Source organism: Nelusetta ayraudi, unplaced genomic scaffold, assembly GCF_046127955.1.
Source record: "Nelusetta ayraudi isolate G7.1 ecotype Tasmania unplaced genomic scaffold, CSIRO-AGI_Nayr_v1 ptg000003l, whole genome shotgun sequence".
Lineage (NCBI taxonomy): Eukaryota > Metazoa > Chordata > Actinopteri > Tetraodontiformes > Monacanthidae > Nelusetta > Nelusetta ayraudi.
Window position 1 is genome coordinate 2824581 of NW_027466053.1, and position 144179 is coordinate 2968759.

At 44.1% G+C, this 144179-nt stretch overlaps 2 long non-coding RNA genes across 2 annotated transcripts; both read right to left on the reverse strand.

Moving 5' to 3' along the window:
- Positions 1–4960: 4960 nt before the first annotated feature.
- On the reverse strand, positions 4961–104147 carry LOC142890623 (uncharacterized). Its single transcript, XR_012927093.1, has 3 exons — positions 103890–104147; positions 96594–96710; positions 4961–5026 (listed from the first exon to the last, which is right to left on the reverse strand). It is a non-coding gene; the product is annotated as an uncharacterized LOC142890623 (long non-coding RNA).
- Positions 62447–62988, reverse strand: LOC142890803 (uncharacterized). Its single transcript, XR_012927125.1, has 3 exons — positions 62760–62988; positions 62541–62644; positions 62447–62462 (listed from the first exon to the last, which is right to left on the reverse strand). It is a non-coding gene; the product is annotated as an uncharacterized LOC142890803 (long non-coding RNA).
- Positions 104148–144179: the final 40032 nt, after the last annotated feature.

A 144179-nucleotide genomic window follows, 5' to 3' on the forward strand; every position in this document is an offset into this window, starting at 1 on the left:
GCGATGAAATTATAAATACAATTTCACACAGGAAGGAGAACGGACTAGAATTACAAATATTTTTGACTTTGTTTGCCATTTGCTCCAAAGACAAACAACAACAAAGGTTGTTTTCCCTACAATCTTTTCTTTATTTTTTCCTGACAGACATTTTTTAAAAAAGTTTTTTGTTTTGACCTTTAATTAAGATTTGAGATTATTACACAATGGCAGAGTTTTTCTTTATTAAAGTATTCCGAAAAGGTAGGGGGCGCTATAGCGGCACCCTGATGTGTCTGGCGCGAACAGGCTAACATCACCTGCTTCGGTGTAGTATCAAGCTACATTTAGCTCATGCTGTGGGCCAGCTAGTAAGCACTGATATTGAGACTAGCTAGCGGCTCCACGGCGGACCGCGGCCATTAAAGCCAATGTGCAAGTTAACACCACGGCGCAAGCGGGTTGCCGAAGCGCCCCAGAAGGATGAGACCGCGAAGCTGTGGAAAAATACACGGCTGTTCTATTTTTCATGCTTCACTCGTCGCGCCTGCATCAATGGCAGCAGGTAGAATCAGGCAAGAAGTCAATGATCTGAGAAAATGGTGGATCCGGTTGATTTTCATCATAATATACAATGTGCTATATTCAGTTTTTAATGTGCTGTATTTTACTGTGAAATGTGAATGTAACGCATCGGCTTCAACGCTGTTCAGTTCGGCTGAGCAGATTTCACTTTAAATCTGAAACTAGAATGAACTAAAATGCAGGTAAACTTTAAATAGCTGCATTTTGTATGATCCCAGCAGTTCGCTTTATTGAAAGAGTTTTTTTTTTTTCAGTTTTTTTCTTGAAATACACACGAAACTACCTGGGTTGTCGCACGATCATGCAATCCTCACATGAGCCCGTCGAGCCGCCGCGTTTGACACCCCGGGCGGAAACGCATTTGGTGTGATTCACCAAGACTGACACCTGTGCACAGGTGTCAGTCTTGAGAGGTGCTTTAACATGTTGTCATGTTAGCGAGCGAGCGCGCTAAAACTAATCAACAGGGTAGGTTGGATATCCACTCTACAGAGGAGGATATGGAAATAATTCTCCATTTGTGCGCGCGCAGCTTTTCCTTTATACATCCATGTTGTAGAAAATACCTGAGAACTGACTCTCATATTACAGGATACATAGTTTGAGTGGGCTGGCCTTAGGCTGGAAGCATTGGTCAATATCTGAATAGAAACCAAAGATGATGGGATCAACTATGATGCTGTTGTGCTAAACAATTTTACTTTAATGTGTACTTCTTTGGTTTCATTCTAAGATTGATTAATTAGGTTTATAGTTATTTTAAAGGCCTGATTTAAAAGGAAAAACAAAATAAAAAAAATATAATAACAAACCATTTCTCTTTCTCTTTTATTTCTCTTTTAGCATCAGAGAGAACTTGAAGCTGAGAAGACAATATAACTGTACAGTTTGTTTGTTTTTTTCCAATTGCTTTGAAATGCGTTTTGTTTTGAATGTGTGACTGTCTGAGGCCTTCCAACAAGTGCATACAAATGAAAAAACAATAAAAAAAACAAAACAAAAAGTGCTCTAACTCAAGAAAGTATTTTTTTTTATCTTTTATTTTTATTCTAATAAAACAAACATTTTTGCACTAAACTCTCTGTGGATGCATGGTATCGCATATCAATATTTTTCATAATATCTTATGGAAGAGTGAAACCCAGTATCGTCACAACGCTAACGTGTATGTCACCCTCTGGAGACAAAAATTTGGAACTCTTAATGGAGATGAAGATGACGTGTCGCACTGGGCTAACTGGACAATAACAAAGCGCCACAGCGCCAGGAGCCTATTTACTTTACTTTATCTCATTAAAGGAAATAAAGTCCACTTGGTCCCGTCTCTCTACTCCCAGAGTGCTCCTGCATTAAACATCGGGTCCGCTGCCGCCGCCGGGTTAATATTAGAATAAATATACAGGCGCAGCGCTGCAGCCGGTGGTCGTCTTCTTCAATCATCCCCTCTCCACCGCCGGCCCTGTCGATTTCCGAGCCAATGAGCTTCACCGCCGACAGTAGATCACCGTCATTACCAGGAGGAACTGCTCTTGTGGGGCCAAAGGTCGCAGCTGAAGCGGCTCCAGACAACCGACGTGACAGGATGATGAAACATTGGGGCCAGCTGCGGAGGCAGGGAGTAAGGGGAGGGAGTTTAAATTGTGGGCCTGATGAGTATAACGAGAGAGGGAGAGGGAGGGAGAGCGAGAGGGATGAAATGAAACAAGGGCGTAAAAAGAAATAAAGTCAAGTGAGAAGAAAGGAGAAGAAGAAGAAGAGCAGGAGGTGGAGACTCACGCTGTCCCACCCACTCAGCCACTTCACATCCATTCCCCTCCCTCTCATGTCAAGAGTGTCCCTGCCCTGGATCAGGCCTCGAGCCCACGAGGTCGCATTCTGCAGGTCAGGCGGAAAAGGACGATGATGATGATGATGATGATAATGATGCTCCTCTACTGGACCATGTGAGTGCTTCCTCCGTCAGTCTTCTGTCCAGTAAACTACAATAACAAACAAAAACAACATGATGATGATGATGATGATGATGAAAATGAAGATGATGATGACTAAGATTATCACAAGCAGTCACGCTGCTCCAAAGCAGCCGCCGTATGTAAAAACTCATTTGGGAGAGCGGATGTAAGTATAGTGATTTTTTTTCTGAAACTTGATGGGAGCAAAGTGGCTGAAACGGGTCTGGAGACGGAAACACTGCAGGAGAAAAACGGGCCGGAGGATTAGAGCGGCAGATTATCTCGGCCCAGTAAACGAGGCTGTCCCTTCAAATAGCATCGTTAGACAACAGGAAGGAAGCAGGCAGAGGAGGAAGAGGAAGAGGAAGAGGTGGAGGAGAAAGAGGATGGGAGAGACGAGGAAGAGGGAAAAAATATGGAACAGGAGAGGAAGAGGAAAAGGAAGAAGAAGAGGAAGAAGAGCGAGCAGCTCTGGAGTTGGTGGACGTTGCCACTTGTTTCTGATCGTTGTCGGCTAAAAAAAAGGACTCCCTGCTCTCCGCAGGTTTCCAAGCCGACTCGTGGCCGGTTAGCCGATGACTCCATCCGGGGGCATGTTCACCAGCCAGTCACATCATAAGGAGAATCTGATCAAATCAAGGTTGGTGTTTAAAAAAAAAAAAAAAAAAACAACACAAAAAAGGCTTTTCATTGCCGTCGGCCGTCCATCCGTCCACGCTGAATAAATGTTTTGATATTTTAAAGAGCAGCGATGACATGTTTTACCGTCCGCTGTGCTGCAGGAAGTGCTCCGAGACCGAGATGATTTTTTTTCTCTGTCTGCCACCTGCCCCCTCTTGTGCCTGCCACCGCATTCATTGAATGAGTAGAAACATTAAACATTTTTGCACATTTTTGAAACATTTTTTTTCTCTTTTTTTCTTCTTTTTCCTCTCTTTTTTTCCATTCCGAGACGCTTCAAGGTAAAAAAAAAAAAAAGAAAAAATCGTTCCTAATCTTGATCCCTCAGCCCTCAGTATTAGTTTTCCTGTTAAAGGTTGGCTGGCATCAGTCGGGTGGGTGGGCGACGGTTGGGGAAGGGGCAGACAGCCGCACACGCACTTGTTGTTGTCATAGTTAATCAAGACAATGCTAAGGATAATAAATACGGAGAAAAGCTCAACTCTCTGAGTCAGCCTCCAGGATGGATGGGATATTTTTTTTTTCCTCCTCTCTTGCCGAGATTCTTCATAAGGCCCTTAAAGGGAAACTGGGGTAATTGATGAATTGACTGTGATGGAGATAAAACCCTGATTGGATCTCTCCGCTCTCCAGAAGAACTTCAGAACACACTTTTATTTTTATTCACAATGCTACATCACGGCTTTCATCGTTTTTCAGTCCAAAAGAACCAAACAAGTTTTGTGGAGAAAGTGACTGTTTTAGCCTTTGCTGATTTAAGAATAATAATAATAAAAAAGCCCCAAACCAATTCAAATCAACTTTTTGACAAAATTCCAATGAAATCATTAATATTTTTATTTTTATTTAAAAATTTTAGCTTGAGAAAACTAGACATAAAAGTGGTTTTCTGACCTTGACAGTTTTCCTTGCAGGGTTTTTCAATGAACACAGAGAAAGCCGAAGGTTGCGCAATACATGTAACTTCCATGGGATTTTTTTTTCTTTAGCTATATTTCATTTTCATTTCATCAGACTCAGGCTAAAACAAAACAAGTAAATTCATTAACAAATAAATAAATAAATAAATAAATGAAACTGGAGCTGATTCACCAACCCAAAAAGTGAAAAACGTGTCACTAGAAGTGTGTCACTTTTACTGAGCTGCAAGAGCGTCCCCATGCAGAGTGAAGCTATGTGCTAAAGCTAAGAGCAACCAACACTAGACACACTGCAATACGTACATTTAACACAAAATTAATTTCCATTTTTTCACTGTACGAACAAATGTTCTTTGCCCTAATTTTTGCTGTTAACATATTTTTTTTTTTAATGCCACATCCGTCAAACCTGAAAACTAGGTCTGGGCAAGTTAACGTGTTATTATCTTGTTAACTCTTTTATTTATAAACACAGACAATTATTTTTATCACGCACGTGCTTTGCTCACGTGCTGTAGGAGCCGTGAGTAGGGATGGACGATATAGCGCCGTTTGCGTTATATCGTCATAAAATTCACCGCGGTAAGAATATGTCATCTCGCGGTAATAACGCTAAACTCATGTTGATGACGTAATTACGTGCGCAACGCACTTGCTGCTGGCAGCCGACAGCTCACGTGTCGCACGATGACAAGCACGGGGCTGATAGCGCACCCGCCGTGCTCGAGAATCGATCGTGGATTGTGTGCAATGTGAAAATAAACAGCACGGAAGCGATTTGCAAAAACATCCTGTTTTACTTTTTCTTTATTTTGTTTTTGGGTTGGCGGACCGGGATGTTGAGGCAGCAAATGCAAAAATGTTAGGGAACTTTTACTGGCACAACTCCGAGTCAATTTTAGCATGGACCTTTTCAGGCTTTGTGTTCTAAAGTTACTGAAAGCAGACGTTGAACTCTGTCGTTTATCCACACCGTCTTTTCAAGAGCGATCTTTCTTTCTGTTCTCTGTGGCGCTTGTTTTTAGCGAGCTACTGCTTCTACAAACACGGCGTGCTTCAGGCCTTCTTCTTCTTCTTCCGCCTTCAAGGAATAAACTTGGGGTGCCACACCAGGCCGGGCATCGGTACTACATCGTTTTCAGTCGTTTCCAGCCGCATATCGGGATTTATTTTTATTTTATTCATTTATTTATTCATTTATTTTAACACGGCTTCGTGTAAACGCGTTTTTTTGTGAGTGCGGTTTGAAATATATGCAGTTTAAAAAAAATAATCCAAGGGTGGGGTGAGCGTCGGAGGTCATTGTGATAAAGAATGAAGTAAATAAAAAAGGACCTCGAAGCAAGACTGGATTTATTTTTGCATGCGCGTCAACAATTACTCCTTCGTTTAGCCCACCACGGCTTATTTATTTATGGATCGCCAGTTAGCCGCAATATGTCCTCTTATTTAATTTATTTATTTTGTAAAAGTGTGTTGCTGGCTTCTGCGGAACCAGAAAAGAAAAGACTTTGATGGCTGAAGTGCACTGTACACTTCTTTTAAATTCATTATTGGATTTTGCGTATACATTGTGATTAATCGTGATTATAATCAGGGAAATCATGCGATCAATTGTGATTAAAAATTTTAATCGTGGCCCAGCCCTACTGAAAACTCAACTACGTGATTCTCAACTCCTGCAGATCCTCCTGAGAGATATTCAGACCTCTGTGGCATAAAAAAAAAAAAAAAAAAAAACCTGCAGCGTCTCATTAGCTTCCCAGCGTTGCTGGGTGAGTTCGCACTCGAGGTTTTAAAATGTCATCGAGCAGAAGGAGATTAAAAAAAAGACATTATCATATAAAGTGAGGTGTGTCTTCGCCCTCCGCCGTGTCATCACTCACTTACTGTTGTTGGACGTGGGGAGAACGTCTCACTTCCCGGCTAGCAGCGGATGAATAAAAGCACGACACAACATTCAAGAACGAGCGCACAACAAAATACCGGCTCTCCTTTATCGCTGTGCTGACAGCCGTCAGCTCAGCAAAGACAGGGAAAATAGATATTTAACAACAATAACAAGAACAAGAACAACAACAGGGGATTGGAGGGAAGCTGGATGTTTCGAGAAAAAAAACAGGGGAAAAAATGTAAAGATGTGGAAAAAAAACAAAAATAAATGACAGAAGTGACAGCGGGGGATGATAGTGAGAGGAACATTACTGGCTGTAAAAAAACACACCAAGGTGCAGCCGCAGCACAAAGACACGCATCACGTGGTGTACATCATGGATGTTGTGAACAAGCGACGCACGGCCACAAACAAGATGGGACAGATTTACTGCGTCTGCATGAATCAGAGATGTGATTTTATTTATTTACGTATTTTTCTTCTCCCGACGCGGCCAAATCGCTGAGATACAGATAACCCCGTCCTTTGGCTGAACCAGATTGTTTAGTCTCAGTTAGTTCAGGTCAGAGGTCAAGGGTCACGTGTGGAAACCACAACCTGGAATCAGTGGTAATGTCACACAACTCACAGCTGAATCTTCTATCGTCTGTGTAACCCTGCCTCTAGTTGATGCAACAGTATTTCAGTGATGGCTGTATTTTATCATGTATAATGATGCACAATTGTGGAAAGGAAATTTAAACATTGTTGGTCAGTTGAGTCCAGAGATGAGAGAGTCGAGTCACGCAAATTTGAGGACTTGCTTGATTAACACTGATAAAAAGACTCAACTTGACTTTGCCTTCGTCTTCATGACTTGAGGCAGATGACTTAAAAGGACTTGACTGTTTTTTTAATTAAATATTTGCGATTTTTTTTTTAACGTTTTTTAGATTACGTTAGAAAATATGTTTTATTTTGAAACATGATCCGGCAATTTTACAGTGCAATGAACGCTGTATGCAGACCAACAGTGGTCAACAGATCAACACATGAGCAGCAACTTATTGGCTAGTCAAATTGTAACTTTTGCTGATATAAATGTTAATATTAAGCCATGTTAAGTTAATGATATTGTTATGTAGCTTACCCCATATGTGTTAAAAATTTTGGTTCACATTGTTTGTTTTTTTCCTGTCTGCAATGTGTCCTCTCGGGCACAGAGTGGCGCAGTCGACCCTGTGTGCTCTTCCTTGCTTGTTCCAGGTTGGCTGGCGCCACTATTTAAGGAGGCGGACCTTTGTTCTTCTCCACGCTCTCAACCGGAGGCCATGTGCAGCAGCAGCCAACCTAGTTTTCTTTGTTAGGTCGCCAAGTTAACTTTGTTCAAACAGTTGTAAAATACTTGAGTTTCTTTTCCAGAGTCCACTTGCCTGTAGGGGAGGGAAGCCATTTTTGTTGTAACCTTTTCTCCTGTGTTTTAATTAAGGAAGTTAGTTTGATTGTCATTTATTTAATTATTATTTTTCTTCCACTAAGTAAGATCTTCAAAAGAGCAATTTTGTTTGTCGTTTTCACCATGCCCTCCCTGACACCAATGCTAAGATGGTGATTGTTAATAAAATCCATCTTGTGGACAGAAACACGTGGTCTACCTTGAGAGCTGGGAGAAGGGGGATGGCTCTTATGTTGTGTCCTTGTTCCCCCTAGGCTGGGGCATAACAATATGCATAACATCAACATAACGTCATATAAAGTTATTTACGTTTAATGTGGAAACTGTGGTAGATGATCAGATTTTTGTATAACTTGATGTTACGTCCCCATAAACAGCTCGCACCCAATGAGGTCAAACACAATAAATAGGTCAAAAGTTGCAAATAAAAATACTTTTATATTTTTTAGAGGCAAGATAAATAATGTGACCAATTTAAGAAAAATCCCAAATCTACCCCCCAAAAAAACATGACTAAATACTGGTGGGCCAGCCAAAAGTAACAAAAGAAAGAGAGCCACTATTGCCCAACCCACATGGGTCGTCGGAGCAGAGTTCTCCCCTCTACCCAAACACAACCAACTAAACCCTAAACCAAAGAGAAATTAAGCCACGAAAACTGAACTTCTGAACCCACCAGAAAAGAAGAAATTAGAAAAAGTACAAACACAAGGGAGTAAGGGCACATCAAGCTGACGGCGGTGGCGGCGGCGGCTGCGGCGGCTGCTGCTGCTGCTGCTGCTGAATCAGGAAGTGAGAGAGCTGCAATCACCTTCCCCCCTTTATAGGTCCTGATCGCTAAAGCGCTACACCTGTTGGAAAGGAAACAGAATGAGCACAGGGTCAGACTGATTAGCAAGAAGGAGGGGGGAACATGTAACACTTGAATTGACTTGCTTGATTCTTACCACAGTCACTTGGGATTTGCTCGAGACTTTAAGGTCAAGACTTGCAAGGACTTGCTTGTGACTTGCACATCTGTGACTTACTCCCACCTGTGGTTGAGCCATGATTTTAGGCACAAAATCCAAACATTTTTCCTTAGTGAGCTGATTTTAAAAAAAAAATGACAACTCTTCAAAGATTTTCTTGAAAGAACATTGAGCGCCTCCACCAGTGGGGGTTTTCCTTTTTCATATGTATATATATATATATATATATATATATATATATATATATATATGTATATATATATATATTTTTTTTTTTAGCTTTCAATCATGTTTGTCCGAGCTGTCCAGCTCCTGAACCTCAGAGTTTGCTGACTGCACATAACATGTGATATCAAGCCCAGCGACGCTATAGGATAGGACCAGCTCACAACTTAAGTGACCTGAGTGATGTCGTTAAAGTACTGTAGTAGTAGTGACAAACATAAAGAATAGACTATAGTGACATCTCGACTACAGTTACATCTCGAACGTGCGACTCGTCCAGAGGTCCGACGTTGTGGCGTAGAAAGAAATGGATAACAGCTCGTTTTGCACTGATTCCCTGCACTCGTTGTACAGACGAGGAAGAGCTGTGTTTGAAAAATACTTGCGGCCGGGAACTTCATATCATGGGTCAAAAGTGGCGAGAAGCTGTTTGAAGCCAAGCTTTCAACGGTCGTTATTGGCAGCATAGCCCTCGCTATGAAGCATGTTACTGCATGGGCGATGTCCTTATGCCGCTTGGACGCTTTGTCGTATTTACTGCAAGAAGTCCAGTTTGGTCTGCTTTACTTGCTCTGTGCTGGCGCTGGCAGCGGATTCCTCCTCCGACGTGGAGCCTGATTATTATACGGGCGACACAGCTCGTATTCCTGCGGGTGCGACTGGTTTAGGTGGTAAAACAAGTTGGTTGTATTACCAGACCACAGTTTGCTTTTTGTCGGACTTGAAAAAGCCAACATATTGCCGTGCGAGTGAGCTACTGAAACCTTTTTTCGGGACGATTTCCTCCGCCTCTCCTTGCTGCGACATCTTTCTACAGGTGCTCTCTATTGTTGTTTGAGAGGGGCGGGGCTTGGTGACTGAGCATACCTGGGTCTGTGTTTGTGATTGTTGGGAGGAAGAAATGACCGTAATATTAAGCTACATGATTGGCTATGATGAAAAAGGAAGGGAAACCTTTTCCATCGAACTTAATACATATATTGTTATCGAATTATCGTCCAGCCCTACTTAATACTACTGTGCTGGACTCCCGACATATGTTTTTACTTATCAGTTAACCATAGTTGACTATGTCTAAGTCAGTTTATGCTGATGCAGCGGTGTTTAAAATGTGTGCCACGACCAGCCGGTCACTGTTAATGTTAAGGAGAGTTATACTGTTTCAATCATCCAGTCAAAGTTATTATTATGTCCAATAAGCTGAGTTACTGGGGTTTTGTAAGGGAAAGGGATATCCTGAGAGGTAATCGGAAGACTCGCTGCTCGTGCACTTGTTTTCGTGCCTAAATGCCGTCACCTGTGGCAGTCAGATGGGTAATGGGCTGGGGTGGGTTTTTCTCTCTGTTTTTGGTTTTGTTATGGATTGACTGTGATTCCACTTTGTTTGCAATGTCACATAAAGCACTATGAGGTGCGCACACTGGAAATAACTGCACACAAATGTCATTACCCCCAGTCGGTGCCTGCTGCAACTTATCTATTACAGCCTCTGTTTATCTAATAAGGTTTACATTGGAACAGTGGACAGTGGAATGTCAAAGGTCTAAATAACCATGTTCAGAGAAATAGGGTTCTGACGCACCTTCAACATCTTAAAGTGGGAATTGCCTACTTACAAGAAACCTGCATGACATAAACTGTTCTCTGCTCAGAAGAGGCTGCGTTGGTCTAGTGTTTCATGCGTCTTTCCAGGCCAGGGCGAGAGGAGCCGGCATTCTAATTGAGAAAAATATTCAGTTTGAACCTTCTAGTGTTTGCCAGAGACCGAAATGGCTACATCATTGTGTCTGGAAAACTATTTAATAGAAATGTAGTTTTGACTAATGTCTGCCTTCCTGGAGCACTTCTTTTACCTTCTTCCTGACCTAAACTCACATGCTCTGATACTGGGTGGTGACCTCAACTGCTGGTTAGATCCAGAGCTGGACCGCTCATCTCCTAGACTGGCTGCAAGTCAGTAAGTCAGCCAAATATAGTCCTTCCTATCCAAATACGGTCTCTCAGATGTGTGGCGCTTTTTACATCCCAAATACAAAGAATTCTCATACTTCTCAAACGTTCATCACACTTACAGGTACTTCCCGAAAAATGTGCATGTCAAGCAAAAGTTGTTTTTATTTTGGCAATTTAACATAAAGGATGAAACCAACAAATTTAATTGAGCCATTACAAGCAAATTGACGTATCTCAAGCAGTTCCTTGTTGTAACTTTGCTGATTAAGATTTTCATAAAGATTTGACTTTATGTAACGTTCTAATTTTCTGATTTTTGAACTTGAGTTTTTTTTTAAGCTGCAAGATCTGATCAGCAAAATCCAAAGAAATAAAAACTTGCAATATATTGATTTGCATATTATTCGTTTATATAATATGTCACATTCCAAACGGAACTACTATACCCTATAGCAGTTGCCCGACTGTGATATCCTAGTGTCTATGTGTATATACCACTTCATTGTATAACTTAAATGTGTACTCATGTGTATTCATTCATCTTTCTTTCTTTTTTCTTTTCTTTTCTTTATTTATTTTGAGCGGAGGGGAGGGATGGGATGGGTTTGTTTGTACAATAGTGTGACAACCTCTTAAGACCATTCTGTACAATTGTATATACCTGCAAAAAAACAATAAAAAATAATTTGAAAAGAAAGCTTTTGAACACCCAATCCATCAGTAACGGATCTGTCTCTCCGCCACACTACCTCAGCTTTTCTCAACTTCCCCCGCTGCTGTGACTTACTGTCGGCTCGCCTGCATGGCGACCCTGTGACCCCGCTACCGTGTCATTTCACGTGTCGAGGCGGCGGTATGAGGCCAAACGCAGCTCTCGCCAGGATACATCCTGTCGCCTAATGTCTGTTGGTCGGACTGACAGCCGCTGCTTTCGCAGCCGCTCATCTCTCCATCACATCCCGTCCAATCTCTCCGCAAATCCCATTACAGCTCAGAGACTTTACATTCAGATAGGTTTGATTTCAGCTGCTTTTCTGCCTGGCTGAATCCACGCCCCCCGATATCTCAGTGCCCTCGCCGGCCTCACCTCGCCCCGGCCCGGCTCATGAGGCGCCACTTCCTGTCGGGTCATAATTCAATAAGGCTGACAGGGACCACACGCCACAGCCAGTCCGCCGCTCGCCTGCCCGCTCGCTCTCTCTCTCGCTCAATCTCGCCCCCGGCTGCCGTCCTCCCTCTCCTCCTCCTCATTGGCAGATAACAGACAGTGATTGCACTGTGTCACTTTTATCCCTGGCTCGGCGGCGAGAAGCAGAGATGGCGGCGGTGCTGAGCCTCGGCTGCCTGCAGCTTCATCACATCAGCCCTCTGATCGCCACCTACTCCTCCCCTGCTGCTCCTCCACCTTCTCCTGCTGTTCCTCCACCTCCTCCTCCATCTCCTCCTGCTGCTCCTCCATCTACTTCTCCCCCATGCTGCTTCTCAACCTCCTCCAGCTTCTACCCCCACGGCCTCCTCGTGCTTCCCCTCCTCTGACCACCACCTCCACCTCCTACCCCATCTCCTCCTGCTGCACCTCCTCCCCCTTATCCTCCAGCTCTTTGTCCACTTCCTCCTCCCATCCTAATCTCTGATGACCCCCTCCTCTTTCTGCTCCTCCTCCTCTCTTCCTCCACCTCCGACCACCACCTTCCGCCTCCTCCCCTTCTACCTTCTCACTCTAAAGCTCTTTCTCCCCAACCTTCATCTCCTCCTCCTGTACCACACTGGCAGGAGGAGGAGGTATTTTTCTGTTCGACCTTTTGACCTATCTGCTCAGCCCCACCCACAACCCAATCCCTGCCTTAGCAACAGTAACTACGAGGCCCGTCAAGCTGTCAACACCTGGAATCGGTGTGTTCCCAGGAGGATAAAAGATAAAATTGGATAAAATCATCCTCTCTCTCTCTCTCTCTCTCTCTCTCTCTCTCTCTCACTCACACACACACACACACACACACACACACACACACACACACACACACATGTATGCATGTAGAAAAAAAACTGATAAGAAGATTTAGGCATTCAGTGGAAACAGTTTCCAAGGTTCAGTTTTTACTTACAGCACAGTAAAAACCCATAAAATCTTGTTTTCACTGTCCACAGTGCAGCCACAGGCATCATATATTAATTAGCTATCGAGTTAGCCTACTTCTCTTTGTTTTTAGGATAGATTTGCTAATATATTCAATGAGGGTTGGCTGGAGGGTTGATTTTTTTCTTGTCACTAAAGTAGCTGAAATCAAAAATAGAATCTCAACCTTGGCCGGATCCTGCTGGGCTAACAAGCTGCAGCGATATTGTGAATATTTGTGCGGGCAAAGCCTCAGTCACTTCCTGTTGTTCAGTATCCGGCCGGGGTCAGCGGGATGTCACATCTGTGGAGACTGAACATTTCTAGCCCCTGTTCACACTGACAACACACTGGCTATGTTTATGTAGTACCATCATTTTATTACGAGAAGAGAAGACTTATTACGAGAGGTGATATGTACATTTTTAAAATAACAAATTTCACTTGTTAACAGAAAGGGTGGAGTGACAACATTTCAAGACAGCAGCTAGAATTTTCCCAGTTGGAATTTATAAACATTCCAAATTTTTTCTGTTTGGGATTTTTTTTTTTTTAGCAGATACTTGCTGCTTCTGCAAAACTTGTCATTGCAAAAAGCCATACATAAATCAAGAATACTGCATTATTCCAGCTAGCGGCCAATGTTAGCAGTCACTCCTAAGTGACTTTTAAAGTGACATTCTGTATTTTCCTCATTGGTCTGAGGAACGGCTGTATCCCTGCTGACTCCGATGAACTCACTGCAGCGGCAGCAGCAAAGGGTGAAATATATATGTGTATATATATATATATATACACACACACACCTTGAGACATAAATCCCATTATTTCCACTTTAGTTGCCGAGCAGAAGAAAGTGAGGACACGTCTTCTTTGTTTCTTCTGCTTCTTCCTCCAGCAGTACAGGTTGCAGTGACCCTTTAAAACTGCTAGCGGTTAGCGGGAAATAGATTCTGTCAAGGAGGGTCGGCCGGTGAGAGAGGGCACGACGTCCTGTAGCCGAGAGGTCCTGACAGCCTCCAGGTGTCTCCGAACCAGCGGAAGAATAAAGGAAATTTAGCAGAATTTGGAGAGGATGGTTGCAAAACGAATAACTGTTTTAGGAAAAAAAAATAGAATAAAAAAAACACAGTACAGCTATTGTTATTATTAGGGGTGTACTGATACTGGTACTAGTATTGGGTATCGGTGCCGATACTGGGGTTGAGTACTCATACTCATAAAATACGTGCCACTATAAAAGTTGTATATATGTATATGATCATTTAGTTAAATTTGTGTTTGTACTGCAGTGAAAATTGTTACAGTCACCCCATGTTCTAAAAAACATGTTGAAGAATGTTGATAAAATAACTGAAATGTTGAGACCTGAAATGCAAGTACTCATACTTGCATTTTTTTATGTCTAAAAAAGTGGTATCGGTTTATCCCTGATTATTATTATTAGACGACTACAATAATACACACGCACTGCTTGTTTTCTCAACTCTGACAGAGACAAAACCAACCACTAACTGTACGTAAAGGTGGGCAGAGCCCAGTGGTTCTGATGCCTGGAGGTTGTGTTTGCTGTCAGCGAAGACACCTTTAGTGGCGTGTTGGCAGATTTTTTTTTCCAACTGGTGTTTTCATTTTAATTTTTAACTGGTTTGTAACAATGAATATGCAGGGCTCCTCCTCCTCCCCTCTTTTGGACAGCCAGTCATTTTAAATTCTTTAGCCAACCTCTGCTGGCCAGATGACAGAATACATTTTTGTCTCCGCCTATCTCTTTTATTCAGTCAGTGAAGGCAAGCTGGGATAAAAGGTTCTGAAAAAAAAAGGAGGGAAATCTGGGAGGAGATTGAGCCGCATCATGTCGAGGATGTGATGAGGATGTGTAGAGGAGTTCTCCCCTTCCTGTGTGAAGTGGCGGCGACCTGTAGAATTCAAAGATAGAAGGGGAGGGTCCCAGATCTCATAGCAGCACAACCCGATCTTCAAAACGCCGCTGCCACTTCGGCTCCCTGCTCACGTGGAATCTGTGGTGCAGAGTCGCGCTGGTGGGCGATGCTGAGTGGATGGAGCGCTCGCGAGCGACCTTTACATCAAATCTTTCCTCTCACGGCGCCGCCTCTCCAATCCCTCAACCCGCCCCACCTGGCTGCTCGCCAATCAATATTCAAGTCGGCCGCTCATCAGCCATTATTGTGGCGGGGCAAACAGCCCAGGGACTGGGGGCGGGGGGTGTGGGGAGTGGGAACGGGGTGTGCGGAGAGGGGAGGGTGGGAAGTGGTCACATCAGCAAAGTGATGCTCCAGGAGTTGGTGTGTAATTGCAGGCGTGTCTCTTTGCGAGTGGCTCCACCCACTATTCCCCAGATTTATGGACATCAACTGTTTTTTTTGCAGAAGTCACCCTCAAACACAAGTGCAGATTTGACCGATTGTCGCACATTGAGAGTCGATTCCCGTGAACACGGGATGAGGGATGGACTCCACAGGTTGCGGTGTCTGTTGCTCGTGCATTCCTTAGTAGAGCTTTCCAGCCTTTGTTGCATTCCACCATTCCGTCCACTTAAATCTTCGACAGCACCTAAAAAGCCTCTGGGATTTCACTTTTGTAAAAAAGTCCCCCCTTTTTTTTTACCTAACACTTTGCAAAAAAGATTTTTTTAATTTATTATTTTTTTCAAAAGTGGCCTTTTTCCTCATGGGTGCGTTATCTTTGTTTTTTTCTGCGGTGGCTGATTGGAAGAGAGTGAGAAAGAGAAAGCGAGCTGGAGTTCAAACTAACTAATCAAGAAAGTTTGTCAAACAACTGTGTGAGTTTCGACTCACTGTGTGTTCGCAAGATTCGGCTGTTGTGGTGGTGGTAGGGGTCGTTGGCGGGGGGGTTGGGGGGGTGACGTCCCTGTGAGCGGTGAATTCATCCGCATGACTCAGCTTCTTAGATTAATTTCTGACGATAACTGCTGAAATTTGCAAATGTCTGATTGGCCTGCAGACCGAGCTGCGAGCTGGCGAGAGGCTTCTGAGTGGAAGCGCCGCAGCCAGGGGAGGTGACAGGTTGGGTCGGCGTGACAGGAAGTGATCAGAGGGAAGCTTGGAGGCAGTGCGGCGCTCCGACCAGAACTTCCTCCCATGGCTTCAAAGGGGACGAGAGGAGGAAGAGGAGGAGGAAGAAGAAGAAGGAGAAGGAGGAGGACCAAGGCTCATATTTAATTCAGCGGCGCCGAGACTCACCCACAGGCAGGAAACTTAACAGGACTTTCTTCATTTTGTTTTCCTGTGCAACAAGCAAATCTCACATATCGCAGTAGTCACTAACACACATGGTGAAAACACATAGAGGGAAATGGAGGGAACAAAGTAATTTGAAGCATCCTCTTTCTTATCTCAACAAGTTTCATCTGCGTTAATCACGTTTGTAATCCTGTCTCTGTAGCTGTAATGTTAGCCAGTATATAGCTAATACTCACCGCAGCTAGCATGTCTAGCCATTAAGTCCACCATAGCTGTCTAATACTCACCCCAGCTAGCATATGTCTTGTCAGGCAGGGACTCAAGCAGAGATTCGCCAATGACCTCTACACAAAGTGACAATTCAATTGGAAGGCATCCTATTTTTTGGGGGGTTTTGGTTTAACATGTATGGCGTTGGATGTTCAAATAAATAAAAACCTTACGGTAAAAACTCAATTCATGTGAATATTTTATCTAAAATTTCTTCTTCTTCTTCTTTTGCTGCATTATCCGGAGTTGGGTCTCGGGGGCAGAAGCCTCAGCAGTGACACCCAGACTTCCATGGCCCTAGTCACCTCTTCCAGCTCATCTGGTGAGACCCCAAGGCGTTCCCAGGCCAGCTGAGAGACATAGTCCCTCCAGCGTGTCCTGGGTCTTCCCCGAGGCCTCCTCCCGGTGGGACATGCCCGGAACACCTGCCCAGGGAGGCGTCCAGGAGGCATCCCAAACAGATGCCCGAGCCACCTGAGCTGGCCCCTCTTGATGCGAAAGAGCAGCGGCTCTACTCCAAGCTCCTCCCGGGTGACTGAGCTCCTCCCTCATGGAGCGCCCAGCCACCCTACGGAGGAAGTATTCGCAATCTCGTTCTTTAGGTCAGCGACCCAGCGACCGCATCACCGCAGACGGCGCACCGATCCGCCTGTCGATCTCACGCCCCATATTCCCCTCACCGTGAACAGTGACCCCAGGATGCTTTACAGCAACACGCAAAGCATCCTAGGATACAGGAGGCTGCAAAGGATGGTAGCTGCATCCTCAAATTTGGCTAAAAGGAGGGCACATGTGAAGCACGGGTTTGGAGCATCCCTCGAACTTTAGTGACGCCTTCGCGCAGTGCTATAACTGGCCTTCAAATGCAGGCTTCGGAGGATGCAGACTCCGAATTGAGACACAGCCCTGATCGCCTCACCGCTGGGTCGCTCTGCTCTGGTACGTTTGTTGCACGTTCTTGCGCTTTTCATAATTTTCACTACGGTCATCAACGGATTTACGCAGAATTTTCGCACCAGGAGCTTCCCTCCCCGTCATTGGGATCGGTTCCTGTTGTGTTTCTCTACCTCCCCGGTAACTCATCCGGCGTACTGCAGCTGGAGTAATCAGCTGTGGCCAAGATCAGCTGTTCCGCTGCGGTCACAATTGTGCCGCTGGGCACCGAGTACTCCCCCCCCTCATCTTTTAATGGAATGTTGCGGCAAGTTACCGGAATAGTTTATTGATTGATAGATTGATAGATTGTGTATAATAAAGCATAATGTGTGTGCGGTCATTTCTTCCCGTACCAACACGCCCCCCTCACGCTACTGTCGACTCGCTTCTACTGTTGGGCGGTGCGGCGTGCACATTTTAGCTTTTACTGTACGGATAGACTGATTTTTTGAAATACAATTACTTTTGTTTTCTTTGCTTAATGTTTGTTTGGATTTGATTATTTTAGTTTCTTTAACCAACGTTTGGTTTGCTTTGCATGTCCATTTGAGTTTGATTATTTTGTTAGTTTAACTTTTGCTTTGCTCTACATGTTCATTCATCATTCATTGGAATATCTTCTATACCCGCTTATTCCTATTCAGGGTCACGGGGGTCTGCTGGAGCCTCTCCCAGCTGTCTTAGGGCGAAGGCAGGGTGACACCCTGGACAAGTCGCCAGTTCATCGCAGGGCCACATAGAGACAAACAACCATTCACACTCACATGCGCACCTACGGACAATTTAGAATGTTCAATTGACCTCACGTGCATGTTTTTGGACTGTGGGAGGAAGCCGGAGAACCCGGAGAGAACCCACACAGACACAGGGAGAACGTGCAAACTCCACACAGAAAGGTCGAACCCACGACCTTCTTGTTGTGAGGCGGCAGCGCTAACCACTGCGCCACCGTGTCGCATGCTCTACATGTTCATTAGTTTTTATTGTTTTTGCTTGTTGAAAGTATCAGTTTTTATATATTTAAGATTATTGCTTAGTTGGGCTTCCTAGTTGTGGGTTGTTAATTTCCTTTTGCTATATTTATTTTGTTGGTTTGACCCTGGTTTTTAACTAATTTAGTTATTTGCTTTTTTCTGTGGGTATTTTGGGCGTGGCGGGGGGGTATTTTTAACACATGAGCACGCTGACTATTTTTAGGAACATTTCTGTTGTGTTAAAAAATATTCTATTGTCAAATAAAATGTATTGATTTTGTATGCTGGACCCCGTCTCAAGCTCTATTTGTACCGAACTTGTTGTTTTGCTCCGGGTGGAACACCTGAGGTGGCGTTGTTGCCAGCCAATTAATTGAATTAATAAATAAATACATTTTCATACTAGCAATTTTCTATTACAGTTGAAAGCTAATTAAGTAAATTGTGTTATTATACATATCTCTGATTGGCCCTCTCCCTTTTGCCCCCACACAAGCATGAATAAATCGGACAACATATTGCTGTCCTGGATTTACATTTTTACAATCAGTTGATAAAACATTGTCATTTACATATAAAACCTTTTTACAAAAATCTACTACTCTGCTTTCATGTCAGCAGACTGGGGTAGATCCTGCTGAAATCCTATGTATTAAATGAATAGAAAATCATTATGAAGTGAAAAAAAATACACAATTTTGAAACGAGAATCGAGTTGAATGGAGAGAGAGAGAAAAAAAAAAAAGATTTAGAATCAAATCGTGACCCCAAGAATCGATATTGAATCGAAATGTGGGACACCCAAAGATTTGCAGCCCTGATAGCTAGCCAAGACTTGCCACAGCTGGCGAATACTCGCCGTAGCTAGCAAATACTTGCCACAGCTAGCTAATACCTGCTGCTGCTTGCATGTTTGCCTACCATAGCTTGTTAAATTTGGTAGAGCTATTCCTGCGTCTCTTAGAAGTGAAGGTCTTTTAAAACGCTTAATATCGCTATTTTAATTTGTTTACTGTAAACTTGTGTCGATGTCAGTATTTTAGTGGCTAACGCTGGGGGTGAAAAAAAAATGCAGTTCACAGCAAAACAAACAAAAAAAAATAAATAATAAAAATAACTGTGTGTCTGTGCCATGAAGCCATAATTGTGTTTACACTACAGATTGTCGAGTACTGCAGCGGTTCAGATTGGGTCACATCCAGAACATTTGCATGATGATGAACACTTTGATATGGAGACCTTCGAAATTTGCCCACAGTGGTGGGGGAAAAAAAAAAAAAAATCTGAAAAACAAACAAACATCCATTTGGAGGTTGTCAAGTCAGACGGCAGGATGCATTAAAGGTCCTGCGTGTTTATTCCATATGGATCCTGTGACCTTTACCCACCCACGCGCAGGCCGCGCTCGCACAAATAGTGTCACTGCTTCAGAACACTGTGTTCAAAGACGTGAAAAAAGTCTGGTGTGTTTACCAGAGGAGGTGACGTGACCTGCATTATTTCATACACGTTATGTAAAAAAAAGAAAAAAAAAAAGCTTATGTTTCTATTGTGAAACAAACACACACACAGCACTTTGTGGGCTGGGCCAGGATTGGCTGAGCCAGTCATCAGTGAGGAGAGGGAGGGGTGAGGATGAACTGCGCTCGTGACGCTTCCTGTTTTGGCCCGGCATCTTTAAACATAGCACTTTTTTTTTTTATTTCCAGCGCTGTAACAACAAGGTTTCTCTCAGTGTATCACATGACTCTGGCCTGTAATCGATGATTCGTCTCCAGCATGGAACAGATACGACTTTAATGTTTCTGTCCCGCCCTTTGCTTTTTAAAAATCATGCTTTCATAAATAAACAGTGCGCTAAAAGCACTTCTATGGAGCCGCAATAAAACTGATGCCTCTCTATCTCAGATTTCCCCTTTAAAAAAATAATAATAAAAAAAAAATAGAACGTAAGAAAAAAACACTTAATCATCGCCACATCAGCAGCTACCAGCAACCAACCATGTAGATCTTTTATTTTCTCAACTTTACCAAGTTTGTTATTTTACCGTGTTTAATATTACTTATATTGCTTTTATATATATATAGAAAAAAATAGAGAAAATATTTAAGAAATGTCATCCCAAAATGTGTTATACACATATATGAACACGTAAAAATTAAAAACGTGTATTTTATTATTATTATTTTTTTAAATATAGAAATTCCTCAAAACTGTCCAGCTGTCAGCAGTCTTCAAATCTACTGCATCTACACTTTAATTTCATTTATTCATCTATTATTGTCCCATCAGATCATTTCACACAAACAAATGAACAGTTTCGAGATATGACGCCAAAGAGTTTAGCGGGTGCACACAAACACGCGCGCACCATACAAACATACACACACACACACACACACACACATGCACACACAGAGAGATGTGTATCCCTCTACTGACAACTCAAAGTGGCTCTGAGATGCTCTGACTGAGGCTTATTTATTTATTTTCAACACTTGGCTTTGGCTGTGCCCTAGATGGAAAAAAAACACACACACACAAAAAAAAAAACATGAATCAACATCACGATGATGATGGGCGGAAGAGAAAGAAAAAAAAAATCTTTCATCATCTGCCACCGTGCAGTGACTGATGGAGATTTCTGCTCCAGCAGCAGAAAGAGAAAGTGATGGCCAGAAATGGGAGCAGCTGTGACAGGTCAAGAAAAAAAAAACAAAAAAACAAAACAAAAACAGATCATGAACAAAAAAATGTGTTCTTTCTCCATTGATCCGTGGTGAAAACATTGATAACGTCAATCAAGTCTGAAACTGAACCAGCTGGAATTCAGTTTTGTTACAGAGGAAATAAAACCGAACAGCCGAGATTTTTTTTCTGTCACCGCGCCGACCTGAGAAAGGGCCTCTCAAAGGCCAGAACGGAATATTTTGACATTTCCCCTGAACGTAGCACGGCCACAACCGCAGGCATATTTGAATAAATCCTGCGGTGCTTCGCATCCGGAGATTAGTGCCGGTGTCGCTGGTGTAATGTTGCTGAACTAAAGCTGCGTGATCCGGTGGTGGCGCAGACGTGACGACAATTCACACACAGCGGCGGCGGCGGGACAGGTTGACGGCGGGACAGGACAGTTCATTAACCAGCAGCAGCAGCAGCAGCAGCAGCAGCAGCAGCAGCAGCAGCAGCGGGGACGGCCAATTAGCGGCCGGCGTAGCGGAACGCGCTAACACAGCTTTAAGGTCAACCTCCGAGTGGAGCCAAGAAACATATAAATCAGGGTTCCGCTGACAAATTCAAGCGTGGAGCAACAAGTGGAGCAGGGTTTGGGTTAGAGGAAGTTTCGGCTTGATGACTCAGGGGTCGCCACTCCAGCTCGTCGGGGGCCATGACCCAGTCACCGGGAGCACGGCGTGGCGAAGCAAAACAATGAGCGGGTGCGATGCTAAATCCGTCTTCATTTTTCCTCTCTCCTCTCAATGTTTTTTTTTTTGCCTTGCGCTTGTGAAATGAATTGATGATTTTTGAGGGATTCTTTTTATCTGAAGATCCTCCAATGTTTTTTAAGACGTTACTGAAAACTGTTGATAAAAAGCAGTCAGCAGGACAACTGGACCTGGAGTCGCGAGGTCACAAGGTCACAAGACGGTCACGTGAAGAGAGCCGTTAATAAAGTGGGAAACAAAGTAAACGGTCGGTGGTTTTTGCTTAAAACTCGGCAAGCTCAAAAGCAGTGTTAGGGCCAATTCCAACTCCTCCCTTAACTCCTCAATCTCAACCCTCGCCCTTAACCCTCAATCTTTGGCCCTCAAAAATAAGTGTAAGGGCTATCTTGTGACTTAGAAATGGGACACCCCTTAAGTGCAGTTACGTCTTCAGACTGTGGGGGGCGGCCTTACGCCAAAGCTACGTCCAGTCTGTCAAGAAGACGACAACGACGAAGAAGAAGAAGGAGAAAAAGAAGACGACGAAAAAGAAGAAGTCCTCCTTCGCTACACAACGATGTACACAAGTAATGTGAAGCCGGGACCGCCGGTCCGGTTGACAAACATCGCAAAGTAAAAAAAAAAAATGTTACGCAACAACGATGTCAATAACCCATAAAAGTCTTAAACTAAGACAATAAAATGGTTTCGGAATATTTATATCTTTATTAACTAAGAAAATACTTCCATTTGTAGCTCGCTTTTTTCACCGCCATTTTTCGAAGATGTCTTGGCGAAAATACGCAATGCCTTCTGGGTAGCCCTTACTGCCAAGGGTGGTGCCGGAGAATCTCAATATTGAGGGCGATACAGCCCTTAAACTCGTCCCTCAACTTGACGTTCTGAGAATCGGGACAGCACTTGCACTTCACGGGAGCGCGCATTTTCGAGATTGAGGGTTGACATTGAGGGTTAAGGGAGGAATTGTAATTCACCCTTAGTTTTCCCAGAACTGAGGGCATGTCCTGTTTAATCATTGTTGTGGAGATGGAACTGGAGAGGCTTCAGCAGCTCTGGACCCTGGACCAGGTTCTGGTTCTAGTGGATCGCTTAACAAGCGAGTGCTCTCCGCCTCCTAATTGGAACCTTTAAAACGTTGATGCGTTGAGAGTCACGATGGAAATCCCGGGATTAGGGTCTTAAGTGGTTCCTGCTGGGACCACCGGGACGCTCAGTCACTTAAAGAGCTTTAAAGTGACATATAAATAAATAATAATACAAAAAATACTCTACGCGAGGAGGTGAGTCATGTGGTTCGATCCAAACTGCTTTTATCAGAGCAGGATCGACGGGGTTCTGCAGCTTTTCGTAAAGAAGAAGAAAAACAGAATTTTACAGCAACGTCATCTTTTTTTTTCTTCCCATCTTTGATATGTCACTGTTTTTTGGGGGGACCAGAGGCTCGACACACTGCTGCAGGCGCACAAAAATAAGAAATAAGAAAATAGTTGGCACTTTTTTTCCTCTTTGCGTGTGTGTTTTTATTTGAAGGTGGGCGAACTGTTATGTACCAATACCAATTGTACCCGCGGGTAAAGAGGAGAGAGGAAAAACTGTCCTCCTGAGCAACTAGAGATTCACTCAACACAAGTTGAACTGATTCAAATTGAAACTTCTGTCAACGGAAGCCAATTAAATATAAATCAAAGACGTTTCTTGCAAGTTGAAACCCCCAAAATCAGCACAACTAAGGAAATAAAGACGCACTGACACACTGTCACCTTCAGCACTGCAGCAGACAGCAGAGACCACAGCAGTGACCTTCTGAGACTTCCTGTCTGTAAGAAGAAGAAGGTAGAATCAAGAAAGTAACGAAATATAAAGCAACTTCTGCATTTGTGACAGGAACCACCTACCTGGAGAATAGCGGTACATCACATCACATCACACACACACACACACACACACACACACACACACACACACACACACACACGCACAGACAGGCTGCAAAAAAGATGAAATAAAACAGCAAAAAACAAAACAACAACAGTACAATTTTTCAACGCAGCACAATCTTGTGTTTCATCGCAAAGGTTGTTGAACCAACGACCTTCAAAGTTGTGCTTCTGCATCTGTGACAAAGAAAAGAAAAAAAACTTTCCAGTCACACTTCAGGTACAGACGGCTTCTCTGCGCCCCCCCCCCCACCACCACCACCACCACCTCACCCCCGCACTCTCACACCACACGGTTTCCCATTAGATACCAGGCTCCCTAACGAGTGGCTCACCATAATGGAGACCATGTGGTGCACTCATGTGCTTGTGTGTGTGTGTGTGTGTGTGTGTGAGTGTGTGAACGCTACTAAGTCGGAACTTGATCTCAGAAAAGAAAGTCTAGGGGCTTAGCATGTGTGATGTGTGTGTGTGTATGTGTGTGTGTGTGTGTGTGTGTGTGTGTGTGTGTGTGTGTGTGTGTTTGCGTGCAGATGACCCACAGGGGACAAATGTTTAAATATGGCGAGGAGCGTAGGAGTGAAGCGGGCGAGCAACAGCCTCTCGTGTACCGACACGCCGTGAGATAAGTAAAATTATCCTGCATTGCACTCCTAATTGGAGTGGGGGGGGGGGGGGGGGGGGAAGAGGGGGCCAGGGTTGGGTGTCAAGGACCCTGAGGGGGTGTGGGGTGGTATGGGGTGGGTGGGGGCCACGCCCTGGGAGATTTCCACATTTTGGCTTTATTGGTACTGTGTCAAAAAAAACAACAACCTTTTGTCGGCTCTTGTACGACTCAAGGGACAAGACTGAACAAAGGTACTTTTCAGTCTTCCGCGCGGCAAACCTTCAAACTTTAGCTTTAGCATGCTAATACTGTTTCTTTTTGTGCAAAATGAAAACATTAGCATCAGCATCTCTTAAAATTGCGTAAATTAAAATGTTTCTTTCGGGATATGTAATGATTGCGACGCTGATTGACGGTTGTTCTTTTTTTTTTTCTTGCTAACGATTGTAATTACAATGACGGCGACTCACACTCACGCAGCGAGCGCCTGCAGAAGCGGGTGTTGCGACCGTGAGTCAGAGGTCTCAAGCGCTGGCCGAATGTGGTGATTCTGTCCAAAGTTTAAACTTGTGCAAACCTTGAAAATGTCCCGATAAGAGAGTTCCCGATAAGCTGCAGGGGAAACACAAGTCTGGAAACGATTCGGTTTCAGCAATTGCACACATGAAAGAGCAGCAGCAGGGACTCATTACATCCTGATGGTAAACAAACTGTCTGTGACTCACACACATCTAAAAACACTTCACGCTGCTTCGTAAATTTACTGTCATTGGGTGTTTTTAGTCTGCCAGCCAGTCATTTTGTGTTTGAATTGATGGTGATTATTCAATTAGCTGCTGTCTCATCCAGCAAAAACAACGTGAGTCATGGCTTCTCTTGCTTGGACTTTTGTCAAATGTGGTCATTCAGAATCTAAAAACTAATAAAACAAAAATATTGCAAAGAATCTTTTTTTTTTTTTTTTTTTTAAAACAACAAATCAAGTTTGCTGATTAAAGTTTAGGGTAAGACCAGTATGAGGCCCCCTCCTGGTGAGTTGAACATTTTTTTTTTTGTTGTGAAACTCCGCCCACCACCTGCGGCAACAGGAAGGAGTCAGATTTCTATTGCATTGAAATCTGATTGCTGCAAAAATAATCTGGAAGGTTGGAAAGACTGCCCCCCCCCCTTCCCTTTTCCCCCCCAAACTGTTTCACCCCGTGTTTCTTTCTGGGCCGGACAGGTGAAACATCGGCGAGGCTAGCGAGGCCCCGCCCACTTATTGGTCCAATGTGACTTTGGTTTCACGGCGGCTACGTTTCTAATCTATCAGTCCTTCCAGCGGGGATCTTTCGTGATTGTTGCGGGCAAATATCCTTGATTATGCGTCACGTTTTCTAAAAAAATGCAATAAAATATGCTGGATATCTCTGCAATTTTCTGCAATAAAATTGCAGAAAATTGCAAAAATTGTAGGAACTTCAAAAAATTGCAAAAATTGCGGAAAATTGCGGGGAACTTCAAGAAGCGTGGCTTGATTAAAACCAATTTAAAAAAATGTCCCTCCAACACCATTCTCACTAGCTACTACTACCTTAATGTTAAGAGTCATATCTAATGACCTCCTATGATTATAAAGAATACTAAATCACAGAAAGTGCTGAGAATAATCATCTTTTATTTCAGACCTTAGAGATGTCTCACACTTACAAAACAATGGGACAAACAGTAAATTGAAACAATAAAATAAAATGTACTTTGTATTTCAAAGAGGTAGCAAAACAGGAAACCTCTGCTGAAATAAGTGCATACCTAAACAAAGTGTAAACTCTTATTGCAAAGTGGAACTCACAGTACCAAAGTACCAAAGGTGCAATCTTCCAACAAAATTACAATGCCTCTTAACCTCTAACACTAGCCAATTCTTCACCACCCTATCCTCCTTCCCCTCTCCCTCAACGCCCATCTCCTCTTCCTCCTCCTCCTCCTCCCCCACCACCTCTTCCACCACCACCTCTATCCTCCCCCTCTCAAATGCTCCACTGTGGACTCGTTAGTTGTGGTAAAGGAAGACCGAGGCTCTGAGGTTTTGATTGGTTGTTGTTTTTCTTCTTCGTCTTGTTTTTCTTCGTCTTCTTCTTCTTCTTCTTCGCTTTTTTAATAACATTCTCAAAGGAACGGGAGGAAAATGGTTGCGCTTGAGTGAAGTAAACACAAAAAATGTGGGGATTATAAAATTACGCAAACCTTGCATACTTTGCACGGAAATCGGAGATTTATGCAGCGAAAGTGCGGCGTCTTTGGAAAAATGCGACCCCCGCATGATTACATGGACTTTGACTGATTATGCGTTGAATTACGCGATCGCATAATCGTGTTTTTCTGGAGGGACTGATCTACAGAGAATCAATAAGGAATGAGCCAGTGTCTCACTCACACACACACACATACACACACACACACACACACACACACACACACACACACACAGTGCGATAGCTCCCTTCGAGAACGTCTTTTTTTTTTCTTATCAGGCCGCCGGCTGTCACACCAAGGTCAACGCCGTCTCGCCGGCTCGTCGCTTCATTTTCTGACAGCTTAATAAAACTCTTCGCACACCGCAACCTTCCTTTATTGTACCTATCACAGCTACCAGCTTTTTTTCTATTTCTCTTTTTTTCCAATGCATACACGATAAGCCAGTTTTGTGAAAGCCTGGCAGATAAAGTTTTTTGTTCTTTTTTTTTTTTTTTACCTCAACCCTTTTTCCAAAGCTTTAGGGGAGAAACAGTCATAGTACTCTGCCGCTGAAGATAGAAGAAATCAAAGGCTGAGGGATATGAAAAATGTAATGCGCTGTGTGTGTGTGTGTGTGTGTGCACGCACCCTTGCCTTTGTTGTTGCCGTACCTCGGCCCGTCACTCTAAAGGTCCTTATGCACCGAGAGGTGAATAATTTGGTTTTTTTTAAAACCTACCAAAGTCAGTGCAACCGTATGCACCGGCAGCGAATGTTTTTTTCGCTCTTGTGTCAAATTTTGTGGAGGCACAAATACGATTGCTGGACCTCTGACTATTAAAAAATGATGTTGGATGGTCGATGATGTCATCAAAACTTGGGTAATGTCCTCTCCCTCTGCAAACATGGAGCCAGTTGGTGGAGCAGTCCTTCAAATTGTCTGACAGACATTCTAAACGCGGTGCCCTTGGGCACCAGGTAGCCCGCGAGACTGCAAAGACCAAAACCACACTTTTACGAAAATGCTCAGGATGGACAAGTTTGAAAAATGCCACCTTGCCTGGATTCGCGTGAATGCCGAAACCGATCTTTTTTGGAAACACTGATGTCACAGCTCTAAACCCCTCCCCCTTCCTTGCAACCTGGTCGCAGACCATTCACAACAACCACGTTGGCCAACGGACTTGTTACTGCTGCTAATGATCAGCCTACACTCTTCCCAATAACGTCCACTACAACAAACTACAAACAATAGTGAACAATACCACACGGTGCTTGTGGATCGATCGTGGATTGTGTGCCAAGTGAAAATTAAAATGACAAAACTGATTTGAAAGCCTCCTGCTTTACTTTTTTATTTTCTTTTGGTTCGGTGGGACTGGGATATTGAGGCAGGAAACCTAAATGACAAAATTGTTACGAAACTTTTAGTAGCATGACTCCCAGTCAAGCTTAACATGGAGCATTTAAGGCTTTGTGTTGTAAAGTAATTCAAAGAAGTTCAAGTTTGTCCTTTATCCACACCATCTTTTCATGAGCGATCTTTCTTTTTGTTCTCAGTTGTGCTAGCCATGAGCCCCAATTCCACTGCCCAAAAAACGTGGGGTTATTTGAAAATAATCGGTATTTGGTGTCGGTGGAATCTGCTCACCAAAACGGGTCAAACGACCCGGCAAACGACCCGGGTCAAAATCGGCTCCGCACTAATCGGCTTGCGGTGGAATCTGTAAACCCGGGACAACACCACCTTTTTTACCTGCCGCACGGGGTGACGTTGAGCATAACGTGCGCTAAATAATAATATCGCGCCAGTCGCAGCGTATATCAAGTACTGATGCAAAAGTTTTCGATCACGTTCCATCAGCGCTCGACAATTGTTCATTGTTCTCTGGCTGTTTCACCCGCCGCTCGGGCACAAAATGGACCAGACGCCGAAACAATCGCTGCACAGCGGGAAGCGGCCGCGGAGGTGCGCGCCGCTTCAAGCCGGACTCTTGAATTCTGTAGAACTTCATCATGCGGTCTCAGCGCGATGACGTCAGCAGACACGCAGTGGTGAAAGCGGAGGGGGTGCAGCTTGCCGGCGGGGGTGACACCCCGCTGGGTTTGGTGCGTGGACACGGAACTCAATGCCGATTGCTTCCGCGACGTCCCGCGTACAAAAACATGGTGTCATCCCGCTAATTTTAGTGGAACAGAGGCTTTAGTGAGGCGAGCTACTGCTTCTTCTTCTGTTCTTCTTCTTCTGCCTTCAGGGATCAAACTTGAGGCGCCACACCAGGCCTGGCATATGTACTACATATTTTTCAGTTGTTTCCGTGTGAACAGCAAAAACTTTTGAAGATGGCTTCGTGTGAACGCGTTTCTTCTTCGAGAACAATTTCAAAAATGTGCGGTTTTGAAAAAAAATCTGTCTCCGTGTAAACGGCCCCTTAGTGAGATGCATCTATTATTCTGTTGCTATTCTTTTGTAATCACACTTTGTTACGAACCACTTAGATATAATGATATGATAACGAAAATAAAGACCAGTTTTCGGTACGAACCGGTTTACCGCACAGCCCTACTGTCCACAGGGACATCTCTGCTTTAAATATTAAGATCTTGGGGTCATCTTTTAGCTAACACTTTCAGGAAACTAACCATGTCATGCATGTGGTGTTTAGAATAATGGTGTAGGCGTGGCAGTGAATGAAGCATCACGTGCTTCTATCGCCACTAAAAATGAAGTGAAAGTAGGGCTGTGAGATCCGCTTTTAGAAATCTGGGTCGGTGGAGTGAAAATGCTAAGCACGGGGCCATTTCTGCGTCTATATGAAAGATATTGGTATCATCTTTTAGCTAAGGGCTTCAGGAATCTAACTGTGTAACTTAATGTGTGAATAACGGTGTCGGAGTGGTCAGTGAAGAACCGGACAGTACATGTTTACATTTTAATTTTAAACAAGTTGTAATATGTCACTTCCTGTTTGTCATCTTCAAAAAATTAGAGCATAAGCGATGTAGAACTTTATGAGAGGAACGCATGGGTTTTTGTTGCACATTTTCGACGTTCCTAGGGGGCTCTACGGCCATTTAAGTTTTTTCCTCAAATCCAGGTTTTTGAAACCTGGCAAACAAATGCTTCCACCTCTGCCATTTCTGCATCTACAGGAAAGAAATTGGTATCATCTTTTAGTTAAGGGCTTCAGGAATCTAACTGTAACTTATTCTGGTGTGTGAATAACGGTGTAGGCGTGGCCGGTGAATGAACGGAGAGTCCCATTTGGTTGGTGTTCAAACAACTTGAAATACCTCCCTGCCTGTTAGGAAATCGTAATTTTTCAGAGTGTACGAAATGTTCGTCTCGGAGAGAGGAACGCGTGGGTTTTGGTCCCAGGTCGCTACGATGTTCCTAGGGGGAGCCACAAATTTTCAAGTGCTTTTTTCCCCGTCTCGGCCTGTAGGTGACGCTCTGGAGCAGCTGGCCTCTTGTGGTTTTCATCATAGAAAGATTTTAGAGCAGCCTCAACATGTGACAACAATTTGGTGCGACTGAAGCATGTTAAGGGGGTCAAAATGGGGTAAAGACCAGCATAAATTTTTTTTGGTGACTTTTGGAGATTGGGAAGGGGATCAAAATGAGGATAAAAGTTTTTTTTTTTTTTTTAATTTGTAAACTTTGGCCGGCCGTAAAATGAAAACGGTTCTGATAAAGTCGATTCGCCGCTCTTTGTTTTGCCAGGATGGTCTCATCTCTGTCATACTCGAATTTCGAGCCCATAGCACTTACGGTTTCAGGTCCTTGTATTTTGACCTAGTTTCAAACAAGTAAAAATATCTGACTTCCTGTTTGTTTTGGCTAATAGGAGTATATTGATAAAGGTTAGATATGAATTGACTTAACACGTGGGTCTTGGTCCCATGTCTTTATGACTTGCCTTGAATTTTTTTTATAGCAGTCTTTGTGTTTTGGCTTCTGTAGGTGGCGCTATTGAGCCGATTTGAAAACTTTCTTCAAATTAATAAATCTTTTAGCAGGTCTGACCTGCACTAGGTTAGGTTAAGGGGGTCAAAATGGGGTGAGAAGCCTCGTAGGAAGAATAATAATAAGAAACAGAGCAAAAACAATAGGGTCTTGTGAGAGCAGGCCTTTGCTGGGGCTCAGTCTCGAATAAATAAACATACGAAAAACAATCGAGTCTTCGCCCTTGCGAAGACCTGCTCTGATGATCACAGTGTTCTGCGTTGTGGCTCTTTCATGCTCAAAGCCGATCCAACATTCTAACTATATCCCCTAAGACACACCAATGCCAAATTTGGGGCTTCTAGCCCATGAGTAACCCCGAAACCCTAACTCTTATTCCAGCAGTAACCCTAACCTAACCTAAATTCCAGCCTTATTGCTAACCCTAATGCAATGCAAGACTATGAAGGTCAAAGGTAAACTTTGTCCTAGAGACATGGGACCACGTGCTGCTTCATCAGGATCCTCCAGGACACACCCACGCCAAATTTGGGGCTTCTAGCCCATGAGTAACCCCGAAACCCTAACTCTTATTCCAGCAGTAACCCTAACCTAACCTAAATTCCAGCCTTATTGCTAACCCTAATGCAATGCAAGACTATGAAGGTCAAAGGTAAACTTTGTCCTAGAGACATGGGACCACGTGCTGCTTCATCAGGATCCTCCAGGACACACCCACGCCAAATTTGGGGCTTCTAGCCCATGAGGAACCCTGAAACCTTCACTCTAATTCCAGCAGTAACCCTAACCCTAACCCTAATTTCAGCCTTATCGCTAACCCTAATTCAATGCAAGTCTATGAGGGTCAGAGGGTCAACTTTGTCCTAGAGACATGGGGCCACTTTCTGCTTCATCAGGATCCCCGAAGACACAACCACGCCAGATTTGGGGCTTCTAGCCAATGAGGAAAAATTTGGAGCAGACACGACAGAGTTACAGCTGAGAAGGCACTTAAGATCCTCAAAGGACTTCTTCTCTCGTGGCCGGCAGCTCCACTGCCTTAGTGCTGGAGATGCCCGCTCAGGGGCGCCGCCAGGAATTTTGGGCCCCCTGAAAAAGTAAAATCAAAAGAGCCCAGCGTCGAGCCTTCTTGCTAGCAAAGTCATTTATAAGGTCTTTGAAGTCCAGCTTTCGAGACAATGGACATCATGGCAAGACTGACCTTAAATAGCTGTTTGATAAGTTTTAGCTTGCTGAAAGCTCTCTCCACCCGCAACAGTCACAGAAGCTCACCACCAGATGGCAGTATACCTATGTTCCCTGCTTTCGGCGGTACCGTATGGCAAATGCAGCCCTTCGGCGTGAAAAATCGCAGGTGTGGCGTGAGAGCTGGCAGCTCTGTTAAATAGGCTAAGGCTAGTCTAGCTTAGCTAGTTTATTTCACTATGGACATTCAGCTAACAGGTGAATATCGCTCAGTCACAGACAGGCTACCCACCTTTCTTTGTGAAAAAGTCTGCAAGGGGTAGATTCCCATTCTTTTCTCTCTTTCCTTTTTTGAAATCCCGATTTTATTTTTCTGGCCAACATTTTGGTGGTTCACTCTTTTCTCCCGATTTCAATCAATGTAGCACACCTTCACTGAAAAGTGCGCCAGGGAGGACCGAACCATTTCATACAGATAGGGGGAGGGGTGGTGGGTGTGAGCAGCTCATCGGTCAAATGGGGATTTTTAACTTTTACGACTAAGAACAAGTAGAAATAACACAATAAAAATAAATAAAGAGATAATAATAGTAGATGACTATGGCTGAATAATTGCATATGTTTTTTTTTTAAACTAATTTCTTTCACCTATTTTTTGGGGCCCCTGTAAGGCAAGTGCCTTGGAATCGTCCTAACTTTCCCCCCCATTTATGGCGCCCCTACTTATCTGTTGGAATTTATACTCATTGCAAATAAATATTCTTTTGAAACCAAAACCTTGACTTCTTTCCTTGTTGGTTGTCAGCCTCATTGTTACCTCCCTTAGGGTAACGTAACAATTGGGGGCTCGTCAGGGATATTCTGACAACCAGTAGGAAATGACTTGTGACCCATGTTGAGCATATGAGAAAATGCATTTCAACTTGCAAAAGTTTGTGGACAATCCTTCCATTGAGCAGGTTCATGCATGTCGTAAAGACGATTTATTGTTAATTGCAGCACACTTAGATATTTCTGTTCAACGGAGTTTACTCAAAAAAGAAATCAAGAGATGGGTCCTTGAAAAGTTGGTTGACTTAAAGGTCCTCAGTCCCACCCGTCCTGTGGCTGAGACTTGGGTTGATAATGTTCCTCCTCCTTCAGCAACTTTATGAAACTCTTGGATTACGATCAGGCTCGTCTGCTTCACTGCTTCGGTGCAATTACATCATCAAGGTTATATTTTGTCAAAATATACATACTATTTTTAAAACTCAAATGAAAATATGAAGTATAATCTATTAGCTTCTCAGCATCTATCACCTCTGTTGCCTGGGCAAGATTAGGTACAGCAACTTCATATGCTAACATATCTCTATTATAGTCAATAGTTTCATAAAGTTGATATTCCAAACAATAGATTGAACTGTCTACCAAATAAATATTCTTGACAAGCTCAAAGACGGGTAAAGTGTCAGCTGCACTGACAATTATCAGAGACCTTTCACTGATGTACTTGTTTCCATTGAGATTAAGCCACTTAATTCTGACGGCATGCTGTATCCCATCAATCCCCCCAAAATCTGTAATTTTGACTTTAATAGAGTCCAAATGTTGCACTTCTGAGACAGGACCCAATTCCGTCTCATGTACAAAAATGGGATGCTCAGTGCCTATTGCATTTTGACAACATTCATAACGCTGATTATGGTTCACAAGTGATTTCCAGATATTTTTGTAGTTAAGTTTAGAGGACCACTGTTCGAAAAAACAGTGCTTTGACTCAAACCTCATGCACATATGTCTTATCAACGGGCCAAGAGAAAGTATTTGAGAAGGTAAATGCAGCATGTAATGTTTCTGGGGAAAGCCTGGTCTTGTTAGGAGGGATGGCATTCATCCCACCCGGGAAGGTGCAGCTCTCTTATCTAGCAATATAGTTAAAAATTTAGCTTCCACTCACTGACGCTCCAGGGTGGAGACCAGGCAACAGAGTTGTAGTCCTATACGCTACTCTGGGCTTCTCTCACTGCCGTCCCCAGCCGTTAGTAATTCCCCGAAGCCCTGCCAGTCTTTTCCAATAGAAGTTGTGTCGGTCCCTCGCACCTCCAAACCTCTTATACTGTGCAAATCTCCAATAGATCATAGTAACCTAGTTCGAATAGATTGTAGAAATAAGGGGGCCCGGTCGGAGGTGGCTCCAGGGTCTCCCACAAACAAAATGGTGAAATGTGGCCTTCTTAGCATTAGGTCTCTACAGTCCAAGGCAGTTTTAGTTAATGATTTGATTAGTGAACATAGTGTTGATATTTTCGGCCTCACAGAGACATGGCTACGTCAAGATGAATATTTTAGTCTTAACGAAGCCACTCCTCCTAGTCATATTAATACTCATAAGGCTCGTGATAGTGGTCGAGGAGGTGGCGTTGCAGCTATTTATAATTCCAATTTGTTAGTCAATCTCAAGGCTCAATCTATTTATAGTTGATTTGAGAGTTTAGCGATGTCTATTTCGCTGTCACCTGATAGGCAGGCAGATTCCGTTGAATTCATTGTTGTCTACCGTCCCCCCGGTCCATATTCTTCTTTCTTAGATGAATTTTCAGAGTTTTTGTCTACTTTAGCATTGACTAAAGACAAGATCATAGTGATTGGAGATTTTAATATCCATGTCGACATTGAGAGTGACAGTCTGAGTTCTCATTTCAAATCTATCCTCAACTCTTTAGGCTTCCTTCAAGTTGTGAATGTACACACTCATAAGCATAGTCATACTTTGGATCTTGTGCTCACTTTTGGACTTGGTGTAGAGCAGCTGACAATCTTTCCCCGAAACGACGTTTTGTCTGACCACTTTCTGATCACTTTCGTCTTTATTGTAGCGGATCACATTCCCCAAGCAAGGTCTATAATGAGTAGAAACATTTTGGACTCTGTTGGTGCTGAATTTAAGGAGAGGCTTCCTGATCTGCTTGATGCTCTTGTACCTCTGGACATGCTTCCGGCCTCTCCCCCCACCCACTTGACTGATCTTGATCTAGACTCCTTGACAGATCGCTTTTCTTGTATTCTGAAATCAACATTGGATGATCTTGCCCCTTATAAGGTAAGTATGAAAAGGCAGGATCGATCAGCCCCTTGGTTTACTTTCTCTACTCGCAAATTAAAACAAAATTTGCGAAGGCTTGAGAGAACTTGGCGTTCGTTAAAAACAGCTTCATCCTTCAAGACTTGGCAGGATTGCTTTAGGTCCTATAAAAAGGCCCTGCATATCAGTAGAACTTCCTACTATTCTGCTCTTATTGACTCCAACAAGAACAACCCAAAGTTTTTATTTAGTACAGTTGCTAAGCTGACGAGGAGCCATCATTGTGTTGAGCCACGCGTCCCTATTGGCCTGTCAAGCAACGATTTCCTGAACTTCTTCCAGCAAAAAGTAGAAGATATCAGAACTGAGATTGGGAATTCTTCGTCTTCTTTGTCTTCCACAGGTCACATGGCAGATCTTTCTCAACATGGCAACCCCAGTGTGTATTTTGGGAGTTTTCAGCAAGTTGGACTCTCTGAACTTGATTCTCTTGTCTCCTCTGCTAAGTCGACCACTAGTCTTTTGGACCCAATTCCAACCAGGCTTCTCAAGGAGGTTTCCCCATTGCTTCATTGTGTCATTCTTAGAATTATTAATCATTCTCTATCAACAGGTTTTGTCCCTCATGCTTTCAAAGTGGCTGTAATCAAGCCTCTGATCAAAAAACCCAATTTGGACTCGAGTGTGCTTTCAAATTATAGGCCAATCTCGAACCTTCCGTTTCTCTCCAAGATTTTAGAAAAAGTTGTTGCTAGGCAGCTTGTGGACTTCTTGAACAACAACAATCTACTTGAGGCTTTTCAGTCTGTCAGAGTTGGTCACAGCACTGAAACTGCATTGCTTAAGGTAAGTAATGATCTCTTGTGTGCATCTGACAAAGGTCTTCTCTCTGTTCTGGTCCTCCTAGATCTCAGTGCAGCATTTGATACAGTTGACCACAGCATTCTTCTTAGGAGATGAGAAGATACTATCGGCATCAAGGATCGCACCTTGGACTGATTTGGATCTTACTTGTCTGACCGTTTTCAGTTTGTTCATGTTCATAATCATTCATCAGAACGTAGGAGGGTTAGTCATGGTGTCCCGCAAGGGTCTGTACTTGGGCCACTCCTCTTCAACATCTACATGTCACCTCTTGGTGACATCATCAGAAAGCATAGCATCAATTTCCATTCTTACGCAGATGACACACAGTTGTACTTTTCTTTTAAGGCAAATGAGGCTCATCAGTTGGCCAAATTGGAATCTTGTCTTCGTGATTTCAGAACTTGGATGACACAGAATTTCCTGTTGCTTAATACCGACAAAACTGAGGTCATTATATTTGGATCGCGAGAGAGTAGGGACAGAGCCTTTGATGGACAAAGTGGTCTATTTGGTATTACACCCAGTTCTACTGTGCGGAACCTTGGAGTCATTTTTGATCAGGACCTGACCTTTAATTCTCATATACAGAATGTAGGGAGGTCAGCTTTCTTCCACTTAAGAAACATTGCAAAAATTCAAAGTTTTTTGTCCTTCAAAGATGCAGAAGAAATAATCCATGCTTTTGTTACGTCTAGGCTAGATTACTGTAACTCGGTACTAGCAGGATGCCCAAATTCATCCCTTAGGACATTACAGTTAATCCAAAACTCTGCGGCATGATTGTTAACCGGAACTAGAAGGAGGCAGCATATTACTCCAATCTTAGCATCCTTGCATTGGCTGCCAGTCAAATTTAGAATTGAATTTAAGATTCTAGTTTTAACTTACAAAGCTCTTCATTCTCAGGCTCCTTCTTATATTAGGGAACTCATTGAACTTTATCATCCTCCAAGAGCCCTTTGCTCTGAGGATTCAGGTCTTTTAGTTATCCCAAAAATTTCTAGAGTTAGGTCAGGAGGTAGGTGTTTCAGTTTCCTGGCACCTTTATTTTGGAATCATCTTCCAGCCTCGGTGAGGGGGGCAGACACAGTTAGTTTATTTAGGAGTAGACTTAAGACTTTCCTTTTTCTTAAAGCTTATAGTTAGACTCCATCCACTGTCAGTTAAGCTGCTGTAGGCTTACGCTGTGGAGGGAGATCTTTCGCTCCCGTTACAGGGATCGTTGCTCTGTGCAGGCGGAGCCTCTATCACTCTCCTCACCCAATCAATCTTTTACTCGATCTACTCTGTCCAAACTACCTCTCATTATGCTTGTACAGTATGCTCGATATGCATGATACTGCCGCAGTCTCTGTGTCCCTGGCAGGTGATGACCACTGCACCAGGAGCTGGATTGTGCTGTCCCTCAAGCACTATGTGCATTAGATCCTGCGGTGTCTGCTCAATGAGGTCAAAGCCTGGAAAATCAACTAACTTACTTCTTCTGTTTATTCCATAAGTGGTTTGGAGGGTTGACTTTAAATACTCTGTGCGAGCTCTTTCTATTTCAAGGCACTGTCTAACATACTTTTCCATGGTCCTTTTAGAAAAATGTTGTTCATCAAAATAAATCTACATTTTCTCTGAGGTACATTCACAATTCCTACACTTACTGTGTGCAAAACCAACCCCTTCCTTGAATCCAGCAAGCTCATGCTGTGCAAGGGTGTCACCACATAATGAAATAACAGCACCAAATAAATCAATTTCACCATCCTGTGTTTGAATTTTGACACCATTATACAGCAACTGTAAGTCTTCATTAAGTCTTTCTAATACTATGTCAACACCATGAGTACAGTCGTCAACATGTTTAGATGTTGCTATAGCAATAAGTCTGATTGCGGCCAGTTTAGACCTAAACTTGGGGTCTATATTGCCTAAAGTATAATAATCCATCAGTAATTTAGTTACAGAAGCATGTGACCCAAGTGGGTTGCATTTCTCTATTTCATCCGAATCACCTGCAAAGCACAAGGTCTTGTTGAAAACAGTGGGTGAGTTTTGAAAAGGCTTCCATCATTAATATCATACAAAAAACCATCTTTGAGGCATCTCTGTGGTGTGGTGTTGATCATATTGAAAATTCTGGAATTAGACAACAACTGTTCAAGACTCTTAATTAGGGGCATATAGTAAAACACATTGTTTTTGATTGTGAGTACCCTTGTTTTTCCTTTCTTTTTTCTACAAGCCTTTTGGGACATCACAATCTCTTCTGGTTCAACTGGGCTAGAAAGCTCTTTAATGGTTTTGTCTTGCATGTAAGCAGTGGCCATTGTGGCAAAGGGATCTTGAAAACTGTCCAATGTCCCTAGTACCTCCTCTTGAACATGTTCCATGTTGTCTGGATGTCTTCGGAAGATCCTCTGTATTGTGTCCCTCATGGTGTGCAGAAGAGCATTTTGGTACTGCTGGACTCAAGACACAATACCGGTGACACTCCTCTGAAACAAAGTATAAAACATCATGTTTAGACAGACAGACAGACAGACAGACAGACGTGGGATAACAGTGTTACTGATTACTTTGGTCACACATTACTTCTGCTATTTTCACGATAAAAAATGAAATAAGTTTGTTAAATCTATTCAAAGCAAAAATTTTGAATAATCATCGCCCACTGTCATATAGGTATATTATGCATAGTCAAATTTGAGTCTTGCCTCTAACATTTGATTTGGAACGGGAATGTTGTCTTCACTGCTCGTCCTCTGCATCACAGGACTGCCCCCAGTTCCATCCTGTACACATGTAAAATTACAATTATGTTGTTCAGATTCAGATTCAGATTTCTTTATTTGCCATTGTATAAACACGTAGGAACTTGTTTTGGCAATGCATGTGTGCATTTCAGTTCTTTTCACATATATATCAACTAACAAACATACAACACAGTGCAATGCGGAAGTAAACAAAGACCATATATATAATAATATATATATATATATATATATATAGATATAGAAGTGCATGTTGGGATTAGTTAGTGCAAGGTATTTATGTACTGCTGGTGGTGAGTGCTGGTGTCACTGGTGTCACTGGAGGGGCAGAGGGAGGGAAGCCAGAGTCATTGAGCAGCCTGGCGGCTGAGGGGAAGAAGCTCAGTTTATGGCGAGTTGTAGTGGCCTTCAGCAGCCGCATCCTTCTCCCAGAGGGGAGCAAGGTGAGGAGTCCGTGACCAGGGTGGGAGGGGTCGGTCATGATCTTCCTCGCCCTCCTCAGTCCCCTGGAGTCGTGCAGGGACTTTAGGGAGGGCAGGGGACGGCCAATCACCCTCTCTGCAGAGCGAATCACCCGCTGCAGCTTGACAAGATCCTTAGCAGCTGCAGCGGGGAACCAGGTGATGATGGAGTGGGTGATGATGGACTCGATGATGGCCGTGTAGAACTGGGTCATCATATCCCTCGACAGTCTGAATTTCCTCAGCTGCCGAAGGAAGAACAGCCTCTGCTGGGCCTTTTTCAGGAGGGCCGTGATGTTACGTTCCCACTTTAGGTCCTGGGAGATGGTTATACCCAGGAACCTGTAGGACTCTACGGCCTTCACCTGGGTGCCTTCCAGCATGATGGGAGGGGGTGGGGCTGCGCTCCTCCGGAAGTCCACCACCATCTCCACTGTCTATCGTGTATTTAGCTCCAAGTTGTTGTGGTTGCACCACCTCCGCAGCCGCTCGATCTCCCTCCTGTAGTCTGACTCGTCCCCCTTGGAGATGAGGCCGACCAGGATGGTGTCGTCAGCAAACTTCAGGAGCTTGACTGAGGGGTGGATGGAAACACAGGTGTTGGTATACAGGGAGAACAGGAGGGGGGACAGGACGCAGCCCTGCGGGGAACCGGTGCTGGTGGACCTGGAGCTGGAGATGCTCTTCCCTAGCTTCACACGCTGAGACCTGTTGGTCAGAAAGTCCGTAATCCACCTGCAGGTGGAAGCAGGTACTTGCAGCAGGGACAGCTGGTGCTCCAGGGTGGATGGTAGGATGGTGTTGAAGGCCGAACTGAAGTCGACAAACAAGATCCTGGCGTAGTTGCCGGCAGTGTCCAAATGGTTTAGGGTGTGGTGCAGAGCCATGTTCACGGCGTCCTCCGTGGATCTATTTGCTCTGTACGCAAACTGCAACGGTCCAGCTCAGGATCAGTGATGCGCTTCAGGTGAGCCAGGACAAGGTGCTCCAGGACCTTCATGACCACCGAGGTCAGGGCGACGGGTCTGTAGTCATTCAGGCCTGTGACCTTGGCCTTCTTGGGGACGGGGATGATGGTTGAAGCCTTGAAGCATGCTGGGACACGACACAGCTCCAGTGAGGTCTTGAAGATGTTGGTAAACACCGGGGCGAGCTGTTCAGCGCAGTGCTTCAAGACAGAGGGGGAGACAGAATCCGGGCCAGACGCCTTCCGGGGGTTCTGACTCCTGAGCAGCAGTTTCACCTCTCTCTCCATAACAGAGAGGGAGGATGTGGGGTGGGAGGAGAGGGGCACCCTACTGTATGGGGGTAGTGGTTGTGGTTGTAGCTGGGGGGGTTGTTCTTATCATTATTATGCAATGCTAGCTCCCTGCCAGATATGAATACACAGTTATTTTGATCATGCAGCATTACATCTTACCTGTGACATTTGACTGCAGGCTTCACTGCTGGTCCTCTGCACATCTCTTGTTTGAGACACAGCTCCGGAAAATATGGGTGTATCAAAATCTGCTGCACAACCCTCAATTCCACATATAACACGAAAATCTGGACTGCGACTATGTGCCAAGTTTATGTGACTCAAGAGAGACTTTAGACTTAAGGCAACAAAAACAAAACAAATTACACATCTCCAACACGCCATAGCTATCTTCCAAAAACTATAAAGGGAGTGTTTAAAAACAGATACTCCTGATGGCATGTTGTGATGGCCTGTGGGGAGCCTCCTGTGCCCAGCCCATCTCCAGCTCCTGCACAGCCAGCTCGTCGGCCTGATTGGGTGTGGCTGGAGGAACACAAGAGGCTGGTGCTCTTGCTGGGATTCTGTCGCTGCATGCAGGAGAAGCAGGACCTCTAAGGGAGAAGCTGGGGGTTGCTTTGGGAATTCTTTTCTTTGTGTTATGAGTTCAATTTGGGTTGTTTGCACTCACACACATTCACACACACACACACCTTATCAATTACTAGACTTACACGCATCCATGTCATTGCATTACTGATTACTGATTGCGTTCTTTGTTGGTTTATGTAGTTTTCATTAATAAATTATTGTTAAAGCTTCACCCACAGCCTGGTCTCCACCTTTTTGGCAGCATCACAGGGCTTGAGGCATGACAAATGGGGGCTCGTCAAGAACATCAGTGAATGGTTAGTAGATCGTTGGAGGTAATTGGGTAAGTGTGGCAAGCATTGGCTTGGCGAAAGTCCCTAATAGAGGGTCTGTTGCAGTTTTTTTTGCCTTTATTGTTTTGGGTGGTACCCTGGGAGGGCCCTTGGCGAACCCAGCAATGCCACTGAAGACTAGGGTTGAGTGTAGTTAGTGGTGGTTAGGCTGTCAGTAGGGGGGCAGTGTAAGAAAAGCCACTGTTTACCTCCATTTGTTTTTATCTAGATAGAGTGACGGTGAGTTGAAGTATGGCTACAGTTGTGGAGGAGTTTGTGAGTGCTCCTGACCAGAAGTTGTTAGACCAGTGCATAGATTGCAAAGGATCAGCTTCTCCAACTGGTTCAGCACTATAAATTGACAGTGGATGCCAGGCGCACGAGAGACACCATCCAGAGCGTGCTGCTGGCAAATCTACAAGACGAAGGAGTCCTGGTGGCCAATGATGGTAAGAGTGGGGTTGCTACTTCTGGGACTGGGCTAACCTTTGAGCAACAAAAATAATTGTTAATGTTGGAACGAGAGGCAGAATTGGAAAAGATGAAATGTAAAATGGAATTTGAAAAGAAAATTGAATTGGAAAAAATGAAACTGGATTTTGAACGAGAGAAACTGAGACTGATTACATTGGGGGAACTTCCGGGGAATGTCACAAGGGGTGACGTTGAGGCTGCAGCTCAGTTTGATGTCACCAAGAATTTGAGGTTGGTGCCCAGATTCAATGAGGGGGATGTTGACATTTTTAGTTCTTCCATGTTTGAACGGGTGGCTGATGCTAGGGGTTGGCCTGGTGAGGAACGAACATTAATGTTGCAGTGTGTCTTCACAGATAAAGCACAAGAAGTATATTCTGCCATGTCAGCAGAGGACTGCAAGAGCTATGAGAAGGTAAAAACGACTGTGCTTAAGGCGTATGAACTTGTGGCAGAAGCATATTGCCAAAAGTTTAGAGGTTGGAGGAAAACTGCTAACCAAACGCACGTCGAATTTGCTCGAGATTTAGTCCTACACTTCAATCGTTGGTGTAGAGCAGTGAATGTTGACACCTTTCAATCTCTATGTGATCTCATAGTTTTGGAGCAGTTTAAACAGGCTCTGCCTGATAGAATCGCAATTTACATCAATGAACGTAATGTTATCACTCCAGGTGAGGCCGCAATGATTGCGGATGATTATGCTTTGACTCATAGACGTATTTTTGGAGATTGACCTCACTTTGACAGACCTCGTTTCAGTGGGGGACAAACTCAGACGTTCAGGAAACTTCAAAGGATGGAGCCGCAAGGTATTGGTAAGGTGGGGCAGGAGCTGTGCCACTATTGTCGGCAGGAAGGTCATTGGAAGAGAGAATGTCCTGCGTTGAACACTAGAGGTAAGATGGAGCAGGTGAAATCAGCGGGGTTGGTGGCCCCAGTGTGTAGGCCTGTTGGTTCAGCTATGGACTTGCTGGCCCCGTTTGATATACAGATTCAGACAGTGGAGCCTTCTGAGGTGGATTCCTCTTATCGTATATTTATCTCTAAAGGTTTTGTACGGTTTGGGGAGGGTGACAAGGAAATTCCAGTTACCATATTAAGAGACTCTGGTTCCATGCACACTAGGGTTGTGCATCTCTGGTCTGTGGCCGATACGATACGTATCTCGATACACTACCAACGATTTGATACATTAAAGATACAATACGATTCGTATATTATATTTACGATACGATACGATTCCCCTAATACGATGCAGTGCGATTCAGCAGAGTTTGATCCAACACAATGTAATTTGATTTGAGACTCCGATGCAAAGGAATGATGCTATGCAATTCAATGAGTTTGATTATTTATCCACCAAAATACAAACATTCTGTATTTTTCAATTTAAATTTAAAGGTATTTTGTGAACTGGTTCACAATTAACAATAACAAGGCAAGTGCAATGAAAAATAAATAAACCTTTCCTTATTGCTTACAAATGGAATAAATGTAAACTCTTATTGCTGTTGCTGTAAACAGGCACCAGCCTAACCGTCATAATAAAACAGTCACGACAGTGCAATAGCTTGGCTGTAATGAGAAATTGAAGACAGAAAAATAAATAAATAATAAAAATAAAATAAATAATAATGTCATGGTTCGCTGCGCTGGGCTGTAACTTTCAGCACAGCACTCCTTCCGCTGCGCCAGAATTCAGGAGTCCGGCGGTGACCAGTGTTCTTTGTTGTTGGGCACTTTTGGCTGTAGAATCGTTCCACGAATAGCCGCCGAACGATGGTGTCGTTCACGGCAGACTTGAAGTGGCACGCACCTCTGTGTCCAGCTCGCGCAGCGATCGTTTCAGGCGTTTTTTGTTTTTTTTTTACTTCGCTGTGCTCTAAGTTCCAGCACTGCGTTGTGCATCGCTGTATCGGTCTGTGACAGACGTAAAAACCGATGTATCTAGATTTAATCCCAAAATTGCATCGATTCACGGCTGCTCTACCGATGCACTCGCATCGTGCCCGCACCTGTCCGTGTATCGATACGTATCGGTTAATCTTCTGATGACACAACGTCCAATAATGCATCATCGTCGGAGGGTGTCTCACACGTGATGTATTCGTTGATAAACCTAACCACCTCCTCATCGGCGTTCTTACTAAGTTGGGGTGCACCCTCAACCCAAAACAAACAATGAACATGAGGAGAACCGTGTTGCTGAAACTCTACCCTATAAAAGTGATCAACGATCTTGCCAATTGGTTCGGCAGGAGACTTGAGCACCTCGTTCAGAAAACAATGCCATCTGTAGTCAAACATGCGCGCAGCCGTGACCGGATTACAATGCAACAACTCGCATTTGGCCGCCCAGTCCAAATCCGTGATCGTCTGCGTTCTGCCTCCCTGCTTCAGGATGCTGATGTGGAGGTTATGCCAGCGCAAATCCGCAGAGGAAAAGGAGCAAAACCACGTCCGAATCCCTAATTGACGAACGCAAGCCAACAGGTCTCTCTGGACCGAACTCCAAAAAGCTGGCATTCCTCTAATAGGCCAAAGGAATTTGTAGCCGTCATTAAACTGCAACAACTTCTTCAACGACGACTCGTTCGTCAACGTTTCAACACTAACCTTCTGCGCACCCTGACCACCCTTGCGCAATGTAATCGACACACTCAACGATACCTGCTGAACCTCTGCAATATACTGACCTGAAAAGACATATTCTGTGTTGCGTGCAAAATGACCATCGGCGTGCATAATCCTATGTCTGTTTCTTTTCCATATCCATGTTGTCAAACACTGCTAGTACTACTGTACTTTCAGCTGATGTTTGAGGCCTCCGTGGAACACTGTCATTGACTTGGTTTGTCTCTCCATCATCTTCTACACATCGGCCTCCCTCTTGTTGTCCCGCTGTTTCCTGCATGGGTGTCCTTGAAGTTAACAACATTTAAAATATGGTTATACTCCCTTATTTGTGTGCACAAAACTCCAAGACAGATATTTTCCAAAAGAAAATTGAATATGCTACCCTTGCATTTCTTTAGAAAGTGCATACCCATGGCAGCTCAATCTGTGCAGCTTCATCTCTGAAAAGGGAACTTCCTTCTGACATGTAATGCAGGGGATCTTTGGACCGGAGGCAGTTTGTGAGCTGTCCTAGCAACAAATGGTGTTAAAGTGATGATTAAAAGTCACCAGTGAACTTCATTTTGAATATGTATTAAACCGAGTCTAAATCTACATACACAATCTGTGAGTAGATCCTGTTGTAGTGGACGTATGTGGATCGTAGCCTGTCCAATCATCGTTGAAGGATCTTTCAGATAGGCAAGGATGTATCCAGCACTGGGACATGGAAGCACCACAAGATTTCGACTACGAGTAGATCCCATGATTTTTAGAAGTTCAAAGCCTCCCCCTTCTTGGAGCTTCGGAAACACTTCCATCAATTTATTGGTTATAACCATGGGATCGTTGTCATTCCCTGTTCAAAAAAAAAAGAAAAAAAAAAGACATAAGTAATATTAACTACTGCTGCAAATAAAACCGTGACAACATTATTCACACAATGAAAATCACTCAAGTTTGAGTCCAACATGAACATACATGCCATACTCATAACTAAAAGAAACTATAAAGAAATATAGTCGAACTGCAAATAATTTCAACAAACCACGTCCAAATTTTTTGTGCTAAAGTTCTAGTTTCATACTGACCTGAAAATGTCACTTTTTGCTCTCCAAGTGCTGCAGTCAGGAGGTCTGCTTTAAGCAACACGCTCGGAACTTTATCTGCCTTGTGCTCAGCCAAACAACAGACGGTGGGTGTGTAGCTTCTTCAACCAACTTGGACTTGTGTTGGTCGTCTCGTCATACTCCTTCTGGCTCCACAGTTATACGGCGCAAAGAGCCTTGATACCTCGGCTGCAACACAGAAAAATGTCACACCTTAATGGTCACCAGTCAGCCAAAACTTTCTCGACGTCGACAGTGCAATATATTTTCGATCCAAGTCCAAATAGCGTTCTAATTTAGCCAATACCTGTGCCCCGAGTCACTGATTAGTAGCACACCTGGCTAACATGAAATTATTTAGCTTACTCTGAAAAGGTGTACGTGATGGAGCGGCGGGTGTCTGCTGTGACGGAACCATCGGAGCCGTAGGAGTTTTGTTCAGAGCTTCCTCGATTAAATTAGCTGCTTCTCTCAGCAGCTCTGGGCAAGTTTTGGACATTTTGTCCAGTATGTGGCACGCTGTGTCAACCTTGACCTAGAGGAATAAAGAAGTTAAGCGGTTGCCAATAAAGCTTTGTTGAATTAAGTATCCAAACCAACATATAGGTGAATAGCGCCACCCAGTGTATCAACATATTTTTACTAGCTCTGCAGCAATCCATTATCTGGAATCGATTTGCCTTGACTTGATGTGCAGGGTAACCAATAAGGTGTTAGGATACGCCCACCAACATTGATGGGCAAGTTTGACAGATAAAATAAATTCATGAAGCACTGCAACACAGGACCATGAATTAAATAATTAAATAGAGAAATTATGAAATAAATAATTAAATAGTGAAATAATTACATATATGTATATATTTACATACAATGAATTGATATTTTTTTATTAATTAATGACACACTTTTATTTAATTCCTATTTTAATTAATTATTTACACATTTAAATAATTATTTAATGATGTATTTATTCATTTAATTTTGGCACTTTTAGTCCTCCATAAAAGCCTAGATGAAATTCATCTTGATGTGAACGGTACCAAGTGTGATTGTTTTATCATATATTCTTAAGCATTAAGCAAGTATTTACACTGTAAAACATAGGGGTGTGATTGTGACTAGATAGAATGACTGTTTTATAGCTCTATATAGTATTTTTTATTTTTTATTTATTTTTTATTTTTTTTTACTGTATCTACCTCAGTAGTTATTGAAACAGTTTAAGTAGTCTAGCAGTTTTCTACAGTATTTGCATTGTGTGTAGTCTTCATTGGCAGATGGCCTACTGTTTCCGCTTTCAAACTCAATAATTTTGTTTTTAACATTTTTGAGACCATTGGCATGGAGGAGCCTGCAGAAGAGGTCATTGAGGGTATTTGATAATTGTTTTTAAATTGGTCTTAAACTAGCCATCATTGGTCATCAATATTTATGAGCGTTGCATTTGGATTTTGTTTGCACCATTGAAAACCTGGATGTTTCCCTGATTCTCAATGCCCTGACTGTGTGTTAAGGATATAAAATTATTGGGCGTACAAGTCAGATGTTGGCCATTGAAATCTTCTTGATGATGTGCTGTATTGTTAAAGTACAGTGGCAATATTACATTTCTCCTAACAGTCATTAATCTTTAAAAAAAATCATTATGAAATGTTGCAGGGAAAAGTTGATTCAGTGTGAATAAGTACCCTTATCCTAATTCCTTTCCTCAATGTTAAAATGATGTCTGTCTTGCATTTTTGAATAAGCCTTTTCTTTGTCCAGAAGAAGAGGGGTCAGAAGATGAGGCTGGCATTTCATCCCTGCACGAAAGGGCTTCCACATCACATGTACAAAACAAGGGAGGGTCTGCAACAGGTGAGCCTGTACCATTAAAGCAGACGCCAGCTGTCCCCATGACCCTGAACTCAGAAGGAAGTAGAAATTGAAAATGTATGGAGGCTTTTTTCCATGTTTATTCAAGAGACACAAGTGCCAAATACTAGATTTATATAATTAAATAACCACTCTTTTACCTGAAATAAATGTTGTCCTAGGCAAGAAAATTTAAGGTCTTTATTTCAGTTTTTCTTTTCTTTTAAAAAAAGAACAGTCACGTCATAATAAAATAAATAAAACAGAACCTAATACCCATTTTTTTTCCCTCCTGAAGAGAATCATTAAAACACGGTATGTGATGTTAAAAACTGTCCATTGTGCCAAAGATGGTGTGGACTCACATGATGTGTTCGGACAGGTAAAGTCTGTGGGTGCTTTGAACGCATGTCCAAGAAAAAGCCTACTCGCGTTGCTTCATTTCTTTCGCTTTTATTTTACTTTCAAATAAATCGATACAAAAAAAAAACTTTACTTCCAAGTCATGGTTGTCTCCATAAAATAACAAAAAATTAAATACACTCAACAAAAAAGATGCCTTAATTTGCGTGGTCAAAACGCTTTGTTTCCCACACCTGTCCAACATTACCCTGACTGTCGCCACTCCACCCCCAGTGACATACTTAGATAGACACACCGATGCAAAGAACCTCTATAACCAAGTTAGCAAATAAATAATAAAATAAGCAAAATAATATAATATGACTAGCGTGCATTAAGAAAAATTTAAATACTTAAATGGACACAACATGATGTTTGCCTTGATGTTAAGAGTGGCATCGGAGATTCTTTAGAGTGGGATCAGATGTCAATTTCGGGACACATCCTCAGTATTGTTCCTCTGAATCAGGTGGTGTTTCGGCCTTTACTCACTATACACCCTCATCAGAGGCGGCCAACTACAGGGTGATCAAGCCGTAGTTTGGGTCCCATGCCCCATCATTAAAGTTAGCCGAGCTGTAAAATGGCTAACCTCCCACGGGACTCTGCAAGGCAGGGGCGTCCTGTTCCCTGAGCCAGGCTTAGAGCTGACCGCATACCTCATAGTCCCTGGGGTTCATGTTCTTAGCGCCCAGCAAGGGTCCTTCCGCTTGATCCATAGCCATTGACTGCCTCTTTCAGCTGCTCCAGAAACTGCTCTGACAGTCTGCTGCAGAGCCTGTCCATGGATTCCAAGTTCCTTCAGTAACTTGATGGTAGAAGAAGCCACAAATCCCCTGCATCCAACTTCAACTGGGAAAACTCTTACATTCCACCCATTTTGAGTTGCGTCTGCTGCCAGCTCTGTGTATCGCAACTTGCGTTCATAGGCCTCCTCAACAGAGTTCTCCCACGGGACTGTTCTATTATGTACACAGCTCTTTGCGCCGGGGACCAGAGTACCATATCTGGCCTAAGGTTGGTCGAAGCAATTTCAGGTGGAAAACTGAGTTGCTGGCCAATATTCACAAGCATCTTCCAGTCCCGGGCCATGGCTAGATGTCCAGTTTCTGGCTTTGTAGGAGTCTTCTTCTTCTCCTTCTACTGCTTATCCGGGGTCGGGTCGTGGGGGCAGCAGCCTTAGCAGAGATGCCCAGACCTCCCTGGCCCCAGTCACCTCCTCCAGCTCATCCGGTGGGACCCCAAGGCGTTCCCAGGCCAGCCGGGAGACATAGTCCCTCCAGCGTGTCCTGGGTCTTCCTCGAGGCCTCCTCCCGGTGGGACATGCCCGGAACACCTGCCCAGGGAGGTGTCCAGGAGGCATCCGGAACAGATGCCCGAGCCACCTCAGCTGGCCCCTCTCGATGCGGAGGAGCAGCGGCTCTACTCCGAGCTTCTCCTGGGTGGCCGAGCTTCTCACCCTATTTGTAGGAGTCTTTCTGGGCTTTTCCTGTCCTTCCCGGATGAACATTGTTTTCAACGGATTGCTTGGCCCTGGGGGTAAGGAGTTGGTTGCCGTCCTCTTTATCTCAACTCCAGGACTTGATTGTGCCTCCAGGTGTATCAGCCTTGTGTGAGGCTGGTCTTGCAACCAGTCAGGATATGCCTGAGAGTTGCTGGAGCTGGACAGAGGGGGCAGGTTGGATCCTCTCCATACCACTGATGCAGGTTTTTTGGCGATGGAAGCACATCATACACAGAACAGAACAGGAACTCTCTTTCTCAAACCTGCAGTAAAAGTCATTGAGCTCGTTCGCGAGGAGGAGGTTGTCAGCCGCCTGCAGGGACCTAGATATTTTTAATCTCTGCCTGTAGCGAGGGATCAGATGGATGAGATGGTGATCTCCATTGCCCAGTGCAGCACGGGGGACAGAGTGGTATGCCTGGCGGATAGTGCAGTAGCAGTGATCCAGAGTATTCGTACCCCTAGTGGCACAAGTGACCTGCTGTCTGTATTTGGGGAGAGCCCTGCTCAAATGAGCCTGGTTAAAGTCCCCGAGCACCACAGCCAAACTGTCCCGGTAACTACGCTCCGCCCCCGACAGCTGTTCGGTCAGTGTGTCCACTGCTGTGGTGACGTCAGCATCCGGAGGAACGTAAACACACACGAGGATGAACGCGTTAAACTCACGGGGGGAATAGAATGGGCGACAGAGTATGAAGAGAGTTTCAATGTCAATGGAACAGTGTTGTTGCAGCACTGTCACGTCGGAACACCAGCGATCGTTCACGAAGAACATTAATCCACCTCCACGCGACATCGCTACTGCCTCGAAGTCTCTGTCGGCACGAAATGCGGAAAAACCCTCCAGCCGTACAGCCTCATCTGGGTCTGCCGGTTTCAGATGCATCTCCATGAACGCAAAAACAGCCGTGGATTTGAAGTCGTCCCGCGAAACCAGCAGCTGGAGTTCATCCATCTTATTGGGCAAGGAATTCACGTTACAAAGGAATATACCTGGGAGTGGTGGGCGCAAACTTCTCCTCCTTAGACGAACCAGACAACCACCTCGCTTCCCCCGTTGTCTTCTGGTCCAGCGTACAGCACTGGCAAAGAACGCTGTCCCTCTCACCAGGATATCCAATATATCCGTGGAACGGGTGAGTAATGTTGGAAAAAGGTCCGGTGGGATAAAACCCCTAAAGTGCAGCAACTCTTCTTTAGTGTAAGAAGGCTCACAGGACACGTACACAAAACTTAGACAGAACACAACACACGTCAGTGCCATAGCAGCCATGGACGGCGCCATCTTGTGAGCAGCAGCAGCAGCAGCCTGGGCAGCAGCAGCAGCAGCCCACTACACTTCCCTATTGGAAGTTGGGGGTGTAGAACAATGTGATGGGGATGACATAGTGGGCCCTGCTGTGTATACTGGGCGTAAGGTGCACATCCCTGGGGGTAAGGAGATGGATCTCATGTGCAGAGTAAAAGCTGGCCCACAAAGAAAGACTTACACTGCCATGATTGCAGGCCACTCCTCCCTTCAGCTTCCCCAAGGCCTCTTAGTTGCCAGAGTTCTTGCTGATGTAAAGAGGGGATGTGCCCCTGTGAGGGTGCTGAACCTGTCCCAGCAGGCTATTACCATCAAGCCAAGTACACATCTGGCCAATGTTTCCCTGGTGAGCAGTGTGGTGGATTTTGCAGATGGAGAGCAGGTCAAATGTCGCAATAATGGGGATACAGATGTCTGTTTGAGTCTGGACCAAGTTGCGGCGGGTCCTGGAGTGGACTTGAATGAGGCGGCAGTCGAGAGTGAACACCAGCGGTCCCTCCTTAAGGATCTGGTGGAGAGGAATGTGGGTGTATTCTCCCAGCATCCTCTAGACTATGGTCATACCAAGACTTTGCAGCATGAAATCCCGCTGGTTAATTCTAAGCCCTTTCGGCTTCCTTATCGCAAGATCCCCCCTTCACAGTGGCAAGATGTGAGAAAGCTGTTGATCGAGATGGAGGCGACAGGAGTGATCAGGCCCAGTAAGAGTCCGTATGCTTCACCTGTAGTCGTGGTGACCAAGAAAGACGGCTCTTTAAGGTTGTGTATCGATTACAGAAAGCTCAACTCCTGCAGTACAAGAGATGCATTCCCCATGCCCAGAATAGAGGAGGCCCTGGAAGCACTTGGGCAAGCCAAGTTCTTCTCCACACTCGACCTCACGTCCGGGTATTGGCAGGTGGAGGTGGCGGAGCATGATAAACACAACACAGCATTCAGCACCCCAATGGGGCTGTTTGAGGCAAACCGAATGCCCTTTGGACTGCAAAATGCTCCCTCCACTTTCCAAATACTTATGACATGCTGCTTTGGAGATCTCAACTTCACCCACCTGTTGATATATCTTGATGACCTCATCATATTCTCCAAGACCTTTGATGAGCATCTGGAGCGACTGCAGCTGGTGTTCGATCGGCTCCAGCAGCACGGCTTAAAGCTGAAACCCTCCAAGCGTCAGCTAGTGAGAAAATAAGTGCAGTATTTGGGCCACTTGGTGTCAGCACAGGGAGTCCGGACGGACCCAGAGAAGATCAGCAAGGTTAAGGACTGGGTGAGGCCTACAAACCGCAGGGAAGTGCTGCAATTCCTGGGGTTTGCTGGGTATTACAGGAGATATGTGAATGGATACTCCACCCTTGCCGCTCCCTTGTACCGCCTCACTACTGGTGACCCCAGAAAGAAGAAGAGGGGCGGGAAGAAAGGCCTGGCGCCTGGCCCACCCTTTTTGTGGACGGATGATTGTGAGAGGGCTTTCCAGACTTTGAAGGACAGGCTCACGACTGCCCCAGTGTTAGGCTATCCTGATTACAGCCTGCCTTTTGTCCTCCAGACTGATGCCTCGGGGGAGGGGCTAGGTGCCGTTCTGGTTCAGGTCCAGAATGGTACGCAGAGGGTCATAGCCTTCGCTAGCAGAGGTTTGAGTCCTCCTGAGACAAGGTATCCGGCACACAAACTCGAGTTCCTCGCTTTAAAGTGGGCAGTGACAGACAAATTCTACGACCACCTCTACGGACGTAGATTCTCAGTCCTCCCAGACAATAACCCTCTCAAGTATGTCATGTCCTCTGCAAAGTTGGATGCTACGGGTCAGAGGTGGGTGTCTCGGTTGGCTGGCTTCGAGTTTGATGTACAATACAGGAGGGGCCGGAGCAACGCTAATGCTGATGCCCTTTCTCGCATGTCCACCCAGGAGGTCACCGAGGCCTTGCAAACATGCCCCCAGCAAGTGAGGGCTAGTCAGCCTCAACATGGCAAGGGACAGTCCCCGCCAAGCTCAGTGAGTCCCATCAGCCGGAGCACAGCTGCCTCTGGGGAGCCCCAGTCTGAGCCCCCCAGAGGTGACGAGCCCTACAGAGATGTGGGGATGGAGTCACTGCCTCCCATGACAAAACAGGAGGTTCGTGCAGGGCAGAAAGAAGATCCTGTTATTGGCCCTGTCTTGCACTACAGGAGTCTGAAAAGGAAGCCAAGTCGCAGCGAGAGGATCACTGGTGGTGGGCAGATGTGCCTTCTCCTAAAAGAGTGGAGGAGGTTAGTGGTAAGAGACGGTATCATGTACCGCCGCATCCAAGATGACCAGAGGGGAGTAGTAGAACAGCTGATACTGCCAGAGAAGCTGCGTGAATCAGTTAAGACGGCGCTCCACAATGACTCAGGGTATTTGGGCTTTGAGAGGACGGTGCAGCTGTTAAGGGAGAGGTTTCACTGGCCACGGATGTTTCAAGAGGTCAAGGCCTGGTGTGAGCAGTGTGAGAGGTGCTGTCTGAGAAAGACCCCAACCACAGGTGTCAGAGCTCCCTTGGTCAGCATTCACAGCAATGCCCCTATGGAGCTTGTATGCGTGGACTTTCTGACCCTGGAGAAGTCAAAGGGTGGCATAGAAAATGTCCACATTGTCACGGACCACTTCTCACGCTACGCGCAGGCATACCCCACTAAGGACCAGAAGGCCAACACCGTAGCCAGAGTGTTGTGGAGAAATTTCTTCTGCCGGTTTGGGTTTCCTGCAAAATTGCATGTGGACCAGGGGCGCAATTTTGAAAGTGCCATTGTGAAGGAGTTGTGTAAGTGTACTGGCATCACCAAGACCCGCACAACCCCCTACCATCCCCAGGGCAACGGAACCACGGAGAGGTTTAACCGCACCCTTATGAACATGCTTGGGACACTGGAACCTCACCTGAAGCCCCGGTGGCATGAGCATCTGGATGCAATGACACACGCATACAACTGCACACGCCATGACTCTACAGGATATACGCCGTACTTCCTGATGTTTGGCAGGCATCCCAGGCTCCCTGTGGACCTGATTTTCGGGCTCCACTCCACAAATGAGCGAGCGTGTGAGTGTGAATACAGTGAGTATGTCCAGACACTGCATGACTGTCTGTCACAGGCCTATGCACAGGCAAATGAAACTTCTCACCAGGCCAAGGGACAACAGAAGAAATACTATGACCAGAGGGCAAAGAGTCAAGTATTCAACCCAGGTGACAGAGTTTTGGTAAAAGTGTGTCATGTCGAGGGGCGGCAGAAACTGGGAGACAAGTGGGAGTCCCGGCCATACATTGTCGTGAAGAAGCAGCCCAGCATACCTGTGTATGTGGTGCGCTTGGAAAATGTCGACACAGAGAGGGTGGTCCACTGCAATCTCCTGACGCAGTGTATGTTTCTTCCTGTGGAACAGGCTGGTGAAGTGACAGCACAGGAGGGTGAGTCGGACGCGGTGGAGGACTCACACGAGGAAAATGTGGAGGAATGTCTACCTGAGACAACAGACGAACAGTTTCAATGCACAGAAGTGGAGGAAGAGGATGTGGAGATGGGACAAGTGAGTGAAGGAGTGGAGGAAGAGGGAACAATCAGGGGCATCAACCCGCTCCCTACCCCCAGGGCCCCAAGGAGGAATGCACCAAGAAATCGACGTCCCCCAGCAAAGTTGTCCTATGAGTCACGAGTCAGAGAATGATCGGCAAAAGATAGAGAGAGGTCGGAAGTTGTGGCAGAGAGCCATAGCAAGAAGGGCAGCAGGAAACAAGTAACTGGACACAGCAAGTGCACCTACCTTAATAGGAGGTACACGTACACATTTTCGAACCACACATTATTGCATAGTACACTACATACCATTCATTCTTCGCATTTTAACTGGTTTGTGTTTGGAATGTTTTGGTTTGTTTTATATCCCTAGCAGCATAGGTGTTTTTATTTGTTTTTTTGTTTTGTTGATGACTGTGACGCCATCAATTAAAGAAGGGGTGGATGTAGGGCAGTGGCCTAACGAAGCCAAGGGAGGGCGCCCTGATATTCTTTTTTTATTGTTGTCGTTCCTCTTCGCCCTCGGGTCTAGCGGGTCTGGCCATTTGTCTGTACGGGCCACCATAGTTCGAGGTGTGTTCCCGCCCCACGCCATGTTAATATTAGTGTTCCGTGTGATACCGAAAGGTAAGCAGCGTAAATGGTGCTGGGTGATGAGTGTAAATTGTTTTATGTCGGTCGCAACCGCTCATTAGCTACGGGCGTGACTGCAGCTGTTTCGGTGCTGTAGGCGTGCAGTAGATGTTTCGTTGCTGTTTATTTGTTTTTAATATGAGTGTTCCGTGTGATACCGAAAGGATTGCAGTGCGGAGAAATAAACAGCGTGGTCCGAGCCTGAAACAACGAACAACCGCTGTTCGACTCGTCCCTCCTCTACCCCACCGAAACATCCAACCAAACAAACACAATGCAGAGTCTCCGGGCGTAGAGAGGCGCAGTCTCCGACACGGGCTGGGTTACATAATGTATGTGGATGGGGGAGGGGAAAATTCATTGTGTCTCTGAGGTATTTGTATGCCTTCGGACTATGAAGATGGAGTGTGAAGGCGAACTCTCTGTGCTCCTTTGAGTACTTATGACCCAGCTTTGCCATGAAGTCTAGGTTAAGATCTGAAATAGCATGAGACAAAATTCACAAGTCACCTTCAATTAATCACTAAACGTTTTAGCTAATAAATACATTTCAAAGTGGTAATTTCATTTTACCTGAGTAGAACTCAAGTCGGTCCTTGAGCTCTTCATTAATGAGGTTATTTTCATTTTTGCCCTCTTTTCACGTGCCTTGGCATCCTTTTTTTCTCGCTCCAGTATTTGCACTCTTTCCAAAGCTTCAGTGAGTCTGGCCTTTAAAGCATTTGGGGAGGAAGCCATTACATAGTTGTGATCCTAGGATTAGGAGAGATGAATTGTTTGAGTTATGTATTACTAGCTGTATCACACATGAAACAGATAGGCTCACATTATCTCTAAAAGTCGTCAGCTGTCCAATCCATTGCCAGTCTGTGAAACCATCATGATATGCTTAAAATAGAAATACTCACATGTTTATGCTGAGGTTCTGAATGTGAGGTGGAGGCCTCTGCATCATCCTGAGGGGTCATAGACGGGCTCTCAGCTCTTCTTGAGGCAGATGTACTCCTGCTTTTTTCTGGCTAAAATGAAGATCAGACAGACTGGCAGGCATAAGTATTGTACCCTGCCCGACGAATAATGTAATATTTCACTTCATGAATGTTTTTTTGTGATACACTTACTCTCTGGAGGTGATCTGGGAAATTAAAGATGGAGGGAATAACGCAATATTTGAGGCGCACAATCTGTCCTGTCCTGTCGAAATCCGCCTCCTTAAAATGTTCACTGCATTGCACTGAGGAATCACTTGCCGTGAATTTGTCCCTCCTCAAAGCCACTTCCCACTGCTTCCTTAAAACTTTGTCTTTAGGAAACCTTCAGAATGACACAGGAAATCACCAAAAAACATTTTAAAAAGGAGCTCACTTTCTTCTTCTTCTTTTTTTCATTAATGTTTCTTCGAACCTCTCCTAAACAGAAGTTTTTCCAACCTATGCAAATCTATTGATAATAAACCAAAGTTGCTGTAATAATAAGCCTGTTTGCAAATTACTCTTCAGTCAGATGTAATCTCGACTGTATTTACTGTGGAACGGGAATGAGGCATGAGAGAATATTACAGCCTGTGTCACTTGTCTAAAAAAATAGCAATATTTGCATTCTTTCTATCATAGCATTCTGATATCCGTTGTAATCTAAATCCTTGTTTTTGTATTATCTTTGTTTCTCAGTTAAAATCGTAGGTTGTTCGCCAAGCTGCAAACTTAGTTTTGAAGCATTCAGCTATTTCGCGGGCAGACATACCGGTAAATACAATACAATAGTATTACATTGATAAACGACAAATACAAAAAGGTTTAATCTTACTTGTGAAAAGTTATCCCCCGTGCCCTGCTCTCCACCGTCCGCCTGTTGGCACAGGAATAAGCAGCACAATGCTCTGGCATCTTCGACAACTGAAAAAAAACACGACCACAGAGTACGACCATATGAGTAGGACGACCGGTCCAAGATGGCGGCCGTATTTCTTGCTGCGCAGCGCCCCAGGCGGCATATAGCCTTTATTATGTCTATGGTAGGGACATGGAATGTCACCTCGCTGGGGGGGAAGGAGCTCGAGCTTGTGCAGGAGGTTGAGAGGTAGATATAGTCGGGCTCACCTCCACGCACACCATGGGCTCTGGAACCCAGCTCCTAGAGAGGGGCTGGACTCTCCATTTTTCTGGCGTTGCCCGCGGTGAGCGGCGGCGGGCTGGTGTGGGTGTGCTTATTGCCCCACAGCTTAGCCGCCACGTGTTGGAGTTTACCCCAGTGAACGAGAGGGTCGCGTCCCTGCGCCTCCGGGTTGGGGACAGGTCTCTCACTGTCATTTCGGCCTATGGCCCGAATGGCAGTGCAGAGTGCCCGGCCTTCTTGGAGTCCTTGGGAGGGGTGCTGGATGGTGCTCCGACTGGGGACTCCGTTGTTCTGCTGGGGGACTTCAACGCACATGTGGGCAGAGACAGTGTGACCTGGAGAGGCGTGATTGGGAGGAACGGCCTCCCTGATCTGAACCCGAATGGTGTTTTGTTGCTGGACTTCTGTGCTAGTCACAGTTTGTCCGTGACAAACACCATGTTCGAGCACAGGGGTGTCCACCGGTGCACTTGGCATCAGGATGCCCTGGGGCGGAGGTCGATGATCGACTTTGTTGTCGTGTTGTCTGACCTCCGTCCCTGTGTTTTGGACACTCTGATGAAGAGAGGGGCTGAGCTGTCAACTGATCACTACCTGGTGGTGAGCTGGATTCGCTGGCGGGGGAGGAGACCGGAAAGAACTGGCAGGCCCAAACGTATTGTGAGGGTCTGTTGGGAACGTCTGGTTGAGCCCTCTATCAGTGCGGTCTTCAACTCCCACCTCTGGGAGAGCTTCTCCCAGATCCCGGGGGAGGCTGGAGATATTGAGTCCGAATGGACCATGTTCTCCACCTCTATTGTTAACTCAGCTGCTCGCAGTTGTGGCCGTAAAATCTCCGGTGCCTGTCGTGGCGGTAACCCCCGAACCCGGTGGTGGCCACCGGAAGTAAGGGATGCCGTCAAGCTGAGAAAGGAGTCCTATCGAGCCATGTTGGCTCGTGGGACCCCGGAAGCAGCTGACAGGTACTGGCAGTCCAAGCGTGCTGCAGGTCGGGCGGTAGCCGAGGCAAAAACCCGGGCTTGGGAGGAGTTCGGGGAGGCCATAGAGGAGGACTTTCGGTTGGCCTCAAAGAAGTTCTGGCAAACCGTTCGGCGCCTCAGGAGGGGGAAGCAGTTCGCCACCGACACTGTTTATGGTGCAGGTGGGGAGCTGTTGACTTCGACTGGTGATGTTGTCCGGCGGTGGAAGGAATACTTCGAGGATCTCCTCAATCCTGCCGTCACGTCTTCTGCGGAGGAAGCAGAAGCGGGGGACCCCGGGGAGGACTTGTCCATTACCCAGGCCGAAGTCACAAAGGCAGTCAGGAAACTCCTTGGTGGCAAGGCCCTGGGGGTGGATGAGATCCGCCCCGAGTACCTCAAGTCTCTGGATGTGCAGGGACTGTCGTGGCTGACACGTCTCTGTAACATCGCGTGGTGGTCGGGGACAGGGCCTCTGGACTGGCAGACTGGGGTGATGGTTCCTCTTTTTAAAAAGGGGGACCGGAGGGTGTGCTCTGATTTTCGAGGGATCACACTCCTCAGCCTCCCTGGTAAAGTCTATTCCAGGGTGCTGGAGAGGAGGATACGGCCGATAGTCGAACCTTGGATTCAGGAGGAACAGTGCGGGTTCCGTCCGGGTCATGGAACACTGGACCAGCTCCATCCTCTCCACCGAGTGCTCGAGGGTTCATGGGAGTTCGCCCAACCAGTCTACATGTGCTTTGTGGATCTGGAGAAGGCGTTCGACCGTGTCCCTCGACGCGTCTTGTGGGGAGTGCTCCAAGAGTATGAGGTCCGGGGCCCTCTGTTAAGGACCGTGTGGTCCCTGTATGATCGGAGCAAGAGTCTGGTTCGCATTGCTGGCAGTAAGTCAGAAATTTTCCCAGTGCGTGTTGGACTGCACGGCTGCCCTTTGTCACCAGTTCTGTTCATCATTTTCATGGACAGAATTTCTAGGCACAGCCAGGGGCCGGAGGGAGTCTGGTTCGGGAACCTGATTGCGTCTCTGCTTTTTGCAGATGATGTGGTCATGTTGGCTTCATCGAGCCAGGACCTCCAACGTGCGCTGGGGCGGTTTGCAGCCGAGTGTGAAGCGGCTGGGATGAGAATCAGCACCTCCAAGTCCGAGGCCATGGTTCTCGACCGGAAAAAGGTGGTTTGTCCTCTCCGGGTCGGTGGGGTGATCCTGCCTCAGGTGGAGGAGTTCAAGTATCTCGGGGTCTTGTTCACGAGTGAGGGGAGGATGGAGCGTGAGATCGACAGGCAGATCGGTGCAGTGTCTGCAGTGATGCGGTCGCTGTACCGGTCCGTTGTGGTGACGAAGGAGCTAAGCTGAAAGGCGAGGCTCTCGATTTACCGGTCGATCTACCGGTCGATCTACTTTCCCACCAGGGACTATGTCTCCCAGCTGGCCTGGGAACGCCTTGGGGTCCCACCGGATGAGCTGGAGGAGGTGACTGGGGCCACGGAGGTCTGGGCGTCTCTGCTGAGGCTGCTGCCCCTGCGACCCGACCCCGGATAATGCGGCAGAAGAAGAAGAAGACAACAATGTTAAATCACACAAAACAGATCAAACATCACATGCATTTTTTGACACGCTAAGGATGTAATACTCCAAACATGATCCATATTGCAACAATACATAATTTGATAATGTTTATAATTGAATTTGACAACAAAAAAAAAATTCTTGCTTAATGTCACAAACTCACCTTCCTGTGCCAGGGCCATTTTGAATCTCTGTAGTTGTACTCAATTTCAGATCCTATTTCTATTTTCTTTATTGCAAAAAGATATAAGTGTGGCTTGTTGTCAACTATGATTTTTTTTCATGACGCAGTTTGGATTTCTGTTGTTGTCGTTGACCAATCTTCGAAGTGATTCATCTTCTTTTGACGCATCAAGGCTGAGAAGTACCATAAATATCATAGGAGGGTTTAAATGGTTAAAACTTTACTTCATTCATTAACCATTAAAATGTTATTTCGGGTTAAGTTATCTTTCAGTTATACCACCATACTAAACATCCATCCTTAAATGCTTACCAATAGCAACAGTTCTGCCATTCAAAGTCAAAGAGAAATGTGCTCTCAATCTCTGAGTAACGTTGTGACTGGCATTCTTCATGTCTGAGGAGGTCACCCCTGTACTCCAACAGAAAGACAACCAAAGAGGTCCCGATTATATAAATGTATTGTTTGCCAGTAGTATCGCTGTTTTTTCAAGGGGGGCCCCGTATTGTCCTGTAAGTCATCTAGTGCAAGTGACACGCCAGTAAAATGTGTGTATACATTGTCATACAACCCAATGTAAAAAAAATAGATAAGAAATATCACCTTGACTTTCAACATGCAACATGTCCCACAGTTTGAAAGTTAAACCAATATCATCTTTTGTTCAGAATCAGCAACATCGCGGGTAACTGACACGACTTTCTTCTCATTCATCCCCGCAGCGTCACAGTGCTTAGACCGTGTAGACGCTGAGCATCCATTGGATTCAATGGGGAAGCATGGAGTGGGTTGTTCCAGTGCAGCGAAACTTGACGGTCATTGGATAAATGCTGGGCTTTGTTCCGCCCATCGGATGTCTTTGGGGGTCTATTGGGCAGTGGGTTGCATGATGATTGGATGACCTGTTTGAGGCGGGGCCCCTTTTTGATTGACAGTGAAATGAGTGAATCAGCAATCTTAAAGTATAAACAAAGTTTTTCATTCCATTGTTTTCAGTTGATCCGATGACTGTGCGGATCCTGAGCGACTTTGTCTTTGTTAAAAACGTCTAGGGACAATTCCAGCGTCCATTTCTGGTGTTTTTGTAGACCGTAGCTGCTTGTGTTTGGAGACTCTGAGCCTCTCCCCCGTCACAAAGCACTCACAGGTGGTCACACTTCACACGAGCCTCGTGCAGTAGCTCTAGCTAGCGAGCTAGCTACCAGCAAGCTTCACATAATGGCAGATAATAGGAGTGTCCTAAAAAGTTCATGCTTTGATTCAGGGAGACTGAGGTCTGAACTTCAAGCCCTACATTCAAACCAGGACTTGCAGGGAAACAGAGGAAAGCTGTGTGATTTCTTGCTGTTTCTGAAAGACATGGATTTGGACACTGCAATACCTCAGCTGTACAAACTTGTCATTAATGGCAAAGATTGGAGCTACATCTGCAGGTCTAGAGAGGAGCTTCTCCTGTTTAAAGCAACTGAAGTCTTGAACCCCCATCACAATGGGCTAAGGCAGTTTCAGCAGCCGAGCTCTGCTGGCAATTGAAAGGACACTGGTGAAGTCCCTGGAAAAGACGGCTAGTTGGTAAAACAGGGTCACAGGTCATTTTCTTGAAAGGAATTGAGGGTAGAATTTACGTCCAAGTAAACTAATGCATTTTATGATGTAGGCTGAAAATGAGCTTCCCCTCCTTGAAAGACCAGCACTGTATCAGACATATATCAGAATGTCATTGATCCATGACCCATTCAGATTCCAAAATAGAAAAATAACAAGAAAGTGCTACTAAAGGGGCTTCTGCACAATTTTAGACATTAAAATAACAATAAAAAGTAAAAAGTAAATTTGTTCCCAAAAACAGGCTAGGTGAAGAACAAGAACTGAATTCCACACACGTGATTAATATCTACTATTAATATTTTGTAATGTAGATGTTTTATCCCTCTTCATTCTGCTTTGAAAGTAGTTCATTTCAGCAGGTTTTAGTTATGATTCACTGGTGCTGTTGTCCTTTTGGTCTGGAGTTGCTTTATCAGCACTGGGGGTCTTGTAGATTGATTTACTAACTTTTGAACTGAAAATTGACGTAATCTCTGAGTGCCTCCTTCACTCAGGCTCATTCAGTTGGCTTAGTTTTTGAAGAGATAATACTCATTTCATTGTCACAGCAATAGCCTCTACTTCACTCGGACACTTCAGTAGAATATTTCAACAAAGCACACTATCTTGCCTGGATTGTAAAATATTTATCAGTAGGTCTGATTGAAAATTTTCATCACTGCTAAAAACCTATAATCTGAACCTAAACTCTGTTTAGAATAAATGGTTTTGCTTTAGCGTCAAAGAACATTCTGCCACTTACCTTTGTAATTGTCGATAAGTCTTGCCATAAATCCAGACTTGTCAGTGCCAGAAAGGATATGTGCCTTTGTGTCATGTAAAGGCTTTATTCTTCTCCTTTTGGACATATCGGCTCTGCGTAGATCATTTTAATTACTTGACATTGAACATCATTGAACATAGAATTTTCAGACCGTCAGACTATTAAAACTCACACAAACACCCAAAAAACAGTTCGGACTAAGGGGATGCCCTTCACGGAGTTGTCTCGCCGAGCTTTGCGGCGATTATACCCCAGGTATCCCTCCACCCTCACCCGCCTCCTAACGGCCCGGTAACCCTTCCAACACCCCGCCGACCACCCACCTTAACCCCCTTGCTTCGCGGAGCTGTTTTCCGGCGCTGTATCGCCCAGTTTTGCGAAGCTGCTTTGCCGAACTATGTGACGGACGGTTAAACCACAGTTGTATCCACCCCCCCTAACCTCCGCCTCCTAACGGTCCGGTAACTCCTCCGACACAACCCCGCTGACCACCCACCTTAACCTCCTTGCTTCGCGGAGCTGTTTCTTGGCGCTGCATTTATATTTTATATTTTTCCTGAAATACATTTTAAATTCTGGGAGCTATCAGTGCTGTGATTTGCCAAACATAAAAACACACACACACACACACACACACACTCGATGGTATTCCTGACACAGTGCTGCCTGCAGGTCCGGCTTGACATTCAGACGTGTCGGGAAGTCGAGCACAAAGAGCTAAAAGAGAAGAAAAGAAAAAGATTGTCAAGAATATATTCTTAACAAAAAGATGTAATGATGAAAGGCATGCCATCAACTTTGGTGCCGTTAGTGGCAGGCAAACACACCTTGGGCCAGCGGCTGCACACAGTTGCCAGGAGTGCTGCAAAATCCCGGCCGAAGTCTGTGACGGTACCCTCTTTCAGGTTGTTACTAATGACGACCACACAGACTGCGTCAGGTGTGAATGGCACAGCAGCGTGGAGCACCTCGGTCCTGATCTCAGAAGTTGTAGCACCAGGTACAGAACTACCACCAGAACATTCTACAGGAAGAGAGACTGTGCTTGTTAGACAGATAAATTACATAGTTTCTCGTGTCTTGACAAAACCACAAGTCACACTTTCTTGTCTGGCTGATGGGTTTGAAGGACAAGCTTGATCTGCTTGTCAGTCAGGAGCGAAGCAGGCCATCTTCGCAACCGATGTCGGTAACCAGTACCGTGCCCTTTTTAGATTGACAGAGGAAAAAGTGAAAAAGTAATCTTTTTTTCCCCCATGTACCTTGACTGTGACATAGCAACACAGACAGAAAAAGAGATTAGAAAAAGTGAAATATTCACGAGGCTCAAAGTCCTTGGCAGGTGGCAACGCTGTCAATTTTAACGTTTGCTCCATGCGTTGTTTGGCAGCGAGGGAGCGCTGGAATGCCTTTGTTTTCGGCATCTGAACATTTAAATGAAAGATGGCAAACAATGTAAATAACTGGCAATGGAAAATATAAGATTAACAGGAGAATAATATATAATGTTGTAACACATAGCATCAAACAATAGAAATGTTTCAGTACCTTGGCAGTCTGTAAATGTATAAAAATAAGTAATATAATAGTAAGGAATATATATATATATATGTGTGTGTGTAGTGATTTTGTATTTTTAAAGATGGAGCAAGCAGAGTGAAGTGTTTCCACATGTCAGAGCGACCTCTCTTACTTGATGGCGTAATAATGTGATCGAACGCAATCCACCAGCAATAATGCAACAAAACCAACTAAAACCTACAAATGTGTCCATTTTAAGAGGAGTTATATTGTATTGAGGGGTTAAAATGCAAAAGTGCTGCAGCCACTCATCTGTCAGAATCGAGACGATTCACGTGATCTGACGACAAACCAGTTAAGTGATTCATTCAGACAATGAAGCAGCTACTGCTTCCAACATCATATCTGACCTGACTTTTTTTTTTTTATTGTATGGTCTTTGTTTTTGTTTTTTTTTGCACCAAAGCAAGCTCTGAGTCAGTGGTTCGTGGGAATTCTTGCCCAGGATTCTAAGCTTGCATCAAAGCCTCAGTGTCAGAAAGCCATCACTAACAATCAGACTCTAAAGAGCAGGTTTTACAGATAAAAGCATCAAGTGCTACAACACAGGACCATGGACCAATTAAATACATGATGAAATAATTAGACGGTGTGTTACATATATTCACTAAAGACCAACCGTGACACGCCGCCCCACGCTACTACTCCCCACCACCACACACCAAGACTGTAGGCTCATTGCTAGGGTCCAGGCCTGCGGCCTCATTTTAAACAGATAGACCGAGCCGCACTGCGATAAACGCGGAGGCACTAATGACATGACGCGGCGGGGCGTGCATGGGACATGAGGGACAGAGTGCACTCTGCCATTACAACAATACACACTGCCACACACGTCGACACAACAACCATCGCTGCGCTGTTGTGTATTGCAGAAATAATGCCGTCGAAAACATTGTCCCGCTTTACCGCGTCGACTCCGCCCACGGTCTCGTGGACCCGGGGCGGTGGGGACACAATCGAACAGTGGCGAGGCGAGGCGCAGCGAGGCGATGCTATGGGGACGCCCCATAAGAGCAGGGGTGTCAAACATACGGCCCGTGGGCAGCATCAGGCCCGCAAACTGTTTTTCCCCGGCCCGCGAGATGATTTTGCAAAATATAAAAACTGCAATTTTTCAATCAAAGAAAGTGCTGTTCTAAATGTGTCCACTTGGTGACGCAATATAGTTTCTGCTTCGCAAACAAACTCAATACTGGGGCTGAGCAAATCAGCCACTCACGTCTCCTATTGGCTGCCCTCATTGCCCCAAAATGTCTCTGTCGAAACAGACAAAGCTGATGCAGAGCAGTGTTGCCAACTTGACGACTTTCTCCCCCCAAAAAGTCGCTATTCTCCCCATAGCGACTTTTTTTTTTGTCAAAAGCGACTAGCGACAAATCTAGTGACTTTTCCTGGTGTTGTTACGTTGCAATCAAGTGCAAATTGTTGAGTTTGTAAATACATCAAAGATGCTATTATAATCCATTTCTAATGGATAAAGCCTTGGCCTGGATGAGAGGTCATCAGGTGGTCTCCAAAGTTCATCGAGTGTTTCGACCCTTAACCACAACACTCTCCGGTTGGCGGGTCAGCCGTGATTGGCCAGATCACTGCCCCTCTCATCCAGGCTTCCAGCTGTTGTCTTCTCTTTTATGCCAGAGCCAACAGGAGGCTCTCTCTGCCGCTTCTCCCAACCTTCGAACAGCTGTTTTCCTCAAGTGGCCTCTCAATCAGACCTTTGTCATTAGATTCCACACAGATTGCGCTGGGAATCCTCGACATCCAACCTCCACTGTAACCAGCCATGTTGTCCACCCCTTGTCCCGGCAATCCTGGGCAAGTTGTTGGTACTTGGTTTTCTTTCTCTCTGCCGCTTCCTCACAGCCCTCGTCCCACGGCACAGTTTGTTCCACCAGCATGATTTTCTTTCCCTCTGGAGACCACATAATTATATCTGGTCTCAGAGTGGTGGACAGTACTGCCTCTGGGAAGTTGAGCTTCCTCCCTAGGTCGACCTCCATCTCCCAACCCTGGGCCAACAGCAGGAGGTTTTGCCTGGCTTGGCCTTGGACAACTGGTCTATGACCTGCTTTCACGAAGGTGATGGTGCTCGGCTGTGGTCTAGTTTTGGATGGCTGTTTCTTTCTCCTCTCTTGCTCCAAGATGTCTGCGAGCAGTGCCAACACCTTGTCAAGGCGCCACCTGTATCTTCCCTGGGTCAATGCTGTTTTGCACCCTGAAAGAATGCGCGCCATAGTCCCTTTACTGCCATACAACCTGCACAGCGGGTCCTCCCTCATTCCCCACCCGTGCAAGTTGACTGGAGTTGGTAAGGTGTCGTACACTGCTCGGAGCAGAAACGAGATACGGAAAGGCTCCAACCTCCACAGTTCACTCCACGTGATGGTCCTCTTGGGAAGGTTCCACCTTGTCCAGGCACCTTGAGTTGCGAGCTCGACGGATTTAGCTCTTCTTCCTTCTTCCTCAAGGTTCCGAACTTCATCCTGGATCATCGTCCTCCTTTCCCTGGGAGTGGACTTGGACCACTGCTGGAAATGTTATGTTCCCAGACCCTGTCTTCCAGTGCAGGGACTTCCGATGGTATCCCTGGTCTTGAGAGAAGATTTTGCCTGGTTAATGGCGGTGCTGGCGGCCCACTTCCTGCCGGATCTTGTTCTTATTCCTGCTTCCCTGATGAGTTGATCTTTGGAGTCCCTATATATCAGGGAAAGTCTGCACTTGGCGACTTTAAGCTCTTCCACAACTGAAGACAAGGGGAGCTGTAGCTGACCCGACCTTATGTAGAGCCCCATAGATGTAAAACTCGGGGGTATTCCCAACCATCTTCGAAGGTGCTTGTTGAACCCTATTGTTGATCCCTTCAACTGTTGTTATAGGCACTTCGTACACTGTGAGAAGCCACATAAGTCTTTGGAGTAGGCCATGCTGGTAGATCCAGCACTTATATTTCCCAGGCAGACCAGACTTGTCAATTCTTTCCAGCCAATCCTCCACTTGTTTTTCGGTGCTGGAGATGCTGTTTTTATCTGCCAGGGAATCATCATACCACTTTCCAAGGCATTTAATAGGGTTCCTCTGGATGTTTCACTGCATGAAAAGCCATGTATCCGGGCCAGAATATTCCTTTAAACTCCTGGATACAGCCCAGATATTCAGGAGTATCCAGGAGTATCCCTGTTGTTACACGGACCGGAATACTCCTGGATACTCCTGGATACATACCAGTTTTGGTGGGGGCCACAGCTATTTGCATTTCACACTTGGTTGCCATGGTGAATAATCCCCTGGGTGCTTGCTAGGGAATATTTACATTTCACACCTTGGTCAACAGTCTTCCTCTGGATAGGTAGAACAATGTCTTGCCCCTCCTATAAAAACCCCTTCCCATTGGTCCAGTGTGTAGGGAGGAGCTTCTTATTTTTAATTTAAATTTAAATATTATTTTTATTTATTGTATTTATTTTATTCCTTTTATTTATTATTATTAGTGTATTATCATATGTATAATGTACATATATGTCACCCAAAGATGAATTACACACGTTTTTCTGATCAAAAAGCTTTATTTCAAAGGACAATAGAATATACACACAAAATATGAGCACTGCTGCTGCATGTGCCATTTAAAAGACACTAGTGGCCTATGGCCTCAAGTGAATCCCAAATTTGGGATTGCTTCCCCCTGAACAAGCAGCTTGAACTTTTCCGTTGTTTTCCCCTTTTGGATCACCAGACTCCTTGATTTCTTGGGCTTGAAGATCATCTTCGCCCACGCAGCCATACGATCCAGTTCTGCCAGGACCCATCTTGCCTGCACGTGAGTTGGTGTTATCACGGTAAGATCATCCATGAATGCCCTTATTGCTGGCTGTTGACTTCCTACTGCAGTCCTCGGTCCTCTTGACGTTATCGCTGCAGAGATTATCAGGTTCATTCCCATGATGAACAAGATGGGGGAGATTATTATGCAAATTAGATGATGAGGTCATTTGGCAACTTTGAGCGACTTTTAGGACAGCCAATAGTGACTTTCCTTACTGAGGAGTTGGCAACACTGATGCAGAGTGAAGAGTGCTCAAAGAACACGGACAAAGTAAAACAAAGAAAAACAACTGGAAGTTATGTTGTTATTTTTACGTTATCGCCATACCATGATTTTACCGCTCCGGCCCGCTTGGGAATAGATTTTCCTCGATGTGGCCCGTGAACCAAAATGAGTTTGACACCCCTGATTTAGAGGCTGGTAAACATTGTTGATTGACTTACACTTTTTTCAGCGCATAAAATTGTAATATTGGAGACAGCAGAAAACAAAGTGCAATTGCCTGTGATATATTCATATTCAGTTCCTACCAGTGACAGTAGATGTGAGATAACAGGAAATTAAGCATGTGTATGTTTTATCTATGTCAGGTGTTGGTGGACTCTAATGCACGACAACCACTGATGCAGTTCAAAAGGTTTATTGAAGAGTCGAGGTCGGGCAGTCCAGGGTCGAGAACCAGTGCAGGTGGTGGGAGAGGCAGGCAAGATCGGCGTCGGGGACGGGCGGAGGTCGAGGATCGGAGAGGTCGGGCAGTCCAGGGTCGAGAACCAGTGCAGGCGGTGAGACAGGCAGGCGAGATCGGCGTCGGGGAAGGGCAGAGGTCGATGACAGCGACAGGATCCAGACGGGGCAGACGAGGAACGTAGTCAGAGCCAAACAGGGTCGTTACCGGGGAATCGGTCCGAGGACGAGGCGGGGGCAAGGTCGGAGGCGGGCGGTTGTCAACCGGGGAACGAAGGAGCACAACAAGGAGACAGGCACTCGAGAGCGGAGCAGGGTCGTTACCGGCGAGTCGGTCCGAGGACGAGGCGGAGGCAGGGTCGGAGACGGGCTGTTGTCAACCGGGTAACGAAGGAGTACAACAAGGAGACAGGCGCTGGGGAGCCGAGCAGGGTCGTTACCGGGGAGTCGGTCCGAGGACGAGGCGGAGGCAGGGTCGGAGACGGGCTGTTGTCAACCGGGGAACGAAGGAGTACAACAAGGAGACAGGCGCTTGGGAGCCGAGCAGGGTCGTTACCGGGGAGTCGGTCCGAGGACGAGGCGGAGGCAGGGTCGGAGACGGGCTGTTGTCAACCGGGGAACGAAGGAGTACAACAAGGAGACAGGCGCTTGGGAGCCGAGCAGGGTCGTTACCGGGGAGTCGGTCCAAGGACGAGGCGGAGGCAGGGTCGGAGACGAGCTGTTGTCAACCGGGGAACAAAGGAGTACAACAAGGAGACAGGCGCTGGACTACTGGTGCAAAGCAAAACAGATAATCTGGCAATGGGGGAACACGGGAGACTGGTTAATAAAGGCAGTGCAGATCAAAGGCGAAGATTGTTGGCTATCAAGATAATAGGGGAAGATTGTTGGCTATCAATATCAAAGGGCGTTGGCTTGGAGACTAGGGGCGTTGGCTTGGAGACCGTGACAATCTAAGCATTTTACGTGTAGTCATAAAAGTATGCATTGTTTGCACATTTTTTGGACATCTATCATGTTTTAGGCCGCTATCATTTTATTTTGCATGAACTGAATTTTGGAAAAAAGACCATAGAGGAGTAGATCAATTGAATTCTTGTTTTTTTTTTTGTTGTCACTGTCTGAGTTAAAGCTGTGAACAAACAGTCCGAAAGTACAAACAATTACCTTTCACCAGTTTAATTCTGTGTGTCTCTCCTGTCCCAGGAATCTTAAAGGTGCCAGTTAATAATTCAGCTGCACGTAAAACATTCTTAACCTTAGTATTTATGAATGATTACAAGTGGAAAACACAACTGACAATTTCATTAAAAGGTGTTATTCTGATCACGTTTTTAGCAGGGTGTGTGTGTCTGTACATACGTATGTGTGTGTGTGTGCGTGGTTGAACTTTGATGCTAAAAGATGAAAACTATATGCCCACAGCCCTATCAACAGAAATAAAATTAGTATACCATTTACATGTCTATGTCAATAAGAAATGAATTCACAATGCATGGGAGTACATAATTACATTTTATTATTATTATTGTGTTTTTCTTTTTATCCTAAAATTAAGGGTAAGCTTTAGATCGTGTCTTCCTTGTCACTGTTATTGTCAACATAGAAACAAACAAAAGAGAAGAAATATAGGGGGGAAAATCAGTTAGGATTGCAAGGAACAGACCTCAATGAAAATTGTGCCAAATGTACACGATAACAAATATGCAATTGCATCTTACCATTCCCACCGTCCAACTTAGGAGCCTTGTCCTGTCCTGTCCTGTCCTGTCACGAGGCCCCATGGTCAAACTGTCTATATACAAACAAAAGAGAAGAAATACAGGGAAAAAATCAGTTAGGGTTGCATGAACAGACATGAATGAAAATTGTTAATTGTGCCAAATGTGCACGATAATAACAAATATGCAATTGCATCTTACCATTCCCACCATCCTATGGCGGCCCCATGGTGAAACTGGCTGTATATAAACAAAAGGTAAGAAATACAGGAAAAAAATATAAGGTGCACTTGTGCCAAATGTACACAATAATAAATACACAAAGGGATCTAACCATTTCCACCGTCCAACTTAGGAGCCTTGTCCTGTGACGGCCCCGTGGTCAAACTGTCTATATATAAACGAAAGAGAAGAAATACAGGGAAAACAGGGTTGCATGAACAGACATGAATTAATGAGGTGCACCTACTTTGTGACAAACATACACCATAATAACAAATATACAATAGCATTGTTATGAACCCAGCTAGTCTAGGGTCAAGGGTTGCAACATAAATTAAAAACCAGAGGGCCGCCAAGTATTTAGGAGGCAAAATAAGAGGGTCAACACGGGATTAGGAGTAGGAATGTGTTTTTACTCTTGTTCTTTTTTAAGAAGCTATTTACAAGATATACACGCCGGGCACAGGGTCAAAACGTACCAAAACAAAATAAGCCACTGCCAGGGGACCCTGGGTGTTGCCAGAATAATAACCTCAAGCAGCTAGGGGGGGAAACACACACTAACTAACTAACTAACATTCCAAGAAAACAAAAGCCTGCCTGCCTAACTACTCTGTCCGTGCAAATTAAATACAAAGGTGGCAACCACCCCTTACCTGATGTGACTAATAAAGTTGGAAGCCTACTTGATGCCTATGTATGGAGGCCCCCTTTCTTACCTGTCCCAAGGCAGGGCATACAAACTGGCAAAACTAGGATAAACAAATGGGAACGACTTCACTCAGTTTGGCGCAGCGGTCATGTGGACCCAGCCCTTTTATAGAGCAGCAGAAGGTTGCACTGATGAAGGCGGAGCCATAGCAGCAGCAGCTGACCAATGAAGCCAGGGTGGGTGGATGAAGCTGATGGTTGCTCTGATCAGCAGCAGGTGAGGTGGCTGGGAGACGCAGCAGATGATGGTGGTGATGGCGAATTCAGGCCTGCAGAGAGCGACAGAGGGAGGGAGAGATTGAACAAAACAAACCCAAGAAACACAGTACAGCTAAAACAAGAAGTGGAACGTAACACGCCCACCAACAAGAACAAACTTAACCTACGTTTGTTCAAACATAGCTGTGTGTGTAGAAACAAACACAAAAACTGCAACTCTTATGCACGGGACAATGCATCTGCAAGAACATTATCTATGCCCTTCTTGTGTTTTATCTCCAGGTTGTAGTTTTGGATAATGAGGGCCCATCTCATTAACCGCTGATTCTGGTTGTACATTCTGGACAGAAAGGTTAAGGGGTTATGGTCTGTGTACACAACCACACAAACAGAGCTGCAACCAACATTGGCTAAGGGAGAAGCACACGTGTTCTGCATCCTGATTAGCTAAAGGACTGTACTTTACTGCACCATTGTCAATCAATCTCCTCCGTGCAGTGTCTCCAGTACAGTACATAATGCGTTCGGCTAGCCAGTATTCACCGTCAGAGGAACTGTGAAATACGCGTGAGTTACTGGTAATAATTTCTTATGTGTCAAATCTCATAGATTGATCATTAAAATTAAATTTGTTAAAAATGTTTGGGCTTGAAAACAGGTTTTGATCTTTGGTTTCATTTACTAATCTTGTACTTATTTTTTTAAATCACGGAAGTTTGAACTTTGAGAGTGTTTAAATAAGAGAGAAATGTGATAAAATGTTAATGCCTGTCTGAGAAAAGTATATAAAAATGTGTGGTTAGGGGTTTTACGGCTTAAAACATGTATAATAATTGTAAAAAAAAAAATAAAGAAAGCTGATTACTTTGCAGATTGTGTCTATTGCGGGTTATTTTTAGAACGTATCCCCCGCGATAAATGAGGGACCACTGTATATTTGTTTCCCATGTCTATGCTGGAAGAGTCGCATTCTGATTCATCACCCAACTGATCCACTGCGCCTTCCGACTCCAACTCATCTGGAGAATGATCCACTGCTGACTCATCTTGCTTTTTAATGGTTGGCTGTCGGTGCTGTCCCGGTGTCTTCTGTTTTGTCTGTGTCTGTTCAGCTGCCTTTTTGTCCATGTTTTTCGGCAGGGGGGTAAAACAAAGAAAGAGAAACTCCTGACTGAAAGTTTTTCTTAAGCCAAATCACAATCTGTGATATTGTCACACCGTGGTGAGGTTTTGTCTTGTCTTGGTTTTTTTTTTTCGTCATTTCCTGTTTTATTTTGACGGACTAACTCAGCTTCCTCTCGTTTCAGATCGCGCCCCCCCCTCCTCATGTTCCACCTGTGCGTCTGCCCCAATTACCCATTGTTTCCACCTGTGCCTTGTTACCCTGTGTGTTTAAAAGGTCTGCGTTTCCCTTGTCTTGTGCCAGAGTGTCCTTGCTGGTCACGGCTAACCCTGGACCCGATCACAGCCACAGCCCAAAGATTACACTGTAAGCCAGTTGGTCATTGAGAGCGAGTGATTTTTTTTTATTATTAATGATAAGTTTTGTTATTGGCAGATAAATATTGTCTGTTGATTTATGTTATGAGTTCCTTTCTCTTCTGTAGAGTAGATTATTATTTTTAGTTTAGCCTTTTCCTCCTTGTGAGTGATTTTGATTTTGTAAACTTCTTAGAACTAGATTTAGTTTTGATTATATGGACTTTGCTGCAGCAGCAGCACGCAAAGCATCCTGGGAACCTGGGCATTTAACAAGAATGGCGGCAACTCCTGTCCACACAACCTTTAAATGTAAAGTATATCAATTATATAATATGAAGTATTCAAATTTTGCGTAATATCAAAGTTTTTACCATTGGGTTTGTGCTCATTTGAACATCCAACGCCATACATGTCAAACCAAAACCCCAAATTTAGTTAAAACATGCTTGAGCGTTGCACTTTCAAATGTTTGAGTTTCAGGGGTTGCTTCATTTAATGTACATAAAAGGAAATATAATAAATTTATATAATTTTATCTTGATCCAAAATAAAATTCTGAATTTACATAGACTGTAAATTTTGAAGTCCAGTAGAACGTTTGGAGTGAGTAAATAAATAAATAGATCATCATTCAATCAATGAATCATAATAGTTTCTTTATGTGATCTTGTCCTTAACTTTTCTCTTATTTCTCTGTTTAAAATTGTATTGGACATCTTGGGCCTGCTGGGGACTGTGGAGCCACAGCAAGCAAAAAAAAAAAAAAAGGTGGGTGTGGACTTGAATGACGTGGAAATTAACTCATTTGTTTTAACCATGCAAATACACACGTTGCTGACGTGAATGATTGCCACTGCCTTAGGATTGCAAATACCCAAGGACTGGCGAGGGAGTGAGCGGGAAGCCCACTGCTGCAACCTGGCCCTGGTTTCACCTAATGGATGAGGTGCTAGGACAAAGGCCTTCCACCCCCCCGTCCTAATTGCATCCCTCCCTGAGGTCGCACCAGAGCCAGTTGCAGCGGTGGGTGACCAAGAGGAGGAGGACCCTGAAGAGGGAAGGAGTCAACAACTCCCGGGACCCCCAAAAAAGAGGAGGAGGGACAGGGAGGACGAACTCCTCGCCCTCCTCAGGGAGGATATGCAGCAGCAGAGCGAGGACATGTGCCTTCTCCGGGAGGCGGGGAGAGGATTGAAAGAATGTTCTCCTCGAGAGGCTGGTGGAGCAGAGATAAATTTGTTTTGTATTTATTGTTTATAGTTAATTTATTCTTTGTCATTTTATATTTATGTTCTAAATTGTTGAAGAAGTTTGTTTGTTAAAAAATAGTGTTTATATAAATAGTGTTACGTTCTCCCATGTTATCTTGCATCAAGTACTTGCAACTTAAGTACAATTCATAAAAGTGTTAATAGACAGCATCAAGTGATGCTTTCATGGAGAAGGGTTTTAATGTAAAACAAATATCAACATGTGCAACTATTTACAGAACTAATAAACATTTAAATCTATTTCCCTGGCAGTGCTGCTGGGATGGATGGGGTGCCACAATAGACATCTTGAGGAGGGTGTTCCTCTTCTGCCTCGCCCAACTCCACCGGATTGTCCTGGGTTTGCAGGGTGACTTGATCAACGGCTGCCATGTCAATAAGAATATTTTGAGAAAGAGGCAAAGATTATTACATACTTTAATAATATAAATATGATCAATTATTACAACAAACAAAACCATCTACAAAACACTTCAAGTAGGAATAATTGGCTTTAAAGTTATGTTACTTACCAACTACATATGTAGTCGTGATCAGGGTTAACCTCCTCCAGAGCAGACAACTGTGCAGACAGACGGTCCCGCCATGGAGCCCCACTATGGGCCTCTCGCCCGCTCTCCCCCTCAACCTCCGGCATGACGTCCTGCACTTCATCTTCTGGGGGCATGATGTCACCAGCTCCCAGGCAGTTGTTGTGCAGGACGGCACATGCTGTTATGACCTAAAATAAGCAAGGATTATTCATTAGTTTTGATTGACTGTTTCAGGACTCAAAAACAGGAGTCATGCTTTGTTAGGCCTTACCTGAGGCACAAAGGTGTGGTGCACCTCCAGCGCTTTAAAAAAAAAAAAAAAAAAAAAAAATCATCATTCCAAAGGCACGCTCAATGATAGAGCGTGGGTACCCGCCGTCTGCCAGGATGAAGTGTCCTGGAGGAGGTAGGCAGCCTGCCTATACAGTAGGCTGTACCGGAGTACTCTGGCGTCATGCACCGACCCCAGCCAGCCCACGTACGTGTCCAAAAAGCGGCCCTGATGGTCACAAACTGCCTGCAATAGTATTGAAGGAAACAACTTTCTATTGATGTAGCAGTGACCATCAGCGCCGCTTGGTAGCTTTACCCTAACATGGCAGCCGTCGATCGCACCAGAAGCCTTGGAAAAAGCTTGGCGTTTTGCCAGCCCTGCAAACCCCCGAGTTACTGCCGCCAGGTCTTCTGTAGTTTTTGGGAGGGGGATGACCTTCTGGCGAATGGCCACCACCTCTTCAGTAACTCGGTGGACGATCCGGTGGACAGTGGAGCGAGGCATCCCAAAAACACGGGCAACCACCCTGTACGATGTCCCACTAGCCAGGAACACTATGGTCTCAAGTGTGGCACCCCATCCATGCCGCCGGTCCTGGTTGAGCAGATTCAGCAGCACTGCCAGGGACTCTCTGTTCAGGCGAAAGTCCTGCCTGGTCTCCTCCCCGTTCAGAAACCTGTCCAGGACAGGAACGGCCAGGTTGACCCTGCAGTACATTGGTCGGGTCTGAAGGAATGGAAGAAGAGAAGAAAAACCATTAAACTATAACTACGTACTTTTGGTTTACAGCATGAATCAAGTTAATTTAAGAGCTTTTAATACATAGGCACAGAATCTGTTTATCCAATTATTATTCTGTCGAGGCTTCTCAATCTGGTTCGGATGATATCTGACAAAAATATATCCATTTTTAATACTAAATCAAGGTCAGGTTTTCTTCTTTTTTTAATGTTAACAAAGGTTATATAGCATTAACCACAACTAGATCTACAGTTAGCCTGTTAACATTTACATCATCTAAGCTGCTTGTATACCAACTACCCCTAACTGTGAATTGACTACTAATAAAAACAAAATTACTGTGGGCTCAAAAAACAAGTTTTAACGTTACCTCTGCTCGGTCCTCTCTCAGATGGAGAAATGTCACCCGCCGGCGCAGGCGGCGTAAACGCAAGAAGAAGGTCCTCCTTCTCTCCTCTTCCTCCAGGATATAGTAAAATAATAAAAAAAAAATTACATGACTAACTTAGGATCCATTATTTATTTATGTATTTCTGTCAGTGTGTTTCTCTTTCTCTCTTCCTTTTTTGTCTCATTCTCGTTTCTCCCAGCTGTTTTGTATTTAGCGGTGTTGGCCAGCTGTGATGCGGTGACGTGCGAGAACGGCGGTGACGCAACCAGGAAATACACCGAAGGCTAGACCGTCCCGGGTGGTTACCAGGGAAGGCGGGGTTTGGTTCGTCGATCTAGGCTGGGTCCTCGAAGAACGTTTCCTTCAGACGGAGGACACTCTGTCTGAAGGGTGCAGACCCTGAATTGAGACACAGCAAAAGAGCGAGCATGGTCGGCATCACAACAAGTAGGTAACGAACACGGCAACAATTTCATACACAAGCTGAGTCATTTCACAAATCACAGAAGGTGGACTTTGGTGGAATCAAGACGTGTCAAGCCCATCTCTTAGTAGTAATGGCAACAGTTGATACTTTGTGGAAAACCAAGACACTGAACCCAACCGACGAGACTCGACCCAAAGAGTACTCCTGAAAACGCGCCCAAACCATGCTTTAGAGTAATATGAATAATAACCGTCCCACCGGGACGAGCGTACGTGCGCTCAGCCAGAGCCAAGAATCTCCGACAGAAAATTAATTTGTAAAGTGACTGGGAGTTTCAGAGAACAATGCTGTACAGTGAATTATCCAAAACTTTAGGAATTTTACTTCACATAAAGGCAAGAAGTGAAAACACATTGATGGAATCACAAAAAAACATTTTATAAAGAGAGAGAGAGCGAGAGAAAGAATTGAAACAGAGCTTCCAATAATTCTACTTACCGCGACTGTAGTTCAAGCGGTGTACGATGTTTATAGGCGACAGCTTAAACTACGGAGCCCCAGACATGACATTGTGGGGGAAAAAAATGATAATAAATTGTAGCCACTACATGGATATAATGTGCGTACAAAATACTAATTTGTTCCCACAAAATACCAATTTGTGCCCACGAAATACGAATTTGTTCCCACGAAATACGAATTTGTTCCCACGAAATAGTATAACGTGCACACGTTATACGTAAATTATTCATGATTCCTGGACAGCTGGGTAAGCAAATCGAGCGCAGCTTCTCTGACAGAGGAATAGAGGATGAAGCGCTGAACTACGGAACAACATGGATGGACAGGGATATAATTAAGTATTACTTTAGATTGGGGATGAGGTACAAAGACATTCTGATTCATTATTAGCGAGGGGCATTTCAATAGACTATTGAGAGCCAGGTCGCTTCACCGGCTGCCAGGGGATACAAATTATATTGGGGATAACTAGCTTGGCACAACACCTGGATAGATTTCATTGTTCACCAAGTACAAGGCTCTGGAGGATCACGGTTATCGGTGGATGTATACAAAGTGTAAACAACACGGTATCAGTATCAGAAAAGAAGACATGCACTTAAGTACATATTTTTACACCACAATGTACATATTAATTTTTATATTTGTGTGAATATCTTGTGTCTCATTTTGATGTTTGTACCATCAATGCTCTTTGTTTCCTGAGAGTCTGTTTAATAGTGGTGGAAGAAACCACTCACACTCACATGCACACCTATGGAAAATTTAGAGTGTTCAATTGACCTCACATGCATGTTTTTGGAGTGTGGGAGGAAGCCAGAGAGGTCCCACACGGACACAGGGAGAACATGCAAACTCCACACAGAAAGGGCCCGCGACCTTCTTGCTGTGAGGCGTCAGCGCTAACCACTGCGCCACCGTGTCGCCTTTATAGTTTATTGTTGTTGTTTTTTTATGTTTTTTTTTTTTTATTAAAAACGTATGTTTTACATAACAGGATATGAACATTTTCAAACTGCTGATAGCTACAAATTAATTTATGCAAAATTCTTTAATTTTTTATCAGCAACATGCAGTGACAGGCGGAACAATTAAATACTCTTTCACGAAATGGCAACAGGTAGTGAATGAACCTGTGTAGCTACCTGCTGCGGCTAAAACAGCAGAGTAAGTGATGCTTTGAGTGAGACAGCGGCCGTTATATGCGATGGATAAATATTTTAAAAGAAAAATCACTCAATCAAAACCCTCTGGTCCTGAAGAACATTCTGATCCAGATGAAGGCCCAAGTATGAGTAGTGGTCAGAAGAAAGCAAAAAAAAGGTGAGCTAAAGACAATACAATGAAAGTTATATTGCGTTTGGATTCACTTTTACTGGGGAACCAAGCAAGCTGATCCCGTTATGCCTGGTGTTTGGTGCCATGGTTCCAAGCAAACTTAAACTCTACATGGGAGGGAACAGAGCTGAAATAGCTCTGCTCCCTTTCTCCGCAAAATACCTATGTGAGCTGGACTTTTCAAATAATAAAGACTTTAAAGACTCACAAAGTCAGAGCAGTTGAAGGAGATCTTCGTGTGGGGCTCTTCTCAGTTCTTGCAAGAATATCAGCTTTGTGTTCAATTAAACAGGGCCAGACTTCACACTGAGTGAGTACGTTGAGACTACAGTTTTATTATCTTTCATTAAATACGTTTTTTGACATACTGTATTTATTTGGTGAAGTGCTGCATGCTTTTTCTATGTAAAATATGTGCCATGGCTCAAACAAGGTTGGGAAACACTGCCCTAGGCAATGTGATACATTGAGTTCTGTTGCAGCTTATGTATTCCCTCAGCTGAGCTTCTGACACACATGATGCTACTTTTGATTAAGATGGCCATTGAAAGGAACTTTTATATTCGATGTTAAGTTGGAACTCTGAACAGAGTTTGGTGTTAGCTCTGCAGTTAGCAAGGTGATCTAGCCAGGTTAAAAGAGAGACCCCTTTGTGACACGCTGAAATCTGGATTTCTGATCAACATACCTCGCTCAGTAGTAGCTTCACCCCTCAGCTCTACTTGAAAAGTACCATGATGTGTGCACAGGCCTGCACCTACACACGCAAATGCGTTTACGACTCACTGTCTCAACAAACTGTCCAGGAATAACATTGTGATTTAGTATTTCGTGCGCATGTTATATTTCTTGGCTTATGACATTTTTGCATGTAGGTGGAGCTTTGGAGCACCCAGACTTGTCATTTTTGCATTAAAAAAAAAATGTTTATTGATCCTGACGTGCTTGCTGAATTTCATCAAAATTGATCAAGGTTGAAGGGGTCAAAATGGTGGTCAGATGTGAACAGAAATTTCCTATTTGTTTAAGCTGTTTTTGGCTCTGCAGGGGGCACCGTTTATTTAAGTTCGCACATATCAAACCTTGCCCTCTTTTCTCTCTATCCAGAGATAGCTGCTTTGCCTGAGAGAATGAAATGTAGGTAGACCACAAGCCACGTGGGTTTTGGTTCCACAATGTTTGGACGTTCGTACTGGCCGTGAGAATTTTTTTAGAGCGGGTATTGTTTTTTGCCTGTAGGTGGCACTATGGAGCACTTACAGCTGTCATTGTTGCATCAAGAATTTTTTTTTCATGGGTCTTAATGTGCGTGCCAAATTTCATCAAGTTTAAACGGGATTTGAGGGGTCAAAATTAGGTTAAAAGACGTATAGGAATTATAATTAAGCCTGCAGGCAGGGCTGATGGGGCTGAACGCGCTTGTCGCAAGCGCCTCCCCCAACAAACCGCAAAAAAAGTAAAAAGAATTACCTCTTTTCTAAATACTTTTTCTTATTATTAGTTTAAGCTGTTTTCGTTTGGCCATAACAGAGCTCCCCCTCCTTTCTCTCATCCTCTCCTTTCTCTCACCAGAGGTGTCAAGTGTCCATGTGTGTGTGAGTGGCGCTTAACGAGTCAAAGACAGTCGAAAAATGAGACATCAGATCTTATTTTTGTCCCAAAAACAGAAAGAAAATCATTGGTGTGCTGAGGTTCTAGGGATGCTGAAAATGTAATTTTCAAGCAGTCAGAACCAGTGTGTTTTCGTATGCAGCGAGGAAAGACCCAATAGTCCCCAAACGTTGATTTCAACAAGTGTACAAACAAGTGGAAATAACTAATTTCCTGTTTCTCGATATTAAAAATTAGAGTTACATCGGCAGGTGTCGGGGGGGGGGGTCGCACGGGCTCAGTCCCTACAACGCTGTTTGCAGCTTTAATTGACATTTAAAATGTCAAAAAGGGTATATAACATAATGTTTTTTTGTTTTTTTGTTTTTTTGCCTTTATGCAATGTATAAACCAGGTTTCGCCAACCATCACTATATAGAAAGCCATCTTGCCCCATCTGCCACCAAATAACATTCACCTGGAGCCAGTGGAGACAGAGACCTGGGGCTGTGGGGATTTTTGCAACTGTCTCTTTTTTGCCGTGATTCGGGGGAGAAAGCCAATGCACATGTTGTTTGACAGCAATAAAAATGAAGTGTTGCATTGGAAATGAAACGTTTGGTGATTGACGTTTGCGCCAACGTTACAATAAGTCGCAAAATGCGGCATGGTTACCAGAGTGCAATTTGCGCTTCTAACTCATTGGGTGCCGCATTTCTGGGCGTTTTTGCACCTGCATATCATTAACGCAAAAACCTTTGTGGGTATGCCGCAAAGATGGTGGAGATAGTAAGTAAGTAACTTGAAGCAGAAGTTCAACTTTGTCGTCTATCCACACCATCTATTTGCGTGCGTTCTATGTGGTCTTCGCAGTGCTATGTTAGTGAGCTGCTACTTCTGTAAATACATCGGGCTCCAGGTCGTCGTCTTCTTCTTCTTCTTCCACCTTCAGGGAGTAAAACCACAGCACCACATAAGGGCTGGCATAAGTACTTCCCAGCATTTCCATATTTCTGGAGATAGCTTAATATAACATCTTCTTTTTTTATTATTCAAATGCTTTTCTTAACACGCTCAGTTTCCAAAATCGTCTTCTCCTTGTAAACAGGGCCATAATAAATTTCCATGTTTTTAGGGTGTTTTGTTTTGTTTTTTCAATGCTAAAGGGAGCCAGTGCTGAGGCACAGAAGAGCTGCATGCGGCTCCAGAGCCGCGGGTTGCCAACCCCAGGACTAAACCTAAAAAACCTGAATCTAAGTTTTTATCCCTTCGATAGAAGCGGGGATCTAAAACTGTGCCAGTTTTAGATCTCTTTGGCTGTGCCATTGGCTCTCACTGAGTAACGTTGTGATGTGATGTGTTCTAGTCGATGCCGGAAAACATTTTAAGGGACGTCACAACGTCCCCTCACCTCAAACTGTCTGTTTCCTGTTCTGGACCTGACTATTCGCAGCTCGGCCACAAATTCTCGGCTGGCCACGCCTTCAGGACTAGGCCACGCCTCCTGGGCTGAACCAGGACGTCATGTAAGAACAAAAAAAGTCACCCCAAAAAGCATGTTTATGTCACCTGCCAAAACCAAAACAAAAAAAAGCGTCTGTGGGTTGGTCCAATCAGACGGCGGCACCTTCCAGACCAGGTCTCAGCTTTCCGATCGCCCCCGTTTTATTGCCTCCATTTACGGGGAGACGTGAGATAGAGGGAGAGAGGAAAGCGATGATTTGCCTTTCACCCGCTTCTACTCTCATCATTAACGGCTGCTGCTGCTGCTGCGATCAGGGAGGCTTTTAGGAGCCACTTCTCATTGGGGGGAAATTACCTCCTGTATATTTTTAAAGGCGGCAAAGAGCATTAATGTCTCATCAGAGAGGCGGCGCACTAACACTCTGTTTTTCTCTCTTTACGGCCCCTGGTGGTGGTGGAGGAGGAGGTGGCGTGTGTATTTTATTTTATTTTCTGTTTTATTTCAGTGGGCCAGACTTGAGCTCGAGTGTCCCTTGAGAAAATGAAGAGGTCCTTATTCTGGTCTGAAGGAGGCTGATTAAGTCACAAGGACGTCAACCTTGTTTTGGTGTGAGACAGAAGAAGTGGGCGGAGCCTTCTGATCTGTGGACACTATAGTTCTTGTGATGTGTACATAAAATCTTCATCACGATAATGGTGTGTTTATGGTCTGACAAAAAAATAATTAATAAATTGAATATTTAAAACAAAAAATGAATATTTCATAAATCCCTGACTCCCTGATTGGAGAGGATTTGAATGGATATGATGCTGAACTTGGAGCCAGCTCATTACAACTTTGCTTCCTTGAAAAATCTGAAAAGCCTTCGTTGGAATTTTTCTGCCGCAATAAAGTTTATTGTTGTGCAAACTTGTTGCAGGAGAGCTGTCTCCTCCCGGAGAGCAAACACACCCGTAGCCAATAAACCCTGGAAACATTCATCAGACGGCTCCACTTCGGCCTGGGAGCCTGCAGGCGTGTGTGCACGTGTGTGTGTGTGTGTGTGTGTGTGTGTGTGTGTGTGTGTACTGATCTCACTGGTCTTAGCAACTTGAACCCAGATGCCATTTTTGCGGAAAATTGCGGGGAACTTCAAGAAGTGTGGTTTGATGAAAACCAATTTAAAAAAATGGCTCTCCAACACCATTCTCACTAGCTACTACTACCTTAATGCAAAGAGTCATATCTAATGACCTCCTACTATTTAAAGATTACTAAATCACAGAAAGTGCTGAGAATAATCAACTTCTCATCTTTTATTTCAGACCTTAGAGATGTCTCATACTTACAAAACAATGGGGCAAACAATAAATTGAAACAATAAAATAAAATGTACTTTGTATCTCAAAGAGGTGGCAAAGCAGAAAACATCTGCTGAAATAAGTGTAAACTCTTATTGCAAAGTGGAACTGATATATAGTACTTATGACTGTACCAAAAGTGCAACCTTCCAACAAAATTACAATGTTAGCCTCTTAACCTCTAACACTAGCCAATTCTTCACCACCCTATCCTCCTTCCCCTCTCCCTCAACGCCCATCTCCTCTTCCTTCTCCTCATCCACCTCCCCCACCTCGTCTACCGCCTCTTCCAAGAGGAAGACCCTGCCATCTCATTCATTCATTCATTTTCTATACCCGCCTCTTCCTGAGCTCAGGGTTACGGGGGTCTGCTGGAGCCTATCACCCTGCCATCTCCTCCCTCTCAAATGCTCCACTGTGGACTCATTGGAACGGGAGGAAAATGATTGCGCTTGAGTGAAGTAAACACAAAAAATGTGGGGATTATAAAATTTAGCAAACCTCGCTTATTTTGCGCGGAAATCGGAGATTTATGCGGCGAAAGTGCGGCGTCTTTGGAAAAATACAACCCCCGCATGATTACACGGACTTTGACTGATTATGCGTTGAATAATGCGACACTGATATTTGTTTGTGATATACATATATATATATATATATATACATATGTATATATACATATATATATATATATGTATATATATATATATATATATATATATATATACATATATATATATATATATATATACATATATGTATATATATACATATATATATATATATATATATATATATATGTGTGTGTGTGTGTGTGTGTGTGTGTGTGTGTCTTGTCGCTTATCTAAGTTGCCGGAAAAATAAATAATAACTGTAGTTGATCAATTGGAATCAGAAATGGCTTGTATGAAAAGCAAAGGCCTCTAGATCACGCTTATCATACCAAAATAAAGTTTTGTATTATTCATTGAGTTTTATCATTCAATTAGGGCAGAAAAGTCAGATTTTGCTTCGACAAAAGTGACATAAAAAAACAATGTACGGTAAAACTTACATACATCTTCTTCTTCTACCGCTTCATCCGTGGGTCGGGTCGCGGGGGCAGCAGCCTTAGCAGAGATGCCCAGACCTCCCTGGCCCCAGTCACCTCCTCCAGCTCGTCCGGTGGGACCCCAAGGCGTTCCCAGGCGAGCCAGGAGACATAGTCCCTCCAGCGTGTCCTGGGTCTTCCCCGAGGCCTCCTCCCGGTGGGACATGCCCGGAACACCTGCCCAGGGAGGCGTCCAGGAGGCATCCGGAACAGATGCCCGAGCCACCTCAGCTGGCCCCTCTCGATGCGGAGGAGCAGCGGCTCTACTCCGAGCTCCTCCCGGGTGGCCGAGCTTCTCACCCTATCCCTCAGGGTACGCCCGGCCACCCTGCGGAGGAAACTCATTTCGGCCGCTTGTATTCGCGATCTTGTTCTTTCGGTCACTACCCAAAGCTCGTGACCATAGGTGAGGGTGGGAACGTAGATCGACCGGTAAATCGAGAGCATCGCCTTTCGGCTTAGCTCCTTCTTCACTACGACGGACCGGTACAGCGACCGCATCACTGCAGCCGCTGCACCGATCCGCCTGTCGATCTCACGCTCCATCCTCCCCTCACTCGTGAACAAGACCCCGAGATACTTGAACTCCTCCACCTGAGGCAGGATCCCCCCACCGACCCGGAGAGGACAAACCACCTTTTTCCGGTCGAGAACCATGGCCTCGGACTTGGAGGTGCTGATTCTCATCCCAGCCGCTTCACACTCGGCTGCAAACCGCCCCAGCGCACATTGGAGGTCCTGGCTCGATGAAGCCAACATGACCACATCATCTGCAAACAGCAGAGATGCAATCATGTGGTTCCCGAACCAGACTCCCTCCGGCCCCTGGCTGCGCCTAGAAATTCTGTCCATAAAAACAATGAACAGAACCGGTGACAAAGGGCAGCCCTGCCGGAGTCCAACACGCACTGGGAACAAGTCTGACTTACTGCCGGCAATGCAAACCAGACTCCTGCTCCGATCGTACAGGGACCGCACGGCCCTTAACAGAGGGCCCCGGACCCCATACTCCTGGAGCACCCCCCACAGGATGCGTCGAGGGACACGGTCGACACGGTCTTACATACATGTTTACTTTATTTTGAATAAACAAAATGCTACAATAACATCAGAACATAAAATCAGGGTGCCTTGGGAAAAACAATTAATATTGTGAGCTACGATGACTGCATCCATACGTCTTGGCAATGACTCATATACCTTATTGATGAAGTCATCTGGAATAGCAAGGAAATAAGTCTTGCAGGACTTTCAGAGTTCATCAAGATTCTTTGGTTTCATCTTCCGAGCCTCCTCTTTCATCTTATCCCATACATGCTCAATAATGTTCACGTCTGGTGACTGGGCTGGCCAGTCCTGGAGCACCTTGACCTTCTTCACTTTCAGAAACTTTGATGTGGAGGCTGAAGTATGTGACGGAGCACCATCTTGCAGAAGAATTTGCCCTCTGCTGTAGTTTGGAATGTAATGGGCCGAAGAATTTCTTGATACTTCCGGCTGTTGATGTTGCCATCCACTCTGCATCTTGGGTCCATGCGGGTTCCAACAGGTCTTCTGCAATGTTTACGGCGATTGGAGTGCAGTTCAATGGATGATTCATCAGAAAAATCAACCTTTTGCCACTTTTCCATTATCCATCCTTTCTCCAAGCTGTGGGCCTTGACAAATGCAACACAATATTTTAGTTGTCTTTTGTTTAATGCTGGTTTTTGAGCACTAATGCTACCACTCCGTGAGAGAATTTGACAAACTGTTCTTGTAGATACGGGGGTTTCTGTTAACCATTTCTCATGTAGCTGTGCTGCAGTTGAAAAAGGGCTGGCCCTGGACTGTTGAAGCAACGAACGGTCCTCTCGAACCGTTGTCTTACGTGGTTTGCCTGACCTGGGCTTCTCATGAACTACACCAGTTTCTTCAAATCTTTTTCTTATCCTCTCCACTTGACGTTTGGATACATTGAAGATGTCTGCCACCTCAGCAGCAGACTTGGTCTTCAGGCTCTTGATGATCAGCACTTTAGTCTGTGGTTGAATCTTTGGCATTTTGTGAGAGGCCAAGTTGCACTTCACATGAAGGTCTGGTGTGCCTGGCCTCTTTTCATACACACCTGGTGATGTGTTGATTACAGTATTTATCACAGGTGAAGCTCTAATCTGTGATTAGTTGAATCATTTAAAGAACAACAACTTTTGTCAAAGAAAAATCTGACCTTTCTGCCCAAATTAAATGATAAAACTCAATAAATAATACAAAACTTTATTTTGGTATGATAACCATAATCTAGAGGCCTTTGCCTTTCATATAAGCCATTTCTGATTCCAATTGATCAACTACAGGTCAAGTTATTATTTGTTGTTCCTACAACTTAGATAAGCGACAAGACTTTTGTCAGGGGATTCTGTGTTTTTTCAGAATTATCAACAACACAACGTATTGTTTCATTAATGGCCAAAACATGTTTAAATTAAATACATTTCAGAACCTATACTATGAGTTGAAGCTGATTCAGTTATTTTTACTTTTATCTAAAAAAAACAAAAACAAACAAACAAACAAGTATCTGTACTTTCGCTTAAGTCGTGAATGTGAATAATTTTGCGACAGCTGGTTGGTGACTCTGGTTGGTTGTGTTTGGCGCTCTGAGGAATTGTTAGCTCGTACTAGGCCTGGGCGATATGGCAATTTTTTTTTATCACAATATATTTTCGTATATTGCTCGATGTCGATAATTATCACAATATGATTTTTTTTTAAATCAATAATTGTTTTAATATTAGTATTCTCCTTGGACCGCAAAGAAGGATTATTTTTATATATTTATTGTTAGAATGTATGACAATACAAAACATTCAACAACAAACCGAAAGAACCAAGACATTTGTATTATTTTTTACATCTTAGATGTACTGAAATAAAATAACTTAAATGTTGAGGATTATGTGTCTTGTTTTTAACATCTCTCAAACATTTTAGAGGTAGTGTACTGAACTGATTAATTAAAATAAAAACAAAAATAAAAAGAGGTACAGACAGACAGTACAATATTGCAGGTCACTGTTCTGGTTATGTTTCTGTACCGCATCAATTTTTTTCTTGTACGGGGTAGCTGCGTTAAAGGCTGACTGTATTGTTGTTTGACGAGCAGACAGGGAAGTCAGGCAGTTGCTTGGGGCCCCGGCCAGTAGGGGCCCCCCTAGGGTTTCCAAAATGTACACCACAGCAACGACAACAATGCGCAATTTGCAATGACATGACACCGCAGAAGCAGACCCTCCTTGTAGGACCCCGCCCCATCTGCCTTCAGCCTGCACCTGACCTTGTACCACGCGACAGGCAATACTGATCACGTCACACTTTTGGTCACAGTTTGCAAACTTGACAAAACTTGCTTGTGCAGACAACATGAAGAAGAGTTATTGTGGGAAATAGCGCCGAAGTCCCGCGGACCCGCGGAAGTATCTTCACGTCGCGACTCTGTCTCTCCATGCGATGCAGGCAAACTACCTTCGCGATCGACCGGTAGATCGTGTAATTTATGACTGCCTCACGCGGGCCGGCCAAGGACACACAGCGGGCCAGATGTGGCCCGTGGGCCGTACTTTGCCCAGGTCTGCTGTAGGGGCTAACACAGCTAACTAAGGTAACAATGAAGCCATGATGAATTCTATGAAGGCTGGCAGTCAAAGAATAATAATAATAGCCTAATGATAATAATACTAATAAATTGCTCGTCTGAGAAGCTATTCATTTTTTATTTCATCTGACAATATTTATTTCCACTATTTTATTTCCACTATTTAATTGTTTTATATTATATATTGTGGCAATTTTTTTTCTTTTGATTTGGCTTTAACAATTCTATTTACTCAGGTTTGCATTTTCTTTATATTTAAAGTTCAGATAATTTGCATTGCACTTTTGTAATAAAGAAAAGTTCAGATTTTATATATCTTTGTTGGTGTCAGATTATTTACTACAACAATAGGCATAGGCTTTTGGGCTTTCTGTAACCTCTGGTGGTCCTTGGACCTCACTTTGAGAACCACTAATGTATTTGTTTAGTGTTTATCTCAAATTTCGCGAAAATTGTGCGTTTATTTGTGTAAAAATCTATATTTTTTTTGGTGTGCACTGGAAAGGTGGGGTCCCAAGGTAACTTCTTGCTTGGAGCCCCAAGAGACCCTTGCACCGCCTCTGGCTGCGACTTCCGCTTGTCTGATGTCACTCTGCGTTGCTATAATCTATTTTGCTGGAAACTCGTGCACGTTCCGTGTTGGCTCGAGTATAATTTTTTTGTCTTAATGTTGTCATTTTGTACATTTTATACAGCTTGAGTTAGTTAATTCTTTGAAATATGTATTTATATATATTACGGATTTAATAAAGAATGCAGCAACTTTGGCTCGACACGCTCATGGTTTGCAGAGATTGCAGACAAGTCCTCCTGGGAGTCACGCTGAGGGGGACGTGAACTTGTCTTGTGGGATGAAAGACAAAATTGTTGAGCATCTTCATCCTTTTTTAAGTGGTTGAACTAGCGTAGCTGCATCAACACGTTGCTGAGGTGAGTGATTCTGCCCTATTTTTATTGTCAGTGCATTTTTACACGAGGTGGGTTACAAAAACTCGGTTAGCCTGTTGTTGACGTCTAACATCAGAAAAGACACAAAACTTTTTATGATGTACAACAGCAACGGCGAAAAAAGTCATGTAACAACAGAGGGTGTGTGCGTGAATGTGTGGGACATCATCACCTTCCCGCCCTTCCGTCCCTTATCACATCCTGCCAGGATGACAGGAGTCATCCAAAATCCGTAGAGGGCGATGTGATGTCGGCAGAAAGGGGTGAGGAAGGTGAGGAGGGTGGAGAATAAGGGGATGGCAAAGTGAAGGAGACAGGGAGAAGAGACAGGAACGAGGGATGACGGCAGAGAGGATGGAGACTGAGTGTTTCGGGAAGTTGAAGATGTCATTTGTGTTGGCTGCGAGACGGATGTTTTCCTTTTGTTTTGCCACGGGCTTGACAGTAGGCAGAGGCAGAACTGCGGGAAGTGAGAGAAAACCTCCGCATCCGCAGGAATTTTAACTTCAGCTGAGCCACGCTAACCGATTCGGCTCTTTAGCATTATCATTAGCTAATGGGGCATTCAGAGGTGGGAAGCAAGGAAGTGCAAAAGTTTGTCAGTGTAACTGCACTTTACTTAAGTATTTCTTTTTCTGACGACTTTCTACTTTGACTCCCTACATATGCACACAAATATATGTTCTTTCTCTTGTTACTCTTGTGTTTTTAAAAGTGTTTAAAAGATACAAATTCTGTTAAAAGTAATTCATAATCAGAAAAAAACGGTGGTTGTAGTTATTAAAAAGTGTCAACATCTAATAATGGCTCACTGGTCATAACTATGACTGATCACAGTTTGGTTGTGCTGCAGTTGAAAAAGAATTTCATCATTGTTTCTGATTAATCATTTTCAATAATAAAAAAAAAAGAAAAACATTTTTTCTTTTTACTCATGTACATTTGAGAACCTGTACTTTCTTTTCCTTTTCCTTGAGTAAAGGAGTTAAATTAGTTGAATCAGTCTTTGAATAATAAAAAATACCTGTTTGACACTTATTTTCATTTCATTATTAAAATGAATATTCCTTCCTAGCAGCGTGACATTCTAGCTGCTACTTGAACCCACCATCTGTCTTTTGACGCCTCAAATTCAATTGTTTTTCCTGACTAATCCCGTTTTCTCTCTCTCTTTTTTTTTTATTTGATTAGCGGCACCAGGCGTGTGTGTAATCCCTCCTCGCGTTGGGAAGCTGCTGATCATTGGCTTGCTCACGTGTGAGCGGAAAATGTGTGTGCGACCTGCTGTGAAGAACCTGAATGAATATTTTTTTAGATATAAAATATAGCTAGTAAAGAAATGGCAGTCCACAATCGCAAAAAGCAGGAAGCGAATACTTTTCTTTTTATTGAATATCCTCCTACAACAGTTTAATTGTAGGCTAATGAGAACTTTAATTACAACAAGCAATATTGTAGATTTTGTATAGATCCTCTATAGATAATATTTAGGACTCTTATTCTGTACAGACAAATAGCCAAGATAGATAGATAGATAGATAGATAGATAGATAGAAAACACAACTAGAAAATTATTTTTGTTTGCACACCTCCTGTTTTCAAACATCTCTTCTGAGCTCTTTACTTAATGGATGTTTCAGACAATTTGATCAACCCTATTGAATTGATGAAGGTATTATTATTTCATTCATTTCTCAAACAAATGAAATAATCATTTAAAAATGAGCCATTAAAACAGTTTGAACACTGAAGTTCAAACACTTCAAACTTATTAAAATAAAAGTTATTAAAAAAGTAAAAGGAGAAAAATCTCTCTGGACGAGGCCTTGTCTGCTCCACCAGTTTCTCCCTCCTAATCACAGCTTAACGATGACTCGTCTGCCTGGTTGATATTTGTTCATTCACAGCACTTTGCTTCGCCCCCACGAAGCCCCAAACCCCAAGCCAAAAGGGACCTTTTCTCCACCTGCGAGGAGAATGGTGACTCTCGGACCCCTGCAGGCCGACGGCTGTACATCTGCAGCAACGTTTGTTTACTAAAAACCTGCTAGTTGATTCCAAAGTTCCGCATTAGGATTCAGCTGGCGGTGCACACGTCTGCTGGCGTGACAACTATCCGGGAGGCAGCCAGGAAAGAGGAGGAAGAGGAGGAAAGGGAGGAGGAGGAAGAGGGGAAGGTGGGGGAGGATAGGAGAAGAATGCAGGCGACGGTTTTGTAGAGGAGGCACCGTCCCCCAGGGGGCGACGTCTCTTTTCTCTGACAACGTTTCACTCCAGCAGCGTTATTTTTCCAGCGTGAGACTTCGAGAGGAAATAATTAGTTCATATGAAAACTGCAGTGATACAGCAGCTGTCTGGATGACGTTTACAAGTTACTCTTGTCCGATAATTATTCAATCAAAAGTCAGAGGCCTGCTGGGCCGGTGGGACGCTAATTAGGTGAGCAGGATACTGAACATACAAACGCATAAAAAAAACAAAAACAAATCCCAAAACTCAAAGATGCGAAACCGATGATGTAAATGTTGATATCAAGAAATGTTGCAGACGATAAAAAACGTTGCAACGAGACTTTTGAGCAATTTCCATCGCGGCAGACTGGGCAGTGCCTCCTCACAAAAGTTTAAAATCTACAACAACCATTTCAGCAAGTGATCAGAAGTGTACGTGTCTTATCAGCAGTGTGGGTGTGGGCTGGAGCACAAGAAACGGTGTTCGAGAGAGTAAAAGTTATGATTGTGTCAGCACCAGCGCTGATGCAAGTAGCTACGGATTAGGAGCAGCTTCTTTGCAAGAAATGAGGAGGAAATCCAGTGGTCAATACGAGCTGTTTATTAATTGATTTTTTCCAACTGACGAACTCAGGTAAGTACCCCGCATGTTCGACGCTGATGCGTTCTGCCGACGTCACGTCTGCGACTGCCGAAACTACGGTAACTCATACTTATCACAACAAGCACTATCAGTGTTTAGTGAAACACAGCATGTGTGAATGGAATCAAATGGTCAACAACTAAAAACATCATCAAAAAAAGAGTAAATGACAAAAAAAAAACAACAACTTCTTAGCTCTGCTGCTCCGCACTGAAAAATCTTCCATCGTCCATGTCAACAGTGAGTGACTCAACACTCGATGGCTGTTCAAACAGTTTAATAGGAGCCTGGGAGGTCAGACAGTCCAGGGTCGAAACCAGAGCAGGCGGTGACGGAGACGGGCAGAATTAGTGTCGGGAACAGCAAGGGTCGATACCGGTGGCGCGGTCCAGGGAGGCTGGGAAAACCAGGGTCTTGATAGAGGAATCCGTCCGAGGGGGAAGCCAAAGGTCGGGTCAAGAACAGTCCGAGTCCAAAACCAAACTGACGTGGCACAGCCTGAGGTGGGCAGGCAGGGTCCTACAGGCGGTCAGCAACAGGGAGAAAATCACACGAGGAAACAGGGGAGAACACGTTGGATTTCTGGCTACGAGAGAGAACAGACAATCTGGCACGAAGGGCTCAACACACGTTCCCTTAAGTAGTGACCACCACAGGTGCTTTTAATCAGTTGATTAGTTGGAGGGCGGACACAAACTGAAAGGAGCCACGTCGACGGGAAGAGAGGGAGGAACATGAAAGAGCGCTGCAGAGACCGTGACAGTCCAGATCCCCTACCAGAAGGGCGGAGCCACCGAGTACTAATGTGATCAGCAGCAATACTGTGATGCTCCCATCTCTCGCACTGCCCCTTGCCCTCCCTCCCTCTCTCCTCCCTCTTGGTCGTTAATGTTCTGCAGCCTGATTGGACCGTCTCATCTGCTGCATTAGACAGAAAAAAAACAAAAAAAACAAAACAAAACAAAACAAAAATAATTTACCCCTCTTGAATCAACAGCAACCAAATCCTCAACAATGAGTCACTGAGTCAGAAACTCATATTGCTTTTTGTCCCAAATGACTCAAACAATCTCCGGCATAACATACGGCCGCACGCCACTGATGGTTTTCGCCATTATGAGCGGACAGGCTAATTACTGTACATCTGCAGAGAGCACAAGGGTGGATGGTGTGTGTTTATGTGTGTGTGTGTGTGTGTGTGTGTGTGTGTGTGTGTGTGTGTGTGTGTGTGTGTAGGGGTGGTAGCGAGGGGACGGGGAGAGGCTTCCGTTATTGCAGCTGATTTCCCATAGCTGTCAGTCTCCTTAATGTGTGTCCGCGCCAGGCTCCCAACTTTGGCACTTGTATAATCTGCTTATTAAAAGCCGCTTGACCCGAACTTGGCCAAAAAAGCAAATAAACAAAAGAAAAAAACACCAGGTTTCACCTACCGCCTTCAGGCCGTCAGATGTTGAACCCCTGATTACGAATCCACACACTGCAAGTCACAGCGTCGGAGAGAATGTCAAAAAAAAAAAGGTGCAGTGCATTAACGCCTCCAACCAGTTTCAGCTGGTGCTGCTCTTGGTTCAGTTTGGTTCGGTTCCTCTGGTCTGGTCTTCAGTGTCAGTGAGGAGGACAGAGAGGAGAGAGAATCATGACAAAACCCCTATCAGGAAAAATAAAAACAAGAAGAACCATAGAGTTTTTTTCTGTGCTGGTCCAACAATCCCTCCAGATATACAGTAGTTCCGAGTTGTGAAAGGTGGCGTGTAAAACATACATTACCCTGATGTGACAGTGGCGGTCCTGTCACTATGCCTCCAATTGATCAGGATATGTTGCTGATTTATTTAAAAGGCCAAATGCAGAGGGAGGCAAACAGTATCCCCCTTGAGTGGTTTTCTCATCCAGCCACTAAGACATTTACACTAGGGTTCGAATCCTTGTCTGAACCCTGTTCTGAATGCTGGTCCGATTTCTGGTCTCAGCCCTGATATGACCCCTGGTGTGAACCCTGGTCTGACCACTGGGCCGCATCCTGGGGTGAAACCTGATCTGAACCCGGGTATGAAATCTAAACTGAACCCTGGTGTGAACCCTATTCTGAACACTAGCCTGAATCCTAGTGTGAAACCTTGTCTGAATCTTGGTCTGAAACCTGGTCCAAACTCTGGTCCAAACCCTGGTCAAAACCATGGTCTGAACCCTGGTCCAAAGTTCTGGCTTCTCCTCTTCCAGCAATGGGAGCTGTGATGTGAGGCCAACCCAGATCACGGACGAGTAATTGGTCTCTTCAGGAAACTGTTGGCTCCGCACTTGCTGCTGCGCCGTGACACCCGTTGAGCTGAACTACAGAGCCTGTTAACATTGCCTAATTTAAACTCACCCTTAAATCAGTGCCAGTCAAAGAGGGATTATAACTTTCTGTGAAGCAAGTGTGTGTGAGAGAGAGGGAGAGAGAGAGAGAGAGAGAGAGAGAGAGAGAGAGAGAGAAGGGAAAAAAGAAGCACATTCTTCATTTCCCCGCCGCCGCCACATTGTCTCGACTATCTGCAGATAACAGTGGACAAAAGAGGAGGGAAAGCGCTGACGACGGACGCAATTTAACACGCGGAACACTGTAGAATGTACTGTGTTTTACTTGAAATAAAAAGTGACCTGAACTCATTTCAGCTTACTGTGTTGACTCTCCTCATTTAATCTTAGTAAAGACAACTTTCGACTGAGGTGAGTAAACAAACTTGTCGGCTGCAAGTTACCTATACTTTGAAGTATGAATGAACAAGAAGCATCTGTAAAACCTGGAGAAACTCGTCAGCTTTAAGCAGCATTTGGCATCTCTCATTGAATACACATGCGCAGTTGCACACTGACGACACGTTAAGACATGTCGACGTGATTGAAGCGCTCAAACAACCAGGGAATTGACTTGAGAGAGGCTGATGCATAGTGCCACCGTAAGTTTAGTTTACTGGTTGTACGTATATGTAACAAACATTAGGGTTGCAAAACGTTAGCATGTGATGCAAAACGTTAGCATGTGAAGCTAAAGTTTGCCAGCCCGTCACGTATTGTTACGCGATGCAAAACTCTATCAGGAAAGTGTACGTCTCTAGAGATAACTTCAGTTTCAGTAAACACAGCATGCTTATTAACGGTTGAAAAAGCAACTGCCGATCTTTAAGGGCCACTCTTTAACTCGGCAAGCATGTATTTAATTAGTTATTCCTTCAGCTCTTGGTTAAACAAACAAAAACATGTCATCTCTGGACACATCTTCAATAATGTGCCTGGAATCATTGGGCGTTTCCGGTCTTTTAACATCATACACCCTCCTCCAGGTGACCCAGCCGGGGCTGATCAGACCCCAGCTTGTGTTCAGATGGCTAGCTAGCTACCATGATTCCAGGGCTCTCCTCTTTTTAAATTTGGGGAGTGGGAAAGGAGCTTAGCCCAGCTCTGCCTCTTGTGACCACTCCCACCAGACTCTAGGACCTTGCCCCTGCCTCTTGGACTGCAACCTCTGCCCTCCACTTCTTACCTGTTCTCACCTGGATCCATGCTTTTGCTACCTTTGGATCATATGAGTCCCTGTATTGCTACACTTTTCTGGCTTTTATCACCTTGAATTCCTTCCATATGAAAACTGCATTTTTGAGAGCAATGTCTACTCAACATTAATGCTCATAAATGCAAAGAGCATCAGATTCCCAGTCACAAGTGGTTGAAGCCTGACATTGCCTTGCACAGCACACCTCACAATTCAGATCCAGATGTATCACAAGATATATGTATATATTATTTATATATATACACACACATGCACGCACACACACACACACACATATATATATATATATATATATATATATATATATATATATATATATATGTATATATATATATATATATATATATGTATATATATATATATATATATATATATATATATATATATATATATATATATGTATATATATATACATATATACATGTGTATATATATATATATGTATATGTGTGTATATTTGTTAGGCTGCATATATAGTTTTTAAGGTTCATCATGTGCACTGCATCATGACCATTACCACCACCGCCATACATACATAAGCACATTGCATTAGGTAACAATGTATAGACCATGCAATTTTCACAATACAAAATGTTTATCAACATTAGAACCTTTATAATCAACATTTTCTTCCACATTTAGCCCCAACATGAACCCCCAAACAGGGCCACTAGTGATGACCACGAAGAGATGTGTTGTCCTCTACACATTTAGCCAGGGAGTGAGGGACACTTTTCTTTGGACTTTCCTTTGAATATTGAGGCTCTTTTCTTGAGCACTTTGGAGGGCACCCAGGTATCAAAGCACGTCTCCGCCCAAGTGCTGACTTTCTTCTTGGAATCACTGTTGGTTGTACGCCAATCATTTTTGAAGACCAAAACAATGCAGAGCCGATATGATGGAGCTATCGTTCATTTTACGATAGGTCTCTAGAAAGGCATGAATTGGTGCAGAAACTGGCTTTCTGTTGTTTGCGATATCCGTCATATAGTATTCCTCTATCCTGGTGATAACAAAATCTACTAGCTGAGTAGCATTGAATGCCTTTAAGCTGTGGAGGACCTTCTCCTTCACCACTTTTACTGCACTCTCAACAAAATTGTTGGTGTTGTGCCCTCTAGTAAGGAGATCATGTCGAAGACAGATAGCCCACTCTTCACGTCTCCCACACACCTGTAGTTATGAAATCAAATGTCCAGTAAAGATGGAGATTGTTTGCTAAATTGCATATTGTCCAGATTTGCACTCTTCAGAGAGGTGTGTTTGTCTTACCTTGGCTTTACATGTTTCGGCGGCGCTTCTGTCTTCTTCAGAAGGGTCAAAAGCCAAGGTAAGACAAACACACCTGTTTGAAGAAAAGAAAGTGCAAATCTATACTTTTAATAGATATAATAAACACAATCAAGCTGTTGTATATTGCCACTTCTATGAAGAATTAAGAGAGAATTTAGGATATTTCACTGCAACAGTACAAACAATACATAGGAGGTTAAAATATATCCAATGTGTTAAGATTAAAAAATGTGGGATGAAAATTTATTTGCAAGAATTGAGTGTATGGTTACGTCCATACCTGCAGTAGATGAAATATGTACAGTAACAGCCTGGCTCGAGGGAAAACTGTCTGGAGGGACTGCCGCAGTGCCCTGCAGTAAGCTGACATGATGACTTGAGGCTGTTCCCGACCAAAAAAAGCTCCCAGTAGGCAAAAGGGATTGCAGAAGTTTAAGCCCAGATGTTATGGTGGACTGGCTCTCAGATGTTGTGATGAACACTCCCAACGGCAGTCCTCCAGCAGTGGAGTGGGTGAGAAGGAGAAATATCCATTGATACTGACGGTCACAGTTTCCTGATGAATCCACAAAGATCATTTCTCCACTCTTCTTCAGCCTTGTGTGCAGCCTTTTCATTACAGGGCTACATATGGCGATGACCACCTGACCATCATCAGTTCTCTCAATTTTTGCAATGGTATCCTCTTGCTCACTGTTGTACTGGTCAAGTCTATGCTTTAGATCGACCAGCATCTGCTCTCCTGATGGTGAACCATAATATTTTAGTAAATATTTAGTAAAGCCTGCAAAAATCAAGAAAAAAGGAAAGCGTGGGTGTGAGAGAGAAAAAAAACAACCAAACATAAAGCATGTTCATGCACACTCAATATATCAGAAAGTACTGAAGATCTGGACAAATGGAGAGTGGTCTGCCGCAGCGTAAATGTAGTTGTCACCTTTCTGTTCCTGAAGATCATATTTTAGCGTATCCAGTGCAGAAGACGGGGAGTGGCCACTCTGAAAGAGCATCCTCAGTGTTTCTGTGGTTGCGGATGAGACATCCCTCTTCCGCAAAGCATCAGCACAAAACAGCCGGTGGTTGTGCTCATGTCTAAGATTGATGTGAAATATGTAGCCTTCCCTAATTTGAGGATCCAGAGACCTAAATGAGAAACATAATAAAATGAATTGGAAATCAGTAAACGCTTGACAAATGTTTTTCAAAGTGTTTTCAAAACTTTTCAGTGCCAAATAATGAAGTGTGAGTCTCAATGGAGAAATTGTTGTGGAAAGCATGGTTACAGGGATCAGTCTGGATTCTTGTTTGGGTGGTTGAGATGCTGAGGGCTGTTATGAAAAAAAATAGAATACAGCATACACTTGTTAAGAAGAGCACTTTTATTGACATACTAAGTCTCGCTGTGTACTAGTCTTCTTTAATAACAATAATAATAATAATAATAATAATAATAATAATAATAAACTTTTATTTGTACAGCGCTAAATCACAACCAAAGGCGTCTCAAAGCGCTTTATACAATCAGAGAGAACCAACCGGGCCCTCGGAGCAAGCAAGATGCGACAGTGGCTGGGAAAAACTCCCCTGTGGGAAGAAACCTCGGGCAGAACCAGACTCCAGAGGGCCATCATCTGCCTATGAGTAGTTGGGGTGAAGTAGAAAGATAGAGGAGAGACAGAGAAAGAGAGAAAGGAGCAGAGTGAGCCAGGGTGGCAGACAGGACAGAGTGAAAAACAGATACACCAACCAGGCAAAACGGATATAAACACAAAGAATAGGAAATAATTCAAGGCTGCTGTCCATGTGGAGTGTAAGTGTCCATGCTTTGGAAGGCAAAGCATGGATTGTCTTTCAATCAGTTCGAAAATAATGCATTGAATCTGTATCAATTTGTAAGTACACGTGGCTCAACATGATGTGTTTTTGGTGTTTTTTGAAACAATTTTGGGGTAGGTGTTGTGGTGACAGCTGAAGTCCACCTATGACACAAACAAACATGCATTAAATGCACACTAGGGACATTGTGTTCAATCAGTTGTTCTTCTGCTGCTTAGTTCTCATCAATGAGAATAATCTCAAGTGTATTTTTCAACATATGCCAAACATAAAGTGAATATTTTCCATGCACAGCCACTTAAATACACAATAGTGGATAAATACACAATATACATACATATAGAAAAGAAAAGAAATGTGTAATACATGCAGGCACAGTAATAGCTTTTGACAAACTTACTATGTAGGCGTTGGAACATCCAGTGCGCTGTGGATAAGTTTTAGACTTCCTCCAAGTCACCATGGGAGGATGCAGTTGCATGTAACTTGCCGCCATCTGCATGCGGAACGGGAGGGTGTGGGTATTGAGCCGAGCTGATAATTGTACACTGGTCCAGGCACTAGCAAAAAATTACCTGAAAGGGGCGACAACTAATTAACTACTGGTCGAGTGCCAGTTAAAACTACCGGAAGGTACGGCACATGAAATTAAATCATTTTATTAATATTGTTTTAGCAGATTTCATTTAGTTTAACGTCATGCTTTTTTTTTTTTTATTACTTTATATATCATGTAAATGTGCATTTATTTACTTGTGTAGTTTAAATGTATTTTGTATTTTTTTTTTATTAATTTTTTTTAGTATTGACCACTGCATCATGGAGTAAATGCTGCCCTGGGTGCTTGTAAAAAAACTTGAAGGTATAGCATGTTGAACAACTTATTTAAAACATTGTACTCAAAATATGCTGGACAAAACTTAACATCCAAGCCTGTTTTCCTTTTACTGTCTGCAGGTGTAGTGACTGTCACTGTTTTTTTATTCCCCCTTCCTAATTTTTAGTTTACTTTTCGCCCAATTTTATTTTTCTTGTTTTCATTTTTTTTTTTTCTGTTTTGGTTAGTGTAATATTGCATACAGCATGGTGCAATGATTCAGTGGCAACGGGTTTGGAGGAAATTTTAGTCCCAGCATTTAGTGACTCTCTTTGTGTGTGTGTGTGTGTGTGTGTGTGTGTGTGTGTGTATTTCTTGTAAAGATGCAGTGGTATTGTACTTCATGGGGCTGTTTTTTTTTTTTTTTCCTTTTGAGTGTGAATTGGGTCCTAAATGTGTTGGTTGGTTTTTATTTACTCTCTCCTAGTATTCCAAATGAGTAAGCGTGCCGTTGCCTGATGTGGTGTATGTTATGCCCGAGCCTGGGGGGAACGAGAACATAACACAGTGGCTCTCCCCCTTCTCCCAGCTCTCAAGTTAGACCATGTGCTTTGTCCACAGGATGGATTTTATTGACAATTACCATCACAGCATTGGCGTCAGGGAGGGCATGGCCAAAACAACAAACAAAATGGCTCTGTTAGAGATCTTACCTAGATGAAGAAAAATAATAATTAAATAAATGACAGTCAAACTAACCTCCTTAACTGAAACACAGGAGAAAAGGTCACACCAAAAATGGCTTCCCTCCCCTACTGGCTAAGTGGACTCTAAAAGAAAACTGAAGTATATTACAACAAGCCTGAGTTGGTGGCCTAAAAAAGAATACTGGGTTGGCTGCTGCTGCACATGGCCTCTGGTTGGGAGCTTGGAGAAAAACAAAGAGAGGGCGAAGTATTGAGGTCCTCTTCCTTAAATAGTGGCACCAGCCAATCACCCTTCAGCACCTGAAAACAGGTAAGAGATTGACTGCGCCATCTAGTGCCCAAGAGGACACATAGCAGACGGGAAAAAGAACAAACAACAATGTAAACCAAAACTATACAATATGTGTGTATACATTTACATAACAGTGTAATAGTGATTAGTGGCGAGCCCATAAGTGACCCTTTTTTTGTAGTCTATATTTTATTTTCTGTAGTAGATATTGATATTCTTTTGAGCTGTCTGCCTCCTGTCCTGGTTATTCCGGACATTACCTGTCTGTAGCAAACTAATTTGGGCGACCTTCAGTATAGCATTTGTAGGAAGTTGTACCAATCACTAAAGTAGGTCCAATATGACAACTTGAATAAGAATTTGTCATATTTTTCCTTTAGATACAGGCAAAGTTCTGTCGCTTGTCAAGCAAAAAGTTGAATACAAAATTCTTCAAAGAACTTGACAAATACACTCCTCGCTTCTTTGAGATTTTCAATACCAAGGGAGGAAGTGTTGGCCAGAAACTTAAGAAGTACCTGCAACAAGTCACACCAGAGGTAAGTTTCTCAGATGCAAAGTAATTAATTCTTTATGATGTGGGGAACAAAACATGCAACCCCATTGTGTGTGCAGAGTTATTAATTGATTGTCTGTGACCACAGGAGTGATGTGTGTTTGATGTGATTTTTCAGAGTATGGATGTTACTGCGAAGCAAACAGCAGTCCTACGTGGCCTTCCTGTCATCCTTGGAGATGAGGACACAGACTTCTTCAAGAAATGCTTTGCAAGTCATCTCCATTCCTGAGTTTTTATTCCACACCACAGGATGTCCACTCTATTTAATTCTGCTCCTTATGTTGCTTTGCTAGCTTTCGCTTTAGCTTTAGTTAGTTGTGTTTTCAGCCATAGAAATTGAAGGTGACATCTGATATATAATTGTGGCTGTGTCTGACATCCCCATTGGAATCCTGACCATCGTGCCTGAGGACCAACAGATCTCCCTTGACTCACTGCACCTTCAGTCTTCAGGTACCACAATATGTTTGGAAGGAGAAATTGTGATGGATGACCTTGAAAATCTTCCACATGCCATGTGCTTGCTCTTTGGACTTACTTACGCCCTGAATTTGGAGTACCCTCGACAACTGAAGTATAATTTTGACTTCATTCAAAGGGTGCTTCTGTCACTTGGACATAAATCCATGAAACCAAAAATAAAATCACTCAAAAATCTTCTGATGCAATGAATCAATGTAATCACGATGTGAATGTAATGTGACATCTTGGGTCACATTGATACCTTTACCCTTCTTGGAAAAGTGTTGTTTTTTTTCTTGTTTGATCATTTTTTGTGGAAGGGAGCCTCACCGCCCTTTCAGACGACTGAATGGTTTTATGTTCATGAGAAAAAACATGAACACCTACTTTCCTTAGAGCTTTTATTTTTCCTTTTGCATTGGTGTTGATGTGATTGTGGTTATATTGATTACCAACATCAGGTTCTGGTCATGTGACTTGTGACATATAGTGGGGTGACAAGCAAAAAACAGTTTTTTTGACTGGTAATAACTGTATTCAAATATAATGCCTGCATTTCATACCAGTTTTCAGCTTGTTTCCAGCCTTGACCCTTTTTCTCCATGAGTTCTGAACAAAAAAAGGAAATGTTATTAAACTTTACTCTCCATTCAAAATGTTGTCTTTCTTTGTTTCAATAGCTTATTACTTTAGGTTCAGCTTACTTGAACATATCAAAGCTATGGGTTTTCCTGATATTTTGCCAGTAATGTGAATGCTTAAACTTGAAAGGATAACTTATTTTTACGAGTATTGCTTCATTAAGATAATATAGACATATATTGTCATGTACAGTTGTACAGTACATTATAGGACAACAATATAAAGAAAAACATACCACATAAACATATACGTACACAATATTGCACAGTGCTAATGTTCAAAGTGACTGAGAAGAAGGTTGGGAGTATGTATTAAGTGTCCTGACAGCCCATGGAAAGAAGCAGTTCCTGAGTGTCCGTTCTGGTTTTGATGCATCTGAAGCGTCTTCCTGAAGGCAGCAGACTGAATATGCGGTGGTTCGGGTGGAAGTGCACTCAAAAAAAGGAAACTTCCCCATTGTTGGCCATAAAACACAATATTATGTTTAATTTACTTAAAATTGTGAGTTATTCATATTTACTCAAGTTATTTGCGGCAGTTGAACTTCAGTTTTACTTGGCAGTGTTAGTTTCCTAAACGTAACTGTGTCGCTTAAAAGTTGTGCAAAACACCAAACAAGCAGCTGGTCCCATTAAGTAGGCTAGCGGGATGTAGGCTACATCCCGCTCATTCAAGGTCATGCGATATTTCTTTAGGCTACATCCGCCATTTTCTGTTTCACGACGACACGTGTGAAGACTTCGGAGAGTCCACCGCCATTCTTGCAATAACGGTAAGTAAGTGTATTTTAACTGCCATTTTTTTTTTCACAAAACAATTACTGTTAAGTAATTTGTGGACATTTATTTCGGCTATTTGTGGCTGTAGCTGTTGTGTGTCGGTCCCAACCTTGAGGCAGCAGCGTGAGCCTGGTGGAAATGCTACTAAAAGACTTTTTTTTTTTAAATAATAAAAATAAAAAAAAGCTCTTAGGAGCAGCAACAGATAAAGGGAGTGGGAGAGCTTGACTTAAACCATGTGGTGCTTTTGGGAAGACACTGAGCTGAATGCAGCTCCTGTCATTCATGGCCTCTGCACCGGTCCAGATTCAAAGGGGTTTGTACATACAGTGTTTATCTGTATTTTCTTAAAGAAACTCTGTTGTAAATCATTGTAACACATGTAATTCACACCAATTGATATGTTATTTATTTTTACTTGCATTTAATCATAGCTATATATATATATTTATTTTATTTTTTTTGCAACTATAGGTTATATTTTCACTGAAGGGGCTGTGGGTTGCAAAAGTAGGGGAGGCATAGCAGTTGAAGTACTGTGTTCTCTGCATAGCACAGTCTCATTTTAATCTCTCTATTTTTCAACATATACAAATGTGGGCTTGCAAAGATTGCTGCACAACCGTAGGAACTAGATTCCATCTTCTAAAACATTACAGATTAGTTCACACCAAGTTTGGCCACAGACATCCCTACCCATGCACCTATTCTGATTGCCCGTGTTTTCAAAACATTGAATGCGCTTCATAGTCATTTAAGCAGGTCACATGCAAATCAAAGTGTTCCAAAATGTGTTACTACAACTATATTTAACTGTCAGTTGTGTATAAATGCTAATACAGCATCAGCAGAAGAGTATTTCTATCACATCAATAACCATCTCAAGAGCCATGAAACAGTAACTTGTATGTTTCAGGGCTGTTCTTTTCAGATCAATGTTGATGGTACTTTCAAGTCCCACAGAAATAGAAAACACGCTCCATGTTCTTTTGAAGATTTAAAAAAAAAGGTATCGTAAAAACAAGTGAAACAGAAGATTCAGCAGATGGTGACATTGATAGCTCAGCTTGTACTGTTGAAGCTAATGTTGATTCTGATGTAGAACCTGTAACAAAAGAACAAGATTTATCAAAGACATTAGAGCTAAAATTAGGATCGCTTGTACTAAAACTAGAAAACTACTTCCATGTTCCACGCACAGCAAGAGATGAACTCTTTGCTGAATTGCATTATTTGCTCGGATCTGCTTCTGTGCCCATATCAAATGAAGTAATTATAGAAATATTGAAGAATCACAATGTCTGTGTGGACCAGATTGTGGTTAAAGAACTGACCACTGCATTATCTTCATGTAATCCTTTGTTAAAAGCAATAGCAAAGGAAGGCCCACTAGCTACTGCACATAAACGTCAAAAGTATTATAAAGAAAACTTTAAAGTAGTAGAGCCAGTAGAGTACATACTCGAGTCAAGAACAAATCGAACTTTCCAGTATGTTCCTGTTCTGAAAACCTTACAAAAAAAAGTTTCCTCCGCAGGGTGGCCGGGCGTACCCTGAGGGATAGGGTGAGAAGCTCGGCCACCCGGGAGGAGCTCGGCGTAGAGCCGCTGCTCCTCCGCATCGAGAGGGGCCAGCTGAGGTGGCTCGGGCATCTGTTCCGGATGCCTCCTGGACGCCTCCCTGGGCAGGTGTTCCGGGCATGTCCCACCGGGAGGAGGCCTCAGGGAAGACCCGGGACACGCTGGAGGGACTATGTCTCCCGGCTGGCCTGGGAATGCCTTGGGGTCCCACCGGATGAGCTGGAGGAGGTGACTGGGGCCAGGGAGGTCTGGGCATCTCTGCTAAGGCTGCTGCCCCCGCGACCCGACCCCGGATAAGCGGTAGAAGAAGAAGAAGAAGAAGAAAAAAATATACTGAGTAAAGTTGTTGATACAGTCATACAGACAACCATTCTGTAAATGGTGAGTATAGGTGTTACCAAGATGGTAGTCACTTCAAAAATAATGAGTTTCTTTCAGGTGAGGAATTAAAACTCTTGTTGTACCTTTACATAGATGACTTCGAAATTTGTATTCCATTAGGGACCTCACGGAAAAAGCATAAACTTTGTGGGGTCTATTGGATGATTTTGGGGAACTTGCAAACAGTTTGTCAGTCATCACTAAACTCAATTTATCTTGCGTTGCTTTGTAAAAGCGAAGATGTGAAGACATTTGGCTATTAATTCTCATATTCAGAATGTGAGGAGGTCAGCTTTCTTCCACTTACGAAACATTGCCAAAATTCGAAGTTTTTTGTCCTTCAAAGACGCAGAAAAAAATATCCATGCTTTTGTTAGGTCTAGGCTAGATTACTGTAACTCGGTACTAGCAGGATGCCCAAATTCGTCCCTTAGGACATCACAGTTAATCCAAAACTCTGCTGCACGATTGTTAACTGGAACTAAAAGGAGGCAGCATATTTCTCCAATCTTAGCTTCCTTGCATTGGCTGCCAGTCAAATTTAGAATTATAATAATAATAATAAAACTTTATTTGTACAGCGCTAAATCACAACCAATGGCGACTCAAAGCGCTTTATACAATCAGGGAGAACCAACCGGGCCCCCGGAGCAAGCAAGATGCGACAGTGGCTGGGAAAAACTCCCCAGTGGGAAGAAACCTAGGGCAGAACCAGACTCCAGAGGGCCATCATCTGCCGATGAGTAGTTGGGGTGAAATACAAAAATAGAGGAGAGACAGAGAAAGAGAGAAAGCCAGGGTGGCAGACAGGACAGAGTGAAAAACAGATACACCAACCAGGCAAAGAATAGGAAATAATTCAAGGCTGCTGTCCGCGTGGGCTGTAATTGTCCATGCTTTGGAAGGCAAGAGCCTAGCTCGATGAACAATCTGCGATTGGACAAGTCCAGGTCCTAGGCGTGGTGGTGGGACAAAGCGATGACACCAAGACCCCCAGGACAGCACAATCCAGCTCCTGGCGCAGTGGTCATCACCTGGCGGGGACACAGAGACTGCGGCAGTATCATCCGAATTTAAGATTCTAGTTTTAACTTACAAAGCTCTTCATTCTCAGGCTCCTTCTTATATTAGGGAACTAATTGAACTTTATCATCCTCCAAGAGCCCTTCGCTCTGAGGATTCAGGTCTTTTAGTTATCCCAAAAATTTCTAGAGTTAGATCAGGAGGTAGGTGTTTCAGTTTTCTGGCACATTTATTTTGGAATCATCTTCCAGCCTCGGTGAGGGGGGCAGACAGTTAGTTTATTTAGAAGTAGACTTAAGACCTTCCTTTTTCTTAAAGCTTATAGTTAGACTCCATCCACTGTCAGTTAAGCTGCTATAGGCTTACGCCGTGGAGGGAGATCTTTCGCTCCCGTTACAGGGATCGTTGCTCTGTGCAGGCGGAGCTTCTATCACTCTCCTCACCCAATCAATCTTGCACTCTATCTACTCTGTCCAAACTAGCTCTAATTATGCTTTGTACAGTATGCTCGATATGCATGATACTGCCGCAGTCTCTGCGTCCCTGGCAGGTGATGACCACTGCGCCAGGAGCTGGATTGTGCTGTCCAGGGGGTCTTGGTGTCATCGCTTCATCCCACCACCACGCTTAGGACCTGGACTTGTCCTATCGGCAGATTGTCCATCGAGCTAGGCTCTTGCCTTGCAAAGCATGGACACTTACAGCCCACGCGGACAGCAGCCTTGAATTATTTCCTATTCTTTGTGTTTATATCCATTTTGCCTGGTTGGTGTATCTGTTTTTCACTCTGTCCTGTCTGCCACCCTGGCTCACTCTCCTCCTTTCTCTCTTTCTCTGTCTCTCTTCTATTTTTGTATTTCACCCCAACTACTCATAGGCAGATGATGGCCCTCTGGAGCCTGGTTCTGCCCTAGGTTTCTTCCCACTGGGGAGTTTTTCCCAGCCACTGTCGCATCTCGCTTGCTCCGGGGGCCCGGTTGGTTCTCTCTGATTGTATAAAGCGCTTTGAGACGCCTTTGGTTGTGATTTAGCGCTGTCCAAATAAAGTTTTATTATTTATTATTATTCTTAAAAAATATTTGAGCCTTTACTGCATGATTTTGCCACATTAGAGGAACAGGGGGTCTTCACTGATCAACTAGGAACATTGATCAAAGGTTCAGTATGTACTGGCAGACAACCTCGGCTCTCATGGATTAGCTGGATTGGAGGAGAGTTTCTCTGGAAATTTTCCCTGTTGTTTTTGTACTGCTACTCGCAGTTAAATCTAGTCAAGGGAGGTCAGAGAGGGTATATTTCTTTCACTGCCAGCCATTTTCCCAGAAGAAACTTGCCTTGTGTGAATGTGTATGAATGGTCTTGGCGGTGGTCAGAGGGGCCGTTTGGCGCACATTGGCAGCCACACAGTGTCAGTGTGCTCCAGGACAGCTGTGGCTACAGACGTACCTTACCACCACTGGTGTGAATGTGGTGTGAATGAAAAATGGATTCTGTAAAGCGTCTCTGGGTACCTTGAAAAGCGCTATATAAATCGAATTATTGTGTGGGTGTAAAAAAGATGCACCATAACACCCTAAAACTAGTGTGGATCCTGTTGTGACATTTATGCATGATGACCCTGGGCCTTTGGAGGATGAACCAATAAATTTGTCTGAAGACAATGTACCAAACAAATGCATTGACGAGATAGTAGATGAACTTCACTTCATGTCCTGCTGTGCATCTGGTCCAGTTTTAAGAGATCTGGTTGAGACCACCTTGAAAAGCCATAACTGTAATATTGGTTCAGCTGTAGTCTCAGATTTGATAAAAAAAAATCTTTGTGAGTCACACCCAATAAGTGCAGCTTTGGGGACAGACGGGCCTTTCACGACTTCGTACAAGAGAAGACAATTCTTGAAGAAACACTTTTCAGTTGTTGAACCAGAAGAACATATCCTTGATGAAAAAGATGGGAAAACGTTCCAGTATGTTCCAATATTGCAGACATTGAAGCAAGTCTTAAGTAACAAGAACATTCAGGAAAAGGTACTGGGTGAAAAAAGAAATTCTGAAATGACTTTACAATACCAGACATTTCATGACGGCTCTCACTATCAGAAAACCAATTTCTTCTCAGTTAAGGAGGACAGAATTAGTCTTATTCTGTACATTGATGATTTTGAGGGGTGTAATCCTCTTGGGACATCCAGAAAAAAGCATAAGGTCACTTCTGTTTATTGGGTGTTGGGAAACATTCCGACACAGGACCGCTCCACACTGGCATCTATTTATCTAAGTATTCTATGTAAGGCAGAAGACACTAAGCAGTTTTAATTCTGAAAAATTTTAGAGCCACTATTAATAGACCTTCAAATCTTAGAGAGAGATGGTGTTTTGGTTCGAGGATTTGAAAAAGCTAAAGGAACTGTAGTTTTTGTGGTAGCTGATAACTTGGGGGCTCATTCTGTGGCAGGATTTGTTGAATACTTCACGGGATCTTACAGCTGTCGGTTTTGACATACAATCCAAAGAAGTGAGGTGTGGGGGTTTTCAACGGCGAACAAAGGAACAACATACACAGCATGTTCAGACAGCCCTGTCTTGCCCAGATCACACTCCCTCTTATGGTGTGAAAAAAACCCTGTGCACTTTCTGAAAATCTTGATCATTTTCATGTCACATCTAGTTATCCTCCAGATGTTTTACATGACATCCTTGAGGGCATAGTTCCAGTGGAATTTGCTTTATCTATTGATGTCTTGATCAAGAAGATATATATTTCTCTCTTTGAACTCAACAAGGCCATTTGTCAGTTCCCATACAAGTGGAGTGATAAAACAAATTGCCCGCATTCAGTTCCTGATTCAGTCCACAAAAGACATTGTGGACCTTGCTATGTCTCCAATTCACACAGAGGAAAGCATTTGTTACCTTGAGAGCTTGATTTCAGAATACCGAAGCAGGTTTCTTGAAGCATTCCCACAACAAAAGCTACGACCAAAGCACCACTTCCTGGAGCACTACCCCCAACTCATTCGTGAATTTGGCCCTGTAGCTGCTTTGTGGACAATGAGGTTTGAGGCTAACATCGCTTTTTTAAGAGAGTCGTCAGGCAGACTGGTTGCTTCAGAAATATCTTGCTGTCCCTTGCAAACAAACACCAACTCATGAAAGCATACAATGAATCAAATGCTGTCCATTCACCACTCTCAGTCACAAAAACAACACTAGTCCCATTGGACATTCTTCGGGATGACCTCAAAGACTTGGTGAGGGGCAGATTCCCATATGTCACAGCAGTGCATGTTGCAAATAATTTGTGCTTTTTCGGTACTAACTATGCAGTTGGAATGTTGGTTTGTTCAGGTTCCACAGCTGGGTTGCCTGATTTTGCAGATTTGTGATAAACTGACATTTTTTTGTCAGACTACAAAATGCATGGTACAATGAACACCTTTTTACTAGTTTACTGTTACTTGAACATGGAGATCTGAAAGATTTTTATCCCTTAGCCACATACACTCTAGCTGGACGATGATTGGTAACCTTGAAGCACCACATAAGCCTCACCTTTTAAAATGTTCTTGCACTAATTTGAGTTTGATCTATTTCATTCTCCTCACTCTCTCTTTTGACAGTTCCTGCCGTTGAGATGGGCACCCCAGCAATTCATCATTTTGGATGATAATGACATCCGCAAACATATTATTCCTCTGGGCATCCCCAGTTCACTTCAGGAGCTTAATGATGTGATTCAAGAAACATTTGAAATTCAAAGGGAGTTTACTTTGATGTATCAAGACCAGGATTTTGATGGCCAGTTCTTCACTTTAAGCTCCATTCACAATGTACAAGACAAGGCCACACTAAAGCTTGTATTCCCTCAACCAATCATTTTAACTCTCAGTACTGTGTCTGTACAGTCCTCAGCACTGGAACAGTGTTCTGACTCAATTTCGAGCCAATCGTCTGGTTCTCATGACACAATAATTCTGTCCTCAGATGAAAGTGCACCGTCTCACAGATCACAGGCATGGCCAAAATAATTTCCTATACCAGCCTTCTCTTATGACGTAGACGTCATCCTCGAAGCAGGTAATGAAGCCTACAAAAGTAATGGCACACTCTTGAACAATCCAAAATGAACAAGTAGTATACTCGAGAGGCTTGCAGAGAGCATATTTTCATACACAGCATACCCAACTGGTCTTCAGATTTTAGCTGTGGTAGAAGCATTGGTAGAGAAGTACCCATGCCTCAAAGAGCCATGGTCATTTAATGGCTTATATGGTTGGCAACAAAGGATCAAATATAAGATGGGCAATTACCGGGCAAAATTAAGATGTTGTCCAATTGTCTTACCTGAGAAGAAGAATCTCTGAAAATGTTTCACCTAAAGGCATCAAAAGGCCTAAGAAAGCTGAAGTTAATTATCTGCCACCACTGCCACTTGGTGAGACAGAGGACTCCTTAGAGAAGGAGAGATTAGATTTGCTTCAGGAGGTAAAGAAGAAAAACAATAAGAAGATCATTGGTGAGAAAAAGGAGAAGTCTTTCTCCTACCGAAGAATGGAAATTGTCCAGCAGTGTCGTGCAGTCCAAGACCTGATGGAGAGGTGGCCTGCACTGTTCTTTGAAACTCAGGTGAATCCAGTTTTTGTTTCTTAAGCGAATACTTGACTTTTTGATTGTGTCTGTACAGGCTGAAATAATGACCATTTTGTTGTTTTTATTGTTGTTGTGTTGTTCTGTGTTGTGTTGTTGTCTTGTTTCAGATAAAAGAAGAGTTCAGAAGGATCACAACTATACATCTGGAGCAAACTTTCTTTTCCAAATTGGACAGCTACTACACCAAATTTTGTGACATATTTCGGAAAAGAGGCGGGGTCTCAGGCACAAAAATAAAGCCTATGCTGGAATCACTCAGCCAGGTAAAGTTTAAAATAAAATTATGGTCATCATATTGAGCTTGTAAATACTTAGGATAACTGTTGATTGATTGAGCTAATTTGAACAAAGTTAAATTGTTTGTTTTTTGCAATAACCTACTCTGTCTATTTGACAGCAACATGCTGACAGCAGAAGAGATGTCATCATACGCTGCTTGATTGAATTTCTGGGAGAGTCTTCAGAAGAACTCATCAAAGACCAGGTAAATTGTTGAAAAAAGAATGACTTAATTATATTCAGACCATATTGAAAGTGTGTATGCAGAGGGGGGTGGATGGGTGTCATCATTAATTATTAGATTCCAACTTCTATCAGGTTAGTGTTTTTAAGTCCTGCTTTGAGCAAAGTACATCCGAGGGTTTGGCCTTATTTGTACCTCTCTATTGGCATAATTAGCTAATAGAGTGAATCACCTTTTGCATATTTTGAAACTTTGAAAAAAATTGTGTCATGACTGCAAACACTTATTTGTCTGTTTTTGTTTTTTGTTTGTTGCAGGATAGCACTGATGACATGGAGGACGGCCATGCGCAGCATTTTTTTTTTAAATCATTGTGTACAGTAATGAGTCCCTCCACCCTGCCCATGTGTCAGTCATCATTGAGGGAAAACAAGTCATGAATGACTTCAAAAATGTGGCAAAGGCTTGCCTTTTGCTCATGGGTTTTATTTACACCATGAACCTGAGCTACCCACCAAAGCTTAAATACGTAATAATATATAATATGCTCATTCAGCTGCAGCCGCCTCATTGTTCCAAACATCACTGAGCTTGACTGCTGCTAGCAAACCCACTCACCAGCTCGACTTAATGCACCAAACAGCTGGCAGGTGCCACACACCTTGCTGGCTGACTCAACAGGGAAGGGATATGAGCCGTTTGTTCGTTTAGAGTGAATCATTGGATATGGATCGGTGCCACTGAGTCCAGATGAGCCGTTTTGGAAGGACAAAAGTGGGCGGAGCTACAGCAGGAAAGTCAGGAGTCAGTTGGCTGTCTCACATTGTCCTGCAAGCTCGTGGCTGCAACAACCAGGAGCTCCGCCTCCCTCAAATCTTCAGTGAGGAGTGAAATGCGACTTGATTGGACCAGCGACCACTAGGGAAAGCAATCGAGGCCACACCATCCTTGAGCAGCGAGAGGAGCGAGAGGAGCAGGAAGATCCTTGCGCTTTTTGGGACTCGCAGTCGAGTGTTTAATCAGGAAGTTTGAGCTCAAGGTCAGAAGTTGGATTGAAGCTCTGAAAACCTGCGATGGAGAAAGAAGAAGGAGCCCTATGTTCAGTGAGTTCTTTTGTTTGTACGTCAGTGTGTGTGTGTGTTTGGCCCATCTGCTCAGTGATGGAGGCAATAACCCTGAGCCACCACCGGTGGCAGCCCAGGGGAGCGCCAGCGCCAGCTGGAGGCACATGAGGGGAAAAACAGCCTTCAAAAAGATGGGAGTGATGACACGGCCGAGCCGCCCAGCCGTTCGCCACTTTGTCTCACTGCTCTCGTTTGTGTCGTTATGGCTCTGCTGCGCTAGCGGCGCAGATGGGAAAACTCAAACACCTCCAATCAAACGGTTTGTTTCTTAGTCGTCCTCTGATCTCCGGCTGAGTCGTGGGAAAGTCCAGCATCATCGCTGCTCTGCTGAGTGTCCTGCTTTGGCTTGCTTTCAGCTTTCATTGGTCCAGGTTGGTTTGTCAGAAGCACTTTTCACCAGATGGAGCTGCGTTATTTGTTTTGGGTTTTTTTTGTATTTGTTATTTTCCCCTGGAGGAAAATGAAAAAAAAAAAAGGTAGACTCAAAAACTCAAGAGAGAGACTCGAGAGCTGATATTTGTTTCTTTGTACGTCGACCTCACCGAGGTAGAACAAATTAAACATTTTGTAAATGCACTGATTTCTGCTGGTCACATCTTGACACTTCTAGACTTCCCATTGGTGGGAGGGAGTGGGGCCTGTTAATCTGCAGCAATAGCGTGGTAGTGCAAATCAGCAGCAAACCAAATCAGCAGCAGAAGAGAAACCTTCAGCGCCTTCAGCTGTTCTTCTATGAACTTGAAATGTTGCCAGTTGTTGTGACAGTAGCATCCATGCTGACATACAGTAGATGCTGTTTACTTCCTGTGCACGGTTACAGCTGAACTCTGGCTGTAGCACCGCCCCTTCTCTTCTTCCTTCTCCTCAGAGGCCTCTGACTGCTCTAATCGCACGATGACAAGCAGAAAAAATGTTTGGATTGGAGCTGAGAGGATATGATTCTATTATTCCAACAGATTATAATACAATAACTAGGCATTTTCTCCACCAAAAATAATAGGTCAAAGGTCAGCAAGCTCCATCTTCAAACACTGTAGATGCAGGTCAGCTGTTGAGCCCTGGACCATGATGATGATGGTAGTTGTGTGAAAAGGAGACACAAAAGGTTGCAGAGGGCCCGTTTGCCCAATCAACTGCTGACATTGTGGCAGAGGGGCGGAGCTCTCAGCTCATGCACCGGCCAGAAAACTGGATTTACTTTCTGGGTAGCTGGCTTCAGCACTGAGGTGAGACGGGCTGCACGGCAACTCAGTGGAAGGTTGCAGGATGATATCTGTGTTATACACACACACACACACACACACATGAATCCACGCATCCATTTTCAATACCCACTTCTTCCTGAGCTCAGGAGGACAGGGGTCTGCTGGAGCCTATCCCTGCTGTCATAGGGCAAAGGCAGGGTGACACCCTGGACAAGTCGGCGGTTTATCACAGGGCCACATAGAAACAAACAAAGACAAATAACCATGGGGCGACTGTAACTCAGGAGGAAGAGCAGGTTGTCCAATGATTGGTTGGTGGTTTAAATCCTGCTCCATCCCAGTCTGTCGTTGTGTCCTTGGGCAAGACATTTAGCCCACATTGCCTCGTACGAATGTGAGTGGATGTTGGGTGATGGTCGAAGGGGCTGTTTGGCGCAGATAGGCTGCCACGCCTCCGTCAGTCCGTCTCAGGGCAGCTGTGGCTACACATGTAGCTTACCATCACCAGTGTGAATGTGGCGTGAATGAATAATGGGTTCAATGTAAAGTGCTTGGGGTGCCTGTAAAAGCGCTACATAAATCCAATCCATTATTATTACTAAACAAAGGTTGTACCTCAAAGTAAAAGATTCAAAATGCAAAACTTTTAAACGTTTCATATTTTTCAAGTCAGCTGCATTACCATCTGGGTCGGTGCTGACTTTTCCATAAAATTCTATCAAATGGTCACATGAGTCTGAGCGTTCAGAGCTACTAGTGCTGCCTCGCCATGCGTATCATGATGTTGTGACGACTGATCGTGACGTATTTGTTGGAGCGACAGAGAAGCAGCTTGCGGTTGCCAGATTGGGTGGTTTTCCGCTAAATATTAAAGCCTGTTTACGGTGTGTTTTAGCTGGGGATCCGCCTGGAAGGCTCTGGGCATCTGGCACACTCATGAACAGCGTTTTGAACGCTGCTCACAAGCGCCAGAATGAACGCAAATAAAGAACAGTCCATTCGCGTTCGCCCAAAATATGATCAAATTCATGAACGATCGTTCATTGAATGCATTTGGACACAACACTGATTATTATTATTATTATTATTATTATTATTATTATTATTATTATTATTATTATTATTTGCACTCACATATACACCTACAGACAGTTTAGGGCCAGATCTACAAAGCGATTGCCTGGCTTTTTTTTTACGCCAGAAAATCCATGCAAATAGCATGAAACACAGTGTGTCCTACCCACAGAGCGGATGTAAACGTGCGAAAAGCAGTGGAAAATACGCCGAGGCGCAGGTAGTGGGAGGGCTGCACCAGACTCATTTGAATATATTTAAATTAATCATTTCAATCAAAATCACCTCCTTCTATGCAAATATACCTCATTTGAAACAGCGCCGAATCCACATAGAGTTTGTGCTCACGTCCACACGTAATTTTACGGACGTAAACAGCGCCAGCTAAAAACTGGGCATAGTTTCGCCTGCCAAAGTGTTTTTGGCATCAGAGCGACTCTCTCCTTCCTGAAGTGCTGATGATAAGGTAAGTGCATATAGAAAAATATAATACACACACACACACACACAAACACCTTATCATATTTAAAATAAGTAATTTTATTTATGTATTCATTTATGTATTTATTTATGAAGAACGCAAAACATGTTCCCTTACAAGTTACATGTTCCCTTACTAGATGGATGGATACCTCTTTTCGATTTCCGATACCGAGGCCAATGCTTTACTTTGAATATCTGCCGATAACAATACCATCTTACCTCCTAAACTTCTTTGGAAATACCTTATTTGCATGGATGAATTTGTCTCTCTTTATTAGGATGATGAACATATATATATATATATATATATATATATATATATATATATATATATATATGTGTGTATATGTATATATATATATATATATATATATATATATATATATATGTATATACATATATATGTATGTATGTATATTCTGAGGTCAGTACATAGCCTCTCCTTCACCAAGACCCCTCACCTTGCCTCCCAGTGGCAGCACATAGTAACTGGGGTTTTGCAACTCCAGGCTAAAAGGGAGGGGATCGCACGGCAGCAGTGGGCCTGACCACTGCCCCACAGCCACGTGGGTAAACCTGGTGAGGGCCGGTGGCTAAACCCCGAATTTCAAATCTGCACCTGGGAACAGGCACAGGCGGAACCCGACAAATTGGACTACCGGCAGTTCCCTGCAACACTGGCCAGACGAAGGTTGTCTTGGGTTTCCCATGCCACTGGAGCACACCTGGCAGAGTGAAGAATGGGAATGTGGCCTGCGCACCCATACTCTTACCTAGATCCCTTCCTTGTGCTAGCTTCTTGCTAACCCCCCCCCTCCCCCCCGCCTCCCTTCCCCAGAAGTCCTGTGGCGATGTGGAATGGCAGGAGGCACAGGCCAAGGATGTGGCTGGAAGTGCCTAGCCAGACCATGCACATAGGTGGCAGTGGTATGATGGTCGTTGCGAATGCAGGATGGAGCAGTGCATTACCTCGGCAGCTTCCACTGTGGCTGAGCAGCCCCACACTGCGGGGAAGGACCTAGAAAAGGTGGTCCAAAAAATGTCGGTTTCACATACTCCTGGGAAGCTACCGCAACCGTCAGGGCATCCCCTCTTTGCGGTCGAAAAACAAAGATAAAACACAGTTTCCTATCCATCGCTTCTTGGAACGTCCGCGCACTGTTAGACTTGGCTGGGACACCAGACAGGCCTCACCGCAGGACAGCACTTGTGGCCATGGAGCTAGCCAAATATAACATCGACATTGCAGCACTTAGCGAGACCAGGCTGCATGGTGAGGAGTTCCTGACAGAGGTTGGTGCAGGTTATACCTTCTTCTGGAAGGGGGTACCTGTAGGTACCCGCAGATACCCGCCGCCTCCATGGAGTAGGTTTTGCATGACTTCATGTAAATTTTTTAAAAGTCCTTTATGTGTCCTGTTTCTTCATAAAAGAAAAACCATAAAATTCCAGGTGTGCAAATAATTGAAAATTAACTGTAAAACATTCCTCCTTCTCATTGCCACATCCATCTCCCATCAACATCTCTCTACATGAACAGTCATTTGTTCAACACAGTCCTGATGCCCTCTGGCAGGCTGTTCCAAAGTTTCGGACCGTAGTGGCTGAACGCAGCCTCTCCGTGGGTTGTGGTCCGAACACTTGGAACAATTAAAAGGCCGGTGACAGAGGACCTTAGTATCCGCGAGGGCTGAAATGATAAAAGCAGGTCGGATTAATAAGATGGCCCAAGACCATCACTTAAAAACTAATAAAAGCACATTAAAATCGATCCTGAATCGCACATTGAGCCAATGCAGTGATTTTAAAACCGGTGTAATGTGATCCCGCCCTCTGGTCCTAGTCACTACACAAGCAGCTGAGTTCTGGAGTACCTGCAGGTCAGGGATAGTCTTTTTGGGTAGACCAAAGAGGCATTGCAATAATCTAATGGACAAGAAATAAAAGCATCCATCAGCACCTCTGTGTCTACCTGGGAGAGAAACAAGCAGACTCTGTTACTTAAGATGATAAAACCCATCTTTGTGACTTTTTTTAATATGCGCATTAAAACTACGCTCCGAGTCAAAAATGACGCCCAGGTTCCTAACATATTGTGTTGGCTCAAAATTGTAAAGTTTTGGTAAAAATGTATCTCTCTTGCCTTCAGGACCAATGACTCTCTCAAGGACCTCTATTTTGTCCTCGTTGAGCTGTAGGAAGTTTTCTGCCATCCATGACTTTATATCTAAAATGCATTCTAAAAGGGTGTCAGGCCCTGTGTCATCCAGAGACACGGCAATGTAAAGATGTGTATCGTCAGCATAAGAGTGGAAGCTGATGCCATGCCTCCTGATTACGTCCCCAAGGGGAAACATGTAAAGATTGAAAAGTATTGGACCTAAAATTGACCCTTGGGCATGTTTTCCGGAGGAACACGCATCAAGACTTCCGAAGAAATATCGAGCTGTGAGGTAAGAACAAAACCAGTTAAAAACAGCACAAGAGAGGCCCACCTCTCTTGTGCCAGGACCAAGCAAGATGGTTAAGTCCAGATCCGCGGGTCCGACTGAATCAGGACCAGCAGGATTGCAAAGGGGGCCAGGACCCAGTCCAGCCTCGTCTCTTCATCGCTGATCCAGTAGAAGCTGGAGATGTGCTGCTCCAGCTCCATGATCTTCTGGGATTTGTGGATACAGCAGGGGGGCAGACGAGGTAAGCTGGGAACCAGAGAATACTCAGGCAGCAATGGTGTAATGCGCAACAACATGTATTCCCTATGAAGCTATTTCACTGGCATTTATGGTTATGAGCTGCAGTAGAAAACTTATCTGCCAGGACTCCAAAAAGGAGTCCCGTTGCGTTGTGTTGTCTTAGATCAGAGTGACTTTGGGTCCAGCAGACAGCGCCCATTCCTGGGCCCGTCGAGGTGAGCGTGTCCGGGATAAAACTTCAGAGGTAACTGCATGTACTCCGGTGTCCAGGAGTGGCACAGATTATGAGCTTCTGTTGGTGTTTTATTAGTTTCAGTTAACACTCTGTTCGCACTCTGTTGTGACGCCTGGGGGGATGCCTGTGCTCAGGGTGAAAGTAAAAGCGGCAACGCAGCAATGTAGGTCAGAGCTGAGTGGCGATATCTGGCGATCTCGTCAGGTTACTAGAGCTCATTTTGCACCTCTGACTCCTCAGGTGCCACTTTTCTGGCTGTTTTCGCTCCTGCATATCAGCGAAAAAGCCTTTGTGGATACGACGTGAAGGTGGCGGAGATTACGGTCGTAAAGTCGCCGCAAAAAGCGCCGCAAGTTACTGCTGCGCTCCATTCTTTGTGGATCTGGCTCTCAGTTTCCAATTTACCTCACATGTATGTTTTTGGACTGTTGGAAGAAGCCAGAGAACCTGGAGGGAACTCACGCAGACACACACATATATGTATATATACATGTATATATACATATATATGTATGTATATATATATATATATATATATATATATATATATATATATATATATATATATATATATATATATATATACATACATATACACAGTTGTGTTCATAATAATAGCAGTGTGTTTAAAAAGGTAAGTAAACTTCAAATTTCCTCAAATAAATTGTATTTAATGAACACAAATGCGTTGAGGACACTGCACATTCTATTTCAAAGTAAAATAAGAAAATTGGAAAAAGTCATTGAATTTGATAATATTTTACAGAAAGTCAAGAAATATAACGTTCAAAAAAATAGCAGTGCCGAGTTCAATTAGTGAGATCATTGATTGTGTGAAAAAAACAGGTGTTAAACATGTGGCCCTTATTTAAGGATCAAGGTAACTGACTTACATGTGCTTGCTGTGCATTTGTCCTTGAAAAACAGAGAAAATGGGTTGTTCAAGACACTGTTCTGAAGAAGAGCGTTCTTTGATTAAGGAATTAATAAAAGAGGGGAAAACCTATAAAGAAGTGCAGAAAATCATAGGCTGTTAAGCTAAAATGATATCAAACACTTTAAAATGGCAGCCAAAACAAGAAAGACGACTGTTCGAATGGATTGGAGAATAACCAAAATGGCAAAGGCTCAGCCAATGATCAGCTCCAGGAGGATCAAAGAAGATCTAAGATTGCCTATGATTACTATGACAATCAGACGTCTATGTGAAGCCAAGGTACCAGCAAGAAGCCCCCGCAAAGTCCCATTGTTTAAAAAAAGACATGTGCTGAAGCGGTTATAATTCGCCAAAGAACGCATTGACTGGCCCAAAAAGAAATGGCGTAATATTTTATGGACTGATGAGAGTGAGATGGTTCTTTTGGATCCAAGGGCCACAGAGAGTTTGTTAGACGTCCTGCAAACACTGAATTAAAACCACAGTACACAGTAAAGATAGTGAAGCATGGTGGTGCAAGCATCATGGTATGGGGATGTTTCTCATACTATGGTTTTGGTCCTATTCATCGCATACCAGGGATCATGGATCAGTTTGAGTACATCAGAATACTGCAAGAAGTCATGTTGCAGTATTTTGAAGAGGAAATGCCCTTGAAATGGGTGTTTCAACAAGACAACGATCCCAAATACATCAGCAAGCGAGCAAAATCCTGGTTCCAGACAAAGAGAATTGAAGTAATGGAGTGGCCAGCACAATCCCCGGACCTTAATCCCATTGAAAACTTATGTGGGCTGACATGAAAAATGCTGTTCATGAGGCAAAACCAAGAAATGAAGAAGAATTGTGGAACGTGGTACAATTGTCCTGGGCTGCAATACCTGTTGACCGGTGCCAGAAGTTGGTCGACTCCATGTACCACAGATGTGAAGCAGTCATCAGAAACCGTGGTTATGCAGCTAAATATTAGTTTGTTATTCTCAGGAAAGTTGAATCTTCAAGCATTTCTTAGTTTATACAGTACTTCTTTGAGTTTGTAAAGAAAGATGTCAACACTGCTATTTTTTCTGCTATTTTTTTTTTGACTTTCTGTTAAATATCAAATTCAATGACTTTTTCCAATTTTCTTGCTTTGAAATAGAATGTGCAGTGTCCTCAATGCATTTGTGAGCTGCAGTAGAAAACTTCTCTGCCAGGACTCCAAAAAGGAGCCCCGTTGCGTTGTGTTGTCTTAGATCAGAGTGACTTTGGGTCTTAGATCAGAGTGACTTTGTGTATATATATACATTTATATATATATATATGTATATATATATATATATATATATATATATATATATATATATATATATACATATATATATATATATGTGTGTGTGTATAAAAAAAACACACACATTATTTCTATTTCTTTGGCTTGTACACTCGTCAGACGACCCTAAAAGTGTCCTAATGTGCTCCCATTAAAGGGAACCTAACACAACAGACTGTCACACACACTCCTATTATCTGTATGATAATTTAAACGCACTGAAGCAAAGCCATGTGTCAGGGCAAAAAATAAATAAATAAATAAACACCGCAGTGGCTCCCTTGAATACAGAACGGGGATTAATTTCCAGCAAGCAAGCAAGGAGTGTCTGTGTACGTGTGTGTTCTTTAGGGGAAACCATTTCATCTTCTTCGCTGTCTTCAGGGCTCATCGCCGGATGAAGCTTCACACCCATCAGTGAAATCTCATGAAAAGAGTACCGAGATGACGGCGGTGATAAGAAGATTCCCACTATCGAGGGTTTTTGTTTTTTCCTCAATGTTTTGTCGCCTGTTGACCAACTCCCTGGTGTACGGCTTCTTGGTTGCTTAGCAAAGGTAATCCGTCACTATCTCACACACCTGGGAGGCGGCGCTTGGAAAATCCCGCCGGCTGAAAATGGAAATAGAGCGGAGAGTTGTTTCCTCAGTGTTGCTGCTGTTATGTTGTTTTTTTCTTGTCAGTCAGTGGCAAAGGTCAGTGAGCTCAACTGATGGTGGTCATCTCTGCATAACTAACTTTATTGCAAATGAAGATTGCATGAAAAAAGAAAAGAAAAACCTCTCAAAAAAACAATCTGTTTTTTTGAGAGGTTCTTTTTTTTTAATGTTTGTTGTTCTGAGAAATAAATATTTTCTTTTGAAGCTTCTTCTTAGCAAAGTTGCCAGTGTTTGCATTGCAAAAGGCCGGTGATTCGATTGAGTCTCTGATGGCGGCTGAAAGGGCTGATGGCCATTTGGGACTGCCTGTGTAAACACAAACCGCTGGTCTCCTCGTCCCTTTTCTCTTTCAGCGACAGCAAAGGCAGGCAGCAGCTTAGACAGAGCCAGAGATAAGACCGCCGCAAGCAGAACAAAAAGGAAAACACAGTAGGGGAGGGAGGAGCCGAGGACATCGAGGAGCCGGCGGCCAGTCGGAGCCCTTTGGACTCCCTCTGGAGTCCAGTTGGTCTCCGGTGGCACCGGCCGAACTGGCACCTGCCCCTCCCTATTATTTTGGCCGGGTGACGTGCGTATATCACAACCTCAACTGTTACACAAACCTTGGATTGTGTTTCCACAGCGTTTGTTTCCACCTGATATATTAAATGAGGGTAAGTCTTGAAGTCTGACTGCTGATAAAAGACAGGACTGGGCAATGCCCCGGTGCAAAATGGGTAGAGCAGAACATGAATAAGGAGGTGACCGTTACAGTGACACGGATTACCCTGATGCTAACTTGCAAACGGGGTGAGGTAAATGGATAAACCGGTAGCTGAGGATGCTACGCTAGCTGCAGCTGCTTATGTGTTGAAAGGTCAAAATTAGCCATCTGGGTGTCAGCTTTCAAATTCTTCCATCCTTCTTTCACTTTGCAACACTTAAACGAACAAGCACCACACTGAAATGAAAATAAACATCCTTGTTCAGGAAGTTGGACTGCTTTGTTAAAATGGTTGAAGTCTGAACAGAGAAACTACTTCTACATCCTCAAAACCCTTTCCAGTCAATCTTTTTTTTACAGTATAGTACAGTAAAACTATGACACGTGGGTCCATTAAGGCCGTTCGCTAGTGACGGGATCACCCAGGACAGATTTCCAAACCAGGTGGAAACACCTTCAACTCGACGTGCTTCATTTGGCAGCGGCTGCATTTCATGAATTCCAGGACACACAAAAACCTCCATGGCTGTCTTACAACACCGTCAGACGAAATAGTTCAATTAGTATCGTACCGGGCTGACGGTCACTGGGAGGGATAGAGGGGAGTGGAGAGAAACTGTCATCAGTCTTGTCTCCATCCTAAAGCCCCTGCTCCACTGGCCAAAAAATGTTGTGATGTCCCGCGAATAATCGGCATTTGGTGGCAGTGGAGCAGGCTCACCGAGCCGCGCTGTTCCGCGACATAACGGACAAACAACCCGGCAAGCGACCCGGGTAATAATCGAAACGATCGCTGCACGGCAGGAACCGGCCGCGGAGGTGCGCGCCGCTTCAAGTCTGGCGTGAACGACACCATCGCCGTGGAACGATTCTACAGCCAAAGGTGCCCAACAACTAAGAACACTGGCCACTCCTCCTGAATTCTGTAGCACTTCATCTACGCGATTTCAGCGCGATGACCTCCAAAAAACATGGTGACAGCGTGCTAATTTTAGTAGAGAAGAGGCTCTAGTTTAAGAAAGTTTAAGTTTAAGACCTACAACCTAAGCGGCAGCCTGTCAGACACACACACACACACACATAAATATGAGACAAGACAATGATGTCATGGAATGGGGGCGGGGGGTGGAGCCAGCCCAATTATTAATGCGGCTAAAAGTAGAAGATCTAATGAATCGATCTGCGCTGGACAGACAGTGGACTTTGAGGTCTCGGGTTGCAGCGTGTTTGGTTCTCAGTGCTGCCAGCTGACTCGACCTCTGATTGCCTCAGCCGGATGATAGATCAACTAGTACAAATCTTGTCACAGCCGAACATACCTTTGTGGCAATGTTCTCTGATTTCTTTTTCAATGGTTCCACTTCCCACATTTATTTGGATAATTTCCAAAGGTCAACGCAATCTAGCTGAGTGTTACATTCCCACTTTAGTCTAAGACTGTGGGAAGTAACAGTATAACAAATTACCTCGTCAGAGGTGAGGGATCAAAAGGTAAGGCAACAAAAGTTTCCATAAAGGTAAATAAGAGAATTTATTAAACTAACAAAAGGAGAACTACGTCTACAAAACAAAGGATCACTTTTATGTACACTGTAATCAAACAGCTGGTCAGCTCAACTAAAAGAGACAATGCTAAACAAGGAACACCTCCTCTCCTGAGGAGCACGGCACACCAGCACACCAACTCACGGGTCCACAGCTGCAAAGAGAGAGAGAGAGAGACAGGGCAAGATCATGTGGCACACACAATATGAGTTGTTTTTTTTTACACTAAAAAAGCATTAAAGTTCACATCCACTGAAAGCTGTTCTCAATAACAAGGACTTCATTCCGGGTTTGGTAGTAGTACCTGCCAAAGTCCAAAAAACAATAAAGAAAAAATACATCTCCAGTGAAGAAAAACAACACTAGATACCCCCCCCCCAAAAAAAAATACTATAGATAAAAAATGTTTTTCTGACACTCCAGTGATTTCCGAGCAGAACTGGGTGATGGCAGCGATACATCCGGGAAAACTGCAGTCTCTACCTGGCTCCGGTCCACACCCATCGACTAGCAGGAAATATCAAAAACCGTGGCTAGAGACCAGCTACAGCTCGCTGTGTCTTACCTACTACAATCATAAGTCAAGTGAAGACTCCTATCTATCAAATATGAGTTAGCAATCGACATATTAAGGAAACACATTTAAACTAGCGCGTTTAAGCTAGCGATTACTTTATAATGCTGAAAAATATACATTTACACATGCACCAGCAAATGAACTTGTCTTTTCACAACACAAGCATAACCACACAGTCACACATATATGTGCTCACCTAGCAGGAGATATCAGAAACCGTTGTGACGGGACATACAGGACGGCAAAAGAGACAAGCTATAGCTCGCTGTGTTCATTATGAAAAGTTTGCCACATCCTTTGGATTTTACTTCAAATCCATTGGAGAAAGGGGCACATGTTTAAATGTTCGGCAAGGGGGAGGTGTTTTGGGGAAACGTGGCAGCTGATTGGATGGAGGTTCAATTTGTATTGTTCACAGTAATGGAAAAAACATGAAACCCTCAAATTTGAACCATCTAGCAAATAAAAAATGGAAAATATTGGAATTTGTCGTTTAATGAGTGAGGCCATGCCTACTCATGTACTGCAGAAACGATGCACTGAAGTTACTTACCCTCTGTTTATAGCCCTCTGCTAAAACTTTTTGATGCTTTGCCCAAGGGCGGAGCCAACACTTGGCTGAGGGTGAGGTCACTGACCTGGGAGCAATGTCAGCAATGCCCTTTGTGACATCACAAATATATGAGTTGTCCCTATTTTGTCTTAAGTGGAGCTGGTAGAAGGAAAGGATGAGTGTGAATGACACTTTATACTGCGCTGCTGTAAGCACAAAGGGAAGTGTAAATGGGATATTTTTAAGGTTGTAAGCAAAAACTAGAAAGAAACACAAGTTTGGATGCAAGGGAGCATCCGTCCATTAAAAAGCCGTCCGGCAAAGAGAAATGCTTTTTCAGTGTTGGATGGATAACGGAGGAACTGTCAGCAGATTGTGTGTGTGTGTGTGTGTGTGTGTGTGCGCGTGTGTGTGTCTGTGCGTGCGTGTGTGTGTGCCTTGGTGGATGATGCTTTATGGTACATTAAGTGACGGCGGAACATCTCAGCATGGTGAGTGATGAGAACGGCTATTCTCCCTGCGACATTAGCCCTAATGTCGCCGCTGGAGGAGTGAGAGAGAGAGAGAGAGAGAGAGAGAGAGAACAGCAGAGTGAGCCAGGCGATAATTAAAAAAAAAAAAACAAAAAAACAAGTACAGCGGCGCCTCATATCCACAGCGTTCATGGCCGTCGCAAACTTCATCCTGGTTGTAATTACACCCCCTCAGTTCTACAACACTGAGAGAGCAGCACTAATTGCTTTTTGTCTAAGTGGGTTACCTGTCGCTGGCTGTCTCCCTTCCCCCTCCCCCCGGCTCCCCACCCCCCCACTCCTCCCACTGGAAGAGATAATGAAAGGTTAGCACTAATCATCCAAACCGAGGAGACAAAGCGCAGCCAGAGACTGAGCTCCCTCCACGACGGCAGTGGTGGTGGCGAGGAAGAAGGCTCCCGGTGACAAGTTGTGGGTGTTGTATTCTTTTCTTTTTTCTTTTTTTTTTGTTACTTCTGAAATGACATTAGCTCCCGGCGGTCGATGCAAAGGACTTGATGAATGCCGTCACGGCTCCTCCTGCTGGAGGACACACACACTCGCCGTGCATTACCAACCAAACCACGAGGCGCCATTCATCGCATGACAAACACAGATCGTTTACGTACTTATTTTTTTTTTGTATCATTTTACTGCGAGGAAATGTTTGGAACAGCTGTTAAAGGATACATTGCCAGTAAATACCAGAAATCTACCACGACTATGACTGAAAGCAGCAAAAACTGGCAGTGTCAAGGTACGCATCTTTGGATCAGACTTCAGAGTTTTCACCTCGGGCGAAACGTTCGGACCTTTCCTAAAATAATTTAACTGTGATTCTAGCTTGCGTGGATGCCAAACTCAAGGAAGTTAAAAAGACATTTAGGAAGAACATTGAAGAAAAAAAAAAAAAGATTCTGCGTGAGTTTGCATACAGTAATAAAAATAATAATACATTTTATTTGTATGGGGTTTTTAGAGAACTCTGAGACACTTAACAGGGTAGTTAAAAGAAGTAAAATCAGAGCATACAAAACAGATCTAAAAGAAATAAAAGATAGAATTGCATATCATAACAGGGCAGGCAACGCAGGACAGTAACGCCCGGTTCACACTGGACGCGGAAGTTCGGCGCCCATGTTAATCAATGTAGTGTGCCCCTGTTCGCGTCTGGTGTGAACCACCACATTGATTAACGTGGGCGCCGAATGGAAGCGCTCGGCGCTTCGCTTCCACGTCCAGTGAACTGACGTTAAATGCATGGCGCGATCCACGAGGGGAGCCGCGCGCCTGTTCGCCTTTGGTGTGAACCACTACATTGATTAACATGGGCGCCGAATGGAAGCGCTCAGCGCTTCGCGGCGCTTCGCGGCGCTTCCACGTCCAGTGTGAACCGGGCGTAAGGCAGATTTAAAAGCAGTTCTGAAGAGGTGGATTTTGAGAAGTGATTTGAAGGTGGGTAAGTCAGTACAGTCATGAATGTGTTTGGACAGGGAGTTCCAGAGGGTGGGGCAGCTATGGAGAAGGCTCTGCCGCCCCAGGTACGGTGCTTGGTTCTGAGTGTTGGAGAGAGGAGGTTAGAATCAGTGGAACGGAGGCTGCGGGAAGGAGTGTGGTGGTGGAGCAGGGTTGGTGAGGTAGCAGGGGGCCTGGTTGTGGAGGACTTTGTGGGCGAGGAGGAGGACTTTGAAGTGGATGCGTTGAAGGCCTTGGAGCCAGTGGAGCTTCTGAAGGACAGAGGTGATGTGGTCGCGGGTGTGGGTGAGGAGGCGAGTTTTGGATGTGGTGGAGTTTATTGAGGACTTTGGATGATTAACCATAGAGAATGCAATATTTCTTTATGTTTCTTTAAATATTATTTCTTCCCACCTGATGTCATAAATTTGAATAGTGTGAACAGTAAGCGGGCTGCTCGGTAGCTAACAAAGCTAGCTGGGTTTCAAAGGCAAAGAGCTGATGCGAGAGTCAAGAGTTTTCTACCCAAACAAGAGATTTCCAGTAGCACGTTGCTGTTCCATCTGCAGGCACACCATCAAAAGTGGACCGTAAATGTTTCACTGGCAAGTATGTTTGTGATGAAAAACATAAAAGACAGTTAAAAACGTTAACCCCCCCCCCGCCACTGTTGGCTCAATATTTTCCACAGTGCTGGAACAGAACTTTTTTTTTTGCCTTCTCTAATGGACTTTTACTAAGTCACCTGAAGAACATGCTAATCAGCGTCATTATTGTTGTAATTAGTGCCCACCGAGCCGAGCCGGGCCGTGCCGTCCCTCCCACAGGACACTTCCTTCTGCCTCCCCTGAAACAGGAAGTCAGACGGCGTGACGCTCCGGGAGATCGAGCCACTGCAGCCCACCCGCAAAAGGGAAACATTTTCCTGGATGACTGAAGTCCCAATGTTGCACACCATAGTAGCATTAAGCTAAAAATCAGAGGGGAGGCGGGGGGGAAATGGCCCAAATCTTGGAAATTAGGATCCACAGAAAATGGTGATGCTTCTTTTTGTATCCTTCTTTTTTGCAATCCCTAGTGATAGAGAGAGAGAGAGAGAGGGAGAGAGAGAGAGAGAGAGAGAGTGAAGTAATTTCTGGTGCAGAGAAATAGAAAAGATGTCAGCGGCGAGGAGGTCAGTGTCGGTGACGTCCAAGTCCACAGAGAGGGAAAAAAAGCAGAGGGATCATCAGAAGAAGCCGGGTTTTAAAACTCTTTGGGTGGAAATTCGCTCTCGGGGATTAAACAGGAACAGATAAATCCGGGGGACTCGTACTCCGCCCCCCTGTGCAGCTAATCTCCCCACCCCCAGTCCCCTTCCCCTCCCCAAACTGATGGGCACAGTTTGGGGATGGCGTTCACGCCAAGCCCCAGTGCATGATGGGCTGTGATGCTGCGTCGTGAAAATACACTCCTGCACTTGTGTCAACAGCAGATGTCCAGCTGGGTCGGCCATAGAGATGCTCTACCTGGGTCGACTGGTCCCCAGTGGCAGGTTGAGGTAGTCGCCAAACAGCACGAGCCAAAGTATGAACACACGTCGCTCCTCCCAGCTGTTTGTTTAATGAAAAACATCTTTTTTTTTTCATGTTCCCTTGTTTCCATGGAAAATAGTTTGGGAAATTTCCAAAAGATTAGCGTCAAAACGGCTTCATACAATATATGATTTCACCACAAGATGTTGTAACTTTGTGCTTTGCAAACCAGCTCCCTGTATGGGCTGAAATATGTGCCACCAGAAACTGAATTTAAATAATTTATATTTGAATTTGAATAGCTAAATGCGAATAATTGAATAAAGAAAATTTTGAATTTGAATCACATAATTTGAAATTGTATTGTTAAATTTTAATCATTGCATTTAAAAACTGTATTTGAATAGTAAAATTTGAAATTGAAATTCAATAAAAAATTGATTGTCACTGAAAATGATTGAAATTCAAATTTTTAATTCAATTATTCGCATTTAGCTATTCAAATTCAAATATAAATGATTCAAATTCAGTTTCTGGTGGCACATATTTCAGCCCATATCCCTGCCACAATGTACAGTATACACATGATATAATTTAGAATTAATGGATTAACAAATAGCTTTTTAATGACAAAGGGGTAGAAATGGAATTATTTTTAGTTTGTCACACAGGACGGGTAATAGCATCTTGGATTTGAGGTTTCACTCGCACCATAAACTCCCAAGAATGAAAATAACACTGTGAGAGATTAAGTCCATAAACAGCTTCCGCTAAACAGGCAATAGGACACACACATCACATTAAGCGGTGTCCGCCCACATCTCATTCCGGAAATATTTGCACAGCTTCACGCAAGCTGTTGAATTGGTGCTAAATCTGCTCGTCTAATGTCATATTTTCCATTTTTTTAATTCATTTTTTTATTGACATTCTGCATCAGTTTTGACAGACATTTCAATTGTTATTAACAGTTGGCTTGAATGTCCTTTTTTTGTTGAAAATAATAATAGTAAAACAAATAATAATAATAATAATAATAATAATAATAATAATAATAAACAACAAACATGAACAATTATGTGAAGTATGGTTCTTACATAATCTTCTATGCCAAATTAAAAGAATCAAAATCCAGTCTGTGTGGTATGATGTAGTCCATCCATTTCTTCTAACTCCTTCCAACTTCCAACAAGTCCTTCTTATAGTTCACCTCAGTTTGTCTCTCAATCTTATATATGTCCATTGTAATATCCATCCACATATTCAATGTCGGGTTTTCTGATGAAAGCCATTTTCTTGTGAGTGCTTTTTTGGCCGCTACTGCCAGGATGTTAAATAAATATTTGTCTCTCCTTGGCCATTTTTCCAGTATGAGTCCAAAAAGAAGAAAAAAAATATATATTCCAGAGGCAAGTGACTCTCAAAAATGTCTTGTGTTGCCTAATGTATTTCCTTCCAATAATTTCTGATAATCAAAAGTTCCAAAAAGACATGATAATGATTTGCTTTTGTATTTCCACAGTTTCTCCAGCAAGTTGGGGAGTTATGTCTACAGTGGGACTTTTGGTGCAATGTAATAAAATATCTAATCAAACTTTTCCAGCCAAATCCTTTGCAACTCTGTGAACAACTGCACTCCCATTTATATTCCCAGATTTAGTCCAAATCTAGTCATCCCTCCATTTCCCATTTGGTTTTAATGTACAGAGTGGAATGAGTTTTCATGTTAATGAGCCCTTTATATAGACCTGAAATTATACCTGTATCTTTGTGTGAGTTATAAGTTACGTCTAACAGCTGTTAGCTTCGTTCCGATAGATTTTTTATCCTTTCACTAACAAAGTGTCTCAGCTGCAGGTAATGATAGAAATCTAATGTCTCTAGAACATACTGTATTTCTCCTTAATTGCTTCAAAACTAAGTCATATATTATCCTTTATGTTACATACAGCCGTTATGCCTTTATTTGTCCAATCTTTGAATCATGTAATTTATTTGGTGCAAATTGTGTGTCATATGCACACCACTTAAGGATCACAATATCATTCATTCATCTTCTATACCCGCTTATTCCTATTCAGGTTCACAGGGGTCTGCTGGAGCTTCACAGGGGTCCTATCCCAGCTCTCTTAGGGAGAAGGCAGGGTGACACCCTGGACAAGTTGCCACACTCACATGCACACCTACAGACAATTTAGAGTGTTCAATTGACCTCACATGCAGGTCACCTCTTTGGACTGTGGGAGGAAGCCGGAGAACCCGGAGAGAACCCACGCAGACACAGGGAGAACATGCAAACTCCACACAGAAAGGTCCCAGGTCCGGGCCCCGGAATTGAACCCACGACCTTCTTGCCGTGAGGCGGCAGCGCTAACCACTGCGCTACCGCAGAGTTAGCTTGATCCATGGATTTCCTATACTTCTAATGCAATCTTGCAAACTACTATCAGCCATTAGGGCTTGAAAGGGAATGGGAGGTAGACCCTCTTCGATGTTTTTCCACTCGGCATCATAGGAAGGGTTACACCAGCCTATTATAGGTCGTAATTGTGCTGCCCAGTAATGATCTCAAAGGGAAGAAAGTTCCCATCCTCCTTTTGCTTTTGGTAGTTGCAGGGTTTTAAATCTAATTCGAGGCCTTTTACCTTGCCATATGTATCTGGACAGGATGAAGCTGAACCTGAAGCCGTGTCACCAGTTGCCAGTGGGAAGTGCTCCGTGGACCTTTAACTGGTCCACAGCGGCTCACACAAAGTTAAGTAACTCCCCGGTGACTTCTGGCAACCAGCAGGCACGCCTCCCCAGATCTCTCAACAAACCAGTCAGAAAACCAGTGGTGACAGTACAAAAACTGTATTTGAAACAAGTAGGTCAAAAACAAACAAACAATACTACGTAACAGACTGGACACGGCTCAGGGAGGGCTAGGGGCAGCTACCGTCGGTAGTAGCCGTCGCTGCTAGCCAGTGAAACCTCGTCGGCTTCGTCTCCGTCGTGTAATGCGCTTCGTGTGAATCTCTTTTTGTTTTTGTTTTTTTGGCATCTTAAAGCCCTGACCTTATTTTAATTTCAAAGCTAGTTGTTATGAATTTGAGTCATTGTGGGCTATTTTTTCTCTCAAGCCAGGAGCACTGTCTCCTATGCTGCCATCTTCTCTCCGAGCCAAACCGGAAGGCCATATTTGTTTCATCTTAAAGGGTAAAAATGAATCTTTTCTTTTTGAAATTTCATTTAATTTAACCCGGGTCGCTTCACAGTCTGAAGTCTTTGGCTGTGAATTTCGATCCCAGCAGCCGGCCGGTGCTGCTGCGGCTGCACGCCAAGACGCGGTGGCGCTTCATGCACCTCGTTGGCAGTTTAATGTACCTCACTGTTCTGCTGCATGCGCCATTAAAGCTCCCGACAGTCAGCCCTGATGGCGAGTGCTGCTCAAGGTTGCTCAATGTGAATGCAAATAGTCACTCGACGTCGCTGCTGAGACGCCGTGGCAAACAAACGGCAACGTTTGATCGCAGCCCGCTCTGCTTTTTTTTTTTGTTGTTGTTGTGAACATCTTCCACTGCTCTGATCTTTATCTGCTGCCAGAGGTCTCCGTCATACATCAGACCTAATACTGTACTGGGGCACACCTGGGGCACAAAGAATTCATGAGCGCCCCGAGTCTGATGTTTTCTGGCACTATGGCAACTGGTTTCTCAGTCTCATCTCTGGAGTGTGGTCTCGCCTGGCTGTCTGTCTCTTGCCGCCCTTCCTCCTCTCTCTCTTTGGCCCCTGACTCAGACAGCTCAATTTCTCCTACACTCTGCTTCTCCTGCCTGGTGAAACATACAAAATATTGAATATGATTAACCTTCGCCTCAAATAGCCATTACAACTAACATTTATCAAATCTGCAAGTGGGGTAGTTTACAGTAACTAACTACATTGTCAACCAGGTCTCCTATCTGCATTTTTGATGGTCTTAAGTTTTCATATTGAATTTTTAGAATAGTGAAGGGTGGCTCTGTTTGCAAAGTTATGTGCCTTGTGACAAAAAAGTCACCTGACCAAAAAACATTCTATAAGAAACTGACAGGTTTTTTGTTTTCCATTAAAGTTTTTTTTGTATTTCAGCCATCGATATTTAAAATCCAATGACTCAGAGGCAAAAAAAAAAAAAAACACGATTGGGACATACTTCATTAATAGTCGACTCACCTCCACTCTTGCTCATCAACTTCCATCTCTCCTTCACCTCTTCCAGCACGCTCTTGCTCCACTTTGTCTGGACATACATGGAAATATATATTAAAAAAATCTAATTGGGGCAACAAAGCCCGTTATTTTTAGCCATGTTTCTGGTGACAAATACAGAAATGTTATTATTTTTTACGGCAACAAAACAAAATGATTTAGCATTAGCCATTTTTCCGGTGACAAAACAAGATTATTTTAGCCAAAGGCTAAGCAATTAACAAGACAAGTCTATATTACTGTGCTATTTGTTTGTGAAATAAATTTTAATGGTTGAAAAGTTTTGGGTCACGACTTGATGATTACGGAAAAATGTTTTTCTTCCTGAAGATAGACCATTTGAGAACCACTGCACCATCGGGCTGAGTTACGGCCGCAAGGCGGACCAAAGGTCCCTGGACGTTTTTTGTGCCTTCTGTGTCCCCGGAAATATATTTTACTTTGTGAACTGACCATGTTTTTGTTTTGTATTTTTGCGAGACATTTTAATAGGGCTTAGAATGATTTGGTTTCATACTGTGACTTGTATCAAAACACTGTCCTAGCAGAGAAAATATGTACTCTGAAACGATCACTTCAGTCATAGAGTGGTTTATTATTAGACAAGAATATCTGCACAACTTACGTCCACACCAAGCACAAAGCAGGAAGAGCTCTATACAACCCATGTTATCATGCTGGCAGCGTGAACATCGCTATAAGGAGCGAAACTTGCGAGTCAAAGTCGCTGCCTCTTCAGTTTCGCTGCCAGCGAACACAACACACATAACAAGCAGAGCACGGAGTTAGCGGTGGTGGCTAACAGTTCATCAACGCGATTCAGCGGTTGTACGTTGCAAGTAGTCTTAAAACTAATGTTGCTTGAGGTCACAATACACTCACAAATACATGTTTTCAAATATTGCCGTGGCTGATTATTCTCTCATCGTTCACCGGCCGAGTCGAGCCCGTCTCACTCCCGTTGCCGACCGGACGAGAGGGGTCTGGCTGCAGACCGGTGTTCCATCGCATCCGCATATTAGGCTGAACAAACCTCCAACATTTTCTCTGTTCGTTCCACTCCGACGGTTGTGGTCCTTGGTGCTTCGGTAGTCGCTCTGTATTTTTTATTTTATATTTCTTAATTTCCCTGACACCGAAAAAAACATTTTCTTGGAGCAGCCCATTGCAAAGTCACTTCCGGGGCAGAGCGGGGGAGGGCGGAACCAGTCCGAGAGGGTGCCGGAGCTTGGCCATGAAAGGAGCTCCGGAACGCAATTACGTCATTGCGTTCCCAGTGTTGAAAAAATCTCCGTGAACAGAGCGTTTAGAACCATGCCCAACAATTTGCAGGGCTCACGTCAAAACGCATGAACGTCATTATTTGACGATTTTCGATCGTTTCACGATAGGGTTCAACATTGTGACAGTTTTTAAAGCTCAGAAAAGTGGAAAAGCATCATAGGTGCCCTTTAAGACAGACTTATGTTGCCTAGCTAGCTAGGACTCTCTCATTCCTCGCTGCTTTATCCCTGCTGCGGGTGAATAACTTTCTGATATCCATCTAGGAGTAATACTGTTTGAGTCGGCTAACGTTACCTACCTCATGCAGCTGTTTCGCCTCTCTCTCTCTCTCTCTCTCTCTCTCTCTCTCTCTCTACTTCGAGTTGACACAGAAGTATAAGAAATCGCTACACGTGAATAAATTACCATATTAAGTAGCCATGTGCGCATTGTTTATGTGGAGTGAATACAGTAGCAATGAATTACCATATTAAGTAGTATGTGCACATTCTGTAGTCTATGCTATGCAGACGTAAAACTCTGAAGTGATGTTATGTATTGGTGAAATTTTTACTGGGTCACTTAATTCTTCAAACAGGGTCTTGGACAAGCACGACAGAATACGGATTTGGTCCTAGAAGCTTGTAGCATTACAGCAGTACCACCGGGACATTAAGGGGGCGGCGATGAGCAGCCCTAACCATAGCCCTGTTGTGTAAGGGAAGGGCTTAAGCTACTGAGGTCACAGGTGCCATTCCCTGTGTGCAGGCCAATCACGTGACCCTGGTTTCATTGCAGGTTTTGGCCCATCGACCTTCTTCAAGATTCTGACATTGCGCAAGTATAAGAACGTTTTGTTTGGGTTTTTTGTGATAAATGGGATTGTTTTTTTTTTGACATTTTTAATTTTATATCCACACGACGTGTTAAATGTCAACCTTTCACCAGCTGACACGCAAACTGTGAGCTCCCAGGGTCGAAAACAACAGGACCAAAAATAGCCATGCTGAGAGAGAAAGAGAAAGGGAGAGAGAGAAAGAGAGAGAGAGATACGTAGCAGACGGAGACAAAGATGGAATGGAGGGAGAGAGAGAGATGATGGAGATAAGGACGCTCGACTGCCAGAAACAACAGAGCTGCGGCAGAAAAACAAAAGAGCGTGAGAATAAACGTTGGGCGAATCCAGGCGAGATAGAGGGAGAGAGGATTGAAATCAAATCTGTCGGATTGTTTAAAGCGCTGGGCAGATCAATCAGAGGTCAAACCCCGCCTCCTCAGCTGCCTCATTTGACTTCATAACTGCTTTCCGACTTTGAGAGAAATGTGTTTTAGTTGCTGCTGCTGCAAATGGACGGACAAAAACCAATTTGTCTCTATGTGCTGAAGCCCTCCCCCCTCCTCTTACACCCCCCCCCCCCCCCCCCCCCCCCACACACACACACTCCCAACTCCCCCCTCACCCCAGACCCCCTGACAGCCACTCGGGGTTGTTATGGAGACAAATGCGTGTTTTGGAAATAAACGCTGTGTTTGTGCGTTCAGCAGTCGGTAACAATGAAGCTGTTGCTTTATTTTCATGATTTTTGGTGGGAAAACCAGTTTGATGCGGTTCATGAAGAGGGTTTCGCTCAGCAGATTATTGAAAGTCTTCTGCCTTTGGCTGCAGCAGGCAGGTGAAGCTCGTGTCGGGAGAAAATTAGAGCAGAAAAAAAGAAAAAGCAGCTTTGAAACCATTCAATCTGCCGGACAGTTTTTTTTGTCTGTGTTTTCTCTTTTAGCAAGAAGTTGAATGTTCAACAGCCGCTGGCACGGTCTGCACCTCAATTTGTGAGTCTTTTTGAAATAATGATAATAAAGTGCAATCTTTTGCAATCAAGCTGCTTGAAACAGAAAAACCTAAACTCGGCCAATAGTCAAACCTCAGATTTAGGAGGAACAATGTGGGTTCCGTCCGGGTCGTGGAACACTCGGCCAGCTCCACACTCTCGCCGGGTGCTCATGGAAGTTCGCCCAACCAGTCCACATGGATCGGAGCGGCGTCTGCAGTGACGCGGTCGCTGTACCGGTCTGTCATGGTGAAGAAGGAGCTGTGCCGAAAGGCGAAGCTCTCAATTTACCGGTCGATCTACGTTCCCACCCTCACCTATGGTCACGAGCTTTGGGTAATGACTGAAAGAACAAGATTGCGGATATAAGCGGCAGAGATGACTTTCCTCCGTGGGGTGGCTGGGCGCTCCATTAGGGACAGGGTGAGGAGCTCAGTTACCCAGGAGAAGCTTGGAGTAGAGCCGCTGCTCCTCCGCATCGAGAGCCAGCTGAGGTGGCTCGGGCAGCTGTTTTGGATGCCTCCTGGACGCCTCCCTGGGGAGGTATTTCCGGGAATGTCAGACCGGGACGGGGCCCTGGGGAAGACCCAGGACACGCTGGATGGACTACGTCTCTTGGCTGGCCTGAGAACGCCTTGGGGTCCCGCCGGATGAGCTGTAGAAGGTCATATATGTATATATATATAGTGTACATGTTTTACTTGTGAGAAATTTGGGCTGTGTAACTGTGATCTCTGTTGGCCTCACTTGTTCACAAAACACCAGAAACTATGTCTGCTGTGTTCAATAAGTGATGAGGTCGCTGCTGTAACCAGCCAAGTGTGGGAGTCTGTGTTCTGACTATAAATGTTCATGAATTGCAAGCATGAAAAAAAAAAAAAGTTGTGTTACATCACTCGCCTGCTCTGCACTCATTATTTCCACAGAGCAGGAACCCTGCCTGCCAAAGAGCACTTCTAGGATCCAGAATAAGCAGAATGCACTGATTTGTTCTGTTCCTTGATTGAAACTGATTCAATGCATTTCCTTCAGATACAAACATTTTATTTTATTTATTTATTTATTTCATTTTCAACCTTCCAGTTCAGGTCTTATAAAAGATGAGTCATTTTCAGTTTGACCGAACCGGTCGGTGTCCTCCCTGAGGAGAAAGAGGCGGAGCTGCAGTCGAGGTTTAGTCTGTAGCAGGAAACAGGAAGTTGCTACTAGCTTGTAAATGCTGGCTACGTCACCCTTGCAGCATGGTTATGAAAGAAGCAGGTGTTCAATTTTTCCATTTGGTGAAAAATGATTAAAGGAAGTAAGGAAGAGAAAGTCTTGGCATGGCGCTAAGCTGCGCTAGTAGCAGGAACCGCTTTAGCCATCAGAAGCTACAGCGCTAAAGTCCCTCGACTCGTGTCTTTATATTTCACATACTTTTTGTCTCTCAGTCGTCACAACTCCGTATGTTTTTTTCTACCGTGCTTGTTCGGCTAAATTCTGAAGGTGCCATTGCTTAAGTATGACATTAAGATCCAGAAGGCCAAAAAAATAAGCAATTTGGCGATCAATCAGCTCCGCTTAATGATGACAAAATAAATGTCGTCGAAATGCCAGCGGGGTTTAATTGTTGCCACTAATGCAGATAAATCAGAAGTCATTTACACGTTAATGGAACCTTTTCATCGGCACTGCAGATTTTTTATTTATTTATTTATTTTTAACAATGCAGCTTTATCCACCTTTGAATTGAGTTCGAATTGAGGGGTATTTCTCGGTGGGGGTTGAGGCAGGGTGGGGGAGAGCGGGAGTGGGGGGGGGCGTTGTGGAAAATACAGCATTTGACAGCGCGGCCCGACGTCTTGAAAACACAACAGACGCCTCGTTCAGCTCAGAGCCGTTCCGCCGCGACGAGCTTCGTGGAACAGCGGAATGCAAAGCTCCCGCTGAAATCGTTTTGGACGTGATGCCGTGCGGCGCTCAAAGAGAAAGAGGGGCAGTGAAGGACTCCTGGTTCGAGTCGGCGAGCTAGTTTCCAAAAATAAAATAAGATAAAGTAAAATGAATGACCTCATTTGACCTGAATGACCTCAAATAATGACACAGAATTTTTTTAATGAACCACAGCGAGTCGGTTGGCTCAAACAATCAGCACGATTAGCCGAGATCTGGTCGGGTGGGACACGGATGCAACATCATCTGTTTAGAAATGTCATGGCGAGTACAGCAGCAGCACCTCAGCTCAACATGGCGGCAGAATGAGCTTTGAAATTACATCAACAGCGGCGGCGAAATGAACCTGGAGTGGCTTCGAGGGTTGGCGTGACCGCGGGGGAGGAGGAGGAGGAGCAGGAGGAGGAAGAGGAGGACAGGAAGTCATCTCGTCTCGCCATCTCCAACCCCCGGACTGAGGGTCATTTGGTATCGGGCCGCACAGAAATAATAAATAATTTACATTACTTCAATTTCATTTATTATCTGAAGAGTCTGAACAATGTTTTATTTTTATTTTTTTAAATACCGCATTGTCTCCATTACATCTGTCTATGGCTCAACTCTTGAACAACGCCAAGGTGCTTCTCTCGTTCGTGTGATACATTACCACTAAAATTAAACCCATGTGCTACCTAGCAAGCTAGCATAATGAGTGAAAACAAACATCTTTGGAAAGCTTCTTTGCGAAGGGGAAAATGAGGGGAAAAGGAGACTAAAGAAGAGTTCCAAAAAACTGAAAGCTGCATTTAACAGACAATAGACGACTGCTGCCGAGATGAGATGAGACATTGAAATTGAATTTTCTCTCTTTTTTTTTTTTTTCACACACACAATAAAAGGTTTTCTGCTGTACAGCAGCTCCAGCCTTCAGTTTACTGAACGAGATTTCCGCTGGAGCTACTCAAACTGGTCAAACTGGTGATATGATGTCCAAGTCGGAGCTCCTACTAGATGTTCCGGGTCTCCACCTCTATCCCCTCCATCTCCTCCTTAAGGGAAAACCCAATTCTGTGTCAGTCTCGGGGTCACTGGCTGGAGCTTCGACCGAACAAGAAGGTTCGGGAACATCAATCAAGCGGCTGAGTCGCGATGGCTGCCCTCTGGCTTGGCCCCTCCCACCACCACCACGGCTCACCAGAAGGCTGCTGCCGTCCACTTTCCACTCGTCTGTGACGGAGATTCTTAAAGTAGCCCCCTCACCCCCTCTCCTCCTCCTGCTCCTCCTCTGCCACCACTTTCCAGCAGGCCGAGGAGATGAAAGGAGGGAAATTACGATAATTATTCCATAATTGTCCTCTTTCCTCTACAAAGAGGGCAGGGGTGAGCACAATTTATGAAATCAAAATTAAATATAATCACGATCTCATCACATGTTGCACAAAAACACATAAACGAGCTGGCGGTGGTTGCAAAAAAAACCCCCAAAAAACTGGCTAAACGAAAAAAAAAATCACAGATTGAGAAAGGATGCAGAAAGCACACACACACACACACACACACACACACACACACACACATGCAAACACGTGCGTAGCGCTGATGACTCCTGCTGTCCTGCACATTAAAAAACAATTAAGGCTCCGATTTGTCTGTTTTCTCGCTGCTTTGCCTCGGCAGCAACCTGCAGAGACCAGCTGCTGTCCTCAGGCCTGTGTGAGTGAGTGTGTGTGCGTGTGTGTGTGTGTGTGTGTGTGTGTGTAGTGCAGTGTTGGAGTGGATGAATAGGGAGGGCATCTCTGATCGGAGAGAATGTTTGGCGGGTTTGCTCTAATTATGCTGCCAATGTGTGTGTGTGTGTGTGTGTGTGTGTGTGTGTGTGTGTGTGTGTGTGTGTGTGTGTGTCTGAACTTTTCTTCTGTTCTTCTGTCGCCCAGATAAGGACGGGAGTGAAACTGACTGAACCAGGAGGTCAAACAGACTGTAACGCTGGAAGACAGAGTTAGCCTTCTGTTTGCAACTACACACCAAGCAGCCTGTTTAATCCAGTTCCATTCAGCTCCGTTTGCATAGTGCAGTCTCTTGTGTTAAACTTGTTTGTTTTCTTTTGTTTTGTTTTTTCGAGGAAGCTAGCTGGCTGTAGCGGCTAAGCTAATGGAGAAGCTAGTATTGAGGGCACCAAAACTATGTTTCTCTCATGTTGATTTTAATTTTTTTTTTTTTTAAATAAATTTCAAGGTCAAAACTACAAAACATTTGACATCAAATGAAAACAACCAAAATCTATTTCGACCCCCATCACTGCTCTCCGCCTGCATTCCGCTGACGCCTCCATCATCCAGTGGCCGCTGCTGCTGACTTAAAGGCGGATAATCCCCACCAGTCAATTACCCTTCACACCAAGGTCATTAGGTGGCGCTGATTTCAGTAGCTCGCCGCGTTCGAAAGGCGACTTCAAAAAACCAAGGAAGCCGAGCGTGTTCCTCTGAGTGTTTCCTGTGTAATGACAGCGTGTGGTGCAGCGGCTCCCGGTTGATGGATGCAGGTGATTTAGAGGCGGCTCGCCACTTTCGATCGCTGCCGCTCGCACGCACTGACTGCCCAAATAAGAACGGATTTGGATTCAGAGTCAGCAAAGTGGGACTGCAGCGTCCAGAGTCGATGAGGTTAGATTTTTTTTCCGTGGGGGGCGGAGCCTGCAACCGTCAGTGGGCGGATCTCTACCGACCTGCTGCTGCAAGACGAACTCATCATCTCGCCGAACCGCAAAGGTCACTCACTCGATAAGAAGCCGGGTCTGTCCGGCCACCGCTGGGTGCCCCCTCCCCTTCCCATCACCACCGCTGGCTGCCACTTCCTGTCTGATTGTGGATGGTGGCCACGCCTACACTGGCGCATGCGCACATGCTCGCGCCACCATGCGTTCGAACGAGCGGGCGATTGTGCGTCGGTGTGTCACACTCGCTTCCATTGTGTTGCCGTCCATGGATCCCCTCTGTGTTGTTAGATGTCACCTCACTGAGAAAGATGTGTGTGTGTGTGTGTCTGTGCGTGTGTAAGAGCGTGCATGTGTGTATGTGTCTGTGTGTGTGCACGGGGGCGAGGCTTAGACTAATTCTTCTTAGCATTGTCATTAGCAGCCGGGCTGAGAGGGGATTACTGTCGTTGTCACCCTCGACATCACTCACTTTAATAAAACTTCAGGCCGCTGATTACATTTCACATGCAAATTCGGAGGAAGGGAAAATAAAGAAGGTGGTGAAGTGCAGCCTGGCTCCGCATGTGCACCCACACAAGAGCCGCAAGGGAGAAATACAAGGTTTGGAATGAGGAGCAGAAGGTCAAAGGTCACCGAGGGTTGACTGTCTGTTTTTCTTGCTTCTTGCATGATATAAAAAAAAAAAACTGCTAAGAAACTGAAAACCTTCATCAACAGTGTATTTTTCCTTTATTTTGGTCTGATATTATGAATGCAACAATTTGAGCCATGTGACTCCCCCTAACAGCCAATCAGATAACAGGATAGAGGACAAACAGCCTTGGCCCCTCCGGTCAGACAGCCAGTTGTTTTCCACAGTGCTGCAACACAGCAGTCATGAAGCTGACTGGAATATAATTTAAATCTGCTGATTCTGATATTAGTCAAAGTTACAGCATAAAAACGAAAGAAAACGTAATGTAAATGTTAAAAAAAAAAAATTTTAAAGATGAGATCTTTTTTTCAGGACATCTCAATTGTAATTTCAGGCCGGCGTTTTTATTTATTTTTTTTGTCTGTCAGTTTCTCCGTGAACAACTCTGCAGAATGACGGAGCAGACAAAGTTTTCACGATGACTTTTGTCATTGTTCTACGTCCGTCGGCGGCGGCCGCCGGCTGAATGAATGCGACAGGATCTAATCAACCTCTCACATAAACAGTCTCGCACTGAGCCGCATTTGTTAGCCGACACTCGCACAGTCAGAACACCAACATTTGTTTTCATTTTTGTTTTCTGTTTTTTTTTCCAATCGTAACTGGTGATGAACCTACCTCAGATGACTAGAGCTCTTCCTCAGCAGCAGCAACAGCGGCAGCAGCAGTTTTGATCACATGACCAACATCTTCCGAACGGAAGGAACAAAGCTGCAGGTTGTCACATGTCAAGCGACCAGGAAACGTTAGCTACGAGAACATCCAGTACTCGCTGTGTGCATTCTGGGCAAGTGTCGTCCTCTCTGGTGGATATACGCCATTGTAAAAAATGTCTAGAAGCACCTTGACAAAGTATTCCAGGCCACAAAGTAGGTCTTTTTTGAAACTTAAATAGTAGAAATGACTGAATCGCTGAAGACTCAACAGATGCATACGTTTTCCACCATCACGCCGATCCCACATCCCCTCCTTAATTTTGAATTTGCAAATAGCGGCGCCGCGTCGCGTTGACCCAACTGACATGGTGTGTGGTTGGATTGCGTTGTGATACAGTGTGCATATGTGTGTGTGTGTGTGTGTGTGAGTGTCAAACACCTGACAGGCCGACAGTCCATGACTCAACGCCCCTCCGGAACCTTTCTGAATGGAGCTGACGGCTCCAATGAGGCGGGGTGGGCCAGACAAAACGAGGGGTTGGGGTGGGGGGGCGGGGCAGGGCGAGATGTGTCAATCTCCCTCTCTCTCGCCGGCAGACAAGGACACTTTGTGTCCCTGGGATGGCAGAGGTGGAAGAGGTTGTCTCGGGACGGCGGGGGGAACTGGAACTATTTGTTTCCGCAGAGAGATGGCGACTTTGACGGATGTTCTTCTTCCCCGCCACCGCCGCCACCACACTCGAAAGTCTGCTCCTGATTATTCCTTTGCACCACTGCTCCTCTCGGGGGTTTTGTTCGGAAAAGATTCAGGTGAGAAAGGAGCCGTTTGATGTTCTGATGGGCTCCATTGTTCGCAGGAAAAAAAGATTTGCTGCTGCCGCTGGCTGATTGGCCTCCTCACCTTCCCAGCGAAAAAAAAAAAAAAAAAAAAAAAAATCAACATAAAGGTGCAGCGACCTTCGAGCTCTTCAGATTTTCACCTTGTCTGATTCCTGCAAAGTCAAGTGGCGCTGCTTCGAGTCAGCGTTTTCAATCAACCAAACAATCAATTAATCAATCCACCAATCAGGCCACTCCAGCGCTGTTTTTTGAGGAAATTAGCTAATTTTAGGGCTACAAAAAAAAAAAGATCAATATGACTGATGGTTGTGATTGGTTTCCAACACTCCAGCTGATTCTGAAAAGGGGGCTTTGATTGGCTGAGCGACTCGGTGGAGCCCCGAGTGCAGGAACTATACACATATATACATATACACATATATACACACACACACACACACACACACAAACACAAAACACACACATGTATGTATGTGTGTGTATATATACATATACACACACATATATATGTAAATATGTGTATATATATATATATATATATATACATATATATATACATATATATATATATATATATATATATATATATATATGTATATATATATATATACACATGTATGAAATAGAATGCATTCACTACCTTTCTCTGTGACATGACGTGGAACAGTTCAGGGTGTTTAAATCACGTGGAGACTCAAGAAGCGTCTCTGTCTTTTATCTGAATTAATAAAAGGGTGTCGCTGCAGCAGGCGGGCGGGTGGGTGAAGCTAATGGGGCATCGAGGAGACCAAATGCATCGTCAAACCCTCAGCGAGGAGGAAAAAAAGGCTGAGAGGAAGGAGCAGCGTCAGCACTCCGCTGCCAAGTTATTTATTATTGAAAAGGCAAGATTAACCGTGTGTATTATTTACTTTTAATAAAGAATATTTTATTTTTTGCTTGGCTGTGTTTGATATATTGAGGCCGTGCAATTTTTTTTTTTTTAATGTGCTGAAAGATAATGGATTTTTCTTTTAGCTCAGCTGTCGTCAGATTCCGAGCAGTGCTTATATAGCTCCGCCCACTCCTGTGACATCAGACATTCTCACTTAAAAAACGAAACGTAGCTGAATGTCGTGCACAGGTCTCAGTTTATTAATTTTGTTGGAAAGTAAAAGGATTTCAGACGCTCTTCCCTCGAGCACCTGTTGTGTATTTTGTGTGTGCGTTTGTTTTCTTTTTTTCAGTCACCCGTCAACAAGAAGGGAATGGTCCCTGGGCCCTTTTTGTATCCCGTGTCCTCCGAGGACACTCTCCTATGAGGGATTTTTATCTGGGATTCTAAAGTCTGTTGACAAAGCAGGTTTTGAAATTTTCATCTGTTTATTTCCTTAAGATGTGGCGCTGAGCCTGGATGGATGGATGGAGGCAAGGAGGCGGGGGGGAATCAATGGGGTCTGTCACAGATCAGCAGGAGAAAGATTCACGCGGCGGCGGGTCACTAAAAATAGACATAAAGCAATGTTGAAGCCCACATTCAGCTCATGGCGAGAATACCCAGAATGCATCGGTCACCTCGCTTGCCTGAGTACCAAACAGTAGGAAGGTTTTTCTTCATTTCTTTTGTTTTTTGGCAGGTTTCTTTGTAAGTTTGCAGAAGAAAAAAAAAGTGATGAAGGAACCAAAAGTTCTATGTATTGCAAAATGCTTCAGACAAGAGTTTCTCAAGACGGATCTAATCGAGTTGAGATTCAGGGATCCATCTGAAATGATGATGATGTCCCGAGTTAATAGAAAAAAACAACAACAACCAGACACGGATGTATTTAATTTTCTCTTCACATTTCTTTTTCTTCACCAACTCTACAACAAATAACTAAACTTGATTACAAAAATGTCTAATATTTTTTTGTCGGACAGCTCTTCAGCACAGGGTGAAAATTCAAAATTGCTCCTCCTCCCAGTGACTAGCAGGTCACGAGACCAGGCTGGGAAAATTATACTTTGGAACCAACCGGAGCTTTTCGAGACAAAATTCGATTTTACATTTTGTCCTGAAATGTAAAATCGAGCTGTCTCCTGCTCTTCTCTGACCCTGTAGCTTCTCCCCCTCCGATCCCTCTGACCACCTGACGCTGCCAAGTCCACCGCCCCGTTTATGGTTGATCATCACTTCCATCCCTGGAAGGTCACTTCGACTCGGAGGCCGACCTCCACTGCTCCGGCCACAAACAAGCCATCGTCACGTCATGGAAAAGGCCAGGAGAGGATGAATCCAGGTCATTGGCCAGAATTGACTAAACTCCCGCTAATAATTATGCCGGTAATGTTACCTCTAAAAACACTCTAGCAAGTGATGAAGCTTCGTCACCGGATGATGCAGGTTTTGTGCTGTTACAATGACAAACAAATTTATGATCACTCGTATTCGGGAATGTTTAAATGGTTTCGCTATTGGCTACTCTGGAAGTAGTGCTGAGCACCAATCCTCCAATCCTGCCAAATATCGAAAGTGAAACAGCTTTTGGTGCCCCATTCCGATATACCCAAATAAGTCAACCTCAGCGTCTGTGAGCTGATAATCATTTGGCTTCAAGATCTAAAGGCTGTTAATTGGCTGTCACATTATGGGGACGGGAACTAATAACACTGGAACTTTTGTTTTACGTCAGAGTGAATATAAGCGTCATGCCAGAGATTCTATAGTGGCTTCACTTAATGAAGAGCGATGCACATTTAAAATGCAGCATTTGTAGCAGCAAAAGATGCAAAGCCAACAAAGTAAAACATCCTGTATATAAAAAAAAGTACAATTCTTGAACCGTTATCCAAACTAAGGTATCAAATTGGCATTGTATCAACACATTTGGAATGGTGCCCTGTAGGGTTGGACATTGAGTATTGAGCATTGATTGGAACCGGGTCGAACATTCCAGTTCTCATGGAATCGTTCAAATTTTTAAGTTTAATTTCCTAAGAGAGAGAGAGAAAAAAAAAGGCAGAGCAGTGTCCAACATTGGTACGTAGCCATGGAAAGTGTGCAGCTGCACTCCAAAGTGTGGCTTCAATTTACCAAGATAAATGATACATCTGTCAAATGTGCGACATGCAAAACAATTATTTCATGCAAAGGAGGGTGCACGACTAATATGATGAAAGAGTGCCGTGTCTTTGACATGGTGCGACGGTGTTGTGTCCCTACTGGTTTTTGATTTAACTGGTTTCCTTGCTGAACAGCGAGGGATAAAGGGCCGAGGATGGGGAAAAACAAGGGATAAACTAAAAATCACTCCAAAGGAGGAAAACAGGGCAAGCTACATATAACTAAAGAATAAACCTAGACTAAAACTGATTTAAACCGAAAGCGCTCACTAGGAGGAATGCAAAAGGGCTAATAAAGCAGAAACAAAAAAAAAAACACTCTCTAAGAGGGGCTAAATAACAGAATCTCAGAAACAATTAACTAAACTTTGACTAAGAACAAAATTATCAAGATCAAAAATTCACTTGTCTTCGAGGATGAACTGGCTTACTGTGAGTTTTTCTTGGGCTGTGGCAGGGCGCTAGACGTGACAACAAAAGACCCTCTGGCACAAGACACGGGGGACACAGACTATTTAAACACATGGGGTGATGGGGCACAGGTGGAGACAATGGGTAATTGGGTCAGACGCACAGGTGGCACATGAGGAGGGGGAAGTGAAACGAGAGGAAGGTTAGTAAAGGTGTCAAAATAAAACAGGAAATGACAAGACAACACCAAGATAAGATGCAACCTCACCGCAGTGTGACATTAACGGGAGAGAAAGATCTCCCTCAGCGGCCTAGGCCTATGGCAGCATAACTGACAGTGGGTGGATTCTAACTGTAAACTTAATGGAAGAGGAATGAAGAATATTTTGAGTTTTTGCTGACGTGCACTCGTCTGGCCTTAGTCTTCGGTCAGAAGAACTGCAGCTACTTCAGAGAGTTTTCCTTCTTTATTAGAACGTGCTGAGTTGTGTGATTTCCTTTAAATATACAAATGAACAGTAATTATGTTAATAAGTGGCAAAATAATATGACTAGGAAGACACATAATGACCTGTTAATCAACGAATAGGTTGCATATAACAATA